General features: G+C 36.1%; 2 protein-coding genes across 3 annotated transcripts; both read right to left on the bottom strand.

The window, feature by feature from the left end:
• Nucleotides 1–44,078: 44,078 nt before the first annotated feature.
• Nucleotides 44,079–62,995, bottom strand: LOC117908799 (probable LRR receptor-like serine/threonine-protein kinase At1g53440). Its single transcript, XM_034822559.1, is given in 27 exon segments — nucleotides 44,079–44,739; nucleotides 46,699–46,829; nucleotides 52,262–52,715; nucleotides 52,814–52,964; nucleotides 53,568–53,805; nucleotides 53,895–54,105; nucleotides 54,248–54,366; nucleotides 54,493–54,627; nucleotides 54,711–54,906; nucleotides 54,977–55,347; nucleotides 55,437–55,486; nucleotides 55,570–55,608; nucleotides 55,692–55,748; nucleotides 55,929–55,997; nucleotides 56,135–56,218; nucleotides 56,381–56,452; nucleotides 56,563–56,634; nucleotides 56,755–56,826; nucleotides 56,937–57,008; nucleotides 57,086–57,157; nucleotides 57,765–57,836; nucleotides 57,921–57,992; nucleotides 58,100–58,147; nucleotides 58,149–58,163; nucleotides 58,737–58,808; nucleotides 60,572–60,737; nucleotides 62,823–62,995. Coding segments are annotated over 25 exon segments (3,057 nt in total). The 5' UTR covers nucleotides 62,917–62,995; the 3' UTR covers nucleotides 44,079–44,739; nucleotides 46,699–46,829; nucleotides 52,262–52,277.
• Nucleotides 62,996–75,709: 12,714 nt separating this feature from the next.
• Nucleotides 75,710–87,395, bottom strand: LOC117908803 (probable LRR receptor-like serine/threonine-protein kinase At1g53440). Of its 2 annotated transcripts, XM_034822570.1 has the most exons (25): nucleotides 87,241–87,395; nucleotides 84,804–84,969; nucleotides 83,482–83,553; nucleotides 82,843–82,911; nucleotides 82,658–82,729; nucleotides 82,502–82,573; nucleotides 82,127–82,198; nucleotides 81,978–82,049; nucleotides 81,796–81,867; nucleotides 81,604–81,675; nucleotides 81,421–81,492; nucleotides 81,159–81,242; nucleotides 80,953–81,021; nucleotides 80,717–80,773; nucleotides 80,595–80,633; nucleotides 80,346–80,392; nucleotides 79,896–80,266; nucleotides 79,630–79,825; nucleotides 79,409–79,546; nucleotides 79,165–79,283; nucleotides 78,812–79,022; nucleotides 78,485–78,722; nucleotides 77,732–77,882; nucleotides 77,180–77,633; nucleotides 75,710–76,528 (listed from the first exon to the last, which is right to left on the bottom strand). In XM_034822570.1, the coding sequence occupies exons 1-24, from the start codon at nucleotides 87,332–87,334 to the stop codon at nucleotides 77,214–77,216; spliced, it is 3,045 nt and encodes a 1,014-aa protein (XP_034678461.1). In that variant the 5' UTR covers nucleotides 87,335–87,395; the 3' UTR covers nucleotides 75,710–76,528; nucleotides 77,180–77,213. The 2 variants fall into 2 exon arrangements, with proteins under 2 accessions (XP_034678461.1, XP_034678462.1); XM_034822571.1 differs by lacking the exon at nucleotides 75,710–76,528 and having other exon boundaries at nucleotides 77,029–77,633.
• Nucleotides 87,396–120,351: the final 32,956 nt, after the last annotated feature.

The raw sequence follows: 120,351 nt of genomic DNA, 5'->3' as shown, positions 1-120,351 counted from the left end.
ATGCGGAACCAAATGTGGGAGATGACTGTTTCTAGAACCGTTTCTGAGTTGGGTATCAGAAGATGACATAAACTAAGGATATTCAAACTATTATCTAATAGAACCAGAATGGTCAAGGATGCATTTGTTGGAAATGATGTTCTACAGATTGTGTTCTCTCATAATGGCATGAAGAAATGTGATGCCAGTAGTGACATATACAGAACTTGAAGATCTGAAAGAAACTTATTGAATGGAGAATATTTTAAATCGGATCCAGGTCAGGTGGACGAAGGGGATGCTGTGAAGAGTTTCCCTCATGTCAAATCTTTGAAGATCATAAGTTGGAGAGACAATACGGGATGGAGACAAAATTCAGTACACTTGAGATTGGTCTTAGAAGAAGGTGGAATGCGGATGGAGGTTCAGCATGAAATACAATATTGCAATCCCGTTTGCAATCATGGGCCCACATACATAATTGTAATCGATATAACTACTTTCTTCCCACTGTCTTTCTAATAATCCGTACCCATGAATAAATTCAATACCCTTCATGCCCACTGTCATACACCATACTTATCTCCATGTTCATGCCCCATATTTCCATTCAACTACAAATCCTCATCTAGTCGACTACTATTTTCCTTTCACCCTCAACCCTCCATCTAACCACACCGTTAAGCCTTTTTTTTTTTTTTTTCTCTCTAGATCTTTCCTAACACCTATAATCCCGTTAATGACCATACCCATTGTGCCCATTTTCCCCTCACTGTTGCATTTCTACCTTTCATGTCCATTACCCCTCATTTTTATCACTACTCACCTGACCACTTCTTACATTCTTTCAAAACCCAATAGAACCCATCAATCTCACTATCCATCAAGCCAAGCCATTCCATTAAGTCTTCACAAAACTCGTTCTCACTCCCATAACCACCACGGTCATGTACTTCCCATCCTCATTTCACCACCCCATCTATTCAAACCTGTTCTTCTAGTCACATCCGTGGAAATCTCATCCTGCTCCATCTTTATACCATCATGCCTATCATCATGCACTAGTTATTCTCCCCATGCACATCCACCAAACCCATTGTTCATTCCCTATCCACGTATGAAGGGACTATTGTGCATGGCCACCCTCATCCCCATACTTCAGCATGCCCAGTGGCTATATCCGTCATACCCATTCTCTATATCCTCATACCCATTCCACATAGTCATGCCCCTCATACCCGTTTTCCCTTGATACCCATCACCACCTTTTCTCTTTCTACACCACGTGCCTTTCAAACCCATTTTTTTTCACTCATTAAACCCACTTCTTTCATCTTTGCATGGCCATGCATGGTCACACCAACCCCCATACCCATTCATTAGTCCTCATGCATGCATGGCCACACCAACCTTCATACCCAAACAGTCAATTTCTCATGCCTCCATCCATTTTTTTTTTACCATTTTCCATCACCCTCAATGGTCCTCACCATACTCATCTACCCACTTCTCTCTCTCTAATCCTTCCCGTACCACATTAAGACCAATTTCTCGCAGTATCTCTCTCGTTCATTTCCCGTATCTTCCTTTGCACCTTCCTCCTTTTCATTTCCTTACCAAATGCGTGCATGGCCATGCATGATTCCACGTAACAGGGCTGCTCCGAAGGTCAAGAATTTGAGGGTTGGATATTGTGAGGTATAAATCTCACCTACAGTGCATGGTGACGTAATGATTGGAATCAGTGCACTAGTTTGTGCCATTGGACCAAAGCTTCAGAAATAATCAATTGGGTTTTACAAGCATCTAAAGGTGGTTGTGTCGCATTTTGAGGAGTACCTTGTTAGTCCCATTATAGTTGAGAAAGCGCGGTGAAGTAGCATTGCAACAAGAATTTTTCCTTCAGCCATATACGTGATGAAGCAACTGTTGAGAAAAGAAAGACATAAAAAACTGGATGCCTAGGTTAGGACTGACAAGTTGGCTCTTGAGGTGGCGTCTGCTCGGAAAGCCAAAGGGAAAGCATTATCAGATCTTGAAGTGGTGGAGTCTGAACCTATTTCTTGCCTTTACCGCAATATCCTAGCTGACCATGAAGACGATCTTTAGTGATCTTTGCCTATCATGAAACAGAGCATTGAATTCAGGGAATTAAAAGGCGAAAATCCGAACCTAGAAGCCACACTTCGTGATATTCAGGAGAAGAAAATGGGTCTGTACCAGGCCATTTTTCAAAATGGAGGAAAATGTCAGCGGTGGTGAGAACATTCATGTTTGTGCTTCTTATGCTCAGTTGTGAGTTTAAACAAAGGTTTTGTTAGCCCAAGGGTTCTCCTAATCGGGTTTTGATGATAACAAACCATGGTTAAGTAACTAATTGGTTTAATGTTTAAGAATCTCAGGTATAAACTCGAAAATTCATCAAAGGACCAAATGGATACAAGATTGAGACGCTTGGAAGACTTGAGATCATAGGAAACTAATGTAAGATGAATGCATGAGTGCACTTAGGATTTTCATATGTTTTCATGCATCTTAGAAAACTCGGTTTATTCTTTAAAACGTCGACTTCATTAAAACCCGAGTTTTTAACTAATTTACCTTAGGCAAAATGTTTCAAAATTGGCTTAATAATTTACCTAAAGACCTTGCCTAAGTGTTAGAAAAGAAAGGAATAAAAAAATAGGTTTTTCGGGGCCAAAAAGGCTCAACCGGTCGAGGCGGTTGAGGAACCGGTCGACCGGTTGAGGTAGTCCGGTCGAGGACCGGTCGAGGACCGGTCGAGGAAGGTTAAAAACCTTCTCTCTTTCCCAGTAGCTTTCTCTTCCCGGTCGAGGTGATTTCTTTACCGGTCGAGGTCCGGTTGAGGCAACGGTAACCTGTCATGCATTAAATGCTCCAACGGCTAGTGAACCGGTCGACCCCTAGCTCGACTGGACGAGGTTGCCTTTTGCTGATTTTGACTCCCGAGCTTAGAAACCTATAAATTGAGAGCTCCACTTCATTTATTGACAAGAGAACAATTGCATTCAAAGCCTACCTACCTGTTCTTGATAAAAAAGCTCTCATTTCTTTCATTGTGCATTAAATCACCACTTGCATATCCTTTAGTGCACTCTTGTTTATCATCCTAGCCTTGTCTTGTATTTGAGCCATCTTTAAGCTAGGTTGAGTGAGTATATTTTGTAACAATCTGAGTGTTAAAGCCTTCAAGAGGGTTGAATCTTGAAGAGGTTGTGAAAGAGCCCATTGGAGCCGGAATCCAAGTGTAAGAAGATTGGAAGCTTGATTGAAGCTTCAAGTTAGTGGAACCCTCACTCGGTTAGGAGGTTGAGGAGAGTGGACGTAGGCAAGGAAGTGCCGAACCACTATAAACCAGTGTTTGAATTCTCTCAACTCTATCTCTTTACTTTGCTTATATTTTGCTTAATTTTGTTGTGATTGAAAAGATTTTAAAAACCCAATTCACCCCCCCTTTTGGGTGTTTTTCTTAACTAAACATAGCCTTTGTTTTCTCAAGTTTGATGCTAGACTCTAGTGTTCCAATGCCATGGGCAGGCTACCCATGTTGATAGGATGGAAAGATAGAAGCAATGAGAAATGCTGGTAGGGAAAAACATGCATGTTGCTCTTTCGCATCAGATGTCCATAACTTATCCTGTTTGCTTCGCTGCAGTGCCATCTTTTGGTGGCTTTGAATTTTCAAGCAAAGCAGTGAAAATGAGCTGTCTAGGTGCTGATAATCTGCAGATCCGAGACTTTGTCTTGGAGGAGTCATCCGAAACTCAGATGAAGGGGATGATTATTTTTTATACTCCTAAGGTCTTGAGACTTCAAGCTGGGCACAAGTACTGCTTGTTGGGCAGGTTTCCATCAGAGGTAGGATGGAACCATTATGAAATTGCTGGATGGCCTCATTTTGCAAGGCCACCCTCCTAAGCCCATTTCCAAAGCCCACTTGCTCCTTTTATTTATTCATTTTCATGCATGCACGCATTGGAGTGTATTATTTATTTATATATTTATTTATTTATACAAATTTTTCATTCTCAATATCAAGGTTTAATCCTCCATTTCTTTTTTTAACTTTCAAATTTAACTTTCAAAGTTTAATTTCCCAAAATTCTTTTCTTAAATCTAATTTTTAAAGTTTCTATTTTGGAATGATTTTTTTTTAAAATTCTCAATTTCTAGAGTTAATTTTCAAGATTCAAGATTTTAATCTAATTTCCAAAGCTCCAATTTCTTCCAAATTTAATTTCCAACTTAAAAAATTCCAATACTTATGTTCATTTATTTAATTATTGTTTTCTTTATTATTATTATTCCATTCATTTATTTATTCACTTATTCATTTGTATAAAATTTCATCCCTAAATAATTCTTCAAATTTTCAATTTCTAAATTCAATTTCCAATTTTCACAATTATTTATCTAATCATTATTATTTTCGCTATTGTTATTATTTTGTTTGTTTATTTATTCACTTATTCATTTATTTAAAATTCCATCCCTAAATAATTCTTCAAATTTCCAATTTCTAAATTCAATTTCCAATTTTCACAATTATTTATCTAATCATTATTATTTTTGTTATTGTTATTATTTCGCTTATTTATTTATTCACTTATTCATTTATTTAAAATTCCATCCTAAATAATTCTTCAAATTTCCAATTTATAAATTCAATTTCCAATTTTCACAATTATTTATCTAATCATTATTATTTTCATTATTATTATTATTATTCCGTTTATTTTTTTATTTGTTTATTCACTTATTCATTTATTTAAAATTCTTTCTCTAAATAATCCTCCAAAATTCCAATTTTCTAATTTTGAAGTTAGTTTCCAATTTCCAAAATGCCAATTTTCACATTTATTTATTTATTTATTATTATTATTATTATTATTATTATTATTATTATTATTATTATTATCATTATCATTTTATTTGTTTATTTTCAAAAGAATTCCACATTCGATTCAAACGATTTCCAAAGATTCCAATTTATATAATAAAATTTTCACAGTTTCTGCTTCTCAAATAATTTCCAATTCCAATTTCTTTCAAATTCAGTTTCCAAATTTCCAATCCTCAAGACTCCAATTTTCAAACGAATCCTCGAGACTCCAATTTTCAAATAAATTTCGAAAATCCGATTTTCTCTCGAACAGTTTTAAGTCCACTCTAGTTTACAAATAATCTCATGTTCTTCTCGATTCTCAATAAGCACGAAGACAAATTTCATAATTCCAAACTAATGGAATTTGTGCGATTAATTCATGCAAGATCGATTGGGTTTTGGTGGGACCCAACATATGTGATTTTCTCATTGATTGTTTGATTGTTATACTTGATTAGCTCGTCTCATCCTGTGACCAACATGCGATTATTTTGTACTTGTGCACTAACCTTGTCTCTTGTGATAACACTCAGCTTGTGACTAAGGTACGCCTCATACCCGACAGTGTTTATTGATTCATTCGTTATCATGCGTGTCTTGTTGTCATACATTCGATTATTGTTCAGTGTCCACGTTTAATCAATCAATTGTCATGCTTGCTTCATCTTATTTAGTAGAGACCTATTTTTAAGGACTTAGAGGGGTGCTACGGTCTTTACCGTACCTTCCTTATAAGTAACCTGACCCCCGGACTCAACTCGGTTTTTCATAGACCTGTTTTTCCAAACAAAGAGTCACATTTAGGGTTTTCTTTCTTATTTTGTTTACCCTTTAAAAATAAAACAAAAATAAGTGGCGACTCCAAGTCTTTTTACAATAAATCTATTTTTCATGAACAAAACAAAAAGGGAGTATCGCCATCGTGTGGGAACGCATCGTGCGAAATGCAGGGTCCACAAAATGGCGACTCCATTGGGGATCATTTAGAGGGTCAAGCTTGAACTTAAGATGAAGCAAATGTGGCATTTGATGAGTTGATCAGTGGGTACTCATCTCTTGATTGTACATTGAGATTTCATGATATCATCGGATGCATGCTTCGTCATTGTTCTCATTTTGGGACATTGACATGTCGATTGTGTTGGTTGATTTTCTTGATTGAGGATTTTGATATAGTGATTCTTTTTGCTCTCCATTGATATATTTGTTTTAGACATTTGATATGCTGATTATGATGATTGATTTGTCTTGATTGAGGATTCTGATATAGCTATTTTCTTTGTGTTTCATTGCTATATTTGTTTAGGATATTGACATGCTGATTGTATCGATTGCTCATCTTGTTTTGCTTGGCATTATGATTTTGATCTTGCCATGATTGTTATGTTCACTTCATATGCATAGACTCACTATTGTACATCGTTTGACTTGATGTGTTGATTTCTCTGGCTTGTATATTCTCTTGATCATCTTTGAGCATGATGTTCGTATCACTATTCATCCTGATCGTCATAGCTTGTATGTGTACATGAGTCATATATCATACAGAGCCCAAACCAGAGATCCAAAATCTAAGAATCACTAGGACAGTATTTCCAAAGGTTTGTGGAGTGATTCTTCCCCTAGTGATGTTAAAGGGAAGAAACCCTTTGGGGGACAAAGATTGGTTAATGTGAGCACCATCAGTTCTACTAGTCAGAGAATAGGCGTCATCAACTGGCTTCACAGTTTCTCAGGACTCATCATTCTTATGCACCTCATTAGTACAGACCACGGGCACCACGTTCGACTTATGATCAGACCTATATGCCTCAGACATTAGCTTTACCTTACTATGCTGCCCAGGGCACCCAAAAACCATCTGTTTCATATACGGCCACAGGACAGCCATGCTATGCTGCTCAGTTCGCTGCGAGACCTACGACACCTTATCCCAGGTCCAGAGCTCAACAGACCTCTTCTCCTTTTTCTTTGAGGACGTAGAGACAGTTTTCACAGTTAGGCATGCCGTTGAGCCAGACTCTTCGGAAGCTTACAGAGGCCGGGTTATTGACTGCTCTCACTCCTAGGCCACCACCTTAGCCTATTCTGCCTCAGTTCAGGATGGATCTGCACTGTGCATACCATCAGGGGCCTGGACATGAGACCGATTGTCGTACCGCTCTCAGGCATGCCATCTAGGATCTGATCGACCAAGGTTTGGTTCACTTGGGTTAGCCAAGTGTAACCACAAACCCATTATCGGTTCACACTACACACGGGGTTCCCCCTCCGGCCGGTAGCATGCACTCCATCGATTTTGTTGAGTTTGATGACCACATCCATATGCTTAGCTGGGATGATTCTGAGCTAGAGCCCATAGTATCAGATGAGATTTATGAGATGAGGGGGTGACTTTGGGACCTCGGATGCCCGTTTCTTTCAGACTAGTTCCCAAGACGACATCAAAATAGACGACCACTATCGAGCCACTGACTTTCTCGCATTACAGTGTTCAGACGCCTTTTGTTTTGATTCCAGATGTCGATGAGGTTCAGGCTCCATATGTTGATAATGTTCACATTTCTGATGTACGGTATGTTATCCACAGGGGTAGAGTGGTACGACAGCAACCCCCCGCAGCCGCTAGACCCTTGGAGGAGATGTCATCCTAAGAGGAGGTCAAGAGAGAGGACGAAGAGATTTTGAGGCAGTTGCAGAGCACTCAGGCTTGCATTTCCATCTGGAGCTTGTTAGCATCTTCCAATACTCACCAAGATGCATTGATTCGAGCCTTGAGCCAGATCAGAGTCGAGACTACCACCACTCCTAAGAGATTGATTCATATGATAACGGCTGGTAGAGCCACATGCATTGTATTCTCTGAGGACGACTTGCCACCGGAGGGCTCGAACCACACGCGTTCTCTTTATATATTTGTTGGTTGTTCAGGTCGTCGGGTCCCATCTGTCATTCTGGACAATGTCTCGGCCCTGAACGTTTGTCCTCTGGCCATTGCCATCGCCTTTAGCTATGCACCTTTTGATTTTGGTCCCTCCACTCAGACCGTTCGAGCATACGATAGTACACGGAGGGAGGTTATAGGCACCTTGGAGATTGAGCTACTGATAGGTCTGACTACATTTGTCACTGTATTCCAGGTTTTAAGGATTCCCGCATCCTTTAACCTGCTTTGGGGCTGACCTTGGATCTACAGAACCGGGGCCATTCCTTATTCCATTCATCATAAGGCGAAGTTCATTCACGATGGCTAGGTCGTCACAGTGCAGTCCGTGGGAGACATGTTTATTTCTGCTGAGCCTATGCTTCAGATTACTCACGATGATGACGACTTACTTCTGACTGGGTTCACGTTCGACGAGGTGCAAGCCTTGGAGATAGAGGATTTTTCTCAAGACTTAGTAGCCATGTCGTTTGACCAGCACAGTAGCATGATGGTGTTCGATATGATGAGGAGCATGTCTTATCTTCCATGCATGGGATTGGGACAGCGTCAGCATGGGCCTAGTGAGTTCATGACTTTTTTCGATCACGATGTACCGTTCGGACTCGGATTCATCCCCACTGAGGCCGATTATAGATATATGGCGCAATTGCTCAAGGAAAGGGTGAGGGCTAGATTGACTCACACGCCCTTTGATTATCCTGTTCGCCCATACACATTGAGCTTGACAGATTACTTCATGAGGGCATCGGAGCCATGGGTACCATCGAACGGTATCATTGAAGGTCTCAACACTACCCAGGAGGTTGAGCTTCAGCACCTCGTCCTTTAGTTACAGTTGAGTGATGGAGCCCTTGGCACTTCGACATCTGCATTGACCGCCCCTTCCTCTCCAGATAGCATGAGCCTTATGACGCTCTATTTTTCAGATGAGATCGATGAGTATGGGACATTTGCCGAGATCGAAGACATAGTAGATGGAGCTGTGCCATGTGACGAGTATGTTGATGAAATGCTCGCGATGAGCTTGAGCCAGATCGAGGAGATAGTTCAGCCTACGCTCGCTTCACCATTCGATCTTTTCGAGGTGTCCGTCATCGAAATCGTTAAGAAGATCCTGGCTGCCCCTGTTCCAGAGATTGCTGAGGATGTTTTAGCTCTTGATGATTTGTTTGATGGCCCTGTTAGCCTAGTTGAGGGAGCGTTCGACTTTGTGGACCCACCTTTTTCCTTTGATGTTTTATCGGGATTTGTCTCTCATCATGACGATGTTCCTGACTCTTCATTTATGGATTTGAGCATTTTCGAGCATTTGTTTGTCTCTTGTGATATTATTTTATCTGCACCATCTTCACTCACGTGACAAATATTTGATATAGATGATGAGATTACACAACATGATTCAGATAATGACTCGTTTTCTATTTCCTATTCTAATCCTATGAATTAGAGAGTTTCACCTACAATAGGAGACACAGAGATTGTTGAGTTCAGCACAACAAATCAGCCTAGGGAGTTGAGGATTAGATCAGATTTATCTACGGATGAAAGGGATGGCCTCATCCAGCTGCTCAGATCTTACTTAGACATATTCGCATGGTCTTATGAGGACATGCCGGGCCTCGATCCATCTATTGTCCAACATCGTTTGCCATTTTTTCCCTATGCCAGACAGGTTAAGTAGAAGTTGAGACGATTGCACCCTCGTTGGAGTTTGTAAGTGAAGGAGGAGATTCAAAAGTAGCTCAGTGTGGAATTTTTGTTAGTGGTCGTGCACCTAGAGTGGCTGGCCAATGTCATCCTTGTTCCCAAAAAGGACGGCAAGGTGAGAGTCTGTGTTGATTTCCGAGACCTCAACAAGGCCAGTCCTAAGGACGATTTTCTTCTCCTACATATCGACATGCTAGTTGACAGTATAGCAGGTCATTCGATGTTGTCCTTTATGGACGGATTTTTTTGGTACAGTCAGATTCTGATGGCTCTAGAGGACATGGAGAAGACATTCTTCATTACCGAGTGGGGTACTTATTGCTATAGAGTCATGCCATTTGGATTGAAGAACGCAGGAGCCACCTATCAGAAAGCAGCGACCACCCTCTTCCATGACATGATGCATCGGGATGTCGAGGTTTATGTAGACGACATGATAGTGAAATCCCGAGATAGATTAGATCACCTATCAACTTTAGAGAGGTTCTTCGAGATGATCAGGCAGTTGAGATTGAGATTGAATCCTAAGAAGTGCACTTTTGGAGTGACTTCTGGGAAACTCCTTGGATATATGGTCAATGAGAGAGGCATAGAGGTAGATCCGGACAAGATCAGAGTCATCCTTGACATGCCTGCACCGAGGATAGAGAAAGAGATCAGAGGCTTCTTGGGTAGACTTCAGTACATTAGCAGATTCATTGCTAGATTGACAGACATCTGTGAGCCCATTTTTCGACTTTTAAGGAAGAGTCAACCTACTGTTTGGGATGATCAGTGTCAGTGCACATTTGGGAGGATCAGAGAGTACTTGTTGTCATCTCCAGTCTTGGCACCTCCTACACCAGGCCGTCCCTTACTCCTATATCTGTCAGTTTCAGACGTAGTATTGGGGTGCATGTTGGCTCAACTCGATGATTCGGGCAAGGAGCGAGCCATTTATTATCTAAGTAAAAAGATGCTAGACTATGAGACAAGATATGTCATGATTGAGCGTTATTGCTTGGCATTGGTTTGGGCCACTCACCGATTGAGATATTACATGACTGAGTATTCAATGCACTTGATATCCTGTCTAGATCCTCTGAGATATTTGTTTGACAAGCCCACTCTGGTCGGTCTCCTTATGAGATGGTTGGTACTTCTGACTGAGTTTGACATCCATTATGTCACTCAGAAGTCCATCAGAGGGAGCATTGTTGCAGATCACTTAGTTTCTTTACCAGTTTTCGATGGTAGAGCCATTGATGATGACTTCCCAGATGAGAATGTCGCTGTTGTGAGTAGTCTGTCAGGTTGGCGCATGTACTTTGATGGTGCAGTCAACCATTCTAGATACGAGATAGACGTCTTGTTGATATCCCCTCATGGTGATCGCATCCCTAGATTTGTTCGTTTAGCATTCTCAGATCGACATCCTGCCATGAACAACATTGTTGAGTATGAGACTTGTATCTTGGGATTAAAGACGGTCCTTGAGCTCGGGATTAGACAGATGGAAGTGTTTGGTGACTCCAATATGGTATTGAGATAGATTCAGGGTGAGTGAAAGACTAGAGATGTGAAACTTAGGCCATACCATGCGTCTTTGGAGCTACTGGTTGGGAGATTTGATGATTTGAGATATACACATTTGCCTAGAGCGTAGAACCAGTTTGCTGATGCTTTAACTACTCTAGCTTCCATGATTGATATTCCAGCTAATGCCACTGTTCGTCCTTTATTGATTGAGTCGAGATTTGTTCCTGCCTACTGTTGTCTGATCGACGATATAGAGTTAGATGATGGGTTGCCACGGTATCACGACACATATCACTTTCTGAGACTTGGCGTATATCCTGAGGCCGCCACGACCAAGGATAAGAGAACATTAAGACAGTTGGCCGCCCGATTCGTGATTTGTGGCGAGACGTTGTACAAACGATCAGCTGATGAGATGTTGCTATTGTGTTTGGACCGCGTCTCTGTCGATTGAGTTATGAGAGAGGTTCATGCGGGAGTTTGTGGACCACATATGAGAGGACATATGTTGGCTCGTAAGATCATGAGGACTGGCTATTTCTGGTTGACCATGGAGACGGATTGTTGCCAGTTTGTTCAGAGATGTCCAAAGTGTCAAATACACGGGGATCTCATCCATGTGTCGTCCTCGGAGTTACATGCGTTGACTTCACCATGACCATTTTCAGTATGGAGAATCATCATCGGGAAGATTTCACCGAAATCTTCTAGTGGTCATGAGTTCATCTTGGTTGCCATCGATTACTTCACCATGTGGGTGGAGGTCGCTTCATATGCGAGATTAACGTCAACTGGAGTTGCTAGTTTCATCAGATCACACATTATCTGTCGTTATGGAGTCCCTCATGAGTTGATCTCGGATAGAGGGGTACATTTCAGAGCAGAGGTTGACACCTTAGTATAGTGATATGACATCCGACATCATAGGTCGTTTGCGTACAGGCCGCAGACGAATGGGGCAGTAGAGGCTGCGAATAAGAATATTAAGAAGATCTTGCGGAGGATGGTTGAGACTTCTTGAGATTGGTCAGAAAAGCTCCCTTTTGCATTGTGGGCTTATTGGACTTCTTTTCGCACCTCTACAGGAGCCACACCCTACTCTTTGGTGTATAGTATGGAGACAGTGTTACCAATTGAGATTGATATGGGTTCTTTGAGGGTAGAATTGGAGCAGCAGATTTCCAAGGCAGATTGGGCTCAAGCTCAATTTGATTAGTTCAATCCCCTAAATGAGAGGAGATTGAGGGCAACAAATCATGTTCGTGCCTACCAGAGGAAGATGGCCCGTGCTTTTAAGAAGCGAGTCAAGCCCCAACCACTATGGATAGGTGACTTGGTTCTGAAGGTCATTAGGGGATTGATTAGAGATCCCAGAGGGAAGTTCAGACCCAATTGGAGCGGACCTTATTTTATCAGGGAGTTGACCCCAAAGGGCGCTGCATGGTTGATGGATTTAGATGGAAACCAATTCTCAGAGCCGACCAATGTGGATCAGCTAAAGAGGTATTATGTTTGAGACCATGGTCGCAGGATGGGTGGCCATCATTTCGGTTAGCCATATACCCTTTCACCCTTTTGATATATAGTCCATTGCTAGACCATTGAGCCTCGTATGTGCATTATAGTCTTTCTTTCTTATCGCCTTGCTCACATTTTCACACTGGGATAGGGACCTTTTAGTGTATGCATGCATTGTTTGGAAGTTTCATGAGCCTTGGACCTAGGGGTGCATTCTTCTCATTATCTTTTCCTATCACAACATCATTGCATTTCATCACACTTCATCGGTTGTGTTATTCATCTCATCTTCTCTATTCTATCTGTTGCTTGTTTTGCACCATCTTCTTTCACCCTGAGTGGTGATCATCCTCAGTTCATTACATGAAGGGTAGTCATATCATTTCCACTATCTATCCCACGGACATTGATCCAAGGATCCTCAGTTTGAGAAGGTCACTTCGTGAAAGAGAGTTTATGCTACATTAGCATTTGAGAGTTTGTTTATCCTTTTTTGACATCGTCTTGGGAGCTTCTTCGTTTGCGTTCAGAGCATGTACATTTTGTATGTATGTTTTAAAAAAAATGAAATGAAAAAAAAAACGAAAAAAAAAAACGCATGTGTGTATTACTTTCTATCATTGAGTATGCATATTGATATTCGAGGGTCACTTGATTGAATATGTTTGTTGAGGGAAGTTCGTATGTGAGCTTTCCGAGACCCTCCATGCTTTGTATTCATTTTATTGTATATTTTGAGAGCGAGATGAGTGACCTTCTCTTAGGAGCTCTAGGTTATTGTCCGCTTCATTATTGCGTTCGTTATTGACGTGACTTCCCTTCATATTTGATTTGAGCAGATCATCACTCGTCCTCGTGTTTTGCTTTTCATCATCATTCTTGTTTTCGCTTCTGATTCATCATTTTCATTTCACCCCTTATTATTTTCTTACAACGATCCATTTCGGGTTTGATACTCTCTTCGCACCATCATTACACATATCACTATCAGTTCATTTTGCTTCATTTGTCTTCTCATTGACATCATATTCACATTAGGCACCTATAGGTCTATGGCTCACGAGATTTACTCTACATGTTGCATTTCATATATGAGGGCATGGGTTTTTGATCATTGGGTATTTGAGCCTAGTTTCCCTTCATTTCTATCACCCTATCACCTTGGCCTACGTTATGTCCCGTGTCTTAAGACCACCTTGAGGCCATGGGATCAGATGTGTGGACCCTTACTCGATCCACTCGGATGGCGTGACTCGCTATTTTTTTTTTAAAAAAGTAGTGTGGAATGGAATGGAAAAATGGTTTTCGAGTTTTGAAAAAAAACGGTCCCCGATGAGGAACGGTTTTGTTTGGAGTCACCACTTACTTTTATTTTTATTTTTTAAAGGGGAAAAAACAAAAACCCCTGATGACTCTAGTATGGAAAAAGCGGTCTACGAAACTTGAGTCTGGGTCCGGGGATCAGGTTACCTATCGGGAAGGTACCTCATGTGAGGTAACACCCCTCTAGGCCCGGAACTCGGTCTCTACTATTGAATTGAGCATATGGGAGTATATGGGTCAAGGATCAAATGGCCTCTTAAGCTAATCATAGACAACATGAATCACACAAACCTACTCGATATCGAGCATGCATAGACACTCAATAAATCAACAAATGGCGTACTTGAGGTCCCTAGCCATGCACTGCAAAAAAGATCAGTCAATAATCATCAATACACAACAAGCATCGCAATCCAAATGCCATGTGGGCATACTAATACAAAAGCCAACAATCAAACGCATACCTGCGGTCCCTAGCCAAGCACTGCATAAATGATTAGCCAATAGGAATAAATACTCAACAAGCATGCATGGCAATCACATGTCAAAACATCAATCACTAGATACCAAGACCCACAAATGACCTCAAACCATGGGTCAAAGTACGTACCTTGGTTCCCTAGCCAAGTGCTGCAATGAGGGGTTAGTCAACACGTGGCAAGCATTTTTTAAACAAACATCAAAATGTGCCCAAGCCAAACATTCACAATAAACCCCCCCCCCTCCCCGACCTTCCTAGCCAATAATACCCTTAACTCATAGGTGGGCCCACATTAATTCAAACCAAATCTGGATTTAGACCCTAAAGGTGGCCTACAAGTGCCTTGGAGCCTAAGTGCCGAAACCATAACAAAAATGGGGGTCAAAACACGCTAAAACTGGAATTACCTAGCAGAACCAGTTGAACCGGTTCCCAACTGGCTCAACTGGTTGAGAAATGATTACTACCCAAAAAGTGCTATATTACACCTTTAAGTCATTATGTTTTAAGCACTTTTGTGTAGTAATTCTCCATCTTTATTCCAATTGGCATGTTAAGGACCTAGCAATGACTTCTAATCATATTTGTGGCTAGTTTTAATGTTTTGACAGCTTTTTGGATCATTAAGACAAGCCAAGCAAAGGAGAGAAGCAAAGAGAAGCAAAGAGGAAAAGCAAGCAAAGTGAAGAAAACAGAAGACAGCAGCTGCAGTCTTCTTTTTCACTTTTTGAGCAATTCCCGAAGTCCATTTTTTACATGCTATATACCATTTCAAAGATCAGGAAGTCAAGAATCCAACCCTTTAAACCATGTATGATTTGGAGCTGAAATGAGGAAGATATGGCCTTCGGAAGACAACTGCTCCAGGCTTGTGCGAAATTCGCACAACACCTTCCAAATTCGCACAGCCCATGCGTGGTGCGAATTTTCCTCTATTTTTTCCAACTCCACTTTAGATCTTTTCGTATGTATTTTTTGATGTAATTTCCTTTCTTAACCTTGTAACAAGCCAATCACAAGCTTGGCTTTTGTAAAGACTATAAGAGGGGTGGAAATCATCTCTCGCCATATATGTTATGTTTTACACTTAGTGAAAAAGAGAGCTCTCCTGTTTTCCTTTTCTCTTTACTATTTTCTTTTTCTTGGAAGCCAAACAACCTCTGAGGATGTTTTCTCAGAGGATGAGAGGCTAAACTTTTGGTTTCTTGGAGTGAAGGAAGCTAGGTGAAAAGTCCAGATGCAAAGGTGGAAAACTCTCGTGCATTAAATACAGGTAGTTGGAGTTCATAAATGGCTTCTAAATCCAAAGTTTTGCTTTAAATCTCTTAGAATCACTTTGAATGGCCAATACATGGTAAGCTTCAGGTCTCTGTGGATGCTTATTGCTAGATCCATATCAGTCCATTAGTTATCATGTATGAGCCATTGGAAAGTGGTTCAAGGTGAAGACCCATAGTGTCTAAAGCCATTAATGGACCTTGACTACCATTTCTATTGACTTTTTATGGATTAAATCTTCATTGTTAAACCTATACCGGTTCGGGAAATAACTATAGGTTAAATCCCCAATGCGAGGAGAAAAATCCGGAATTTTCCACTTTGCATTCTGAACTTGATCCTAGCAACCCCTTGGCTCTTGGAGACTTTCTTTCTTCCATTTTTAATTAGTTTATGTTAATTTAGTTTCAAACACTTTCAAAACAAATTTTATTTTCTTTTAAACTTTAAGTTTTTGATAAAGGAAATCATTAAATTCAATTTCTAATCTTGAGTATATCACTGGTAGAATGAAAACCCATCCTAGAGTTCGACCCTAGAGCCACTATACTATAGTAGCTTTGCTACGCTAGTATGAGGTCATAGGTTTTATAAATGTTTTTGATTAAATGACCTGATTGGATTTACACGGAATCAAGAAAAAAATCTGAAACTTTACTAGAATATTCCTCAGAGAATAAGGAATCCAACAAAACAAACGACACTCAATTCCGAGCCCGGATTAGGGAGAACAGGCTAAAACAATGCAAAGCATTTATAAAATAGGACTGCCACCAAGCCACCTGTTGAACCTGTTCCCAACTGGTCCATCCAATTGATAAAAAATTTGAAACTTTACCAAAACATTCCTCAGAGAATAAGGAATCTAAAAAAACAAACAGAACTCAATTCCAAGCCCGAATGAGGGAGAACCGGCTGAAACAATGCAAAGCATTTATAAAACAGGGCTGCCACCAAGCCACCTGTTGAACCTATACCCAACTAGTTCATCCGATTGAGAAAAAATTTGAAACTTTACCAGAATATTCCTCAGAGAATAAGGAATCCAACAAAACAAACGGCACTCAATTCCGAGCCTGGATAAGGGAGAACCGGCCAAAACAATGCGATGTGTTCCATAAAAGGCCAAACCCGAGCCACCCAAAATGCATTGTTTTCTTTAAAATTCGCCACTTATAAAAAATAAAGAAAAAAAAATAGAGGATCTCCAGTAGCAACCAAATCACACAAGAGATCAGTTTAATTCTAAAACCCAGAACCTTACCCATAAATGGGCACCAAAACCCCAAAGGTCCTCTAGATGCAATGACAATGGGAACCACAAAGGCCTTATGAAGGAAGCAAAACAAACCTAAATTGAGGGCTAAGGAACCCTCATTCCAAACCTGAATCCGAGCACCAGAGACATTTGCTTACTCAAAGCAAATCAAAACTGGTTGCTAATGAGAGAAATACTTGCTTTGTTCACAAAATAAATCACACCATACATGGAAGCTTAGGCATGCAATAACGAAAATGCAAGGATCCTAGCCTTATCTTTCATATACCTCCAATGACCATTTCGAATGCTCAAAAAATAACAGACTCACTCTCAGTTGAATCAGACATGCATAGTCTCAGACAACTTACAAACTTGACCCAAAGACTAATCAGCAAAGACCCTCATTTTCTTGTCTAAACAGATTATTGCAACAAACCTCAAAAAGAATGAGAATATAAAATAGCAGAAAGCAGGATCAAAGAGTTACCTATGCATGCTTTGAAGATGCCGAGGTAGAAATGAAGTCAATGGGGTAGCAAACATCCAAGTTCTGCTTCCAGAAATCAAGGCCTTCCCCTTCAACAGCACGAACAAGAAACTACTCCCTCTACAACCAGAAAATCTCTCAAAACCTCCGTTTCCTTCACTCTTTCCTCTATTTCTTTTTTCTATTTTTTTCTCTTTTTTTTTTTTCCTTTCTCTCCCAACACACAGAACTTTCTCAGGTCCCGAACTCTTCCCCCACTTTTTTTTTTTTTTTAAGCTCTCACCCTCTTCTCCTTTTGCTTTCACCATTTTGACAGAGTTTCCTCCTAGAATCCAGAGAGAAGTCACCATCTTCTTCCCCTCTTTTGGCTTTTATATCAGACCCCTTTGTTCCTCCAACTTCCATTCATTTTCCCATGCATTCAGCTCTGGAAAACAACCCTTCAACCTCGAAACCACACTCCCCAATAACTCTCCTCACCAATTCTCCATGCAAGCTAACTCCTTTAAGTTTTCAGCTTGTTTCACCACCAATGATCCATATGGATTCATGGTGGGCTGCAAGGAACCAAAACCAAGGCCCAAAATGGACCCACAATATAGCCCAAGACCGATCTGGAGCTTATGGGCCCAAGCCATGTAGGAATTGGGCTTCAAAATCATCAAAACTAGTGCTCCATACAAGCTAGCTCAATGAACCGGTTGAACCGGACGCCAACCAGTCAAACTGGTTGAGAAAAATTATGAAATTTTGATAAAATTTTCCCTAAAGAATAAGAAGTCCATGAAAAAAAATGGTGCGCTATTCCAAGGTAGGATGAGGGAAATATGGTCAAAACAAGCCCGAGTGCTCCAAATTCGGACTTGCTCCTATGCATTCTGCCTAAACTGAAACTTTGGGGACCGGTCGAGCCAATTGAGAAAAATTATGAAATTTTGATAGAATTTTCCCTAAAGAATAAGGAGTCCATGAAAAAAAATGGTTCATGATTCCGAGGTCAGATGAGGGAGATATGGCTAAAACAAGTCCGAGTGCTCCGAGCTCAGACTTGCTCCCATGCATTCTGCCTAAACTAAAACTTTGGGGACCGATCGAACCGGTTGGGAAAAATTATGAAATTTTGATAGAATTTCCCTGAAGAATAAGGAGTCCATGAAAAAAAAAACGGTGTGCAATTCCGAGTTCGGATGAGGGAGATATGGCCAAAACAAGCCCGAGTGCTCCGAATTCAGACTTGCTCCCATGCATTCTGCCTAAACTGGATCTTTGGGGACCAGTCAAGCCGGTTGATAAAAATTATGAAATTTTGATAGAATTTTCCCTGAAGAATAAGGAGTCCATGAAAAAAAAGACGGTGCCCAATTCCGAGTTCGGATGAGGGAGATATGGCCAAAACAGGCCCAAGTGCTCCTAGCTCAGACACACTCCGATAAACTCCAACTGAGCTAAAACTTCGGGATGACCCCACTTCCTTCCTATGGCATAATGCCAACAACTAGGAAAATGACCACGATGGCACTCCAAAATGAACCATACTCACACGACAATGAACCACATACGAACCTAAACAAGCTAAAAAAAAACTGACTAAGCCCAAAAGGAGGCCTTAGTGGTGCCATATGAAAACATGGGTGCATGTGACACTCATAGGATAAATGCAAGTGTCAAGGGACAAAATTGAGGGTCTACAAATGTCATATTCGACAGCCTCTACTTGGACAGGTGTTTGAGATCTGGTTGATATTTAGATATCGTCATGCTTCTTCTTCTGGGATTTGTCTTTTTGATGTTTAGATCTGATTCAGCTGTGTTTGGATTATCGGGATCATGCGTTTGATGATGGATGATTTGATGTCACCTGATTTTCTGATCTATCACACATTCGATGCCATATTGGGGCATGTTTCCATCCTGGATGGGATTTACAGACCTTGATGGAGTTGCACGCTTATTCTCACTTGCAAGATGTATGCCGAGACGATGATCTATTCGCTATTTTTATGACGATCCCTCAGTGGAGTCTCTATAGAGCCATTAAGCCAGACCCACATTTCTCGGCATTTGGTTGTTGTCATGCTTCTTATTCCGAGAGACGTTCCTTAGATGTTTGGATTTGATTTGGATCACGAAGATCACATGTTCGATAATAGATGATTCCATGTCCCCTGATTTCTGACTTGTCGTATACTCGATGCCATATTGGGGCATGTTTTCATCCTAGATGGGATTTATAGATCTTGATGGAGTCGCACGCTTATTCCCACTTGTGAAATGTACACCGAGACGATGATTTATTCGCTATTTTTACGGTGATTCCTTGGTGGAGCCTTTTGGGAGCCCTCTAGTTAAGCCTACACTTCTCGACACTTAGATGTCATCATGCTTCTCCTTCCGAGAGATACCTCTTGGGTCTGTGGGTATGATTCAGTTATGGACGTGGATGACTAGGATTGCATGTTTGATGATGGATGACTTGAAGTCACCTGATTTTTCCGACCTATCACACATTTGATGTCGTACTGGGGCATATTTCCGTTTTCGGTCGAGATTTGTAGATCCCCACTATTTTCATGATCATCCCCGGTTATAAGATATGCGCTAGGTTGATGATTCGATTTCATTTTTGTCCTGATTCTCCATTGGAGTCTTTCTTGAGTCATTTCATCAGGCTCATACTTTCTGATATAGTCGTGATTCTTGGGTGGAGTTACTCCAGGCGCATAGGTTCCCACATTACTATTTCAGTGGAGTACATGTCAAATCTCTTATGCATCCCCATGGGGTTATTCTTGAGTTATCATGACAGATCGGGTACATCTGATGACATACTGGGGCATATTCCCTTCTTTAGCTATGGAGATGATTGTTCTCTCATAGATCTGTTACATTTTTCATCACTCAGTCGAGAGATTTTGTATTTGCTTTACCGGTCACTATTCCTGTGATTTTCATCAAGATGAGTTTTTAGTGGAGCATGATGTTCAAGTTGTGACTGTCCCACTATACATGACCCTGTAGTAGACTATTTTGATGAGATCGTGGTAGTTACCCTAGCAGATTATTCTCTTGAGACTCTCTATTAGATTATTCATTTGAGATGATGATGGATTCTCTAAATGGAGTATTTCGAGTTAGAGGAGTTCGACTTATTGTGACCCTTCGTCAGACCTCGTGATTTAGTCGGATGAGTTGTGAGACTATGTTTATAGTCGATTCGATCGTTTCGACTTGCTAGCAGAGCATCTTTTGAGGCTCATGGAGTTTCTTTTAGGCCTTCTTAGAAGATGGAGAGTTGTGGCGGCACGCTACACTAGGGCATATTTTTCCCCCCTCATCATTTCCTTGCAGTTAGGCGTTTAAAGCCGCCATCCATTCTCAGTTATGACGTTCAGAGTCGTCCATTTTCAGCCTAGTGTTTAGAGCCACCGTCTCTTCGCAATTTGGCGTTCAGAGCCATGGTTCTAGTTTGGCGTTCAGGGTCATCATATCATTTTTCGTTTGGCGTTCAGAGCCACCACCTATTTTCAGTTTGGCGTTCAGAGCCATATTTTCATTTTGGCATTTGATGACATCATATTTCTTTAATTTGGCGTTTAGAGCCGCTGTTTTTGTTTTAACATTCATGGCTATTACTTTTAGTTTGGCGTTAAGAGCCGCATCTTCATCTTGGCATTCAGAGCCATTATTTCATCTTGGCATTCAGAGCCGTTATTTCATTTTGGCATTCAGAGCCATTGTATGCCTTTAGTTGGATATCATCACATTTTTTGTTTGGCGTTCAAAGCCGTTGTTTATTTTCATTTGGTGTTTAGAGTCTTTGTTCCCTTTAGTTCGATATTCAGAGCTACACCTTCAGTTCGATGTCTAGAGTCACATTTTTTCGTTTGGCGTTCAGAGCCGTCGTTCACTTCATTTTGGCTTTCAGAGCCACATCTTCATTGAGGCGTTCGAAACCACATTTTCCGTTTGGCGTTCAGAGCCGCATTTTCATCTTGGCATTCAGAGCCACATCTTCTTTCGGTTTGGCGTTCAGAGCCACGTTTCCATTTTGACGTTCAGCGCCACCATGTCTTCTTAGATACGACGTTCAGAGTCGTTTTCCTCAGCTTGACATTCCTAGTTATCAGTTTAGTTTTGGCATTCAGAGTATCTATTTCAGTTTGGCGTTCAAAGCCATGGTTTTAGTTCAGCCTTCGTAGCCATCATACATTTCTTTCCGTTTGGCGTTCAGAGCCATATTTTATTTCTGCGTACAGAGCTGTTTTTTCAGTTTGGCATTCAGATCCGTTGTTTCATTTTGGTGTTCAGATTCATTATTTGTTTCTAGTTCAGCATTCATATCCATCTGTAGACCCTCTATTTTGTCTTCCTCGCACATGTCATTTATAGCATTTCCCTGGTGGCCCATTAATACTCGTATAGCCTATCTTTTCTAAGTCACCTCGGAGACTTTGGTTGAGGGATTATCTGACCCCTTATTGTGACCCTTGGCAGCCCTAACTTAGACTTAGGTTTTTTTTTCTTGCTTTTTTTAGGATAGCTTTTAGGCACCTTAGGCCCACTTAGGCACCCTAGGCCCATTTAGGTAACCTTAGGCCAATTTAGGCATTCTAGGCCCATTTAGTCACCTTAGGCCCATTTAGATCATTTTTTTTGCATGGGCATGGTTTGCATGGTTGCATGGCTTGTATGACTTGCAAGACTCGTTTTTGTAAAATCACATTGCTTGACTTTTTTTTTTACCTTTATATTCTTGTATATTTTATTTTATTTATTATTTTGTATATTTCTTTATTTATTTTATTTTCCTATTATTTTATCACTTTTCCATAATACTTGCCTTTACTTATTCAGTTTAATTTAATAATTTTGTTTAAACGTTTTCATTATTATTATTATTATTATTATTATTACTATTACTCTATTAACTTTGAAATTTTGTAGGAAATCCACCAATAGAAAGATAAGAAAGTGCTTATGATGTGAATCTCGGAGTGGGTAGCTACCATATTGGTTCCAAGAGTAGACATATGGAAAAAATGAATGGAGCCATGTTATGGGGAAGATTCAGATTATGTATGAAAAAATAAATGATGAGCAGCAAAGAAGGTAATGTAATTTGTCTTTTGGAAAAAGAATCATGTGATGATGGAAGGAGGTTTCGGTAGTGTTTTGGGTCAAAGCATATTTTAAACGGAAAAGGAAAAGAGATGATATATTTTAGGAAGAATTGAGGTGGCATATTGAATAGACAGACTGTATTTTGCAAGAAAGAGAGTAGGAGGAATTCAAAAAAGGAAAAAAAAGTCAACTCACATGCAAAAAAAGGAAGAGAGAAGCGTGATGAAAGGAGGGAGGATGATTTTTTTTGGGGAGCTTGAAGATAGATGGGAGACGTATTAATGAGAGGGGAAAGAGAGTTCTTGAAGGATTTTGGGGTTGATTTTTGAACAGGATTCAGAAGAAAATGGTAAACATGGAGATCACGTTTCCGGGTGGAACTTCTAGAGGACGCATAGGCTGATTCGGGGACTCTTTGTGGTGAAAGAACACACAAGCCAAATCGAAGAAGCAGACACAACTAGACTAAGAAGAAAAACTGACACAACCGTGAAAGAGGATAGCCACAAGCAAGGTTAGTGTTCTTTGACTTCGTTTTGTTGGATTTAAAATGCAAATGAATGTGAATATATGGTCAATCCTGATGTGAATGATGCTATTGGCATGTTTTTATTTATTTGTTAAAGAAAAAGGAATGAAATCATGGACGGTTATAATAGGATTTAATGTCTTCCGGTGAGTGTTTTGTTGGATTTAATGTATTTATATGAGATGTGTTAATGATTGTTTGAATAAAATACAAATCAAGTTAGGATTTTTAGTTTTTTTTGGTTTTTGAATTTATTTTATTTATTTTATTTTAGTTATCATTATTATTATTGCTAATCTCATGTTAATTTTTGTAGGCATTTGTCTTGGATGATTCTAAATGATAGTTTAAAAATTAGATGTTTTATTCATTTTGGATAATTTTGTGATGTTAATGAAAAGTTGAAATATTTTGCAAGTTTTTTTTTTAGTTTTCAACAATTTGGATATTAATGAAAAGTCATATTGTGCTTATTTTTTTTAGCTTTGGGATAATTCCTAATGATTGTTTGAACAAAATACAAATCAAGTTAGGATTTTTAGTTTTTTTTGGTTTTTGAATTTATTTTATTTATTTTACTTTAGTTATCATTATTATTATTGCTAATCTCATGTTAATTTTTGTAGGCATTTGTCTTGGATGATTCTAAATGATAGTTTAAAAATTAGATGTTTTATTCATTTTGGATAATTTTGTGATGTTAATGAAAAGTTGAAATATTTTGCAAGTTTTTTTTTAGTTTTCAACAATTTGGATATTAATGAAAAGTTATATTGTGCTTATTTTTTTTAGCTTTGGGATAATTCCTGATTGTTGTTTGAATAAGATATAAATCAAGTTAGGATTTTTAGTTTTTTTGGTTTTTGAATTTATTTTATTTTAGTTATCATTATTATTATTGCTAATCTTATGTTACCTTTTGTAGGCATTTGTCTTGGATGATTCGGGATGATAGTTTAAAAATTAGATGTTTTATTCGTTTTGGATAATTTTGTGATGTTAATGAAAAGTTGAAATATTTTGCAAGTTTTTTTAGTTTTCAATAATTTGGACATTAATGAAAATTTATATTGTCCTTAATTTTTAGTTTTGAGATAATTCCTGATGATGATGAAAAAGTTAGAATTTTTAAGTGTTTTGATAATTTTTATGATAGCTTTGTTCAAAAATAAAATAATACAAAGTCGTAATATTTAAATTATTTTAAACATTTTTTTGTTCTCTTGGATTAAAATGTAAAATAATTGTTTATCTTATTTATAAAATTTATTATGTTTTAAAAAAATAATAATAATTTTTTTTTCTTTTTTTGTAAATGAATTTTTTTGAAAGCATTTTCTTTACATGGAATTAAAGCCATTTTATTTTAATAAATTAAAACTTCCTTTTATAAAATTCAGTAAAACTATGGAATCAATTATCATTATTATTATTATTATTATTATTATTTTTAATACTTATAAAATATTTCCTTTATAAAAGTGATAATTACATTTATTTTCTTGTGAATAAACTTTTTTTAAAATATTCTCTTATATGGAATTAAAGTCTTTTTATTTAAATTAAAACTTCTTTTTTAAAATTCATTGAAACTATGGAATCAATTATCATTATTATTATTATTATTATTATTATTTTTAATACTTATAAAATATTTCCTTTATAAAAGTGATAATTACATTTATTTTCTTGTGAATAAAATTTTTTAAAAATATTTTCTTATATGGAATTAAAGTCTTTTTATTTAAATAAATTAAAGCTTCTTTTTATAAATAAAATTCATTAAAACTATGGGATCAATTATTGTTATTATTATTATTATTTTTAATACTCATGAAATATTTCTTTTATAAAAGTGATAACTTCTATTTTCTTGTGAACAAACTTTTTTTTTAAAAATATTTTCTTTGCATGAAATTAAAGCCTTCTTATTTAAATAAATCAAAACTTCCTTTTATAAATACAATTCATTAAATCTATCGAATAAATGTTTTTTTTTTTTTTTTTAATACTCATGAATTTTTTTAATTTTTAATTTTTTTTTATGAAAGTAATAACATTTAATTCCAAACTGTACTAGTGTATATCAATTAGGGAATTGGTGAAACCCCTACATAAAATCATCTTTTTTAAAACTCATCTTTACTATCACCCTTGCCATTTATTGAAATCATATCTATTTTTTTTAGGAATTATATACTAGATGTGTGCAAAAATTGATGATTCCGTATACTTTGATTATATTTGCTTTGCTAATTAGATAAAAAGAATGATAAGATTTCTGTAGTTTATTATTTATTATCTAACCCTTTAAAACTTGAGGAAGCACGTTATGAGTTATCTATGTTATCCAGGTATGTCCTCAATCACCAATTTTCTAAATTATGTGAATACGCTTGTTTTTGTGAACTACGCTTATGATCGATAATGCTTGAGTGTCTTGATATATATATATATATATGTGTGTGTGTGTTTCATTATTCTATTATTTCTAAAAAAAATCGCATGCGGGATGATGTATTATCTAAACTAACTATTGATGTCTTGTGATAGCGCTTAAGAAACAAACCAGGTATGTATTCTAAATCTTCTATGTGATTATGATTGATTTTTTTTTTTTAACATGCTATCTTTCGAAATCACCTAGTTTACTTAGGTATCAATAATTAACAGATTAATTGTCACATTTCTCTCAACTTAGTCAGTAGAGACCTCTTTAGGGCTTAGAGGGATGCTATCTCCTAGAGGTACCTTCCCAATAAGTAACCTGATCCCCGGACCTAGACTCGGGTTTTTTCAAAGACATGCTTTTCCAAAAATTATGGAGTCACATTTTAGGGTTTTTCTTTCTTATTTTATTTTCCCTTTAAAATAAAAATAAAATAAGTGGCGGCTCCAACTTTTCCAAAACTAAATATTTTTTTCACAAATAAAAAGCGAGTCTCGCCGATCGAGTGGGGACGCACGTGAAAATGCGGGTCCACACCATCATACCTTTCATTTTTCGTTTGGCGTTTAGAGCCGTTGTTCATTTTCAGTTGGGCGTTCAAAGTTGCATTTTCATTTTGGCGTTCAAAGCCACATCTTTAGTTTGGCGTTCAGAGCCATATTTTCATTTCGATATCAGAGCTATCATTTTTTCGTTTGGCGTTCAGAGCCATATTTTGATTTCAACATCCAGATCTTTGTTTTTTGTTCGACGTTCAAAGCCACACCTTTACTTTTGCGTTCAGAGCCACACATTTAGTTCGGTGTTCGGAATCGCATTGTCTTGGCATTCAGAGTCGTATCTTTAGTTTGGCATTTAGAGCCGTTGTTTGTCTTTAGTTCGATATCTAGAGCCATTTTCCGTTTGGCATTCAGAGCCATTGTCCATCCTCAGTTTGGCGTTCAAAGCCACTTTTTTCATTTTGACATCTAGAGCCATTGCATTTTCGGTTTGGTGTTCAGAGCCGTTGATCAGTTTTGGTTTAGCGTTCAAAGCCACATGTTCATTCTGACATTCAGAGTCGTGTTGTCATCTTGGCATTTAGAGTCATCGCTTGTCTTTAGCTTAGGCGTTTAGAGCATTTGTTCCGTTTCGGTTTGGCGTTCAGAGTCGCATCTTCATTTTGGCGTTCAGAGCCGTTGTTTGTTTCCAGTTTGGCATTCCGAGCCATCATGTATTTCTTCTGTTCGGCGTTCAAAGTCATATCTTCAGTTTGGTGTTTAGAGCCACACTTTCAGTTTGATGTTCAGATGTCTTCTCGTTGTTCAGAGCCATATTTTCAGTTTGACACTGAGAGTCTTCATGTCTATTTTTTTGTTCGACGTTTAGATCTATCACTATTTCCTTCAATTTTTGGCATTTAGTGTAATTGGGCGTACTCTTTTAGGCCTTTTGAGTGACATTTTCATCCTCCATTTTGGCGTTCAGAGTCGATTTTCATTCCCATTCATACATTTTGAGTCACCATCTTTCTTAGTTTTGGCGTTCAGAGCCATTTTTCATACTCATTCAGGCATTCGATGCCACCATTTTTCTTTAGTTTGGCGTTCAGAGCCATCGTACATGTCCATTCAGGTACCTTGAGTCACCATCTTTTCGTGTTTTGGCATTCAGAGTCATTTCTCTTTAGTTGTATCATTCAGAGTCATAGTCTCTGGCATTCATATTCATTGGCATTACACATCTTGCCTTCGCGGGTTTGCACTTGACCTCATTTTCCTCACCTCGTCACCTTGTGCCTATCACCTATTTGTCATTGCCCTTCTAGATTTCCTGTTCCACTGCACATGACATGGTGTTTCAAGTTCATGCCACTCATATCAGTCATGTTGTTGGGCACCCTACACTTGGCATTCTCATATAGTTCACATAGGGTAGTCTCCTTTGGGCGTAGTCTTTCCTATACTCCAAAGTGGTTCGACCGTTACTCATATTTGATTTGGTCTATCGAGTCACTTATAGAGACATCTTATAGGGAGTTTAGACCCTTAGTGTGGCTTCAGAGGCATTTTGAGACATCATTTTATTTTAGGATTAGAGCCTCTTTGTTCCTCTGTCGGCCTGAGTGAGTTTGTGTTTCACTAGTGTCCTTTTGGGGGGTCTTCTTTGTTATTCGGTAGAGTTCACTTCATTATAATCACTATTAACACTTGCTTTTTACTTCAGTGTTCATGTTTCTTACACTCGTGAGCTCTACCGAAGAGGGACATATTTGTAGACCCCCATTTGGGGCATTTTCTTTTGCATCTCTGTAGGTTGCTTTTTTTATAGGTGAAGGGCTCTCAAGGAGCCACGTGGAGACTCAAGGTTGAGGAAGCCAGCTGCATGGGAGGACACCTCTCATGAAGCTTCATGCACGGATGTGTGGTGAGCACTAGCAGCTTGCCCCATGGTGGTGGTTGGGAAGAGTGACAAGTCTTCTGGATGATGCACAGTGGAGCGGGTGGAGGCTTGAGGGGCAAGCAAAGGAGCGTATCCAGCTACCTATTGAGAAAGAGTTCTATGGGAGGAGGTGAGATTTTTGTGAGGGTATTCGTTGAGCTAGAGGGGTAAGCTACAGAGGGTGGTGCTTTTGCTACCGTTTGGTGAGAGATATTTTGAGGAGGGGTAGGGTTTTAGCTAGCGTATGAAGCTGCCAAAGAGAGAAGAGGTGAGCTTGGGGGAGAAGTTTTGCTAGGAACGACAGTAGGCTATTTTGCTTGAGAGAACGAGGGAGTTAAGCAAGCTGGAGAGAACGAGAGAAAGAGGAAAGCAAGCTGAAGAGAAGTAGAAAATCCATTTACCCTCATTCTCATAGTTCAAGTATGATTTCAACCTATTCTTTTTTTTATATACTTCCCGTTTTGAACTTTTCACCCTTGTTTCTTGCTGTTTGTGGGTTCCTCTTGATGCTTGAAGATTATCGGTGCATTTATCCATTCAGGAATGTTTTAAACATAGATCCATCTTTGCTTTTTGTTTTTTTTTTTATGAGACTATGTTCTTGCTTCCTTTTGATTCCACCCATACCCATCCCATTGGCATTTATGGAATGGAATGAGACTTAACAATTTTCTTTTCTTTTTTTCTCTTTTTGTTCATGTTTCTTTCTATACATGCTCTGTTTTCTTCACTATCTCTTCTGTTTAATTTTTTTTTTAATGTTGGGTATTGCATTTGGATTGTCCACCTGGGTCGAGGTATTTCTGGGAAAGTTCAGGTTAGTCTCATGGATGCAACCGTGGGAGAAATTAAGGATCAGAATTCTATGAAAGCAATGTGCCTGGTATTGTCTGGGATCTGGAGTAAGGACCTCTCGTTTTATCTATCATTGAGGTCTTTGGGAGAGACTGCTCGTAGATATCAAAGAAAATTCTAGTTTTATATCCCAATGGAAGGAGCCATGTGAATGTGGTAATAGGACTCTCATGTGGAACCAAATGTGGGAGATGACTGTTTCTAGAATTGTTTCTGAGTTGGGTATTAGAAGATGACATAAACTAAGGATATTCAGACTATTATCTGATGGAACCAGAAGGGTCAAGGATGCATTTGCTGGAAATGATGTTCTGTAGATTGTGTTCTCTCAGAATGGCATGAAGAAATGTGATGCCAGCAGTGACATATACAGGACTTGAAGATCTAAAACAAACTTATTGAATGGGGAATATTTTAAATTGGAGCCAGGTCGGGTGGACGAAGGGGATGTTGTGAAGAGTTTCTCTCATGTCAAATCTTTGAAGATCATAAGTTGGAGAGGCAATACTGGATGGAGACCGGATTCAGTACACCTGAGATTGGTCTTAGAAGAAGGTGGAATACAAATGGAGGTTCAGCATGAAATATAATAATGCAATCCCGTTTGTAGTCATGGGCCCACATACATAATTGTAATCAGCATAGCTACTTTCCTCCCACTGTTTTTCTAATCATCCGTACCTATGAATAAATTCAATACCCTTCATGCCCACTGTCATACACCATACTTATCTCCATGTTCATGCCCTCTATTTCCATTCAACTACAAATCCTCATCTAGTCGACTACTATTTTCCTTTCACCCTCAACCCTCCATCTAACCACACTGTTAAGCCCTTTTCTCTCTTTAAATCTTTCCTAACACCCATAACCCCGTTAATGACCATACCCATTATGCCCATTTTTCCCTCACTGCTGCATTTCTACCTTTCATGTCCATTACCCCTCATTTTTATCACTACTCACCTAACCACTTCTTACATTCTTTCAAAACCCAATAGAACCCATCAATCTCACTATCCATCAAGCCAAGCCATTCCATTAAGCCTTCACAAAACCCGTTCTCACTCCCATAACCACCACGGTCATGTACTTCCCTCCCTCATTTCACCACCACATCTGTTCAAACTTGTTCTTCTAGTCTCATGCGTGGAAATCTCATTTTGCTCCATCTTTATACCAACATGCCTATCATCATGCTCCCTATCCAAGTACGAAGGGACTATTGTGCATGGCCACCCTCATCCTCATACTTCAGCATGCCTAGTGGCTATATCTGTCATACCCATTCTCTACATCCCCATACCCATTCCACATAGTCATGCCCCTCATACCCGTTTTCCCTTGATACCCATCACCACATTTTCTCTCTCTACACCACACCACATGCCCATCACCACCTGTTCTCTCTCTACACCACACCACACCACACCACACCACATGACCATCACCACCTTTTCTCTCTCTACACCACGTACCTTTCAAACCCATTTTTTTTCACTCATTAAACCCACTTCTTTTATCTTTGCATGGCCATGCATGGTCACACCAACCCCCATACCCATTCATTAGTCCTTATGCACGCATGGCCACACCAACCTTCATACCTTAATAGTCAATTTCTCATGCCTCCATCCATTTCTTTTTACAATTTTCCATCACCTTCAATGGTCCTCACCTTAGTCATCTACCCACTTCTCTCTCTCTAAACCTTCCCTAACCCATTTCTCGCAGTATCTCTCTCGTTCATTTCCCATATCTTCCTTTTCACCTTCCCCCTTTTCATTTCCTTACCAAATGTGTGCATGGCCATGCATGATTCCACATAACTGGGCTGCTTCGAAGGTGAAGAATCTGAGGGTTGGATATTATGAGGTATAAACCTCACCTACAATGCATGATGACGCAATGATTGGAATCAGTGCACTAGTTTGTGCAACTGGACCGAAGCTTCGGAAATAATCAGTTGGGTTTTACAAGCATCTAAAGGTGGTTGTGTCGCATTTTGAGGAGTACCTAGTTGGTGCCATTATAGTTGAGAAGGCGCGGTGAAGTAGCATTGCAACAAGAATTTTCCCTTCAGCCATATACGTGATGAAGCAACTGTTGAGAGAAGAGAGACATCAAAAACTGGATGCCCAGGCTAGGGTTGACAAGTTAGCTTTTGAGGTGGCGTCTGCTCGAAAAGCCAAAGGGAAAGCCTTATCGGATCTTGAAGTGGTGGAATCTGAACCTATTTCTTGCCTTTACCGCAATATCCTAGCTAACCATGAAGACGATCGTTAGTGATCTTTGGCTATCATGAAACAGAGCATTGAATTCAGGGAATTAAAAGGTGAAAATGTGAACCCAGAAGCCACACTTCGTGATATTCAGGATAAGAAAATGGGTCTGTACCAGGTCATTTTTCAAAATGGAGGAAAATATCAGCGTTACTGAGAACATTCATGTTCGTGCTTCTAGTGCTCAGTTGTGAGTTTAAACAAAGGTTTGATGCTAGACTCTAGTGTTCCAATGCCATGGGCAGGCCACCCATGTTGATAGGATGGAGAGATAGAAGCAATGAGAAATGCTGGTGGGAAAAAACATGCATGTTGCTCTTTCGCATCAGATGTCCATAACTTATCCAGTTTGCTTCACTACAGTGCCATCTTTTAGTGGCTTTGAATTTTCAAGCAAAGTAGTGAAAACGAGTTGTCTAGGTGCTAATAATCTACAGATCCGAGACTTTGTCTTGGAGGAGTCATCCGAAACTCAGATGAAGGGGATGATTATTTCTGATGCTCCTAAGGTCTTGAGACTTCAAGTTGGGCACAAGTACTGCTTGTGGGGCAGGTTTCCATCAAATGTGGGATGGAACCATTATGAAACTGCTGAATAGCCTCATTTTGCATGGCCACCCACCTAAGCCCATTTCCAAAGCCCACTTGCTCATTTTATTTATTCATTTTCATGCATGCACGCATTGGAGTGTATTATTTATTTATATATTTATTTATTTATACAAATTCTTCATTCTCAATATCAAGGTTTAATCCTCTGTTTTTTTTTTTTTTTTTAACTTTCAAAGTTTAATTTCCCAAAATTCTTTTCTTAAATCTATTTTTTAAAGTTTCTATTTTGGAATGATTTTTTTTAAATTCTAAATTTCCAGAGTTAATTTTCAAGATTCAAGATTTTAATCTAATTTCCAAAGGTCCAATTTCTTCCAAATTTAATCTCCAACCTAAAAAATTCCAATACTTATGTTCATTTATTTAATTATTGTTTTTTTATTATTATTATTGTTAGCCCAAGGGTTCTCCTAATCGGGTTTTGATGATAACAAACCATGGTTAAGTAACTAATTGGTTTAATGTTTAAGAATCTCAGGTATAAACTCGAAAATTCATCAAATGATCAAATGGATACAAGATCGAGACGCTTGGAAGACTTGAGATCATAGGAAACTAATGTAAGATGAATGCATGAGTGCACTTAGGATTTTCATACGTTTCATGCATCTTAGAAAACTCGGTTTATTCTTTAAAACGTCAATTTCATTAGAACCCGAGTTTTTAACTAATTTACCTTAGGCAAAATGTTTCAAAATTGGCTTAATAATTTACCTAAAGACCTTGCCTAAGTGTTAGAAAAGAAAGGAATCAAAAATTAGGTTTTTCGGGGCTAAAAAGGCTCAACCGGTCGAGGCTATGGCTAACCGGTCAACCGGCTGAGGAACCGGTCGACCGGTTGAGGTCATCCGGTCGAGGACCGATCGAGGAAGGTCAAAAACCTTCTCTCTCTCCCAGTAGCCTTCTCTTCCCGGTCGAGGTGATTCCTTTACCGGTTGAGGTTCGGTCGAGGACCGATCAAGGTCCGGTTGAGGCAACGGTAACCTGTCATGCATTAAATGCTCCAACGGCTAGTGAACTAGTCGACCCCTAGCTCGACCGGACGAGGTTGCCTTTTGCTGTTTTTGACTCCCGAGCTTAGAAACCTATAAATTCAGAGCTCCACTTCATTTATTGATAAGAAAACACTTGCATTCAAAGCCCACCTACCTGTTCTTGATCAAAAAGCTCTCAATTCTTTCATAGTGCATTAAATCACCACTTGCATATCCTTTAGTGCACTCTTGTTTGTCATCCTAGCTTTGTCTTGTATTTGAGCCATCTTTAAGCTAGGTTGAGTGATTATATCTTGTAACAATCTGAGTGTTAAAGCCTTCAAGGGGGTTGAATCTTGAAGAGGTTGTGTAAGAGCCCATTGGAGCCGGAATCCAAGTGTAAGAAGATTGGAAGCTTGGTTGAAGCTTCAAGTTAGTGGAACCCTCACTCGGTTAGGAAGTTGAGGAGAGTGGACGTAGGCAAGGAAGTGCTGAACCACTATAAACCCGAGTTCAAATTCTCTAAACTCTATCTCTTTACTTTGCTTATATTTTGTTTAAATTTGTTGTGATTGAAAAGATTTTAAAAAACCCAATTCACCCCCCCCCCCTTTTGGGTGTTTTTCTTAACTAAGCATAACCTTTGTTTTCTCAATTGGTATCAGAGCTAGACCTCTTCTTTGAAGACTTAATCGTCTAAGAGGAAATGACTATTCCATCAAGCCCATCCCAAGCTGAAAAGTTTTCAAAACATAGAGCTTCATTCTTTACGGGAACCGACTATCCCTATTGGAAAACTAGAATGACTTGGTATTTGCAATCTACTGATTTAGATGTATGGGATGTTATTGAAGAAGGCCCAACTTTTCCCACTAAACTAGTGGATGGAGTTTTGGTTACAAAACCCAAGCAAGAATGGAATGAGCTTGATAGAAGAAACTTTCAATTAAATGTTAAAGTCGTTTTTACTTTGCAATGTGTTATGGATAGAAATGAATATAATAGAATATGTCAATGCAAATCGGCTAAAGAAATTTGGAGGTTGCTTGAAATAACTCATGAGGGAACTAATCAAGTGAAAGAGTAAAAAATCAATTTACTTGTTCATAATTATGAATTATTTTCAATGAAAGAAACTGAGACTATTGTTGAGATGATCACTAGGTTCATTGATATTGTCAATGGTCTTGAAGCCTTGGGAAAAACCTACAAGGAATCCGAGAAGGTGATGAAGATATTGAGGTCTCTCCCATCAAAGTGGCATACCAAGGTCACCGCAATTCAAGAAGCAAAAGACTTGACTAAGCTACCTATGGAAGAGCTCATAGAGTAATTAATGACATATGAGATCAATTTGACAAAGAAGCTACAAGAGGGTGAAGACAAAAAGAAGAAGAGCATAGCCCTCAAAGCTACAACCAAGGTAGAAGAAGATGTTGAAGAAGAAAAGCCAAGTGATGAAGATGATGATCTAGCCGTCATCACAAGAAAGCTCAACAAATACATGAGAGGTAAAAGGTTTAGAGGAAGGAAATTCACCTCTAGAAGGGATCCTTCTAAAAAGGAATCTTCATCCCATGGTGACAAGGAGAAATGGGAAGAGAAAAGAGATTTGACATGCTTCAAGTGCAAAAAACCGGGACACATCAAATATGATTGTCCTCTCTACAAGAGTAAAGCCAAGAGAAGAATGAAGAAGGCAATGATGGCCACTTGGAGTGAAAGTGAAGAATCCTCCGAAGAAGAAAATGAGAAGGAAGTGGCAAACATATGCTTCATGGCAATAGATGATCTTGATGAGGTAAACTCTAACTTTAGTGATGAAGATATGTTTGATGTTTTTGAAGAATTATATGAAGATTTTGAAAAACTTAGTTTGAAAAATAATTCTCTTAAAAAGAAATTTCAAGAACTTGAAAAGGAACTTGAAGAAGTAAAAGAAAAGTTTTCAATTGATGAATTATCTAAAACTCATCTTGAAAAGGAAAATGAGATTTTGAGGAGTGAAAATGAGATTTTGAAAAAGAAAAATGAATGGTTAACCTCCTCTCTTTCAATTTTCTCTTGTGGACAAAAATCTTTTGAAATGATCTTAGCTAGCCAAAAATGTGTCTTTGACAAACAAGGACTAGGATTTAAATCATAAAAAAATCAAAAGTATTTTAAAAACTACTTTGTAAAAGAATCCACAAGGGCAAGTCCTTCCACCACTTGCAACTTTTGTGGAAGAGGAGGGCACATTAGTAGTACATGTCCCTTAAGATATGGTTCTCAAAAGAATTCAAATGCTAAAGCTAAAAAGGTATGGGTTGAGAAATCCAAGGTCACTAACCCTCAAGGACCCAAAAAGATATGGGTACCTAAATCAACTTAAATTCTATTTTGTAGGGATCAATGAAGGATAAGTGGTTCTTGGATAGTGGATGCTCAAGACACATGACCAGGGATGAATCCAAGTTTGCTTTCCTTACAAAGAGAAAGGGAGGATACGTTACCTTTAGAGACAACTCAAAAGGAAGGATCATTGGTCAAGGCAACATTGGTAATGGCACATCCTCTCTTATTGAAAGTGTTTTATTAGTTGATGGTTTAAAACATAATCTTTTGAGCATAAGTCAACTTTGTGACAAAGGTTTTAAAGTGATTTTTGAAGCATCTCATTGCATCATCAAAGATATTCAAAATGATAAAACCATCTTCATGGGCCATAGATGTGATAATGTTTATGCAATAAATATTTCAAAATATGATGACCATGATAGATGCTTTTCAAGCATGCATGATCAAAGTTGGTTGTGGCATAGGAGGTTGGGACATGCTAACATGGACCTCATTTCCCAACTCAACAAAGATGAACTTGTTAGAGGCCTTCCCAAAATAAATTTTCAAAAAGACAGTTTGTGAAGCTTGTCAAATGGGAAAGCAAATCAAAAACTCTTTTAAAAACAAAAATTTCATTTCAACAACTAGACCTCTTGAATTGTTGCATATGGATTTATTTGGTCCTTCTAAGACACCAAGCCTTGGAGGAAAATCTTATGCTTTTGTTATTGTGGATGACTTCTCTAGATACACTTGGGTCTTATTTTTAAGTCAAAAGAATGAAGCCTTTTATGAGTTTTCAAAGTTTTGCAACAAGGTTCAAAATGAAAAAGGTTTTACAATTACTTGTATAAGAAGTGATCATGGGAGAGAATTTGAAATATTGATTTTGAAGACTATTGCAATGAGTATGGTATTAACCACAACTTTTCGGCTCCTAGAACTCCTCAACAAAATGGGGTAGTTGAAAGGAAAAATAGAACTCTTCAAGAAATGGCTAGAACCATGCTAAATGAAAACAATTTACGAAAATACTTTTGGGCCGAAGCAGTTAACACTTCTTGTTATGTTTTAAATAGAATTTTATTAAGGCCTATTCTTAAGAAAATTCCCTATGAGCTTTGGAAAAACAAGAAACTCAACATTAGCTATTTTAAAGTCTTTGGGTGCAAATGTTTTATATTAAACACCAAAGACAATCTTGGAAAATTTGATGCAAAATCGGATGTTGGAATTTTTCTTGGTTACTCAACTTCAAGTAAAGCCTTTAGAGTTTTTAACAAAAGAACCATGGTTGTTGAGGAGTCCATCCATGTTATTTTTTATGAATCTAACAATTATCTCCAAGAAAGAGAGAGCTTTGATGATGATTTAGGCTTGGAGACCTCCATGGGAAAATTACAAATTGAAGATAGAAGGCAACAAGAAGAAGTTGTAGAGGATCCCAAGAAAGAAGAATCACCTTTGGCATTACCTCCTCCTCAACAAGTGCAAGGTGAATCAAGCCAAGACCTCCCTAAAGATTGGAAGTTTGTCATCAACCACCCACAAGATCAAATTATAGGTAATCCATCTAGTGGGGTAAGAATTAGATCATCTCTTAGAAATATTTGCAATAATCTTGCTTTTATCTCTCAAATTGAAACTAAAAATATAAAAGATGTTCTAGTTGATGAAAATTGGATGATTGCCATGCAAGAAGAGTTAAACCAATTTGAAAGAAGTGAAGTATGGGAATTAGTGCCAAGACCTCAAAATCAAAGTGTTATTGGAACTAGATGGGTTTTTAGAAACAAAATGGATGAAAATGACATAATTATAAGGAATAAAGCAAGATTGGTAGCCCAAGGTTTTAATCAAGAAGAAGGGATAGATTATGAAGAAACCTTTGCTCCAGTAGCTAGATTGGAAGCCATTAGGATGCTACTTGCCTTTGCATGTTTTAAAGACTGTTTTATATCAAATGGATGTGAAAAGTGCTTTCTTAAATGGCTTTATAAATGAAGAGGTATATGTTGAACAACCACCCGGTTTTCAAAGTTTTAACTTTCCTAATAATGTTTTTAGACTTAAAAAGGCACTTTATGGTTTGAAACAAGCACCTAGAGCATGGTATGAAAGATTGAGTAAATTTCTTTTGAAAAAGGGTTTTAAAATGGGAAAAATTGACACAACTCTTTTCATAAAAACCAAAGATAATGACATGCTCTTAGTACAAATATACGTTGATGATATCATTTTTGGAGCTACTAATGTCTCTCTTTGTGAAGAATTCTCTAAATGCATGCATAGTGAGTTCGAAATGAGCATGATGGGAGAACTTAACTTCTTCCTTGGACTTCAAATCAAGCAATTAAAGGAAGGAACCTTCATCAATCAAGCAAAGTATATAAGAGATCTCCTCAAAAGGTTCAATATGGAGGAAGCCAAAACAATGAAGACTCCAATGAGTTCATCCATCAAGCTTGACATGGATGAGAAAGGTAAGCCCGTCAACTCAACTATGTATAGAGGCATGATATGTTCTTTGCTATATTTGACCGCTAGTAGACCCGACATCATGTATAGTGTATGCTTGTGTGCTAGATTTCAATCTTGTCCTAAGGAATCTCATTTAAGTGCTATAAAACGAATTCTTAGATATTTAAAAGGAACTATGGACATAGGCCTATGGTATCCTAAGGGTGATAACTTTGAATTAATTGGATACTCGGATGCTGAATTTGCCGGTTGTAAAGTTGAGAGGAAAAGCACTAGTGGCACTTGTCATTTCCTAGGACACTCACTTGTTTCATGGCATAGTAAGAAGCAAAATTCGGTAGCTTTGTCTATGACGGAAGCCTAATACATAGCAGCCGGTTTATGTTGTGCACAAATCCTTTGGATGAAACAAACACTTAGTGATTTCAATTTGATTTTTGAGCATGTTCTTATAAAATGTTATAACACTAGTGCCATAAACATTTCAAAAAATCCGGTACAACACTCTAGGACTAAGCATATAGAGATAAGACATCATTTTCTTAGAGACCATGCACAAAAGGGTGACATTACACTTGAATTTGTAAGCACAAAAGATCAACTTGCCGATATTTTTACAAAACCCCTAAGTGAAAAGCAATTTGTTGATATTAGAAGACAACTAGGGGTGATTTCTTTATGATCAAATGATTTCTTGATGAATTCTTGTTGATATTACTCTTGAATATACCCTATGATTGCATGAAATTCATATCATATGCATCATATAGAAATAATCATAGGAAAAATGTCAAATTTTGACCAAAAATCAAAATTCCCGTGGCATTGGACATAAAAAAATTGGGGATTTCAACTGAAAATGCCAGGGGGGGATCACGAGACAAGAAAATGCAAGAAAATTTGGAAAAATTGACCGTTGACCAAGACCGTTGACCGTTGACCATGCGGTCGATCGGTTCGTCGGGGCTGAGAATTTAAAATGCCCCTCGCGCGCTTCATTTCACACATTTTCTCCTCCAAAGCTTGCTGCCCCTTCACATACCTGCTTCCAAAGGCTATTTTGGGTTGGTTTTTGGTCTGATTGAAGGCTTGGACTCGTTTTTGGGACGGATTTGAGCTAGGGTTTCACCTTTTGGGAGCGTCTCCTCTCTGCACCGCACGTCTCAGGGTTGTTTCAACTTTTTCTCCGTGCGCCTAGGGCTTCGGGTTTGTGATTGCTCCTTCTCGTCTCATTTCCTTCTCTCTTTGGACTCCTTCTTCTCCTAGTTTGTTTCATTAGATGGCACCAAGGAGAGAGATGGGCACTTCCAGGGCTCAGGGCAAATGCCCTGCTGAGCCATCTCAGCCCGAGCAAACGAAGGCTCACCGAAAGGCGAGGTTTGACATGACACTCTTCAGTTTGAATGAAGACTATCAATGCTACAAGCAAAAATTTGCCCAAAGAAAAGTGGTCCCAGGGAGAAGTGTCAATTTCTCCCAACTTCAGCACTTCGGGTTTGAGGGACTATTCGGACGGATGGGATGGCTGCCCGTAGTGACGATCTCTGAGCTGATCTTTCCGACTCTGGTGCAGGCTTTTTATTCCCGGGCGACCTACGGGCTTGGAGGACCCGTATTATCTACTATGAGAGGAGTTGAGATTCGATTGAGTCCCGAGAGTATCTGCCGCATTCTCGACATCCCTTCGGTTGGACTCCGAGTGTATGAGGCCAAGGCGTGGCCCACTGTGTCGGGATTCGAGCCTAGAGAGGCTGTTAAGAGGTTGTGCGGACTTGCCGATCCCCAGGGGATGGGCAAACCATCGGCTCACAGCTTGATAGTGACTAGCCGAGTCCTTCACCACATGATCTGCTCTATTCTCTTGCCACGTGGAGGACATCGAGACAAGGTCTCTTAACTCGAGTCTTTTATTGTGGACTCGATCCTCACCGGGAGACGGATTCACGTGGGATACTTGATGACGATGCATATGATCTCCTGCGTTGAGAGCTCGACACGAGTACTCCCCTACGACCGCTTCCTTACCTGTGTTTTCAAAGATGTCGGGGTCGACTTGAGCAGAGAGGCCCCCACCAGCTATGACACATATGATGAGTAGTCTTTGGGGTGCATGAAGTTCGAGAAGACACCTGATGGCTCCTAGGTTAGGAAAGCCGAGCGACAGGCTAGGGGACATGATCAGATACACCCCGGAGTAAAGGAGGAGGCCGAGATCAGAGAGATGGAGGATGGGTTGGACCCTCAGAGGGACTTTGAGTAGAGAGGGCCCGAGCTTGACATTTCGCCTCCACATCAGTCAGAGGGCATTCATGTTGAGGCTACCTTTTCAGAGCCTATGATGACTGAGTCATCCTTCACAGCAGGCCCTTCATCTCAGCCATCATTTACCGAGCCACCATCTCAGGCACCTCACATTCCTGATCAAGCGCCTTGGATGGATCTCTCCACTTAGATCAGCTCTCTTGGGACTCGTATGGAGGAGATTGCCCTAGTCCATGACTCTCGCTTCTACTCTATGGAAGAGCATCTAGATCAGTATCAGACTGGAGTCACTTCTCGGTTTGATCACTTCTAGCAGTGATTTGAGCACATAGATGAGCGTATGGATCAGCAGCAGGCTACCTTCGACCATCTCGAGCAGCGCATTGATCGTATTGAGAGTCGTCAAGCGAGTCAGCATGAGGAGATGATGGCATATCTCCGCTCTGTGTTTCCTCCTCCACCCTCTCAGCCTTGAGACTATCTAGACATCCCCCTTCATTTCTTTTTTATGTTGCCAAATGGGGAGATATTTATAGGATCTAGGAGCTAGACCTTCATGCATGTCATTGTTATCATTGTCATATCTATCTTATTGTACATGTGAGGTTTTCATATATATATGATATGATATTTTTATCCATTGATTTTTCGTGTTTTACATTGCTTATCATTTTATTGATCCATGATTGGTTTGAGGGGGAGATTTTTTTTCTCTCCTAGATAACCAAGGTTTGTCATCATAAAAAAATGGGAGATTGTTAGCCCAAGGGTTCTCATAATCGGGTTTTGATGATAACAAACCATGGTTAAGTAACTAATTGGTTTAATGTTTAAGAATCTCATGTATAAACTCGAAAATTCATCAAAGGACCAAATGGATACAAGATCGAGACACTTGGAAGACTTGAGATCATAGGAAACTAATGTAAGATGAATGCATGAGTGCACTTAGGATTTTCATACGTTTCATGCATTTTAGAAAACTCGGTTTATTCTTTAAAACGTCGATTTCATTCAAACCCGAGTTTTTAACTAATTTACCTTAGGCAAAATGTTTCAAAATTGGCTTAATAATTTACCTAGAGACCTTGCCTAAGTGTTAGAAAAGAAAATAATCAAAAAATAGGTTTTTCGAGGCCAAAAGGCTTAACCGGTCGAGGCTATGGCCAACCGGTCAACCGGCTGAGAAACCGGTCGACCGGTTGAGGTCGTCCGGTCGAGGAAGGTCAAAAACCTTCTCTCTCTCCCAGTAGCCTTCTCTTCCCGGTCGAGGTGATTCCTTTACCGGTCGAGGTCCGGTCGATGACCGGTTGAGATCCGGTTGAGGCAACGGTAACCTGTCATGCATTAAATGCTCCAACGGCTAGTGAACCAGTCGACCCCTAGCTCAACCAGACGAGGTTGCCTTTTGCTGTTTTTGACTCCCGAACTTAGAAACCTATAAATTGAGAACTCCACTTCATTTATTGATAAGAAAACACTTGCATTCAAAGCCTACCTACCTGTTCTTGATCAAAAAGCTCTCAATTCTTTCATAGTGCATTAAATCACCACTTGCATATCCTTTAGTGCATTCTTGTTTGTCATCCTAGCTTTGTCTTGTATTTGAGTCATCTTTAAGCTAGGTTGAGTGATTATATCTTGTAACAATCTGAGTGTTAAAGCCTTCAAGAGGGTTGAATCTTGAAGAGGTTGTGTAAGAGCCCATTGGAGCCGGAATCCAAGTGTAAGAAGATTGGAAGCTTGGTTGAAGCTTCAAGTTAGTGGAACCCTCACTCGATTAGGAGGTTGAGGAGAGTGGACGTAGGCAAGGAAGTGTCGAACCACTATAAACCCGAGTTTGAATTCTCTAAACTCTATCTCTTTACTTTGCTTATATTTTGTTTAAATTTCTTGTGATTGAAAAGATTTTTAAAAACCCAATTCACCCCCCTTTTGGGTGTTTTTCTTAACTAAGCATAGCCTTTGTTTTCTCAATTATTATTATTTCATTCATTTATTTATTCACTTATTCATTTATTTAAAATTTCATCCCTAAATGATTCTTTAAATTTTCAATTTCCAATTTTCACAATTATTTATCTAATCATTATTATTTTTGTCATTGTTATTATTCCGTTTGTTTATTTATTCACTTATACATTTATTTAAAATTCAATCCCTAAATAATTCTTCAAATTTCCAATTTCTAAATTCAATTTCTAATTTTCACAATTATTTATCTAATCATTATTATTTTCATTATTGTTATTATTCCCTTTATTTATTTATTCACTTATTCATTTATTTAAAATTTCATCCCTAAATAATTCTTCAAATTTCCAATTTCTAAATTCAATTTCCAATTTTCACAATTATTTATCTAATCATTATTATTTTCGTTATTATTATTATTCCATTTATTTGTTTATTCACTTATTCATTTATTTAAAATTCTTTCTCTAAATAATCCTCCAAAATTCCAATTTCCGAATTTAACTCTCAATTTCTGAAATTCCAGTTTTCTAATTTCCGAACTTAGTTTTCAATTTCCAAAATGCCAATTTTCACATTTATTTATTTATTTATTTATTATTATTATTGTTATTATTATTATTATTATTATTATTATTATTATTATTATTATTATCATTTTATTTGTTTATTTTCAAAAGAATTCCACCTTTGATTCAAACGATTTCCAAATATTCCAATTTATATAATAAAATTTTCACAGTTTCTGCTTCTCAAATAATTTCCAATTCCAATTTCTTTCAAATTCAGTTTCCAAATTTCCAATCCTCAAATTTAATTCTCAAGACTCCAGTTTTCAAACGAATCCTCGAGACTCTAATTTTCAAATAAATTTCAAGAATCCGATTTTCTCTCGAACAGTTTTAAGTCCACTCTAGTTTCCAAATAATCTCATGTTCTTCTCGATTCTCAATAAGCGCGAAGACAATTTTCATAATTCCAAACTAATGGAATTTGTGCGATTAATTTATGCAATATCGATTGGGTTTTGGTGGGACCCAACATATGTGATTTTCTCATTGATTGTTTGATTGTTATACTTGATTAGCTCGTCTCATCCTATGACCAGTATGCGATTATTCTGTACGTGTGCACTAACCTTGTCTCTTGTGATAGCACTCAGCTTGTGACTAAGGTACGCCTCATACCCGACGGTGTTTATTGATTCATTCGTTATCATGCGTGCCTTGTTGTCATACATTCGTAATCAATCAATTGTCATGCTTGTTTCATCTTATTTAGTAGAGACCCGTTTTTAAGGACTTAGAGGGGTGCTACGGTCTTTACCGTACCTTCCCTATAAGTAACCTCACCCCCGGACTCGACTCGGTTTTTCATAGACCTGTTTTTCTAAACAAGGAGCCACACTTAGGGTTTTCTTTCTTATTTTGTTTACCCTTTAAAAATAAAACAAAAATAAGTGGCGATTCCAAGTCTTTTTACAATAAATCAATTTTTCATGAACAAAATAAAAATTGAGTATCGTCATCAAGTGGGAGCACATCGTGCGAAATGCGAGGTCCACAATATTATAATAATATAAGATTTTTCTTTAATTTTTTTTAAAAACGATAACTTTATAAACTTAAAATATTAAAAATTAATGTATCATTACATTTTTTTATATAAGTTTACATAAATAGTTGAATTTATTAGTTTAAATAGATCATTTTTTTGTGAATTATATTTTAATTGTATTAAATGAAATAATTTAAATTAAATTTGAGAGTTTTAAGAATAACTTATTGATAAATTTTCAAACGTTTTTAAAGTTAATTAAACATCTAAATTTTTTAGTTTTCTATTTAGGATTACTTCAAATAAATTCTTTTAATTAAAACTTATTATAGTAACTTTTAGAAATATAAAATACTAAGAAATAATTTTAATCATTATATCTATATCATATCCTTTTATTTTCATATTTTAACTTTTTTTAATATGAAATTTAAAGTTAATATGAATAATTGAATTTATTATTTAAAATATACAAAACTTTTGTAAATTATGTTCTATGATTGTATCATTATTTTTTTTTTTTAATAAAAAGGGTTAAATTTATAATTTTAAATATAAAACTTTTATGAATTATATTTTAATTATATTACATAAGATATTTTAAATTAAATTTGAGAATTTTAAGAATAGTTTGTTGATAAATTATTTTCACATATTTTTAAAATTAATTAAATGCATAGATTTTTTAACTTCATCATAATTATCTTCCCAACTTCTCTTTTTCCCTTCATCATTTTTTCCACATTGAAATTACATCATTTTTTTCATACTAAAAATCGGAAGAGACGATCAACAATTAACACCAGAGAGAGAAGAGAAGAACATGGATCCAACTTTAGTAAGTGTCATCCAGAATTTTATTTTTCTATATTTGAATCCTTGTCTCTGTGTTGACTCGAACCACTCCATTCACACAAGAATCTGCACATATTCAAATCAAAATAGTTTTCAAGCATCATTTTTCATAATATTAGCATTCCTCATGTTTTCATTATCAGTCAACCAAAGCTTGCATTTTTTTGAGTTGGATTCGGGTTGGTTAGATTAAGGTAGACTCAAACCTTCCATGTTCCAGACCTGGTAAGCAGCTTGCTTGATGAAGAATCCTCGAGTCTTCTCTGCTATTGAAGGAAACCGAGGTATCCATCCTTGGTCCATCAACCGATATGCTGCCTTGGATCTGACTGGCCTGAGAGAATATTGAGACATGAAGCTTGCTGTCCAGTGAGAGCTTCTCAAAGGCTTTGAATCCCATACCTGGGTTGATTGTATCATGCTTGATGCTCGTTGCTTGGACCGCAGATTTGCCTTTGAGCATGCTAATTGATAATGAAACTTGAAAATGTAGAGGAAAAGACTGTCCAGAAAGGACGTGCAGGAAGCCAAAAGATATCCCTATGGAGAAGACAATCAAACTCCTGCTTTGGGCAGCAACTGGTGTTGCTGTTCCTCAGTTAAGCAACCCCTCTTCGAGTATTCAGGATCCATGTATCCTCTGAAGAAAAATCAGCACCTGAATGTTGAGTCTTGTGATATACTAACAAGCAATGTGTGCACAAAATTAGCATTACAAAGAGAGAGGAGCTAATCAACAATGTCTGCCAGTTAAAATTTTCTGTACATCCATGAACTTGCCTCAGAAACTCTACAACGTCTAATTTTTGCGTTTGATGGACAAACAAAATCAAGGAAAAGGGATGATCGGATTCTATTGGATGAGGGGCCAATCACCAAGACAGAAGACTTGATAGACATTTTGCATTGAACTTGAAGGTCGTTATAAATGGTAGGCTACTACGAACAACTGCAAGAATTTTATCCATTTAGTTTAACCATATTGTTTCCGACAAAAATATGTAACATATGATGAAGCGAAAAACTAGTCCTCTACAAAAAAACCAATAATTTAGTCCATATTAGATTGACTTGTATATGACCTCTCCTCTGAACTGATCACACTATGTGAGTAAGGCATGGACTTTGCTGCAAGACTCATCAGTAGAAGTGAGGGACTGAAAGCTAGTGAGTAAAGACTTGCTTTGAACCCTGGTTTGCCTCAAAATGTATATATTTTTATTCCAAAACATGAATCATTTCACATGCATTACATTGCCTTTGTCTTAGAGGGCTATTTAATCTAAATTTTGTATATTGAAAATTTAATAATCTACATTATAGATTATTTTATAATCATAAGGTCAAGAACTATCCATATCACTTATTAATTTTTTTTCTTACCTTTGACATTTCAACATCAGTTGGTTTCACAATGCAATGTCATCCAAGGAACCAGTCAACCAAATACCATAACCCACTGATCTGGCCCAACCATTAACCCTAACCACCCAACCTAGTTGACCCACAGGAAAGGACCTTCATGCAATGAATCATATATATATATATATATATATATATATATACACGTAATCCCATACAAAAAATAATAAAAAAATGGTCTAGAAAATAACATTCACTGAGGTTGTGTTTGTGGGACCTTATTCCTTGCCTATATGAGAAAAGGACCCTTAACTATTGCAATTCTACAAATATTTCACCCCTTGCCCTCATTCAAAATTGCTAAGAAGAAATGAAACACTTAAAAATTTGAGCCAATCAATAATATCATATTTCAATGTATGATGTATATTAAGTAAGCTAATACTTAACACCTTGACCCACTTTCAAGAGTCAAAGCTCTGATACGGTGTTAATTTATGAACTGACAGCAATGATATAAATCAAGTTGTTGTTGCTTAACAAAACCATTCAAGGAAGATGCGAGAGGGCAAAACTGAATTCTCATATTTAACTAAGGAATTTTGATATATGACGCTATAGTTCTTTTACTGACCAAAAACTTCCAAGTGCCTTTGGATGTCTTTGATTGTCTAAGAACCCTAAGGAGTTTTCTGATTTTCTTCATCAAGACTCAACGGAGCACTTATTCACATAATTTTATACAAATATTGTAATTATATAACAGGAAATAATAGCTACGTCAGAAAACTCCAAGAAAATGGGACTCAAACCAAACTAAGGGTGTCTGAAGATCAATTTTGATGCATGAATATTCAGAGACCCAAATGAGAAAGTAAACAATATTCATGGATTAAAGTCAGTATAACTAAGCACAGAAGGGACTAATGCAACCCACTGTTTGGTTGTAGAGAAAACAGAAGAAATGAAGAGAAAATGAAAACAAAATCTGGCACCCCTCCTTTTCTGTTGCTTCAAGAATTTCCAGAACGTGGACAAGATTAGAAGAATAACAGTCCATAAACTTAAAGCAGTGAAAGAAAACAAATCAAAGCAAAGAGTTTGGAAAACCCAAATTCCAACATCAAATTTACTCTTCTTTTCCTCAAATTTCCCTAACAAAACCAGATTCTACACAAAACCCAAGTTACATTTCGGCAGAAATGAAAAGCAAAGTGAATTACAGAGCTTCTGGTACCTTCATCTTCCGTGGGCAATTGAGCACAGGACATGAACTCAGAAAAGCAAAAGATGCCCAGAAACAACAAGAGAAGAGGAGACGAAGATTCCATGAATTCTCTCTGCAACAATTCTTGATTGGCTGGTTCACTTCATAGTGAGTTGAATGAGGTGGGAAGTGGGAGTGGAATGAGTTAGGAAGTGGCGTTTATGACAGAGAAGTTGGGCCACAGCAATTAATTGTAAGTACATGCTTGTACTTATTTTTTTTCTCCATTAAATTATTACTTTACAAAAGTTAAGCATATAATTGAATTTTAAGATAATTTCCAAGAAAATTTATAAGCAAGACAAAAATTAAAATGCAACCATGCAAGTTTGAATATTTTGTGTAAAAATATTTACTCTCAATTAGTTCTGTAAGAAAACAGAGTAGAACAGAGTGTTTTGGAAATCTGGAAATCTCGTGTATATTTCATTCGTCAACTTAAAGGGAAGAAGATACATATATACAAAGTATTGGTTAGCCTATTCTAGGAATCTATGAGCAAACGTATCAGTTACAATCAATCAAAATAATCTTCTATATACAATCAAATATCATCCTCAAATTATGGGATCCTTGATTCCTTTCCCTTAATAAACGGGATCCTTGATTCCTTTCCCTTAATACTCCCCCTCAAGTTGGAGCGTGTATGTCAAGAACGCCAAACTTGTTGAGAAGGGAATGAAAAATTGATGAATTGAGTGGCTTAGTGAACAAATCAGCAAGTTGGCAAGACGATGGAACATAAGCAGTTACTATGGCACCTGATTGAATTCGTTCTCGAACAACATGACAATCGATTTCTATATGCTTGGTACGCTCATGGTAAACTGGATTAGCAGCAATATGGAGTGCTGCTTTACTATCACAGAATAGTTTGGCAGGTTGCGAGTGTTCTACCTTCAAGTCATCCAACAAATACCTGAGCCATGTAAGTTCACATGTAATGGAAGCCATTGCTCGATATTCTGATTCAGCTGATGACCTTGACACTGTTGTCTGTTTCTTGGTTTTCCATGAAATGAGAGCTCCTCCAAGAAAAATGCAATATCCAGTCACAGATCGTCTTGTGATCGAACATCGAGCCCAATCTGCATCACAAAATCCTCTTAGTAGCAAATTTCCTTTTGCAGGAAAATATAATCCTTGTCCAGGTGCACCTTTAAGATATCGTAGAAGATGATGAACAGCATGCAAATGAGGCTTTCTTGGTTCTTGCATAAACTGGCTTAAAATGTGAACTGAATAACTTATCTCTGGCCTTGTAATGGTAAGATAAATGAGTTGTCCGACCAATCTTCTGTAAGTGGATGGATTCTTCAATAAATCTCCTACTGTGGGCAGGAGTTTATTATTTTCTTCCATAGGTGTCGACAATGGTTTGGCCCCAAGCAAGCCTGCTTCATCTAAAATATCAAGAGTGTATTTTCGTTGGGATATTGAAATACCATCAGTAGAACGAGCAACTTCAATACCAAGGAAATATCTTAATTGACCGAGGTCCTTGATGCGAAATTTGGTGTGGAGAGACTCCTTAAGAGCTTCCATTACATTCTCATCATTGCCGGTGATGATCATGTCATCTACATAGATGAGCACAGCTGTGAAAGAATTACCAGAGATCTTTGTGAAAAGTGAATAATCAGCCCTTGATTGATGGAAACCATCTTGTTGAATGGTGGCAGAAAATTTCTGAAACCAGCTACGGGAGGCTTGTTTAAGTCCATATAATGACTTGTTGAGTCGACATACCATAGGTGTCTCCCCCTGTCGATGAAAACCGGGCGGCAATTGCATATAGACTTCTTCAAGCAAATCACCATGGAGAAAGGCATTTTGAACATCCATTTGGTGAAGTGACCAATGTCGGACAGCAGCTATAGCAAGTAAACATCGAACTGTAGTTAACTTAGCCACAGGAGAAAAAGTCTCCTTATAGTCAATCCCTTCGCGTTGAGTGAAGCCTTTCGCCACCAACCGAGCTTTGTATCGCTCAACGGTGCCATCAGAGTTATATTTGATCTTATACACCCATTTGCACCCAATTGGACGATGACCGGAAGGGAGAGGTGTGAGTGTCCAAGTGTGATTTTGTTCAAGAGCATGGAGTTCTGCAGCCATAGCTTCCTGCCATTTTGGATCCAATACTGCCTGTTCATAAGTTGTAGGTTCCACAAGACTGGTGATGGCACAAACAAAATTCCGATATTTTGGTGAGAGTTGTGCATAGGAAATATACCGAGTCAAAGGGTGACGCGTACCTGACAAGGAAGAAGATTGGCTGGAAGCAACCTTGGCGGTGTGGTAGAGATGAAAATTCCGGAGTTGGACATTTGGTTGCTTGATGCGGTCAGAACGACGAGTAGCAGGAGGTGGAGGTGACACAATGGTGTCAAGATCAAGTGTACGTTCATTAGAGGTAGACTCAAGAGATGAAAGCAAGGGTGGTGGCTGATCATCGGCTTGTGGTTTGGTTGTTTCTATGGTTATGGGTTCATATGAGGTTTGTGGTAAAGGAAGAACGACCACATCATGTTGTTCTTCTTGTGGATTAGTGTGAAAAGGAAATATATGTTCATGAAAGACAACATCTCGGGAAGAAAAGAATTTATTAGTTTCAAGATCATAAACCCGATAACCCTTTTGACCAAGAGGATAACCAACAAATATGCAACGACGAGCTCTTTGATCAAATTTATGTCTGGGTAAGAGATTGGTGGCATAACAAAGACATCCAAAAGTTCGTAGATGATGATATGAAGGTAGCTTGTTATAGAGAAGTTGGTATGGCAATTTGTGAGAAAGAAGGGGTGTAGGTAAGCGATTGATTAAATAGCAAGCCGTTTGAATACTTTCCCCCCAAAATTTTAACGGCAAGTTTGCTTGAAAACGAAGAGCTCTCCCCACATTTAAAATATGACGATGTTTCCTCTCAACCACCCCATTTTGTTGGGGGGTGTAAGCACATGAATGATGGTAATTGATCCCCTTAGTATCCAAATACTGTTTCATAGAGGAAATTTCAGTCCCATTATCGGTTCGAAGGGTTTTAATGCAACGATCGAATTGGGTTTCCACCCAAGAAATGAATGATTGCAATATCCCTTGTGTTTCAGATTTAAAACTCATGAGATGTATCCAAGTATATCGAGTATGATCATCAACAATTGTGAGGAAATAACGAGCCCCAGAGTGAGAATTTATTCGATGTGGTCCCCAAATATCACAATGTATCAAATCAAAAGGTGCATGAGAAGAAATGAAACTAGTGGGAAAGGACAAACGAGTTTGTTTGGCTAAAGGGCAAATATCACAAACATGCTTGGAATCAAAATAAATTTCAGGATTAACTTTAGCAAGAACTTGAAGAGGACCGGATGATGGGTGCCCAAGACGTTGATGCCAAATATCAGAATGTTTGTGAATGGCGTAAGCCAAGGCTGGATTTTGGTCTTGTGCGAGGTAGTAGAGGCCATTATGTTGCTTGCCCAGGCCAATCGTCTTCCTCGTAGTAGCGTCCTGCACAACACAAAAATCGGAAAAGAACATCACTATACATTGTAATGCCCGCGTTAGTTTACTAACTGATAGTAAATTAACTTGAAATTGTGGAACTTTGAGTACGTCATCAAGTTTAATGTGGGGGGTAACATGCAATGAACCAATTGACTCAATATGTGCTTGACCACCATCTGGCAAACTAATGGTAGTGGTTTTGGGCAAATTTTTCGGATCTAATAATTCAGCTGAGGAAGTCACATGATCTGTGGCTCCACTATCAATAATCCAACACAGATTTGAGTGTGGGGAATTCGGAATAATTTTGGATGATGGCATATTTATACCTGTGGCATTTGCAAAATGTTGTGAATTACCACCATTGTTTTTCCGAATCATAGCCATTAATTGGTTATATTCCTCAGTTGTGAGCCTTGGTCCATCATTTGTTGGAAGAAGTTTTGCTTCTGTCTCCACAGCCTTATTTGTTTCCACTTTCACATTGTTTGCATTTGAGTGACGTTGATTGGGAGGCTTCACGTTCTTCCCATGGAGCTTGTGGCCAATCGGAAAGCCATGTAGGTAGTAACACTTCTCAATGCTGTGATAATCACGGTCACAATAAGAGCAGTGCAGTGGAGTCTTTTGCTTTTGAACCTGGTGTGCTGAAGTCGCCTTATTGTCCCGATCTGCAAGCATGGCATAATGGTTCTTGTTCCCATTATTGAGAGAAACTTCAACCTGTTTTTCTTGTTGAAGGACAAGTGAGTAAACTCGGCGTGTATCGGGTAGAGGTTGCATCAATAAGATTTGTCCACGAATGGCAGCATAACTATCATTCAATCCCATGAGAAATTGCATAACTCTCTCTTTTTCATCCCTTTCCTTAAGTTTCTCTAATCCTCCACAAGAGCAAGATAACACTTCATGATAGGATGAAAGTTCATCCCAAAAAGCTTTAAGCTTTGTGTAATAAACCGAAATTGATTGCTGCCCCTGCCTATGCTCCACAATATCTCGCTTGATTTGATAAATTCTTGAATCGTTTCCTTGCGAAAAACGTTCTCGTAGATCTGCCCAGATTTCTGATGCTGTTTCGGCATAAATCACACTGCTGGCTATGTCTGGATGAATGGAATTCAATAGCCATGAGATCACCATATCATTGCAACGTTGCCAAGAAGGAAAACTATCATCAGTCGAAGAGGGTGGCTTAATGGAACCTGTGACGAATCCAATTTTGTCTTTAGCACTCAAACTGATCCTCATTACCCGACTCCATGTGCTGTAGTTATCTCCTTCAAGTACTTTGGAGACAAGTACCATACCCGGGTGGTCCGAGTGGTGTAGAGAGAAGGGATCTAAAGCTTCTGTGGTAGCCTTAGATGATGTCAATCCCGTTTTGTTGATGTCCATGGCAGCAGTTGTAACGAGGAAATAAGTTGCGGAAGCGCTTGGAAGAATTCAGAGTCACCAGGTTTGGCGCTCTGATACCATGTAAGAAAACAGAGTAGAACAGAGTGTTTTGGAAATCTAGAAATCTCGTGTATATTTCATTCGTCAACTTAAAGGGAAGAAGATACATATATACAAAGTATTGGTTAGCCTATTCTAGGAATCTATGAGCAAACGTATCAGTTACAATCAATCAAAATAATCTTCTATATACAATCAAATATCATCCTCAAATTATGGGATCCTTGATTCCTTTCCCTTAATAAACGGGATCCTTGATTCCTTTCCCTTAATAAGTTCAAATATTGAACTTCAAACTGTATTTTAAAAATCCCTTTTATAAAAAACTAGGAATAATTTTTATATTTTTAAATTGTTAACTAAATAGAATTTGCTTCCTGCAACACATTTCGAGTTGTATCTTACTTCTAATAAAAAAAGAAATTCTAAAATACAATTCTAATCATAAAATAGATCATACAACAAAATATAGTTATTTCTGTTTCTACTTCTTCAAGAATCAAATTGAAATAGTTTTCAGAAAACTTCAAGCGAGAACAACTTGGAAGTATTATTAGTATACCTCATATTTTCATTGATCAGTCCAAATGTGTACTGTAAAGATCTTGGTGTCCTGTAAGAAGCTTGCTTGATGAAGGAAATCCCCTTGTTTCTTCTCTGCTATGGACGGAAATTGAGGAATCAATCCATGGCCCATCAACTGATGTGCTGCCTTGGACCTGACTGTCTAACGAGAATGCTGAGACTTGAGACTGGCTGTCCAGTGAGAGCTTCTCAAAGGCTTTGAATCTCATATCTGGGTTCATCGAATCATGCTTGATCGTTGGTGCTTGGACTGCAATTTTGCTGTCAAGCATACTCACTACAGAGGACATGGATGGCCTGAGAGTGGGAGACTGGTTGGTGCATAAGAGGGCCAAGTTCAGCATCCCCATCACCTCCTCCTCTGAGTAGTTTGATCCAAGACTTGGATCCACCAGCTCCAGAAGGTTTCCCTGCTCGTGCAGGACATAAGCCTGCAGTCCGATGTAAAACCCGAAACACGTTTTTCATTATACGCACATATGGTCAGAAAAGATAAAGCAGAAAGGATGAGCAAGAAGCAATTGTTTACCCAATCAAGAAGATAAACAAACTCCTGCTTTGGCCTATAATTGGTGTTGCTTTTCCCGCTGACAATCTCTAAAGCAACAACTCCAAAGCTGTAAACATCTGCTTTGTCGGTCAAGTAACCCCTTGTTGCATATTCAGGAGCCATGTATCCTCTGAAGAAAAATCAGCAGCTCAATGGTGAGTCTTGTGCTATACATATAATCAATATGTGCACAAAATTATTGTTGGAAAGAGGACAAGAAGAACTAATCAACCGTATTTGAGAGGCAAAATTTTCTGTATATGCATGAACCCACTTCAGAAACTCAACAGGTTTACTAAATTCTGCTTCTCTAAAACCTGAAAAAGAGGATCACCCCATTTGCTTTTGAGGTTCATATGACAACTTATGCCTCGAAGCCACAGATGCTTCAGATTTTGTAGCAACAAATTCTCAATAATAGTTGGACCTTTCTAGAGCTGTTTCAACAATCGACTTTACAGAATAAACAATGAAGAGAATGAGCTTTTTAAACCTAAAATGGAAAAAAGAACTGCTAGTTAGAAATTCCATACTTCAGTGTTTGAGATTAAGTTTTCTATGAATCAAGGTCACTTCCATCTCATTGTATCAATTTATTATTTATCTGACATGAATTCAAATGCATAGAAGAAATTAATCTCCACATTTTCAGCACCAAAGTTATAATCTTATATCATATACAAATTTGATATAGGAAAGCTAATAACAGGAGGAAATGAGCAAGAACACTCACATTGTTCCAGCTATCCGTGTGCTGATATGGGTGTTCTCGTCTTCATCCAGCTTAGCCAAGCCAAAGTCGGATATCTTAGCATTTAGATTCTTATCAAGCAGCACATTTGTTGCCTTTATATCTCTATGAACAATTTTCAATCTTGATTCCTCATGAAGATATGCCAATCCCCTTGCTATCCCCAAGCATATCTTCTTCCTAGTTGGCCAGTCCAAATTTAGCCGCTGTTCATCGGAACCTACAAGTGTTCGAGGTAGAGGCTTAAGTCCTAATATTCATTGTTGAAATATAATAAAATGGAATACAAAATCGTAGTGAAGCATTTACCAAAAAGTGCACGTGCAAGACTATTGTTTTCCAAATATTCGTAAATGAGCAACAACTGGTTTCCTTCGACACAACAGCCATAAAGCTTCACAAGATTTGGGTGTTGTAAGGCAGATATCATGCCTATTTCATTTACAAATTCTCGGTTCCCTTGCTTCGATTTAGAAGAGAGCTGCTTAACAGCAATTACTGAACCATTTGACAGTACACCCTAAGATCAAGCAGGACAAAATTTTGGATCATGAATTCAGATAATGTAAGGATGTGTGATAGCTGCAGAAAAGTATTTCATTTCCCTCTTAATCATTGCTTTAGCATACAGTTGTTAAATGAAAATCCAAATCTGTAACTACCTTGTAAACTGGCCCAAATCCACCTTCACCAATCTTACTCGCAGAGTCAAAGTTATTTGTTGCAGCTTTGATCTGTCGTAAACTGAAATAACTAGTTTGCATCCCTAGCTCACGTAGTTCTGTAACAAGTGAAATAAAATTGGTGAAAAACAAGCACAGAGATTATGGAATATTTCCAAAGTATTGTCACAATATCAAAGAGATAAGGCATTACAGTCACAAATTTCCTGCATTATTAATCTCACCTCTATCTTCAAGGTCTTTCCCTCCTAGGTAGCCTTTCGTTCGCAGGAGTACCAAAATCAATACAAGGACCACACATGAAGTTATCACAATGCCGATAATACCTCCAATAGACAGCCCCAAGTTGGGATCAGAATCTACAAGAACGGTAAGATATATAACATCATGACAAGCTAGTGGCAAGAAAAGTAGTAAAACCCCAAATATGAGATAAGCTCACTTGTTGTCACTGCAATAGCAGATATGAGAGGTCCATATACGCCTTTTTCCGGAATGGAATTAGTCCCTTTGCCTGTCCAGTATAAGTGGATCTCCAGAGTGCTACCATCAACAGAAGCCTCAAAATCCTTATAAATGCCCTTACCAGCACCTTCAGCTTCTTCCATGATATTAAAATCCCTCAAAACTACATTCCCCTGTTGAAAAGTACAGTCAGTTCTTTATATATTTGGAATAACGATAATGAAATTGATATTTTTCACTCACTTGAATTGAAACATCGAACAAGCGTTTCCCAAGGCTACCAAATGTCTGGTCATTAGAAAACATGATTTCAGCGAAGTAGAGTCGCACTCTATAAATGCCCTTTCGCAAGCAAAGCCCATAATACTTGAGTGAGATGGGAGCAAGACGAGCAGTTTGGTAGATCTCAGCATCCTCTGAGTTCAAAGCAGATGTGTTTTTGGCTAGGTGACTACCATCCTCATCACCTATGAAAACCCCTGTACTGCTATAAGCCCATTTGTCTATACTATCAGTAAAGAACTGTGATGGACCCTCAACATTGTCGTCTTTTTCATATGCCTTCCTTTTAAAAGTTGTTTCCCCTCCTCCACAATTGATATACAAGGAATAGTCTGCAAGTAAATGTAATTGGAATCAAGGCAGAGATTCAACTTATTTGCCACTTCATACTAACAGAGAACAACAGGTTACAAAAGCTAACATTTGGCTTTTCCAGGAGGGCAAGGGAGATCCTTCTGTAACCAAGGGGTCCTACAAAGTTGAACTTTGATTCAGTCTCTTGTTTATTATTCTAATGCTGAATGCACATGTAAAACAAGGTTAGAAGAACGTACATGTCTCTTGCTGAAGATGCATAACTTGAAACCAAGTTCCTGTGGAGTTGTGAAAAAATGTTTCAAGAAGATGAGGGAAAAATAGAACAAAATGTACAAATAATAGATGGAAGAAAGCTTACACTTGGTTTTTGTAAGAACTAAGAGGTGGCCCTGTAAAATTGTTGTAAGATAAATCACTGCAACAGAGATTGAAGTGGAGTTAGTGATATATTTCTTGATTGAATGAGAGATTCAAATATTAATTTGGTTTCACAAGAACCACTAATAAAAAAAGACCGCATCTGTATGTAACATTCTACAAGAAATGAATGATATCGTAGCCAAATCAGAACAACAGGAGACTGAGAAATACTAACATATTGTTTTTAGTGTCCGATATTATCCAGCTGGGCACTTCTCCAGTCAGTGAGTTGTTGGTGAGAAACCTGTGTACATAGATAGCATCATATCTCAGTAATAATTAAACAAGCTATTAATGGATAAAAATGATTGGTTAAGGAGCAAATAAAATATATATTTCTGAATATTTAGAATTCCACTTTATTACAAGTATTTAACTTACATGAAATTAAGTTTTGCTCTCTCCCTTTTTTCTTCCTTAAAGCTGTCTGGAATTGTACCATTCAGTCTGTTGAAGCTCAGGTCTCTGCAAGAAAAAAGTTCAACATGAATCAGAAAAGAAGCTATTTCCATACAACCATGTAATTTACTGATTGTATGCCAATGATATCCTGATTATATTTTTCTTCTTCTTACATGCATATATACCAATGAAGAAAATTAAGAACACCCATTCAAAAAAACTTACAAAAGTTTTAAACTCTCAATATATCCAATGTCTTTTGAGATTTCACCTGTAATGGAGCAATTTCTCATCACCCTGCATAACACAAATGAGTAAAACATCTTGATAAGTTAATGGAACATAAAGTGGATAACTTGGGACTGCAGCTTGTCATGATTCATGAAATATATCTATCTTCAACTCACAATATTTTTAAGTTTTTCATATCCTTCAAATTGGGGAAAGATGTAGTCGGTCCACTCAAATCAGATATTAACCTGACGATTAAGATACAGCAAAACAAATTACATGCTTATATTTCTATGAATTCAATTTTAACCGTGAATAACATCATGAACTGAATAAAGCAACTATCAGATAGTGGAACACATGCTCACAATTCGATTAAGTTTTTCAACTGGGATATAGTAGAAGGAATGGGCCCGTCCATTGATGTGCCTTGCAGATACCTACAACAGTTTAATATCTTTATAGATAACTAGAGAATTTAACTGAGCTTGTATGAAAATTTTCTCAGTGGACAAATTGGCAGGTAAATGAAATGAAGTATAATACTCACAGTTTCTCAAGGTTGGTCCAATTCCCAATCCAATCTGGTATCTTCCCAGATAAATTATTCCCATCTATCCTACTGCAAATGGTACATGGAGTTCAGAAAACTCTAAATTTGCATAAAAGTATAAATGTCCAAATAATTATATCACTTACAAATCAGTTAGGTTCTTCAGATTGTGAAAATTTTCTGGTATTGTTCCAATGAAATTGTTTGCAGAAAGAACACTGTAGGAGAACCAAAAGAAAAAAAATAGATGAATTCCCTGAAAATAGTAATTAGACAACACAACCAAAATAGAGGGTCAATGCAAAATCTTTTGTTGAAAACATTAAGAAAAAATAATTCCCCAACAATGTTAATCACCCTCCAAACAAAGTAACTTCCCAAATGATGAACTTTGGCATTAAAAGAACAAGGTGTAAATACCCAGCAGATTAGTCCTCATCATCTTTACTTCTATTCTCTATGAAGCATTACAAATCATGCTCGACATCTCCATTTCATCATAGGATGAATTAATGAATACTAAACTCGGTTTCTTCCCATTATTTTCATTAACTCGAAGTAAATGAACTAAAAAATAAGCAATCGTGCAACTGAAAATGAACTCAACCAGTGTACAATCACCATTTATTTCCATGAGCCATTTCATCACACGAAATGCATTATAAAAGTATTTGACTCAAAAAATTAGCTTCCTCAAATTGATTTTGGGCATTTTGGCAGCTAAGCAGAGTACAACCAGAATACAAGGACTTAGTGATTATTTGAAATAAAAGAAATGAATAATTAATATGCATATAAGGAATGGGATGAGAACAGCATTCTTACAGTCTCCTTAAATGACTCAACTTTCCAAGACTTGGGGGGAGATGTTCTCCAAGCTGATTAGCTGCCAAGACCCTGGAAAAGTAAATTTGGATTTATAATCAAGGTTGGGCATCATTAATTTCTCTAATAGACATTCAACTCCATTTCATGACTTACAGCTCCTCAAGTGTACTGATATTACTGATTTCTTTAGGAATCGACCCAGAGATTCTGTTTCCAACAAGAGCGCTGCAGTGTACCAAAAGTTAAACTTTCCCAACTATGAAGCACTTAGTAAATTACTGGAAAACAAGATCCTCACCTCACAAGTGCAAATGAAATTAATCAGAACTTACAGAATGGTAAGAGAAAGCCGACCGAGACTCTTAGGGATCGATCCATTGATTTCGGGAGAGATCACTGTTTCAGTAAAAAAAGAATCCCTTAGTATATCTTAATTTTACATGGTCACCGGATAAATGAAGAATCCCTCATTTGGGTTCAAGTCAGATACTGGAGATGACTGTACAATATCAAAAATTGAATCCGATGATGATGATCAAATAATTTTCAGGCAATATTTAGCTGTCCCATGACATTTTATCCAGTCTAATATTATTAGGTGGCAGTAGAAAACACAAAAGTTGGTAATCACCACAACAAAACTGAAATGAGATGATTTGTTTTAATCTTTGCCTGCACTTATTATTATTATTTAAAAAAGGCAATAAAATCATGTAAATACTACAGTAAACGTAATGTACTTGTTTTGAATGTTATTTGAAACACAACGGTCTAACTTAATTTCATGGGATATTCAAACACATCAGAAGTGAACTAACCTCTGTAGTTTAGTGAAACTGCAACCCCATGTAATAGGGATTAAGGTATTGGTGAGTTAAGAAATTTGTCTGATAGGTTGAAAAAACCCAATGAAACATCAAGGCAAATTTGGTCAATTGACTTCCCAATGTCGAGAAACATGTCACTTACAGTTCTTGCAGATAAGGAAGATCCCCAAACTCATCAGGTAAAGTTCCATCCAAATCAAGACCCTTCAGCTGGCTGTAATTCACAAAAGGAAGCAAAAAATAAGAAAAGGAAAAGTACAACTGATATATAACAAAAATAACCAGGCTTGGTAAACAGGCTAAAGTGCTCATACCCAAGCATATTGTGCTTCTGCTTAATGTTTTCTTACTCTACTAGAAATCCTATAAGGACTTGTTTTATCATAAGTGGTTTTATAGGATTGGTTCATCAATGGTGTTGGGTGATAATCCTATTTTGACTTATGCTATTGATTCCACCATTTGAGAAAGCACTTCTAGTATAAAAGGCATTTGTAAAAAAAAATTAGGCGTTTGGCAAAATTCAACAAGTACTTTTAAAAAGTTAAAAAATCACTAATAGTACCTTCAAGAGAAGTATTTGATAGGTAATTCTAAAAAATACACTTAAATTAAAAATATTTTAAATAAAAACACTATCAAATACACTCTAAGTCTTGCTTGAACTGCTTTAATGGTAGTCTTTACTTTTTCTCTTTGCATGCATAGTATCGGGAAGAAGCGGACTCTAGAGACACTACTGATTCAATTGAGGAATCAAACCATATCAATTCTTTTATAGATCGATCTGCAAAGTGTTCTTTTAACTATATAGACAATAAAAATAGACATTCAATTTTATCTTCAAAAATGGAAAAGGTCAAAGTTATGGCAGAAAACCTTGTCAATATAAACAATCATTTGAAGCTTTGATCTAAGAGTGTGCGACCCAACATTTACCCTTTAGCACTCTGGCATTATGAGCAAGTGAAAATCCACAAGAAAACTCTAGTTCCATTGGGCCATTTCATTCGGCCACCAAAAAGTGGACTTAGGTGGTGTTTGTTTTTTCACTTAATTCTAAATAGAACCTTAATGCTTAATAATATTAAATATTAGGTTTTTTTTTTTGTAATATTTTATTTATATTAAGGTGGTGTTTGTTTTTTGGCTAAATAGAAAAAAGAAAATATTTTGGTTTTTTCTATTTAACTAAAAGTACCTTATTGATACTAATACTTGGTTTTTTCTATTCAGCTAAAAATACCTTATTGATACTAACCAACATAACCAAAGTGAGTTTATTATCAATAAGTTTAGTTTAATGATGTTGGTTGATGTCAATGAGTTACTTTTAGCTGAATAGAAAAAGCCAAAATACTTGGTTTTTTCTATTCAGCCAAAAAACAAACACTACCTAAGTATTAAAAAGTAAAGAAAAATCAATATGTTATTTTCTCTATTTAGAAAAAGTTAAATATTTTGGTTTTTTCTATTTAGTAAAAAATTTATAATAAGTCATAAAAAAGTAAAAAAATAAACAACCTAAATTCTGAAAACAAATTACTTTTAGTAAAAAGCCAAAAAAACAAATACTCTCTTTAGTGACAAAATTAATTGCTCACCAACAAATGTTAATTGATATGGAAATAAGGCATTTGCATATCAGGTTCAACAAATCGAAACTAAATCAATATAAAACAAAGACAAGGCTTTCATTCACTAGACTTTGGGCAATTCATTTTGCATGAAAACAAGGTTTTAGTCTATGAATGCAATGGGAATTTACCAAAGCACACAAATCACAGGCCCTACAAAGAGATAGAAAGGAAAAATAATGCCTATGTAATCCAAAGATGTCATTAATTCTTTCCTATTAACATTAAGCAACTAATATTCCATTCCATATACTCATGCAATTACTTTTCCATTAATCTAATGGATTGAATTTTTTATATATGTATTATGTTAGGGAAGAACAAGAAAAGAAAATCATACATGTTTGTGACATGGCAAACAGTTCCTTCGTTGAAGGTGCAGTTGCATGTGACATTGCTGTAGCTATTATCATCGATGGTTCGGTTGAAACCTCCACTGCATGAAGCTTGGCTTATGTTCCAATATTTGTAGTTTAGCTTTGTGAATATTGTTCTAAGAGTTTGCACTGTTACAGACCAGATACAAAATGATCAGTTATAAGGATTTATGAATGTACATAAAAAGAATGACTAATGATAACAACTCTATGAAGTGTAATCCTCTACAATCAATTCCTATCTTAAAGTGACTTCTAATATTACCAAATTTTAAATTACTATTGATGATACTCAGCCAAACCTCTACTAAAACAAGACAATAATTTATACTACATTAAATTTTAATTGCATATGACCTCTCCTTTGAGGCACCATGTAAGTTGCTTGTCTATGTTTTCAAGAATAAAAAAAAAAAAAAACAAAACAAAACATGTTTGACAATAAAAAAAACAAAAAATATGGTATTTTTTTATAACATCTTTAAGGTGATTTTAATTGCTTTTTTAGAGATGTTTTAAAAAATAATTGTACAAATATGGAGAGTGATTAAAACGAAGCACTATATATAAAAGTTATTTTAAAAAATAGATTTAGATTATTTTAAATTTCCAAACAAAATTTTGTTTTACAAAAACTATTTTTCAAAACATAGAAAACATGTTTAAAATGTTTTAAGTTTCAAAGCAAAATTTTGTTCTAACAAATCATCATAAAATAGTTTTCAAAAGCTAAGCTTTATTTGAGAAGTGTTTTCGAAAATAGTTTTGAAAAACTATTTCTCAAAATTGTTTTATAATATTTTGTAATACAAAAGTCTCTTTAAGAACTTAAAACGTTGACATATTTTTTTATATTTTTAAAATAATTTTTATCTATATTGCTTTAAATTTTTATATTTGTATAATTAATTTTTATAAAACGATTATCAGAAAATAAGTGAAGTCAATAAAAGATATTTTCTAAAAATATCTTATTTTTAGTTTTTAATAACATAAATTTATTTTTCATTTTTTGTTTTTTTGATTGTAAAACATATTTTCTTTTTCATTTTTTCTTGAAGAACAAAAAAATGTTTTAAAAAAAAAAACAACTGACAAATACGGCCTATTTTTCATAATTATTTTCAAAAACAATTGCAAACAAAGGCAAATGTATTTAGTCCAAAAATATGCATTTCATATGGTCAAGACCTGTCCATATCAATGTTCTTCTTCTGCCTTTGACTTTGAAGACCAGTTGATATCACACTACCAAATACCAATCAACAACAATCCGTAACTCATCCAATTTTCCACACGCAACCCGAAATCCTTTTTCCACACAGCCATGGAATCAAGACAAATTGGTGGGCCTAAAGATTAATTCAGGTAGGCCCAAAGTCCGGCAAGTGGACCTGGGACTGACTCAGAGATGACTTCAATATGGTCTGACAATTCAAGTGGACATGGTACTGTTCCTTTTCCTTCTTTTTCTACCATTTCCTGACAATATAGGTAATAATTCAATGTAAATAAAGTCGAAATACTAAAATAAACATATGTATTTTCCTTAATCAAATGGAATTGCCACCATGGTAATAAATACAAATATAAATATAAATATAAATATAAATATTTTTCTTTGTCGAATAATGGATTGATAACTCTGGACTCTATCCAAAAGCTATTCAAAGTAATTAATTTCAAATCTTTTCTCATGTTTGTTTTCAAGTGTATAAATATGAAAGAAAATAAAATATAATTAAATTAATTAAAATTTTATATATTTTAAAATTTCTTATTTTCCGGTAACTAAAGATAGCCTATCATTTGAGATAAAAAATTCGCTATGGCTCAGGGGCACAAACAATTTACCAGCAGAATGATATAAGCCAACGTTTGGGAGCAGAGAAAGCAGAGGAAAATTTGAAAAAGAAAATAAAACATAATCTGATATGCCTGCTTTTCTGTTTCCATAAGAATTCCCAGAGCATGATAAAATTTAAACAACTGTGAGACAAACAGAGATGTCAAAATTCTCGCAAACCATGAGAAATCCACAAGATTCCAAAAAATTATAGCAGTGAAGTATTAAACAAAGCACAGATAGCTCGAAAAAACCCACGTTCCGAAACCAAATTTACTTCTCTTTCTCCCCAAATTTCTTTAACAACAAAACCCAAGTTTCATTTTCCCCAGAAATGGTAAGAACAAGTGAGATTACAGTGGTGATACCTTCATCTTCTGGAATAAGTTGAGCATGGGATGTGAACTCAGAAAAACAAAAGAAACCCAGCAACAACAAGAGGAGAAGAGACGAAGAATCCATGGATTCCCTCTGTAGCAATGGCTGGTTCGCTTTACACTGAATTGAATGAGTGGGAGCGAGGGGTTTATGGGAGGTTTTTAAAGAGGAGAAGCTTTGAATGTTCAACCACACGAAGGTTCATGGCTGCCCATTACTTTTCCTTTTCTTTTTCTTTTTTCATTAAATTATTATTTTATAAATTCAAATGAATTTAAGGATGAATTCCCATGAAATTTATGGCATGGAAACTCAGACACGTAACAAAAATGAGATTTTAAAGTAGCTTTAGTTACCTTATGAAACTAATGCTCTGTGGGTGAATGATGTTGACTTTTTTTATTTTTTTATATAAATTTTATAACCGTATCTTTTATATTTTTCTTATTTACCATAACCCCTCATAAAATATCAATAATTTAATATTTTTTTAAAAAACATTTAGTTTTTTAAAAAAATATTTAGTTTTTTATGTTAGATAAAAATTAAAGGAAGAATTATCTTTCAGGGATAGATAGGCCCCCAAATTAATAAAAGGTCCATATAACTCTTCAAATTGAGTTGAAAGATATGAAATAGTAACGGACAAATATACCCTTTAAGAACACATATAAAATATTTTATAAAATTAAATTAAATATTTTTTTTCAAAAATACTAAATTAAATAAAAGTAGTTTTCAAAAATATTAAATTAAATATTTTTTTTCAAAAATATTAAATTAAATTTTTTTTTCAAAAATATTAAATTAAATTAAAGTATTTAAAAAAAATATTAAATTAAATAAATTTATTTTTTAAAAATATTAAATTAAATAAATTTATTTTTAAAAAATATTAAATTAAATAAAAGTATTTTAAAAAATATTAAATTACATAAAAGTATTTTAAAAAAAATATTAAATTAAATAAAAATATTAAATTAAATAAAAGTATTTTTCAAAAATATTAATTTTTTTCTCAAAATCAACAAAGGGCATTTTTGGAAATACTGAAGGATGATATCCTTCAACTCAATTTCCATACTTTCATTGGGTCTTGGGCTCAATTTGAAGAGTTACATGAACCTTTTGTTAATTTGGGGGTCTATCTACCCCAAAACATAATTCTTCCAAAATTAAAACTCACATATAAATTATTTTTTATTTTTTATAATTTATTTTTATTTTTCATAATAACCCAAAATTTAATTCGAATAAATTTTTTTAACTTAAAATTATTATAATAATTCTACGAAATCTGAAAAATATAATTTAATGTTTGAAAAGATATTTTTAAGAGTATATAACTTTTTTTTTCATTATGTTTGGAAAAACAATGAATTTGTTATTTATACTTATTTTTATTTTTAGTCTTTCATTTATTACTATTACGAAAATTCAAATTTATTATGGTAATTCTATTGATAAAATTTTTAAATATTAATAATTAATAATTAATAATGATTGCTACCATATCTTTTAATCATTTTCAATAAAATTACTTTTTTAACAAGAATTTTAAATTTTAATTTTATTTATTATTAATAATTATTTTAAAAATAAATTTTACAAGTCTTATAGTTGAAACTCTTTGAATGGAAAGAGATAACCTTTTTACTAGTGAAGTAATTTAAATTAATTTTAAGAGTTATATATATATATATATAGATATATATATATATATATATATATATATATATATATATATATATATATATATATATATATATATATATATATAATATTAATTAATAAATAATCTTATAAATAGATAAGTCAACTATATTTTTATATTTTGAGCCCCTTTTTCACATCTTTTTTGGGACCACTTGGGTTGGAGACAGCATATTCGCTCTTGGGCCCTGGCAGATGGCTGTTAGAGGAAAGAGAGGGTACGGCTGCAAGGGTAGGATAGGTTGCTGCAGAGATATTTCGAGAGGGTGGCTGGCTAAGAGGAACGAAAAAAAGAAAAAGTTCTACAGGGAAAAGAGGGGCTGAAGAATTTCTGCGGAAGGAAAGGGGAAAACAAATTAAAAAAATAAAATAAAATAAAATTTTCAAATAAAAGGTGATTGATCTGAACAATACGGCTTCACAATTATATTGATACATAATATATTATAATAATATAAAATTATCTTTTATATTTCTGTAAATAATTTATATTTTTATAATTAAGTGATTAACTTAATTTTTATATTTATATTATATGTGATATATTTTTCTTAAATCGTATAAATCCAAATTATTCTGATATTTCTAGATATGTAAAATAAAAAAATATTATGATCTCCATTTCTAAATTAATCATCCATAAAGATTTGTTATTTATGTGATTGATAAATAATTTAGTTAAAAATTTGATATCCATTAATAAATAATATTTATAAATGAATATATAATAATATAATAATATATTATCCTATAATATTATATTAATAGATAATAGATAGTAATATATTATAATAATATAAGATTTTTCTTTAATTTTTTATAAAAATTTATATACTTATTTTATAATAATCTAGACTTTTAGTTAAAAATTTATGATGGTAACTTTAAAAACTTAAAATATTGACAATTAACATTTTGTTATAAAATATGAGATTCTGTATCAATATGGTAATTTATGGACGATTATCCATAAATATATTTTGTAACTCCTTATAAAATGCAGAGATCCCTAATGAAATTCAAGAGGATTTTTTCATGCATTCTATTAACTTTTTCTTATTTTCTTTTTATAACACGTTATTAGCACGAATAGTTTCTATAAAAGAAAAGATTTTCTTCTCATAAATACAAAGACTCTTCTCTCTTTTTTCACAAAAAAAAATATGTGATAAACTTACATTATTATTTTCTATTTTATTACCCTTTGACTATCTATTTTCACTTATTTTATTTGAATACAAAAATACGTACAATCCTTATAACTAGAAGTTATGTGATAAATTATAAATTATAGGGTAAATTCATAACCAGAAGTTATGAAAAATATGTGCAATCCTTACAACCAAAAGTTATGGGGGAAATTACAAAATTACAAATATATGACTATGATCCTTAATTATTTATTTTTAATTATACGGTATAACTAGAAGTTATATCAAATAATATTATATAATCGGAAGTTATAAAATGAATAGTTCATAATTTGAAGTTATACACAAATTTATGCAAAAACAGTTCATAGCCTGAAGTTATGTACAAATTTAAATATTTTTTTGTGCTGACAAAATAATCATGGCCTAAAACTATGAAAGATATTAACATTTAATTTCTTTAATTTTTTTTAATTATACTATGTAATTAGAAGTTATACATAAATAGTTCATAACTTGAAGCTATATACAAATTTGAATATTTTATTGTGTTATCTATGCTCTCATTGTTTTTATACAACTTATTAAGTCATCATCAATTACTAATATTTTTCTATTGATTTTAACTCTTTTTCTATTTCTTCAACTCTATAAAGACGAGGTATTTATGACAATGTTTTATGACTTGTTACTTTGATGAAACACTTGTCTCATTAATTGCACAACATGATGACAAATAATAATATATCAGGTGATAGAAATCTGATTAAAGGCTCCAAAACTTATACTATGTCACTAATAATATTTGATTCCATGTGAATGACACTTTATACAATGCTAGATCTAGAAGAATCTTGTAAAACCAACTTGGTCCCTTGAGATAAAAGGTCGTATGGATGTACATTATAAAATCAGAAGTTTTTATTTAGTGACTAGTCTACCTATACACTTAAAAGGTAGAATGACATGTTGTGCATATTATCATTTTAATGAGACAATTTTCTCGCCATTAGGGGAAGAACAACCAGTTCCAGAAGAACAGAGTGAAATTATTGGAATGCATTGACTTTGACTTATCTTGATCCTCATATCAATCAATGTGAACTGGAAGTTAAAAAAATTATTTATTTGTAAAATCTTACAAATCAATTACCAGATGCATTCATTGATACAAAGAAAGTGACAAAGTCATATATCTTGGCTGCAAATACTCCAACACAGATTGGTGTCCCTGTAGGATAGTTAACAAATGAATCTAAGATACACTTGAAGAGTGATAGACTTGTCGACTCAAATGATGTAACTCTCTGAAAGATGAGAACCTAAGAAAAACTTGACACTCTAAAAGAGACCATCAAAATGACTAATTAGTTTAAAATTGATAAATCTATAACCCTAGAAGAGGCACAAATAATGCAAAATGCCCCTGAAGATGCACATATTGAATAGAAAGCCCCTGAAGAGGTACATATTGAACGAGAAGCGCTCGAAAAGGCACATGTACATGAAAATTGTGAGATCTCAATAAGTTATGTATACAGAAGAAAAATAGAATCGAAATAATATTGTTATTAACAATATTTTCGCTTTCCAAGTGACCTCCAATATCATAAGAAATGATGAAGATCCCAAATCATGAAATGTGAAAGAATACCGACATAGAAATGATTGGTCAAAATGGAAAGAAGTTATGTAAGCAAAGTTAAACTCATTAACAAAACAAGAAGTTTTTTTACCTATAGTCCAAACACCTAAAGATGTAAAGCTTGTTGGGTACAAATGGGTATTTGTACGAAAACACAATGAGAATAATGAGGTCATAAGATATAAAGTGCGATTAGTAGCACAAGATTTCTCACAAAGACCTGATATTGACTACGAGGAAACTTTCTCTCCCATCATTGACACAATCACATTTTGTTTCTTAATTAGTTTGGCAGTCCCAGAAGGACTAGATATGCGTCTTATGGATGTTATTACAACATATTTATATAGATTCATGGATAATGATATATACATGAAAATCCTTGAAGGATTTAAATTGCATGAAGCAAATTGTACAAATCCTCGTAACATATACTCAATCAAGTTAAAATAATCATTGTATGGAATAAAACAATCTGGACACATGTGGTACAATCGCCTTAGCGAATACTTGCTAAAAAAATGGTATATGAATAACCTTATATGCTCATGCATCTTCATTAAGAAATCAGAAACCGGATTTGTAATTATTGCAGTGTATGTTGATGACTTAAATCTTGTTGGAACTCTTGAAGAGCTCACAAGAACAACAAATTACTTGAAAAGGGGAATTTGAAATGAAATATCTTGGAAAAACAAAATTTTATCTCGGTTTTTAGATTGAGTATTTTCCAAATGGAGTTTTAGTACATCAATCAACATACATTAAGAAAGTTTTGAAGCATTTTTATATGGGTAAAGTGCATCCTTTAAGTTTTTTAATAATTGTTAGATCACTTGATGTGAAAAATGACCTATTTTGTCCTTACAAAAAAGATGAAGAATTACTTGGTCTTGAAGTACCATATCTTAGTGCTATTGGTGCACTTGTATATCTTGTCAATTGTACACATTCAGACATTTCTTTTTCTGTTAATCTATTAGCAAAATACGGTTCCACTCAAACTCGAAGACATTGGATTGGTATCAAACATATACTGCGTTATCTTCCCGGAACTACTAATATGAGTTTATTTTACTTAAGGGAATTAAAACAACAATTGCTTAGATATGCAAATACAAGATATCTTTTAGATTCACATAAAGGTAGGTCACAAACAGGGTATGTGTTTAATTACAATGGTACTAGTGCTTCACGGAGATCTGTCAAACAAACAATGGTGGCCATATCATCAAATCCTTCATAAATACTAGCAATTTATGAAGCAAGTCATGAATGTATATAGTTAAGATCTATGATCTAGTATATTCAAGAATCATGTGGACTCTCCTCTATCAAAGGTGACCCGACAATATTATTTGAAGATAATGTTGCATACATTGCACAGATTAAAGAATGATACATTGAGGGTGATAGAATTAAGAATATATTGCCCAAGTCTTTTACTTTCATTAACTCCATAAGAGTGATGAAATTACTATTCGACGAATAAGATCAATTGGCAATTTAGTATATCTATTCACAAATGTATTGTCAACTGCAATACTCAAGAAGCTCATTGGAATAGGCTGATACAAAGATCTCTATGTTGTGCTACTAGAGAAAATATAATCATGTCTACATGAGGGGGAACTAATTGATAAGAATGTCATTATGCTACACTCTATCCCATTGGGTTTTACTGGTAAGGTTTTTAACGAGGTAGTTGTAGTAATCCAAAAGAATATTATACTCTTTTTCCTTCATTAGGGTTTTTCTTAGTAAGGTTTTAATGGGGCATATTCTTATGATCATCCAAGGAGGAGTGTTATAAAATATGAGATTCTGTACCACTATGGTAACTTGTGGAAAATCATCCATAAATATATTTTGTAACTCCTTATAAAAGGGAGAGACCTCTAATGAAATTCAAGAGAGTTTTTGCATGCATTCTATTCTCTATTTCTTGCTTTCTTCTTCTTTCACTTTATTTTATAGCTCTTCTTGCTAGAATTCTTCTGCAAATGATGTTTGTTATACGAAAAACTGAGATTGGAAGCTATTTATGTTTGAACATCTGCAGATTCTTATGCAAAGATGTAGTTCATTTACCAGTATTAATTGAAGACTCAGATGGCAGCTTAATTCCATGCACAGAGCTGGAACTGCTGCCAGCCTCGATGGTTGAAATTCAACAAAAGACAGAAGATTGGTATGGTTGATTATCAGGATTTATCCATAAATTTTTATTTGGGAAAAATATGTTTACAATACCAAAAAAAAAAGAAGTCATAAAATAGTTGTTCAAATTTATAAAATAATAATTTAAAAATAATTAACATTTTCATGTGCTTTTCTATCAAAGACAATATTTTTAATTGTTCAAATACTATTTTTTAATAATATAAATATTTTTTTTATTATAGATATTACCTTTATTTGTGAGTGTATAAAATTTAAATTATTTTTAAAATATTCTTATTTTATAATAATATTTATATAAATGTGTGAAAACTCATTTTTACAATTCGTGCTTTAATTAATTTGCTTGCACGCAACTCATTGAAAATGAGGAGGACTTTGTTACCAATAATATAATTTTATTTTTATTTTCCTTCTTCTTCATCTTTTCTAAATAAATAAAAAAAATAATTTGTAATAGTCTTGAATTTTAATACTCCTACAAGTGGGTACAAGCTATATGACAAATCAATTGACAAGGTGACAAGTCAAGGGCTTGAATCTCTCTCCTTTCCATCTAATTATTGTACTTTTTTATTTGAAATTCTACATCAACAATGCTTCTTTGATTTTCATCCTTATCCACAATCCCAAAAAAAATCAACATGCAAAAGCAAATAAACTTTTTCCTTTCAACCAAACACTTTTATGCATTAAAATGATTTCAATTTAAAAGTATTTAGTTACCAAAATTTTAATTATATTTGTAAGAACACTAAAAATTTTAACGATTAAAATATTATATTACACGTGGATATGAATTAAATAGTATTAGGCTTAATTAATCCCTTTTTCCCAAAGAAGCTTAATTAAATCTTCAATAAAAACGGTTGTGTTAGTGTCTTTTAAAAGTTAGTGTTGAATTTATATTTTATAATATGGAAAAGAAAAGCAAAACAACATGTGATTTTGAAAACTTAATGGTCGGCTTTTGACAAATCTTACGAAAATTCTATATGGAAAAACAACAAAGAGTAAAGGAAAAAGCTTTCATGCAATTAATGACAGCTTAGAAAAGTCAACCCGTGAACCATCCTTGTAATGGGAGCCTTGAAAATTTGTATATACTTCAATAATGTTTTATTTTTAAAACTTTTTCTTTTCTTTTATAGGTTTTTTTTAATTATATATTTAAAAGCTAACGAAATACTAAAAATCTATTTGATAATTATTTTTAAAAACAATTTTTTATTCTTTAAAATAAAAAAATTAAAAAATCATGTTTAATAGCTGAAAATTATTTTCTAAAAATATTTTTTTAATTATTTTTACTTATTTTATAAGGATTATTTTAAATAATAATTATAGATAGAAAGATAAAAAAATAAAAATTTGATATAAAAATTATTTTTAAAATATTTAAAACATATTAAAAATATTTTACATTTCCTATTCTATAAAAATATATAAAAAAAATAGTTTCTAAAAATTATTCTCAAAAACAATTTTTTTTAAATTTATCAAATAAGTCGTATATTTTTGTGGACAATGAAAATTAATGCTTTATTTGGAACATTAATGCAATGTTTGGTTTAAAAACAGGTATTTAGAAAAAATAATAAAAATAATGATTTTTTCATTTTTGATTTATAATACAAAAATAAAATTTAAATATAATTAAAATTAATTAAAATTTTATATATTTTAATTTTCATGTATTTTATAAAATAACTAAAGCTATTTTTTTTTCCAATTTTAAACAATATTTCAAATAAATTATTTAATTAAAATTTATTATTGTAACTTTTAGAAATATAAAATATTAAGAGCTCTGGAGGAGACGCCAATCTTGACCTATAATTATTGGAAGTGACTTCTTGGAAGCGGTTTAGTAAGAGCGTTGACAAATTGATATGTTGAGGAAATTGGATGATGACCAAGATAGACAATATAGACACTTTGTATTGAAGAGTAACCAAGAAAAACACAAGGAGTGAAACAAGAGTCAAGTTTATGTTGAGAATAAGGATGAAACCACGGACAACATAAGCAACCAAACACCCGAAGTTTAGTGTAGTTGGGTGGAGACTCAAAGAGTTTGTCAAAAGGAGATGAGAGATATAGTGTGAGTGTGGGCATACGGTTGATGGGATATATAGTAGTGACAAAGGCGTAAGTTCAATAAGTTAGAAAGCCCTTGGTACACTATTGTAATTGTTCCTTCAATTGTTTAATATGACCATGAGATGGTTTGACATAAGTATTGGCTAAGGTTGTCATGCATCAAGGGAAGTGGTGGTACGGACAATAAGCAGTTGTAGCGAAACAGAGATAGCACCAAGGAGAGTGCTAAAGATGAGACGATCATGACACTTCCAGGTTATATATGTCGGATTTGGGGATGCAACACCAGTGATGGTGACAGTGGGTGGTGGTAGAGTATGAGCGTCATCAATGAAGTGATGAAGATTATAACCTTCAAGAAGATATTGAATTTGAAGGCTTCATGTGAGATAATTGGTGGATGACAATTTGGTAATATTAGAGAGATTGATTGTAAGGAGAGGATGTTGAGGACCTTGGGAGTTTTGGATGGTGATAGGATCGTTAGTGGAAGAGAATGATGCACCAAAAGTCATTGAGGAGAAGAAAAAAAAAAAAAGAAAAAAAATATGTCCAAGAAGATTAAGCCATGGATACCATATTGAAGTAGAGAGATGATTATTAAGAAACAATAACTTGACTTTTTCATTGATTAAGAATGAATATATATACACAAACGTAAAACACAAAAATAGGAAGCAGTCTATCCAAAACATAAAAATAGGAAATAATTCTAGAATTGGCTTAAAACACAAAAATTAAAAATTATAATTAATTAAAAGAATTTAAAAATAGAAAAAAAATCTATTATTAAATAGAAAGAAAATCAATTATAATGAATTTTCTAATACTAAAATGTGTGAATATTTGAAAATTTCTCTATTTAAATATTCTAATTGGACTCCCACTTTTATCATCACCATTATTTTTTATTGAATGAATACTTAAGTAAATATTAATGATTTTTTATTTTATTTTTATATTTAGCTATAAATAAAACAAAAAGGATAATTTTGTGGTTCAATCTTTAGTCAACCGTACTAATTTGCTGCTGAATACGAGGAGCGTCCAAAAGGACCAAGGGGAAGGACTCACGTCATGTCACAATGTGGAAAATAACAACTGTGGGGGCCATCTCCATTATATGACGTGTCACATTAAATATATATATATATATATAATCCACAACGGATGTTTAAATGAAGCCAAGGCATGGAATAATCCGTCGCAATCTGTCAAAGTGCCCTCTGTAATGGACCTAATTGCTGAATGAATTAGTTTAACCAGCATACTTAGAAGCATTTATGTCACGGCGGAACTATTAGGTGAGACTATTCAATGACATGTGATGTTTGGCCTTAGAAAACTTATTATTCTACGTGGAATTTAGAAAAAATCCATTCTATTTTGCAAAAGCATCAAATCATCCAACCTCCCACCATCCGTCTCATGTAGGGTTGGTAAAATTATACAAATTAAAGAGGAAATTTCATAGGAAGGCAGGACCAGAATAAGGACACTTTCAACAACTTGAAACGGATTCAGTAAAAAAACAGTGATAATCATCAGTTGCAGGGGGATTACCTACACGGTTTGCTCGATGCTCGCAATTTGCAGCAGCAATGGACTGGGCAGTAGCGACAACAACTCCCTTCCATGTTCCAGACCTGGTAAGAAGCTTGCTTGATCAAGAATCCTCGAGTCTTCTCTGCTATTGAAGGAAACCGAGGAATCCATCCTTGGCCCATCAACTGATATGCTGCCTTGGACCTGATGAGACATGAAGCTTGCTGTCCATTGAGAGCTTCTCAAAGGCTTTGAATCTCATGCCTGGGTTGATTGTATCATGCTTGATGCTCGTTGCTTGGACCGCAGACTTGCCTTTGAGCATGCTAATTACAGAGGACATTGATAATGAAACTTGAAGATGTAGAGGAAAAGACTGTCCAGAAAGGACGTGCAGGAAGCCAAAAGATATCCCAATGGAGAAGACAATCAAACTCCTGCTTTGGCCAGCAACTGGTGTTGCTGTTCCTCAGTTAAGCAACCCCTCTTCGAGTATTCAGGAGCCATGTATCCTCTGAAGAAAAATCAGCAGCTGAATGTTGAGTCTTGTGATATACTAACAAGCAATGTGTGCACAAAATTAACATTACAAAGAGATACAAGAAGAGCTAATCAACAATGTCTGCCAGTTAAAATTTTCTGTACATCCATGAACTTGCCTCAGAAACTTGACAACGTCTAATTTTTGCGTTTGATGGCCAACAAAATCAAGGAAAAGGGATGATCTAATTCTATTGGATGAGGGGCCACTCACCAGGACAGAAGACTTGATAGACATTTTGCATTGAATTTGAAGGTCATTATAAATGGTAGGTTACTACGAACAACTGCATGAATTTTGTCCATTTAGTTTAACCATATTTCTTTCCGACAAAAATATGTAACATATGATGAAGCGAAAAACTAGTCCTCTACAAAAAAAAAAACCAATAATTTAGTCCATATAAGATTGACTTGTATATGACCTCTCCTCTGAACTGATCACACTATGGGAGTAAGGCATGGACTTTGCTGCAAGAGCAGCAAGACTCATCAGTAGAAGTGAGGGACTGAAAGCCAGTGAGTAAAGATTTGCTTTGAACCCTGGCTTGCCTCAAAATGTATATATTTTTATTCCAAAACATGAATCATTTCACATGCATTGCATTGCCTTGTCTTAGAGGGCTATTTAATCTAAATTTTGTATATTGAAAATTTAATAATCTACATTATAGATTATTTTATAATCATAAGGTCAAGAACTATCCATATCACTAATTAATTCTTTTTCTTACCTTTGACATTTCAACATCAGTTGGTTTCACAATGCAATGTCATCCAAGGAACCAGTCAACCAAATACCATAACCCACCCATCTGGCCCAACTATTAACCCTAACCACCCAACCTAACTGACCCACACGAAAGGACCTTCATGCAATGAATTATATACATATATATACACCTAATCCCATACAAAAGATAATAAAAAAATGGTCTAGAAAATAACATTCACTGAGGTTGTGTCTATGGGATCTTATCCCTTGCCCATACGAGAAAAGGACCCTTAACCACTGCAATTCTACAAACATTTCACCGCTCCCCCTCATTCAAAGTTGCTAAGAAGAAATGAAATGCTTAAAAATTTGAGGCAATCAATAATATCATATTTCAATGTATGATGTATATTAAATAAGCTAATACTTAACACCTTGACCCACTTTCAAGAGTCAAAAAGCTCAGATACTGTGTTAATTTATGAAGTGACAGCAACGATATAAATCAAGTTGTTACTTAACAAAACCATTAAAGGAAGATGCGAGAGGGCAAAACTGAATTCTCATATTTAATTAGGGAATTTTGATGTATGACACTATATTTATTTTACTGCCCAAAAACTTCCCAAGTGCCTTAGGATGTCTTTGATTGTCCAAGAACCCTAAGGAGTTTTCTGATATTTCTACCACAAAAACATCATCTTCTCACCATCATTTCTTCCAATCTCAAATCAATAAAAATTGGTGGGCCTCCCACTCAATTCAGGTAGGCTAAAAGCTCAACAAGTTGGCATTGGACTGAGTGAAAGTTAACTTCAACAATGTCACAATTCATGTCGGCCCAAATCCCAATAGAGTAAAGATGCTCATTCGGTCATTCCACAAAATACCAAGACAAATTGGTGGGGACCCAGTTCATTCAGTTGGGCCTGAAGCCTAGAAAATGGGCTTTGGATTTGGTATGGTCTGATCATTCAAGTGGGCTCAAGCCCAATAGAGTAAAACCTTTTATTCCCTTCTGTTTATCAACTTTTTTGGATAGATGACAAATGATGATAAAATGGAAATAAAGTTAAACAAAATAAAATAAATATTCAGATTTTTTCTCAGTGGAATGATGAGTTACCGCCATAGGAGTAAGTTGGAAAAATAAAAGAAATATAAATATTTTTCTTCATCAAGACTCAATCGGAGCACTTATTCACATAATTTTATACAAATATTGTAATTATATAACAGGAAATAATAGCTACATCAGAAAACTCCAAGAAAATGAGACTCAAACCAAACTAAGGGTGTCTGAAGATCAATTTTGATGCATGAATATTCAGAGACCCAAATGAGAAAGTAAACAATATTCATGGATTAAAGTCAGTATAACTAAGCACAGAAGTGACTAATGCAACCCACTGTTTGGTTGTAGAGAAAACAGAAGAAATGAAGAGAAGAAAATGAAAACAAAATCTGACACCCCTCCTTTTCTGTTGCTTCAAGAATTTCCAGAACGTGGACAAGATTAGAAGAATAACAGTCCATAAACTTAAAGCAGTGAAGAAAACAAATCAAAGCAAAGAGTTCGGAAAACCCAAATTCCAACATCAAATTTACTATTCTTTTCCTCAAATTTCCCTAGCAAAACCAGATCCTACACAAAACCCAAGTTACATTTCGGCAAAAATGAAAAGAGAAGAAAAGAAAATTACAGAGCTTCTGGAACCTTCCTCTTCCGTTGTAAACTGAGCACATGACGTGAACTCAGAAAAGCAAAAGACACCCGAGGAAATTAAGTGAAGTACTAGATATGTATGGATAGGTGTCTATAACTTCCCGATGAGGACCTACCCCAACCTAGAGTAGCTAGGTAGGGAAGTAAAATTAATCATTGTTCAGGACTTCTTTGGTACGAAATCAGCCGCTTCAAATAATTTCATTGCTCCGATCCAGAATACGATTAATCTGGCATGGACTACATGAGCCCCAAGTAGTTTGCCGGATAAATTGATAAGTCGGGCATTCTCGACCCACCAAGCAAAAACGGTGGTTTCTTGGTCACGAATAGCCAAAGCTAAAGCTCCATTAAAAAGATTTTCCACAGGATAAAACCTGCTCAGGGAATATAAGGTTTTATAAACAACATGAGAAGAGGAGACGAAGATTACATGAATTCTCTGTGCAACAACTCTTGACTGGCTGGTTCACTTCGTAGTGAGTTGAATGAGATAGGAGCTGGGGTTTACGTGGGGTTTATGACAAAGAGAGGTTGGGCCACAGCAATTACTTGTAAGTACATGGTTGTCCTTATTTATTTATTTTTTATTTATTTTTTCATTAAATTATTACTGTACAAAAGTTAAGCATTCAATTGAATTTTATGATCATTTCCAAGAAAATTTATAAGCAAGACAAAAATTAAAATTCAACAATGCATGTTTAAATATTTTGTGTAAAAATATTTACTCTCAATTAGTTCAAATATTGGCTTTCAAATTGTGTTTTAAAAAAGTCCTTATATAAAAAACTAGGAATGATTTTAATATTTTTGAATTGTTAACTAAATAGAATTTGCTTCCTGCAACACATTTGGAGTTGTATCTTACTTCTAATAAAAAAAGAAATTCTAAAATGCAATTCTAATAATAAAATCAATCATACAACTAAATATACTTATCTCTGTTTCTACTTCTTCAAGAATCAAATCGAAATAGTTTTCAGAAAACTTCAAGAAAGAACAACTTGGAAGTATTATTAGTATACCTCATATTTTCATTGATCAGTCCAAATGTATACTCTAAAGATCTTGGTGTCCTGTAAGAAGCTTGCTTGATGAAGAAAAGTCACTTGTTTCTTCTCTGCTATGGAGGGAAATTGAGCAATCAATCCATGGCTCATCAACTGATGTGCTGCCTTGGACCTGACTTTCTACAGAGAATGTGGAGACATGAGACTGGCTGCCCAGTGAGAGCTTCTCAAAGGCTTTGAATCTCATTTCCGCGTTCATAGTATCAAGCTTGGTTGTTGGTGCTTGGACTGCAATTTGGCCGTCAAGCATACTCACTACAGAGGACATGGATGGCCTGAGAGTGGGAGACTGGTTGGTGCATAAGAGGGCCAAGTTCAGCATCCTCATCACCTCCTCTTCTGAGTAGTTTGAACCAAGATTTGGATCCACCAGCTCCAGAAGTTTTCCCTGCCCGTGCAGGACATAAGCCTGCAGTCCAATGTAGAACCCGAAACACGTTTTTCATTATAAGCACATATGGTCAGAAAAAATAAAGCAAAAAGGATGAGCAAGAATCCATTGTTTACCCAATCAAGAAGATAAACAAACTCTTCCTTTGGCCTGTAATTGGTGTTGCTTTTCCCGCTGACAATCTCTAAAGCAACAACTCCAAAGCTGTAAACATCAGCTTTGTCCGTCAAATAACCCCTCATTGCATATTCAGGAGCCATGTATCCTCTGAAGAAAAATCAGCAACTCAGCGGTGAGTTTTGTGCTATACATATAATCAATATGTGCAAAAAATTATTGTTAGAAAGAGGAAAAGCAGAACTAATCAACCTCGTTTGAGAGGAAAAATTTTCTGGATATGCATGAAACCCACTTCAGAAACTCGACAGTCTTACTAAATTCTGCTTCTCTAAAACCACAAAAAGAGGATCACCCCAATTGCTTTTGACGTTCATATGACAACTTACGCCTAGAAGCCACTGATACTTTCAGATTTTGTAGCAACAAATTCTCAATAATAGTTGGCCCTTTCTAGAACTGTTTCAATAATCGACTTTACAGAATAAACAATGAAGTGAATGAGCTTTTTAAACCTAAAATGGAAAAAACAACTGCTAGCTGGAAATTCCATACTCTAGTGTTTCATTAAGTTTTCTATCAATCAAGTCACTTCCATCTCATTGTATCATTTTTTTATTTATCTGACATGGATTCAAATGCATAGAAGAAATTAATCTCCACATTTTCAGTGCCAAAGTCATAATCTTATATCATATACAAATTTGATATAGGGAAGCTAATAACAGGAGGAAATGAGAAAAAACACTCACATTGTTCCAGCTATCCGTGTGCTGATATGGGTGTTCTCGTCTTCATCCAGCTTAGCCAAGCCAAAGTCGGATATCTTAGCATTTAGATTCTTATCAAGAAGCACATTTGTTGCCTTTATATCTCTATGAACAATTTTCAATCTTGACTCCTCATGAAGATATGCCAATCCCCTTGCGATCCCCAAGCATATCTTCTTCCTAGTTGGCCAGTCCAAATTTAGCCGCTGTTCATCCCGACCTACAAGTGGTCGAGGGAGACTCTTAAGTCATAATATTCATTGTTGAAATATAATAAAATAAAATACAAAATTCTAGTGAAGCATTTACCAAAAAGTGCACGTGCAAGACTATTGTTTTCCAAATATTCGTAAATGAGCAACAACTGGTTCCCTTCAATACAACAGCCATAAAGCTTCACAAGATTTGGGTGTTGTAAGGCAGATATCATGCCTATTTCATTTACAAATTCTCGGTTCCCTTGCTTTGATTTAGAAGAGAGCTGCTTAACAGCAATTACTGAACCATCTGACAGTACACCCTAAGATCATGCAGGACAAAATTTTGGATCAAAAACTCAGATAATGTAAGGATATGAGATAGCTGCAGAAAAGTATTGCATTTCCCTCTTAATCACTACTTTAGCATACAATTGTTAAAGGAAAATCCAAATCTGAAACTACCTTGTAAACTGGGCCAAATCCACCTTCACCAATCTTATTTGCAGAGTCAAAGTTATTAGTAGCAGCTTCGATCTGCCGTAAACTAAAATAACCAGTTTGCATCTGTAGCTCACGTAGTTCTGTAACAGGTGAAATAAAATTGGTGAAAAACAAGCACAGAGAGTATCGAATATTTCCAAAGTATTGTCACAATTTCAAAGAGATAAGCATTACAGTCACAAATTTCCTGCATGATTAATCTCACCTCTATCTTCAAGGTCTTTTCCTCCTAAGTAGCCTTTCATTCGTAGGACTACCAAAATCAATATGAGGACCACACATGAAGTTATCACTATGCCGATGATATCTCCAATAGACCGTCCCGGCTTGGAGGTATCATAATCTACAAGAACAGTAAGATATATAACACCATGACAAGCTAGCGGCAAGAAAAGTAGTAAAACCCGGAATATGAGATAAGCTCACTTGGTGTCACTGCAATAGCAGATATAAGAGGTCCATATACACCTCTATTCGGAATGGAATTAGTCCCTTTGCCTGTCCAGTATAAGTGGATCTCCAGAGTGCTACCATCAACTGAAGCATCAAAATCCCTATAAATGCCCTTACTAGCACCTTCAGCTTCTTCCATGATATTAAAATCCCTCAAAACTACATTTCCCTGTAGAAAAGTACAGTCCGTTCTTAACATATTTGGAATAAAGATAATGAAATTGATATTTTTCACTCACTTGAATTGAAACATCGAACAAGCGTTTCCCAAGGCTATCAAATGTCTGGTCATTAGAAAACATGATTTCAGCGAAGTAGAGTCGCACTTTATAACTGCCCTTTCGCAAGCAAAGCCCATAATACTTGAGTGAGATGGGAGCAAGACGAGCAGTTTGGTAGATCACTGCATCCTCTGAGTTCAAACAAAATGTGGTTTTGGCTAAGTAACTATTATCCGTATGGCCTATGAAAGCCCCTGTACTGCTATAAGCCCATTTGTTTGTACTATCAATAGAGAACTGTGATGCACCCTCAATTCCATCATCTTTTTCATATGTCTTCCCTTTTAAAGTTGTGTTCTCTCCTCCACAATTGATATACAAGGAATAGTCTGCGATTTGATGTAATTGGAATCAAGGCAGAGATTCAACTTATTTGCCACTTCATACTAACAGAGTACAAAAGCTTACGTTCGGCTTTTCCAGAGCATGGGAGATCCTTCTGTAAGCACCAGGTCCTACAAAGTAAACTTTGATTCAGTCGCTCTGGTTTATAATTCTAATGTTGAATGCACATGTAAAACAAGCGGATGGCCAATAAGTAGGTTGGGAAATTGGGAAATTCAGTATTTTTCTCGCATTTTTAATAAATTCTTCTTTTGCCTTTCGAAAAAAAAATCCAAAAAAACAGATGAATGTGCTAGAAATGAAAGAACTTACATGTTTCTTGCTGAAGATGCATAACTGGAGACCAAGTTCCTGTGGAGTCATGAAAATATGTTGGAAGAAGATGAGGGAAAAACAGAATAAAATGTACAAATAATGGATGGAAGAAAGCTTACACGGGGTATTCGCAAGAATCAAGGTGCGGCCCTGTAAAATTGTTGTAAGATAAATCACTGCAACCGAGATTGAAATCGAGTTAGTGTTATATTTCTTGATTGAATGAAAGACTGAACTATTAATTCGGTTTCAAAGAACCACAGATAAAAAGAGACCACATGTGTATGTAACATTGTACAATACATGAATGATATCATAGCCAAATCAGAACAACTGGAGACTGAGAAATACTAACATTTTGTTTTCAGTGTCCAATCTTATCCAGCTGGGCACTTCTCCAGTCAGTGAGTTGTTGGTGAGAAACCTGTGTACATAGATAGCACCATATCTCAGTTATAATTAAACAAGCTATTAATCGATAAAAATGACTGGTTAAGGAGCAAATAAAATGTAGATTTCTGGATATTTAGACTTGTACTTTATTACAAGTATTTAACCTACATGAAATCGAGTTTTGTTTTGTCCTTCTTTTCTTGCTTAAAGCTCTTTGGAATTGTACCACTCAGTCTGTTGAAGCTCAGGTCTCTGCAAGAAAAAAGTTCAACATGAATCAGAAAAGTTGTTTCCATACAACCATGTAATTTACTGATTGTATGCCATAGGAGAATTATATTTTGATTATATTTTTCTTCTTCTTACATACATATATACCAATGAAGAAAATTAAGAACATCTCTAAGAATGTCCATTCAAAAAAACTTACAAAAGTTTTAAACTTTCAATATTTCCAATGTCTTCTGGGATTTCACCTGTAATGGAGCAATTTCTCATCACCCTGCATAACACAAATGAGGTAAAACATCTTGATAAGTTAATGGAACATAATGTGGATAACCTAGGACTGCAGCTTGTCATGATTCATGAAATATATCTATCTTCAACTCACAATATTTTTAAGTTGTTCATATCCGTCAAATTGGGGAAAGATGTAGTCGGTCCACTCAAATCAGATATTAACCTGACGATTAAAATACAGCAAAACAAATTAAATACTTAAATTTCTATGAATTGAATTTTAATCTTGGATAACATCATGAACTGAATACAACAACTATTAGATAGTGGAACACATGCTCACAACTCGGTTAAGTTTTTGAACTGGGATATAATAGAAGGAATGGGCCCGTCCATTGATGTGCCTTGTAGAGACCTGCAACAGTTTAATATGTTTATAGATTACTAGAGAATTTAGCTGAGCTTGTATGAAATTTTTCTAAGTGGACAAAATGGCAGATAAATGAAATGAAGTATAATACTCACAGTTTCTCAAGTTTGGTCCAATTCCCAATCCAATCTGGTATCTTCCCAGATAAATTATTCCCATCTATCCTACTACAAATGGTACATGGAGTTCAGAAATTTCTAAATTTGCATAAAAGGATAAATGTCCATATAATTATACCACTTACAAATCAATTAGGTTCTTGAGATTGTGAAAATTTTCTGGTATTGTTCCTGTGAAATTGTTTGCAGAGAGAACACTGTAGGAGCACCAAAAGAAAAAAAATGAAAAAAAAAAAGTAAATGAACTCAAAAGTAAGCAATCATGCAACTGAAAATGAACTCTACCAACTATACAATCACCATATCCATGAGCCATTGCATCACACAAAATGCATTATTAAAGTATGTGACTAAAAAAATTAGCTTCCTCAAATTGGTTTTGGGCATTTTGGCAGCTAAGCAGACTACAACCAGAATACAAGGACTTAGTGATTATTTGAAATAAAAGAAATGAACAATTAATATGCATATAAAGAATGGGATGAGAACAGCATTCTTACAGTCTTCTTAAATGACTCAACTTTCCAAGACTTGGAGGGAGATGTTCTCCAAGCTGATTAGCTTCCAAGACCCTGGAAAAGTAAATTTGGAGTTATAATCAAGGTTGGGAACCATTAATTTCTCTAATAGACATTCAACTCCATTTCATGACTTACAGCTCCTCAAGTGTACTGATATTACTGATTTCATCAGGAATTGACCCAGAGATTCTGTTTCCAAAAAGAGAGCTGCAGTGTACCAAAAGTTAAAGATTCCCAACTGAGAACTAGTTAGTAAATTACTGTAAAACAAGATCCTCACCTCACAAGTGCAAGTGCAAGAGCAATTAATCAGAACTTACAGATTGGTAAGAGAAAGCCGACCAAGACTTTTAGGGATCAATCCATTGATATAGTTTCGGGAGAGATCACTGTTTAGTAAAAGAAGAATCCCTTAATTAGTATATCTTAATTTTTCATGGTCACCGGATAAAAGAAGAATCCCTCGTTTGGGTTCAAGTCATATACTGGAGATGACTGTACGATATCAAAAACTGAATCCGATGATGATGATCAAATAATTTTCAGGCAATATTGGGCTGTCCCATGACAGTTTATCTAGTCTATTACTATTACTAGAAAACACAAAAGTTGGTAATTACCACAACAAAACTGAAATGAGATTATTTGTTTTAATCTTTGCCTGCACTTATTATTATTATTTTAAAAAGGCAATAAAATCATGAAAATACTACAATAAACGCAATGGACTTGTTTTGAATGTTATTTGAAACACAATGGTCTAACTTAATTTCATGGGATATTCAAACACATTAGAAGTGAACTAACCTCTGTAGTTTAGTGAAACTGCAACCCCATGTAGTAGGGATTAAGGTATTGGTGAACTAAGAAATTTGTTTGATAGGTTGAAAAAAACCCAATGAAACATCAAGGCAAATTTGGTCAATTGACTTCCCAATGTCGAGAAACATGTCACTTACATTTCTTGCAGATAAGGAAGATCTCCAAACTCATCCGGTAAAGTTCCATCTAAATCAAGACCCTTCAACTGGCTGTAATTCACAAAAGGAAGCAAAAAAATAAGAAAAGGAAAAGTACAACTGATATATAACAAAATAACTAGGCTTGGTAGACAGACTAAAGTGCTCATACCCAAGCATATTGTGCTTCTGCTTAATGTTTTGACTCTACTAGAAATCCTACAAGGACTTGTTTTATCATAAGTGGATTTATAGGATTGGTAATCAATGGTGTTGGGTCCTAATCCTTTTTTGACTTATGCTATTGATTCCACTATTTGAGAAAGCACTTCTAGCATAAAAGGTGTTTGTAAAGAAAAATCAGGCATTTGGCTAAATTCGGCAAGTACTTTTAAAAAGTTGAAAAATCACTAGTAGTATTTTTTTGGAGAAGTATTTGATAGGTGATTCTCTCAAAAACATTTAAATTAAAAATACTTTAAATAAAAAGACTTTCAAACGCATTCTAAGTGTTGTTTGGACTGCTTTAATGGTAGTCTTTACTTTTTCTCTTTGCACACATAGTATTGGGAAGAAGCGAACTCTAGAGACACTACTGATTCAATTGAGGAATCAAACCATATCAATTCTTTTATAGATTGTTCTGCAAAGTATTCTTTTAACTATATATTATAATATATGTATATATATATATATATATATATATAATAAAAAATAGACATTCAATTTTATCTTCAAAAGTGTAAAAGGTCAAAGTTATGGCAGGAAAACTAGTAATCAATGTAAACAATCATTTGAAGCTTTGATCTAATAGTGTGGGAACCAACATTTACCCTTTAGCACTCTGGCATTATGAACAAGTGAAAATCTACAGGAAAGCTCTAGTTGCATTGGGTCATTTCATTCCGCCACTAGAAAGTGGACTTAATGACAAAATTAATTGCTCACTAACATATGTTAGTTGATATGGAAACAAGGCATTTGCAAATCAGGTTCAAGAGATCGAAACTGAATCAATATAAAACAAAGACAAGGCTTTGATTCACTAGACTTTGGGCAATTCATTTTGCATGAAAACAAGGTTTTCATCCATGAATGCAATGGAAATTTACCAAAGCACACAAATCAAAGGGCCTTACAAAGAGATAGAAAGGAAAAATAATGCCTCTGTAATCCAAAGATGTCATTAATTCTTTCCTATTAACATTAAGCAACTAATATTCCATTTCATATACTCATGCAATTAATTTTCCATTAATCTAATGGATTGAATTTTTTATATATGTATCATGTCAGGGAAGAACAAGAAAAGAAAATCATACATTTTTGTGACATGGCAAACAGTTTCTTCGTTGAAGGTGCAGTTGCATGTGACATTGCTATAACTATTATCATCGATGGCTCGGTTGAAACCTCCACTGCATGAGCTTTGGCCTATGTTCCAATATTTGTAGTTTAGCTTTGTCGATATTGTTTTAAGAGTTTGCACTGTTACAGAGTAGATACAAAATGATCAGTTATAAGGGTTTATAAATGTACAGAAAAAGAATGACTAATAATAACAACTCTATGAAGTATAATCCTCTACAATCAATTTCAATCTTAAAGTGAGTTATAATATTACCAAATTTTAAAGCACTGTTGATGATACTTGCCAAACCTCTACTAAAACAAGCCAATAATTTATACTACATTAAATTTTAATTGCATATGACCTCTCCTTTGAAGTTATCATACCATGTAGGTTGCATGAATGACATACTTGTCTTTGTTTTCAAAAATAAAAAAATAGGAAAACATGTTTGACAATAAAAAAAAAAAAAAACAAAAAATATATGATACTTTCTAATAACATCATCATGGTGTTTTTAATTTTTTTTAAGAGATGTTTTAAAAAATAATTATACAAATACGGAGAGTGATTAAAATGAAGCCCTATACATAAAAGTTATTTTAAAAAAATATTTAAAAACAAAAAAATAGGTTTAAAATATTTTAAATTCCCAAATAAATTTTTGTTTTACAAAACATTAGAGAAAAACTATTTTTCAAAATTATTTTTAAATACATAAAAAACAGGTTAAAAATATTTTAAGTTCCAAAGAAAAATTTTGTTTTAACAAATCATCATAGAATAGTTTTCAAAAACTAAGCTTTGTTTTATAATGTTTTGTAGTACAAAAGTCTCTTTAGGAACTTAAAACGTTTGTTTTTTATATTTTTAAAATAATTTTATTTTTATTGGTTTAAAATTTTTTATATTTATATAATTAGTTTTTAAAACGATCATAAAAAAAAGTAAAAAGATATTTTCTAAAAATACCTTATTTTCAAATTTTAAGAAGATAAATTTATTTTCCATTTTTTGTTTTTTGGTTGTAAAACATATTTTCTTATTCATTTTTTCCTAAAGAACAAAAAAATATTTTAAAAAACAATGGACAAATACGGCCTATTTTTCATAATTATTTTCAAAAACAATTGCAAACAAAGGCAGATGTATTTAGTCCAAAAATATGCATTTCATATGGTCAAGACCTGTCCATATCAATGTTCTTCTTCTGCCTTTGACTTTGAAGACCAGTTGATATCACACTGACACTACCAATCAACAACAATCCGTAACTCATCCAATTTTCCACACGCAACCCGATATCCTTATTCCACACACAACCATGGAATCAAGACAAATTGGTGGGCCTAAAGATTAATTCAGGTGGGCGCAAAGTCCAGGAAGTGGACCTGGGACTGACTCAGAGATGAATTCAATATGGTCTGATAATTCAAGTGGACATGGTACTGAATCAAAGCTATTCATTCCTTCTTTTTCTACCATTTCCTGACAATATAGGTAATAATTCAATGTAAATAAAGTCGAAATACTATAATAAATATACGTTTTTTCCTTAATCAAATGGAATTGCCACCATGGTAATAAATACAAATATAAATATAAATATTTTTCTTTGTCCAGTGATGGATTGATAACTCTGGACTTGATCCAAAAGCTATTCACAATCTTTTCTTCCCATATCTACCTTCGTATTAGTATCAAAACTGCGCAATAAGATATAGTGGGATAATTAGAAAAAATAAATAAATAAATTGACGTTTTAAAAAAAAAAAAAAAATGTTAACAAAAATTTTCTCACATATGTTTTTAGTGTATAAATATGAAAAAAAAAAAATCAAATATAATTAAATTAATTAAAATTTTATATATTTTTTGACTTTTTTAAAATAAAAAAAAATGTTAACAAAAATGTTCTCACATATGTTTTTAGTGTATAAATATGAAAAAAAAAAATCAAATATAATTAAATTAATTAAAAATTTATATATTTTAAAACGGAAACCAAAGATAGCCTATTGTTTGATAAAAAATTCGCTATGGCGCAGAGGCGCACAAAGAATTTTCCAGCGGAATGATATACGCCAACGTTTGGTAGCAAAGAAAGCAGAGGAAAATTTGAAAAAGGAAAACAAAACATAATCTGATAATTCCCAGAGCATGATAAAATTTAAACAACTGTGAGACAAACAGAGATATCAAAATTCTCAGATCCCAAAGCATGAGAAATCCACAAGATTCCAAAAAATTATAGCAGTGAAGTATTAAACAAAGCACAGATAGCTCGAAAAAACCAAATTTACTTCTCTTTTTCCTCAAATTTCTTTGACAACAACAAATTTTACACAAAACCCAAGTTTCATCTTCCCCAGAAATGGAACGAACAAGTGAGATTACAGTGGTGATACCTTCATCTTCTGGAATAAGTTGAGCATGGGATGTGAACTCAGCAAAACAAAAGAAACCCAGCAACAACAAGAGGAGAAGAGACGACGAATCCATGGATTCCCTCTGTAGCAATGGCTGGTTCGCTTTACACTGAATTGAATGAGTTGGAGCGAGGGGTTTAAGGGAGGTTTTTAAAGAGGAGAAGCTTTGAATGTTCAACCATACGAAGGTACGTTCATGGCTGCGCATTACTTTTCCTTTCTTTTTCCTTTTTCATTAAATTATTATTTTATAATTTTAAATGAATTTAAGGATGAATTTAAATTATTTTATAATTTAAGCTTTGAATTATTTTTATTTTTCATGATAACCTAAAATTTAATTCAAATAAATTTTTTTAACTTAAAATTATTATAATAATTCTACAAAATCTGAAAAATATCATTTAATGTTTGAAAAGATATTTTTAAGAGTATATAACTTTTTTTTTTATTATGTTTGGAAAAGCAATGAATTTGTTATTTATACTTATTTTTAATTTTAGTCTTTCATTTATTACTATTACAAAATTAAAATTTATTATGGTAATTCTAATGATAAATTTTTTAAATATTAATAATTTAATGTTTTAAAATTAATTTGAGTTATTAATTTTTAATAATTAATAATGATTGGTACCATATCTTTTAATCATTTTCAATAAATTGACTTTTTTTAACAAAAAATTTAAATTTATTTATTATTAATAATTATTTAAAAAATAAAATTTACAAGTCTTATAGCTTAAACTCTTTGAATGAAAAGAGATAACCTTTTTAAAGAATATGAATGAATTTTTTTTTATTAATGAAATAATTTAAATTAATTTTAAGAGTTATATATATATATATATATATATTATTATTATTATTAAAAAATAATAATTTAATTGTAAGTTATTTACTTTAAATAACTTAAAATTAATTAAAATAATATATAAAATAAAATAATTGAAAATATTTGAAGATATATTATTTCTTAAATTTGACAACGATACGAGAGTTTTAATAATAGATGATTGAGATGTGATGATTTTATTATTCTCCTGTATGTTTAATGTTGAATCTTATAAATTTACATGGTTGAGCACACTTAGGTATTACAAAGTCAATTTTTATGTAATTACACCCCTCCATAGATTATTAACCACAAATCTAATTTTTCATCTTTAATCTAAATATCTAAATCATATCACTTCCTTATTTTAAAATTTTCCCGCGCAACTCTTCTCCAACTTTTCAAAATCTTCAATTTCTTTTTCAAAAGTGTAAATCACAAACAGTGAGCCCATTTTTAACTTTTGGAAACTTAACACTATGGTTATGTTTGGTTCCCGGAAAATATTAAGGAAAAAAAAAATGCAAAGAAAAATATAAAAGAAAATCAAATATAATTAAAACTAATTAAAAACTTATGTATTTTAAAATTATTTAATCTTTATATTAATAAGTTAAAATAAATAAAATGAGTTTGAAGTAAAAAATAAAAATAACTTATTAACTTTTAATCCATTTTTTATTTTTCTTCACTTATTTTTTCCTTCTATTTTTTCTTTGTATTTTATTTCTTTTATATTTTTTCTCAAATTTTATGAGAACCAAACATAGCCTATATGTATAAATCAAAAGAAAATAATACCACATCAATTGTGAATTAGTCAAACACGTGCCTAGAAAATTTGGTCATGTCATTGTTGCATGTAAAGTCATGCGAGTGGCCCTAATTTTCAAGGGTTTGTGATGACGTGAATCCCAACTTTCCAATGGTTCACCAAAGTGGAAAATTGCAACCGGTGGAGTAGAAAGTATTTTGATTTTTAGGGATTTCCACATGCTCTATTCCTTTCTAATCTGTAATCACATCATATAGCCTGAATTCAAACTGTCTCGTTGCCCAAAAAGATTAAAAGAAAAAAAAACAATTTTTTTATTCTATTGTTTGTTTCTTCTGATTTTTATGGTGTACGATAAAGTGTTTATGTTAAAATAGAAATACTTGCTATAAAAAAAATACTATACTTCACTAATTCATATAAATTTTTTTATATGATTAAAAAATTATCAAAAATATTAAAAATTGGAAAAATTACCACATAGGTGTTGGATGATAACGGGAAAGGGTCATCTACTTTGATAAGTTTTTAAAAGACTTTAAAATATAAAATGTTAAATATACTTCCATACTTTTTACTTTAAAATCAAGTATATTCATACTTTGTCCTTTCTCTCTTCTATGTTTTTTCTTTTTTAATTTTTATTTTTTTATTATTATTATTATTGTCATCATCAAAAAAATATTAAATAATAATAGTATTAATATGAATACATATAAATAATATAATAATTAATTATAAATTATTTTTTCAATTTGATAAGTAAAAAAATATATATATTATATTTTTTATTATATAAATTTCTTAAGCACTTCTATGGAGAAATATCAGAGGTACAAGCAGAAGTTTGCCCAAAGGAAGGTGGTTCTAGGGAGAAATATTAATTTCTCCCAAATACAGCATTTTAGCTTTGAAGGACTCTTCGAACGGATGGGGTGGCTGCCCTTAGTGACTATTTCAGAGCCGATATTTATGACATTAGTGAGGGCATTCTATTCACGAGTGATATATGGACATGGAGGATCGTTAGAGGTGTGCAGATCAAGCTAGACCCAGAGAGCATATGTCGCATTTTAGACATTGCTCCAATTGGACTTAGGGTTTATGAGTCCAAGGCTTGGCCTACTCTGACAGGTTTCGAGCCTACAAAGGCTATTCAGAGGATGTGCGGCCTTGCAAATGCCTAGGGGATGGGCAAACCATAGGCACATAGCCTGACAGTGAGATGTCGAGTCCTTCACCACATGATATTGTACATCCTCCTGCCACAAGGCGGCCACCGAGATGAGGTCTCCTATCTGGAGGCATTCCTCATTGATTCGATTATGACGGGGAGATGGATTGACATCGGGTATGTCATCATGATGCACATGATGGCATGCTACGAGAGTTCCACCTGAGTTCTCCCTTATGACCGCTTTCTCACACCAGTATTCAAGGATGCGGGGGTTGATTTGAGTAGGGAGCAGGACTTCGAGGCCCCAAGTAGTTATGATACATATGATGAGTAGTCATTGAGGCGGATAAAGTTTGAGAAGGCCCCTGATGGCTCATGGATTAAGAAAGCAGAGTGACTAGTACCACAACCTTGGGGACAAGGAAAGGTGCATCCTGTAGTAAAGGAGGAGGCCTAGATTCGAGAGATGGAGGGTGGGGTCGACCATCAGAGAGATTTTGACCATACGAAGATTGAGTTTGATATCCCTCCACAGCAATCCGAGAGTGGCCAGTTGGGGGCGACTTTATCAGAGTCGATGATGTCTGAGCCAGTTTACATAGTGGGACCATCTTCTCAGCCATTATTCACTGAGCCTCTTCACATGCAGACATCAGATCATTAGGCTCCTTACTCTCCTGGTCAGGTGCCTTGGATGGATTTAGCTGCTCAGATCAACTCACTTGGCACTCGCATGGAGGAGTTTGCAATTGTCAGTGATACGCGATTCTACTCCATGGAGGATCGCATGGATCATTATTAGACTGGCTTCATCGATCAATTCGAGTGTCTGCAGCACAGATTTTAGACTATTGAGGATTGCATGGATTAGCAACAGGCTACGTTTGAGCATATCCTATGGAGGCTTGATCGCCAAGACAGTTAGCATGAGGACATGATGGCTTACCTCCGCTCCGTGTTTCTACCACCACTTCCTCAGCCTTGATAGCATCGAGACCCCCTTGTTTATTTTTTATGTTGCAAAAGAGAGAGATATATAGGATTAGCAGACGTATATGCAGATCATTGTCATATTTGTTTCATATGTCTATGTTTCCTGTACATTTGACTTGATTATATATATATATATATATATATGATATCCTTTGTCTTATTTGAATTATATGATTGGACACAAATGTATTCACATGGGGGAAGTTTAAAGGAAAATGCTATATTTGACTTTGAAAATTTCAAGGAAAATTTAAAATTTTAAAAAATTTCTTATTTACTTGAGAAATCTATAAGGAGAAGAAAATGTAATTATCGAGGAATGCATTTTATCTCAACTTTTCGAATCTTCGTTTAAGAAAAATAAAGTAGAGTGAAAGTTAGAATAAGCTAAAAGTGTGTTTGAGAGTATTTCTACTATACTTCAATGGAAGTGTTTTTTCACTATGAATCATTTTTTCATAGAATAAGTAATTTTTTTAAAATTTAAAATTGTGTTTAAAATTGTACCAAACTTCTAATGTCTTTTCAAAAATAATTTTTGTAAGTTAAAAACGTTTTTTAAAATCATTATCAAAGGGTGTTGAGAACAATTGACGGCAAGTCGAGTTGGACTCGATTCAGGTTGGTGTTTACTTTGCATTACCATTTATGGGCAATGCTTGTTGTGGGATTTGTGTTCTAACAAGCGGTTTAATTTGTTATTGTTCATTCTATACAACTTATGTATGACTATTCTTCAGTCATTGTCGAGTTAGCTCTTTTTTCTTCCAGTATTCTTGAGCCATATTTATATATTATTTCTTTAATGTCCTAACAATGCAGGATTATATAAATGAAAGTGATAATTTAGTCTCTCTTCATTATCAAATCAGTGATTGCGACAGTATATTGTCACTGATGGAAACACTTCTCAGTGGATTTCAGGTATATTAACTCGTTCTAAGATAACAATATTCAATTGTATTCTCTTGCATTTAACATCTCATCATCTGTAACAACATAGGAAGGCATGCTGATTACATTTGTTGGCAACCATCAACATATCAGCTAGAGAAATTGTATAGGTCTTTATTGTGCTTTTATTACTTTGGAGCAATTCTAATTTATGACATTATCTTATTTATTGGTTGTATAATGAAGGACATGTTGATATATATATATATATATTGGATTAATTAGAAAAAAAAAAGAAAAAAAATGGACAATTGAGTGTCTATTATATTACAGAATAATCCCATGGGGCACACTCTAATAATGGTTGGAATGCTAGCATTGGGTTAATCATGGAGGGGGGAAACAAATGTAGGAAGATATCAAGAAAAAAAAAATTGTGTATATATACAAGTAGAGAAGTACAAAAAGAAAAATCTTCATTTATAGGACAGAAAGAAGAAAAATAAATGTAAAGAAGCACATAAGAAAAAAATAATAAGTTAATTCTAACTCTTTCGAGATCCAAAAAGAAGGTTATGCATGATGCAAAACAAATCTAGGAATTTGTTGATAGACGGAGTGGATTGAAAGAACAAGGCATGTAGTGTGGTGTATAATGGCACATGGCTTCCTTGACCTTTAACAACATGCATTGCCCGATGCCAAGGCGTACACAAGTGTGATCTGCACTTAAACTATCATCCTATATAGTTTCCTTCATTCCGACTTTTTTCTATTTTAATGATTTATGAAGTTTTCCTCTTGCCCGTTTTCCCATCTTGCTTTTAGACTATGTTTGAAATATTGGAATAGAGAATGAGATTCAAGAATTAATTTTTGTTTTATTTATTATTAATGTGCTTGGATTGATTTTGACAATAAAAATGGAAAAAAAAATCATTATTATGGAAATTAAATTCTATTTTCACAAAGATCTGATTCTTATTTTTAGCATGGTAGTATGATTCTCTCGGGAGTGGAATATGAATGAAAATAGGATAGGAATAGAGTGATATACATTCATGGAGGCATATTCTATTAAGCTAAAATTGAGGAATTGGATTTCGTTCACTTGGGGATGTGATGTAGCAAGGATTTTGTCCTAGTATGCTAGCCTCTCTCAAACCACACAAGATTGCACATAGGGATTTATGGGAATCTCCCCAACTTGTATATCATTAATCACAATAGAATACAAGGAACTTGACTCACAAGGACTCCCACATAAGCACCATAGTTCACTTATGTTTTGAAGGCACACAGACCCTTTATATATATATATAGGGTGGCTACACTATTAAGGGGCTGACAACGACCAACAATATATATCAATTTTATTTGAGTTTTGACCCTAAGAATTAATTGTTACTGTTTTGATGAAGCCTCATGTGACTTAGCTTTTAAAACCTATATGAAGTTAGGATAAAAATAATTTTAGTTGACATATATTAATGGATCTACCTAATTGATATATATCAATAGATGTTATTAGTCAAATTTAATGTGATAAGAGGTAGTTGCTAACAATTAAAGGGGATTAATTACATTTTGGCTACAGGCTATTCCGGTCGAGGGTATGAGCAACCGGTCGACCGGTTCGTTACCCTTGACAGGTCGAGTACCGGTAGAGGATGCACAATCCATCTCTCTCTTCAAGTTGGTTGCTCTTCCTGGTTGGAGAGTCAATATTTTATGACTTTGGTTTTGCAATTTATTGGGTTAAATTGTGAACTAGTAATCAAAGAATGTGATGAAGGTCTCTAGCTGTTGAAATGAGATAACTTTTTAAGTTTTCACTGTGATTAGCCTTAGATCCATGTCAGAATGGCCTGACGTAAGGTTGGTGAAGGGGATAATACAAGGCACCATTCAAAAGTTATCACTGCCCTAACACGATGGCTATGGGTTACTTCAATTATGCAATCGTATATGGAAGGGGTCCTTCCAATTATATCCAGTTATAGTACGGTTATAGAATGCATTCAAATAAATTTTCAAGATTCTAAATACAGCAAGTAATTGATCAACATGTCCATTATGTGGGATTGAAGCTTTATTAATAATGCAAATGTGAAGACTTAAGTAATAGTAATAATTAAAAAAACATACTGAATTTTTTATATCAATTGATATTGTTTTTTTATTTATTTTATATTTAATTAAAAACTCCTAAAACAAGTATGATAAGAACATGTTAATTTAGTTTTGTTCCTTGTAGTCTCCAATTTCCCTTTCCTCAACTGCAGCAACCATCAACTCATCAAAGTTCTCGGTCTTTCCAAGCTAAATTTCAATCTGAAAGGGAACAAAACAAAAAGGGTAATGTCGGTCTCGCATCCTCCAAGGTGCCTTGAAACTGTAGCAATAATTTAGTCATAATAAATTAATATGGCCTACTATCACAACTTGGATGTTTTCTTAGCCTTTTTTAAGCACACATACAACACTTAGATAAATCAAGGCATTTTGAAGTTACTATATCACTCGAAATTAGTTTGTCATGCTAGGCAACATTATGTAACATAGAAGGTAAGGAAGATGAACATAAGAAGAAGGGAGGTTTGAAAGAATATAGCTTTAATTAATCAAAGGTACATTACAATGTTTTGGAAGTTTTCAGTACTTTATAGCACCCTTAAATAAGCTCAATTAGGACAATTTGAGCATGGTGCGATGCTACGATTTGGTCGAGCTTGTAAACCAAGCTTGTTCCAACCATCAATCTAGAAATAACCAACCAAAGCATCAAGGTGATATGCTAAACCTACAAACAACTTATTTTAAAATCCATGGTCTTAGGCATAGGTTGAACAACAAGACACTAAGTTACACACAAACCATTACCTTTGCAGGTGTAAACTCTAGGAACTTCATGAAGGCATGCATGGTTATGTAGACACTAATGGAAACTTTACAACTACAAGAACTTAATTTTGGAGGCTATGTAAAATTCAACGCTCAGTGAGGCATGATAAAACATGACATCATTACTCCATTATTGAATTGCCAATAAGCATATGACATAACTTTCTATTGATCATAAGTGGGAAAATGAAACCCAATTTAGGTTCCCATTCATCATAAGTGTGCTAGCACATTCCAATGAATGTGTACGAAGGGAAATGATGAATGACTACGAGGAATGTCCCCTATGAAAAAAGAAATGAGCAAGGAATTTTTTGAAAAAAATTTGAAATCCTTCTAGATAGGTAGTCTTGTACACACTTGTACAGTTAGCACATTTGCATTGTACACTTAGTGTAAATGCCTTGTACAGTAACGAAATCCAACATAGGGACGACCGAACAAGTGCATATGGGTGGGTAAACAATGGTTCCACTCTCATGGATAAGGGAAAATGAGGAAAAAGTTAACCCTCGTTTCGGTTCATATGCATCATTAGTAGGGGAGCTAATAGAATGAATTAACATGGTAGACATCAAATAAAATGCGTGCAATGAGTGTGTTGTCAAACAATATGTGTGAGGAATGTCCCTCACGATTGGAAAAAGTAAATGAGTAAGTTCTTCAAAATCACTTGAAAACCTTTAAGATACATACCCTTGTACACCCTTGTACATTGCCCTTGTACACTTAGTGTAAATGCCTTGTACAGTTGCAGGAAATCAACATATGTACAACTTAACTAGTGCATATGGGTCAGTTAACCACTTCCCAATGTCATGGCTCAGTGAAAAGAGGGAAAATGAAACCCAATTTAGTTTCCTATTCATCATAAGTGCACTAACTAGTCCCCATAGCTCACCGTCTGCACCATACCCATTTATTCTCTAGAATTTAAACCCAACAACCAGATTATAAAGTGAAAAATTTTCAAATAGGTGAAATGCCATTTTTTAGGAGATATTTTCCAAAAGATTAACTGTAAGTTTCTTCAATTTACTTAGGTTGTGCTTCATTCCTATGAGTCAAGATGGATATGATCAAAGCCTCATTTATACCCCACCCTGCACCCAAACACAGTTATTAAGTTCAAAATTTTTTAAGAACACCCCAACACGAGATCAAAACGGATGCCTTTTCTCAAACCTTGTACTGATCCAGTAAACAAACATCCACCACATCATCAAAGGAACCAACATGATCAAATCAAAATGTGAGAAAAAATAATTCACACCCACCCTCATTTCGATTTGGGAATGATGATGATGAAATACATGCAAAGGCTTTTCTGAGTTGCTCACAATCCTCGACTGCTAAAGAAACCGATTGGGGGACATTCACAGTTGGCTTCATCTTTGACCATGGTGTTTACGAAGGAAGAGAAAGTGGTAGGAGGGTGGTGACCCTTTTTGCCATTTATTTCAGATTTTTCAGTCAGATGACATGGCAGTTCAAGTTTAACACCTATGAAACCATTTTAATTTACAACCATCTGACTTGGAAATAATGAAGGGCATATTGGTCCGTTAATATCTCATAGCCTTTCTATTAATTTTGTAACATCTATGAACCAATTGTTAATTTTTGGGCCTAGCTGGGCCCAAAACACAATTCTCCCTATTTTCTAATGGTTTGTGGGTGAATGATGTTGATTTATTTTATTTTTTATAACCGTATCTTTTATATTTTTCTCATTTACCACAACTCCTCATAAAATATCAATAATTTAATATTTAAAAAAAATATTTAACTTTTTATGTTGGATAAAAATTGAAACTCACATGTGAATTATTTTTTATTTTTTATAATTTATTTTTATTTTTCATAATAACCTAAAATTTAATTCGAAGAAATTTTTTTAACTTAAAATTATTATAATAATTCTACAAAATCTGAAAAATATCATTTAATGTTTGGAAAGATATTTTTAAGAGTATATAACTTTTTTTTTCATTATGTTGGGAAAAGCAATGAATTTGTTATTTATACTTATTTTTATTTTTAGTCTTTCATTTATTATTATTATAAAGTTCAAATTTATTATGGTAATTCTATTGATAAAATTTTTAAATATTAATAATTTAATATTTAAAAATTAATTTGAGTTATCAATTTTTAATAATTAATAATGATTGGTACCATATCTTTTAATCATTTTCAATAAAATGACTTTTTTTAACAAGAATTTTAAAATTTAACAAGAATTTTAAAATTTAAATTTATTTATTATTAATAATTATTTAAAAAATAAAATTTACAAGTCTTATACCTGAAACTTTTTGAATGGAAAGAGATAACATTTTAAAAGAATATGAATGAATTTTTTTTTTTACTAAAGAAGTAATTTAAATTAATTTTAAGAGTTATATATATATTTATAATTAAAAAATAATAATTCAATTGTAAGTTATTTACTTTAAATAACTTAAAATTAATTAAAATAATATATAAAATAAAAAAATGATATTAATTAATAAATAATACTTATAAATAGATAAATCAACTATATTTTTATAGACCCCATTTTGGCCCCTTTTTCACATTTTTTTTTGGGACCACTTGGATTGGAGCCAACATATTCTCTCTTGGGCCCTAGCACGTGGTTGTTACAGCCTTACAGGAAAGAGAGGGTAAGGCTGGGAGGGCAGGATATGTTGCTGTAGAGATATTTCGAGAGGGTGGCTGGCTAAGGAGGCGAACAAAAAAAAAAGAAAAAGTTCTACCGAGAAAAGAGGGACTGAAGAATTTTTGCGGAAAGAAAGGGGATAACAATTTAAAAAAGAAAAAGAAATCAAATTTTCAAATAAAAGATGATGAAAAATACAGGTTCACAATTATATTAATATATAATATATTATAATAATGTAAAATTATTTTTTATATTTCTTTAAATAATTTATATTTTTATAATTAAGTGATTAACTTAATTTTTTGTATACCCCGATTGGAGTGAGGACCCGAGGAGAGTGGATGTAGCTTTTTTTTTTTTTTTTTTCATTTTTTTCATGGCACTCTTTTTGAAGTGTGGGGGAGGGGGGACCCCCTTTCTAGACACGAATCCCGGCTGCATGGGACGTATAGCAACAAGGGCGATGGCTGGCCATGCTTGCTGATGGGTGAACAGCAGAGCTGGTGAGGGCTTGCGAAGAAAGATAGAAACAGGAATAAAAAGAAAGAAAGAAAAACGAGGGGGGAGTAGGAAAGAGGAGAAATATTTCTGCTGAGACTTCCAGTTTTTTTTAGATTGGCATGGTTGGGCCCAATTGCTTGTGAGTATTGCTCTGCTTTGGCTCCCTTTCATATTTTCTTATTCTTTTGTTGCAAATGGTCTTATTCATGTTTGGTCTCAAGGTGGTGATTGATGGTTATATATTAGTTTATTTTCTGTTTGTTCTATTGGTTTTTCAACCTGTTGATAACTCATGAAGCAAGGTTACAACTATTAAATCCTCAGACCTCTATCCTTGCTCCGTTCCTTACAAATTTCTTTCTTCATACCTCTCATGCCACCAACTTCCTGCTCATATACACATGAACTGCACATCCACTCCTACCCTTCATTTTTGCTCCTCATTTTCCTCCCGTTTTCTCACTCCTCAAACACCAGAAGAAAACGTCTACCAAGACAGCAGCCGGAGATGCTCAAAACTCCAACTCCACTTCGAGCCTAATGCCAAAGCTCCAAGATCCTAGCAATGGAGAGCCCCGGATGCAATTATGGGAGCATGAGGCTCTCTTACGGCGCTCCAGCGAGTCCCATGCACCTCGCATTCTACGTGACGGCATCGCCATCAACTCTCCCCTCATCGTCGCCGTCCCTTGAAGCCAATCTACACAGCTCGCCCGCTATAGGAACTCGGTGGCAGTGGCGTTGTCGGCGACGTACGTGGCGAACTTTCCCCTAGACGGCCAGGTTCGACTGAGGAAGCTCTTCACGCGCCTATAAAGGCCGCAGTTGCTGGCTCCACCCTTGGACGCCGACACCAAGCCGCAGCTGCTGGCTCCACTTCCGGACGCCGACACCGGAACATGACGACGAACACGGCATATGTGGCGGCAATCGAGGTGGCGGCGAGGCTTCGGAGCGGCGCGACGGCTTGGCAGCTTGGACCAACTTCGAGGACCTCCGGCAATGCCTCTCTCATCTCCATTTCCTCCGTCGTCATCACCTGAGGTGAAGAAGAACATGTGATGAAAGGCCCAAAGAGATATGAGAATTAACTTGGGCTTTAGTGGGCTGGACCCAAATGAAAGGTCCAAGTTTATCATGAAGGTAGTGGGTGCCTTGGGCTTTCCCATTGATGTCATTGGACTTGGGCTAGAGTTGGGGCACTAAGCCCAAGTTGTGATGGTGATGGAGCCTTGGGCTTGCCCATGGGGGCGGGTATGGGCTTAAGTTGGAGCCTAAGCCCATTTGCATTGATGAAGGCCTTATGCCAATTCCCCTTATTAAAGTGGCCCATGCCCATATCAAGTTAGCCCATTAGGCTGCCCAATTCCTAAATAATTCTTTTAAAAACCTTTAATATCCATAATTAACTAATTCAATCATTCTCTTTTATTTGTTATCTTATTTTATTTCTACCAATTTAGTTAACTCAACTTAAAGGCAATTAAAAAACAAAGTATTAAGGTTGAATATCCTTTTCAAAATTTAAAATAACCCATATCTTATCTTTCCTCCTTTAGTTATGTCTAATCACCATGTATGAAAATTAACTTATGTTGGTCTCGATAAATTTGCTACATTCTAAACTTTACATTCTATTTTCAAAACAAAGGTCCTTAAGTAATTTTTCAAAAATCCTATGTCTTAATTTAATCTTTCAATCCTAAAAATACTACAATTCATCTAAATCTTGTTTTCACCGATTAGAATTATAATCTCGTATTTATCTAGTTATTTAAAGTCTAATCCTTAAAAAATTCCATGTTTTAATTTAATTTTACAATTCTAAAAATTCCACAATTTGTTCAAATCTTATTTTCGTCAATTAGAATTGTTCTCCCATATTTACCTATTTATTTAAAGTCTAATCCTTCGAAAATCTCACGCCTTAATTTAACTTTTTAATAATTCGTTTAAATCTTATTTTCATCAATTAGAATTATAATCCTGTCTTTATCTAGTTATTTAAAGTCTAATCCTTCAAAAATTCCATATTATAATTTAATATTTCAATCCTAAAAATTCTACAATTCATCTAAATCTTATTTTCATTAATTAGAATTATAATTCCGTATTTATCTAGTTATTTAAAGTCTAACCCTTAAAAAATTCCATGTTTTAATGTACTCTTTCAATCCTAGAAATTCTATAATTCATCTAAATCTTATTTTCATTAATTAGAATTATAATCCCGTATTTATCTAGTTGTTTAAAGTCTAATCCTTCAAAAATTCCATGTTTTAATTTAATTTTTCAATTCTAAAAATTCCACTATTCGTCTAAATGTTATTTTCTTTAATTAGAATTAGTATCCCATATTTATTTACTTATTTAAAATCCAACCCTTCAAAAATCCGATGTCCTAACTTAATTTTCAACCCTAAAAATTCCATTATTCTTTTTTATTCGTTTAAGTGTTATTTTTGTTAATTAGTATTATTATCATATATTTATTTACTTATTTAAAATCCAACCCTTCAAAAATCCAATTTCCTAACTTAATTTTCAACCCTAAAAATTCCACTATTCTTTTTTATTCGTTTAAGTGTTATTTTCGTTAATTAGTATTATTATCCTCTATTTATTTACTTATTTAAAATCCAACCCTTCAAAAATCCGATGTCCTAACTTAATTTTCAACCCTAAAAATTCCACTATCCTTTTTTATTCGTTTAAATGTCATTTTCCTTAAGCAGAATTATCATCCTATATTTATTTATTTATTCAAAGCCCAATTTTTCAGAACTCGACTTCCAAATCTAATTTCCAATCTCAAAAGCTCCACCGTTCGTATATCGCCGATTAACGATTATTCTCGTTATTAACGTTATCCCATCCATTTACCTATTCAGTTATTCGCATACCAAAGATCTCATCTCTAAATAAATTCTTAAGTTTTCAATCTCTAAATTCACATTCTCAATCTCTAAAATTCCATCTTTTGTAATTATTTACCTAATCTTTATTGTTTCACCACTGTTATTATTCCATTCCTTTACTTATTCACTCATCCACTCACCCACTCGTTTAAAATCCCGAACTCTCAAATCATTTTCAAAATTCCAATCCTGTTCAAATTTAATTTCTAAAATTCTCATTCTCATATTTAATATCTAAAAGTCTGATCTTCAAATAATTTCCAAAATTCAAATTTCTTTAAAATATAATTTCTAAAAATCCTCATTCTTACATTTAATTCCTAAAAATCCAATTTTCAAATAATCTCCAAGACTCCAATTTTCAAATGAATTTAAAAAAAATCTAGTTTTCCCTCGAACAGTTTTAGTTTCTGTTTGGTAATGCAAGTGATATGTTTTGTGCTGTTTATTATACACTGACCCCATTTTTATGATAGTGCATTACTCATTCGTGGCCCATGTATGCATCCATTCCATTTCTGGTCATGTTTTAATTCTCATATGTGCATAATCAATTTGAGTATCCATTGATTTTCCTATTGATTGTCACGTCAGCTTCATTTTATTAGTAGAGACCCGACTTTAGGGACTTAGAGGGGTGCTATGATTTTTACCGTACCTTCCCGATAAATAACCTGACCCCCGAACCCGATTCGGTTTTTCGTAGATCACCTTTTCCAAAATAGGGAGTCACACTTAGGGTTTTCTTTCTTATTTTGTTTACCCTTTTAAAATAAAACAAAGATAAGTGGCGACTCCAAGTCATTTTTCAAACAATAAAATAATTTTCAAAGTAAAATCAAGTTCGCCATCGAGTGAAAACTCATGAGCCAAAATGCAGGGTCCACAAAATGGCGACTCCGTTGGGGAGAATCTAGAGGGTCAAGCTTGAACTTAGGATGAAGCAAACGTGGCATTTGATGGGTCGATCAGTGGGTACCTGTCTCTTGATTGCACATTGATAGTTCCCGAGTTTTCGCTTAGGACATTGGCATGTTGATCATGTTGGTTGATCATTTTGATTGAGGGTTTTGATATAGTGATTCTTTTTGCGTTCCATTGATATATTTGTTCGAGATATTTGACATGCTATTTATGATGATTGAATTGTCTTGATCGAGGATTCCGATATATCTATTTTCTTTGTGCTTCATTGTCATATTCATTGGAACTATTAACATGTTGATTGCATTGACTGCCTATCTTGTTTCGTTTAGCATAGTGATTCCGATATTTGCCACTATTGTTTTGGTCACCTTACATGTATAGATTCATTGTTAGCATGATGTATATCGATTCATTCCGATATCGATTGATTTGGCACGTTGATTCACTAGCTTGTATATCCTTTTAATCGTTTTTGAGCATGATGTATATATGTATCACTTTTCATCTGTTTATCATAGCTTGTGTGGACATGAATGATATATCTTGTACTCTGCTTGACTGTATGTTGCATGGCCGCCCTCCCCCTGCATGATCGTATGTCGTTTGTCTATGTGGATTGCATATCTATCCCCTTACCTCCAACTCTCTTGGTTTCGGTCATTCTCTTCATCCTGGTTCTCACTATTGCAAGTGTGAGACCTTCTATGTGCTTGCTCTCTGACCGAGCCAGAGATTAGGAGTGAGGTCTGGCGACGGGCTATATCGATGCACGAGAGCATTCTGGAGGAGAGCGACACTTTGATGTCGATTGGAGTCCCATCATTGAAAACCTGTATAGCCTGGAGCTAGGATTCATGGATATTTGTGTGGCCAGTGTGTTTCCTTTCCCATTTTAGCTTCTTAGGGTTATCGGATGCACCCACACCGTTCACTGTGCACTCTAGTTGACCATTAAGCGTTGAGGGTTTGAAAGGTATTACCATAGGAAACCCCTTGGGATGTCGAGGTAGTGCATGTGTGGAGGTGATGACCACCTTGCATGGAAGCACCCCGTCTCTTCGGAGGCGTGCAGAGGGTTGCATACCGTTGGAAGGTATGATCGCTTCTGCTAGGGATCCTTTAAAGTCCACCCATATCCATTTAGAGCCACCTCCACCTTATAGGTTGAGCCATAAACCCTTCGATTAGGGCTCCCTCCCTACACGTGGGTGCATTTAAGGGCTTTCAGAGCCTCTGTAGTCATAGCTTGGATTCCGATACTCTTTCTTCAGTCTCCAGTTGAGAGTGCATAGAGATCAGTATGAGTTTGAGTACGATCGGACCGTCCATCTTCACTTGGACGCCTTGCTTGTTTCCGTTCATGTTATTATTGCTACTATGCTTTCCCCGGGCCATATCCTCATTCATTTCTTCGCGTTTTCAGGATCAGATCTTCGTTCACAGTCCGGATATGCCTCTTTGGGTCAGAGTAGAGGGGACATTAGTCCGGTATTCCTAGAGATCGAGTATGGATCAGCAAGTTGTTACAGTGGATCAGTTTATGGCCGCCATGGCTTCTATCCAGGAGGCTTTGGCTAGCCTCAGGTAGGAGATTGGTAGCCAGCAGAGCAGACTGCCCATAGTCCAGGATGAGACTCTTCACGATTCGCTGCCACAGCCACCGCCACCACTCGTGCTGACGGTGCCTCAGGCCTCACCTTATGCATTGCATGGGCATTCTGAGGTCGCTCCGACCGCTATTGTCCAGACCACTGTCATTGATGACACTCATACGCGTATGGACCGCCTCGAGCAGTGTATGAGGCAGATGAGAGTGTCAGATGGATCAATTGTTTGGAATGATTTTGAGGGTATGTCAGTAGCCAGTTTGCCGGCTAAGTTTAGGATGCCAGACATTGAGAGATATACGGGCATTGGTTGTCCACGCATCCACCTCAGGCTCTATAACACAGTGATGAGGGCTCATGGTTTGGATGAGTCTCAAATGATTACTCTATTTCCGCTATCTCTGAGTGGGGCAGCCTAGTGATGGTTTGCTTCTTTAGAGTCTTCACGACGCCGGACATGGGATGACTTGGCCTGGGAGTTCCTACGTCAGTTTTCATTTAACACTATCGTGGATGTATCGAGGAAAGAGCTCGAGGCTCTTAGGCAGAGATCAAACGAGTCAGTTTCTTTATTCATTTCTCGTTGGCGTGGGAAGATTGTCGAGATCATTCATAAACCTTCAGAGAGAGATCAGATACAGATGGTCTTGAGGAGTCTACAGCCCAGGATCGCCAGACACGTGGTCAGGGTACCGTTCGCAGATTTTGGTTCATTGGTTCTGGCTTTATACGATGTCGAGGACGGCATCTCGAGATGATTGTGGATAGATTCTTCCCCTAGTGATATTAAGGGGAAGAAGCCCTTTGTAGGACATAGGTCAGTGGATATGAGCGCCATTGGTTCTTCTAATCAGAGGCCTCTTAGGCGCCATCAGTCGATCCCACAGCTTTTCGAGCCTCATTCTTCATATGCACCTCATCAGTACAGGCCACGGGCACCTCGTTCGGCTTATGATTAGACATACATGCCGCAAACTTTGGCTTTGCCTTATTATGCCTCTTAGGGCATTGAGAGACCCCCGGTTTCCTATACGGCCACAGGACAACCATGCTATGCTGCTCAGTTCACTGCGAGACCTACAACACCTTATCCCCGACCCAGAGCTCAGCAGATTTCTACTCCATTTGCTTTGAGGACACATAGGCAATTCTCGTAGTTAGGCATGCCGTTGAGCCAGGCTTTTCGAAAGCTTACGGAGGCAGGGTTGTTGACTGCTCTCGCTCCTAGGCCACCACCTTAGCCGATTGCACCTCAGTTCAGGATGGATTTGCACTGTGCATACCATCAGGGGCTTGGACATGAGACCGATCGATGCACCGCTTTGAGGCATGCCGTCCAGGATTTGATCGACCAAGGTTTGGTACAGTTGGGTCAGTCGAGTGTGATCACGAACCCATTACCGACCCACACCACGAACGTAGTCCCTCCACCAGCCAATGGTATTCATTTCTTGGACTTCGATGAGATCGATGACCACGTCCACATGTTGAGTGAGGACGATTCAGACCCAGAGCCCATCATACTAGATGTGATTTATGAGATGAGTGGGGTGACTCTAGGGCCTCGGATGCCTGCTCCATTTCGATTAGTTCCCGATGCGGCATCGGTGCAGACTGCCATTGTTGAGCTGTTGACTTTGCCATATTACAACGTCCAAGCTCCATTCATCTTGATCTCGGATGTTGAGGGGGTTCAGGCTCCACACGTTGATGATTCTCAGACTTTGGATGTTCAGTATATTCTCCGATGAGGTAAAGTGATGCGACATTCTCCTCCCACGGCAGCTAGGCCAGTTGAGGGTACATCTGCTCTCGAGAAGGTCAGAGCAGAGGACAATGAGATCTTGAGACAACTACAGAGCACTTAGGCTCGTATTTCCATCTGGAGCCTGTTGGCATCCTCGAGCACTCACCGTGATACTCTGATTCGAGCTTTGAGCCAGATCAAGGTCGAGACTACCACATCTCCTGATGGATTGATTCATATGATGACGACCGACCGAGCCACATGCATCGGATCCTCGGACGATGATTTGCCACCGGAGGGCTCGGACCACACACGTCCTCTATACATATCTGTTGGCTGTTTAGGCCGTTGAGTCTCATCTGTCATTTTGGACAATGGCTCGGCCTTGAACGTATGTCCTCTTGCCACTGCCATTGCCCTCGGATACGCTCCTTCTGACTTCAGTCCCTCCACTTAGACCGTTCACAGGTATGATAACACTCGAAGGGAGGTCATGGGCACACTAGAGATTGAGTTACTGATTGGTCCAGCCACTTTTGTCGTCGTGTTTCAGGTTTTGAGGATTCCTACATCCTTTAACCTGCTTTTGGGCCAACCATGGATCCATAGAGCTGGGGCCATTCCTTCTTCCCTTCATCAGAAGGTGAAGTTTATTCATGATGGCCAGGTCGTCGTGGTGCAGTCTGTAGGGGATATGTTCATTTTGGTCGAGCCCATACTCGAGATTAGTCACGCTGATGATGATATTTTTCTGACCGGATTCACCTTTGATGAGGTGCAGACCCTAGAGATAGAGGATTTCCGTTGAGACTTTGTAGCCATGTCCTTTGACCAGTACGGTGGTGCTCGATATTATGCGGAGCATGTCTTATCTTCCCGGTATGGGATTAGAGTGGCGTCAACACGGGCCTAGTGAGTTCATGGCTTTCCCTAATCACGGCGTACCATTCGAGCTCGGATCTATCCCCATCGAGGCCGATTATCGTTATATGGCGCGATTGCGTAGGAAGATGGTGAGGGCTCGCTTGACTCATACGTCATTTTATTATCCTGTTCGCCCATACACCATGAGCCTAGCCGATTACTTTGTGAGAGCATCGGAGCCACATGCACCATCTGATGGGATCATCAGAGGACTCAGCACCACCTAGGAGGCCGGGTTTCAGCGCCTTATCCAGCAGTTACAGTTGAGTGACGGAACCCCTAGCCCTTCGACTTCTGCGTTGATCGCCCCTTCCTCCCCAGATCGTACGAGCCTTATGACGCTTTGCTTCTGGGATGAGATCGATGAGCACGGGACTTTTGCCGAGATCAAAGACATAGTGGACGGAGCCATGCCAGGTGACGAGTAAGTTGATGAGATGCTCGTGATGAGCTTGGCATTCTCGGATCGACATCCTGCTGCAAACAACATTGTTGAGTATGAGGCTTGTATTCTGGGATTAGAGATGGCTCTAGAGCTCGGGATTAGATAAATGGAGGTGTTTGGTGACTCCAATATGGTATTGAGACAGATTCAAGGCAAGTCGAAGACTAGAGATGTGAAGCTTAGGCCTTACCACGCGTATTTGGAGCTACTGGTCGGGAGATTCGATGATTTGAGATATACCCATCTACCTAAAGCACATAACTAGTTTGCTGATGCCTTAGCTACTTTAGCTTCCATGATTAACATTCCTGTTGATGCCACTGTTTGCCCATTGTTGATCGAGTCGAGATCTGCTCCTGCGTACTGTTGTTTGATTGATGATACGGAGACAGACGATGGTCTGCCCTGGTACCATGACATATATCACTTTCTGAGACTCGCAATGTATCCTGAGGCTGCCACGGCCAAGAATAGGAGAGCACTGAGACAGTTAGCCGCCCGATTCATGATTTGTGGCGAGATATTATATAGACGATCAGCTGACGAGATGCTATTATTGTGCTTGGACCTAGCCTCTGCCGATAGAGTGATGAGAGAAGTCCATGTGGGAGTTTGCGAACCACATATGGGAGGGCATATGTTGGCCCGTAAGATCATGAGGACTGGTTACTTCTGGTTGACCATGGAGACGGATTGCTGCCAATTTGTTCAGAGATGTCCCGAGTATCAGATACATGGAGATCTCATTCACGTGTCGCCCTCGGAGTTGCATGCACTGACTTCGCCGTGGCCATTTTCTGTATGGGGTATCGACATCATCTAGAAGATTTCGCCGAAATCTTCCAGTGGTCATGAGTTTATCCTGGTCGCCATCGATTACTTCACCAAGTGGGTGGAGGCTGCTTCGTATGCGAGATTGACATCATCTGGGGTTGCTAGTTTCATCATATCACATATTATCTATCGCTATAGAGTCCCTCGAATTGATTTCGGATAGAGGGGTACATTTTAGGGCAGAGATTGACACCTTAGTATAGAGATATGGCATTCGACATCATAGGTTGTCTGCGTATAGGCTGCAGACGAATGGGACAGTAGAGGCCGCGAATAAGAATATTAAGAGGATATTACGGAGGATGGTCGAGACTTCTCGGGATTGGTCAAAGAAGCTCCCATTTGCATTGTGCGCTTATCGGACTTCTTTTCGCACCTCTAGAAAAGCTACACCCTACTCATTGGTATACGACATGGAGGCGGTGCGACCCGTAGAGATCGAGATGGGTTCGTTGAGAGTAGCTCTAGAGCAGCAGATTGGGCTCAGGCTCGATTTGATCAGCTCAATCTCCTAGATGAGAGGAGATTGAGAGCAGCAGACCACGTTCGTGCATATCAGAGGAAGATGGCCCGCGCTTTCAAAAAGCGGGTTAAGCCTCGACCACTACGGATAGGTGACTTGGTTCTAAAAGTCATCAGGGGATTGATCAGAGATCCTAGAGCGGACCTTATTTCATCAGGGAGTTGACCCCAGAGGGCGCTGCATGGTTGATGGATTTAGATGGAAATTGATTCTCAAAGCCAACCAATGTGGATCAGCTAAAGAGGTACTATGTTTGAGACCATGGTCGTAGGATGGGTGGCCATCATTTCGGTTAGCCATTACCTTGTTATTCCATTGTGATACATAGTCTGTTGCTAGCCCATTGAGCCTCGCATGTGCATTATAGTCTTTCTTTCTTATTGCCTTGCTCACATTTTCACACCGGGATAGGGGCCCTTTAATGTATGCATGCATTGTTTGGGAGTTTCATGAGCCTTGGACCTAGGGACACGTTTTTCTCATTATCTTTTCCTATCACTGTACCTTTACATTTTCATCTCATCTCGTTGGTTGTGTTTCTCGTCTCTCCTCCCTTATCCTATCTACTACCTGTTTGTTTCATATTCTCTCCACCCTGAGTGGTGATCCTCCTCAGTTTATCACATGGAGGATAGTCACATCATTTCCACCATCTATCTCGTGGACATTGGTTTAGAGATCCTTAGTTTGAGAAGGTCATCTCGTTAGAGAAAGTTTTGGTTGCCTTAGCACTTGAGATGATGTCCATCTGTTATCGACATCATCCTTGGGGTTCATTTGTTCATGTTCAGGGTGTGAGTATTTGTATATATGTAAAAAAAAAAAAAAAATTAGCACATGTGCGTATGTGTATAGTATTCTCGATCATTGAGTGTGTATATCGATATCTGAGGGTCATGTTCATTGAGTATGTTTGTTGATGGGAGTTCGTATGTGAGCTTTCTGAGACCCTCTATGCTTTGTATTCATTTTTATTGTATATTTTGTGAGTGAGATGAGTGACCTTCCATTGAGGACTCCGAGTCATTGTCCTTTGCATCATTACATTCATTATTGATGTGACTTCACTTCATTGTTTGATCTGAGTCGATCACCACATTTTTTCATATATTCATTGTTTCGCTGTCATCTTCGTCATTGCTTGTAATTCATCTTATTCGTTTCACCCCCCCCCCCCCCTCTCCCCTTGTTCTTTTCTTACACTGACCTATTCCAGATTTAACGTTTCCCTTTCATCGTTCCTACATATCTCATTATCAGTTTGATTTGCCTTATTGTCTTATTATTGACATCATGTTCGCATTAGGCATTCTCAGGTCCACGGCTCATGGGATTTGCTATACATGTTGCATTTCACATATGAAAGCATGAGTTTCTGATTGTTGGGTATTTGGGCCTAGTTTCCTTTCATTTCTATTACCCTATCACCCTAGCCTACGTTACGTCCCGTGTCTTAAGACCACCCTGAGGCCATGGGATCAGATGTCGTCTTCGACGGCCTCTACTTGGATAGGTGTTTGAGATCTGGTTGATATTTAGATATCGTCATGCTTCTTCTTCTAGGAGTCGCCTCTTTGATGTGTATGTCTAATTCAGTTGTGTTCGGATTACTGAGATCGTGAGTTTGACGATGATTGATTTGGTGTCACTTGATTTTTGACCTATCGTACCTATAATGCCATACTAGGGCATATTTCCTTTTCGGATGAGATTTATGGATCTTCAAGGAGCTCACGTACTCGACGATAGATGATTTCATGTCATTTGTTCTTCGGACCTGTCGTGCACCTGATGCCTTACTGGGGCATATTTCCGTTTCAGACGAGATTTACGAATCTTCACGGAGGTCACGTGCTCGACGATAGACGATTTCATGTCATTTGTTTTTCGGACCTGTCGTGCACCTGATGCCTTACTAGGGCATATTTCCGTTTCAGACAAGATTTACGAATCTTCACGGAGGTCATGTGCGACGATAGACGATTTCATGTCATTTGTTCTTCGGACGTGTCGTGCACCCGATGCCTTACTAGGGCATATTTCCGTTTCGGACGAGATTTACGAATCTTCACGGAGGTCACGTGCTCGACAATAGACGATTTCATGTCAGTTGTTCTTTGGACCTGTTGTGCACCTGATGCCATGCTGGGGCATATCTTTCATTTCAGATGAGATTTATGATTCTTCATGGATGTCGCATGTTCGATGATAGATGATTTCACGTCGCCCGATATCCGACCTATCATACGTTCGATACCATGCTGGGGCATATTGCCGTTCTGGATGAGATTTACATATCTTGGTGGAGCTGTGCGCTTATCCCCATTTGCGAGACGTGTGCCGAGGCGATGATCTATTCACCGTCTTTACGATGATTCCTCAGTGGGGCCTCTTAGGAGTTGCCCCGTTAGGCCTGCACCTCTCGACACTTAGATGTCGTCATGCTCCCTTCTGAGAGACGCCTCTTTGATTTGTAGACCTGACTCAGTTGCAGACATGGATGATTCGAGCTCATTTGATTTTCCGACCTGTCGAGTTTTTAATGCCACATTGAGGCATATTCCTCATTTCGGTCAAGATTTGTAAATCCCTCACTGATTGTCATGATCACCCTCGGTTTTGAGGTATACATCGGGTTGATGATTCGATTTCATTGTGTCCTGATACTCTGTGGAGCCTCTCTCGAGTCTTTCGGCCAGATTCACATTTTCTGATATAGTCATGATTCTTGGATGGAGTTATCTTAGGTGTGTGGATTCCCGCGTTACCATTTTAGCGGAGTATACGTTAGATCCTTTGTACGTCCCCATGGAGTTATCCTTGGGTTATGAGGACATATCAGATATATCTGATGCCATACTAGGGCGTATTTTCCTCATTTAGCTATGGAGATGATCATTCTCTCATAGATCTGTTACAATTTTCATTACTCGGTCGAGAGATATTGCATTTGCTTCACCGGTCACTCATTGGTCACTATTCCTATGTTGTTCGTCGAGATGAGCTTTTAGTAGAGCACGATGTTCGGGTTTTGATCGCCCCACTAGCCAGGACTATTCAGTGGATTGTTATGTTGAGATCGCGGTGTGTCTTTTACCAGACTACTCCCTGAGACTATTAGATTATCCGTTCGGGATGACGATAGATTCTTCTGGTAGAGCATTATAAGTTAGAGGAGTTCGGCTTATTGCGACACTCCAACAGACCTCATGATTTCGTTGGGAGAGTTGAGAGACTATGTTCACAGTCGATTTGATTATCCCGACTCGCTAGTGGAGCATTGTTCGGGACCTATGGAGTCCCTTTCAGACCTTTCCAAAGGATCGAGATTTGCAGCGTCATGCCACACTGGGACATATTTCCTCCTCATCATTTTCTTGCAGTTTGGCGTTCAGAGCCACCGTTCATTTGTGGTTTACGACATTCGAAGTCACCATGTCACACTTTCAGCTCGACGTTCAGAGCCACTTCTTCATTTGGAATTCAAAGCCACCATCGTTTCTCAATTTAGGCGTTCAGAGTTGCATCCTCAGTTTTTCGGCGTTCAGAGCCACCATTATTTTTCAGTTTCGGCATTCAGAGCCATCATTGTCTTTTCAGTTTGATGTTCAGAGTCATCATCATCACTTCTTAGTTAGAGTTTAGAGTCACTGTCTCAGTTTCGACGTTCAGAGCCATCATCGACCATCAGTTTGACGTTCAGAGTCGTACCCTCGGTTTCGACGTTTAGAGTCATCATCACTTCTTAGCTTGGCGTTCAGAGTTGCATTTTCAGTATTGGCGTTCAGAGCCATTGTTAGTTTTTCGTTCGGCGCTCAAAGCCATTATTTGCCTTTTATTTAGAGTTCAAAGTCGCATTCCCGGTTTTTGGCGTTCAGAGCCATCATCGCTCCTCCGTTCTGGCATTTAGAACCACGTCTTTGTTCGGCGTTCAAAGCCACTGCATCATTCATTTTGGCATTTGGAGCCATGTTTTGCTTCGTTTGACATTCAAAGCCATCATCTTGTTTTCAGTTTGATGTTCAGAGCCATCATTGGTCATCAGTTTGACATTTAGAGTCGTATTCTCGGTTTTGACGTTCAAAGTCATCATCACTTTTCAGCTTGGCGTTCGGAGTCGCATCTTCAGTATCAACATTCAGAGCCATCATCACATCTTCATTCGACGTTCAGAGCCATCGTTATCACTTCTCAGTATCGGTGTTCAGAGCCATTCTCATCGTATTTTCGATTTCAGCGTTCAGAGCCATCCTCATCACATTTTCAGTTTTGACGTTCAGAGCCATCATTGTCGCATTCCTCAGTTTTGGTGTTCAGAGTCATCATCACTTCCCAGATTGACGCTCAGAGTCGTATTTTCAGTTTTGGCTTTCAGAGCCATCATTGTCGCATTCTCGGTTTCGACGATCAGAGCCATCATCACTTCCTAGTTTGACGTTCTGATTTTACGTTCCCGGTTTCAGCGTTCAGAGCCATCATCACATCTTCGTTCGGCGTTTAGAGCCATCGTTATCACTTCTCAGTATCGGTGTTCAGAGCCATCCTCATCGCATTTTCTATTTCGACGTTCAGAGCCATCCTCATCACATTTTCAGTTTTGGCGTTTAGAGCCATCATTGTCGCGTTCCTCAGTTTCGGTGTTCAGAGTCATCATCACTTCCCAGATTGACGCTCAGAGTCATATTTTCAGTTTTGGCGTTCAGAGCCATCATTGTCACATTCTCGGTTTTGGTGTTCAGAGCCATTATCACTTCCCAGATTCACGCTCAGAGTCGTATTTTCAGTTTTGGCGTTCAGAGCCATCACTGTAGCATTCTCTATTTCGGTGTTCAGAGTCGTCATCACTTCCCAGATTGACGCTCAGAGTCGTATTTTCAGTTTTGGCATTCAGAGCCATCACTGTCGCATTCTCGGTTTCGGCGATCAGAGCCATCATCACTTCCTATTTTGACTTTCCGATTTTACGTTCCCGATTTCAACGTTTAGAGCCATCATTATCACTTTTCAGTATCAGTGTTCAGAGCTATCCTCATCGCATTTTCGATTTCGGCGTTCAGAGCCATCCCCATCACATTTTTAGTTTTGGCGTTCAGACCCATCACTATCGCATTCTCAGTTTCGGTGTTCAGAGTCGTCATTACTTCCCAGATTGACGCTCAGAGTTGTATTTTCAATTTTGGCTTTCAGAGCCATCATTGTCGCATTCTCGGTTTCGACGATCAGAGCCATCATCACTTCCTAGTTTGACGTTCCGATTTTACGTTCCCAGTTTTGGCATTCAGAGCCATCATCTCATCTTCGTTCAGCGTTCAGAGCCATCGTTATCACTTCTCAGTATCGATGTTCAGAGCCATCCTCATCACATTTTCAATTTCAGCATTCAGCACCATCATCGCTTCTCAGTTCAGCGTTTAGCGCCATTACATCATCCATTCCGGCGTTCAGAGCTACATCTTCATTTCGGTGTTCAGAGCCATTGCCTACCTTCGTTTTAGCACTCAGAGCCGTGTTTTCATTTATGCACGGCGTTCAGAGCCATTGCTTACCTTCGTTTTAGCGTTCAGAGCCGTGTTTCCATTTCTTCATGGCGTTCAGAGCCATTGCCTACCTTCGTTTTAGAGTTCAGAGTCGTGTTTCCTTCCTACAGGGCGTTCAAAACCCTTGCCTATCTTCGCTTCAGCGTTCAGAGCCGTGTTTTGTTTCTGCTCGACGTTCGGAGGCATGTTTTACTTCATTTGGCATTCAGAGCCACATCTTCGTTTCAGCGTTTAGAGCCATTATTTGTTTCTTTTATTATTTATTTAGAGTTTCGAGTCGTGGTTTTAGTTCGACACTCAGGGTCCTCATGTCTATCTTTCGTTCGATCCATCACCATTTTCCTCCTATCTGGCGTTAAGAGCCATTTGGGCACACTCCTTCAAGCCTTTTGAGTCATTTTTTTCTTTAATTTTAACGTTCAGAGCCATTGTTCTATTTGACGTTTGCCGCCACTACCACATTTTTCTTTTAGTTTGGCGTTCAGAGCCGTTTTTCATACCCATTCATGCATTTTGAGTCATCATCTTTCTTAGTTTTGGACGTTCCAAGCCATTGTTCTGTTTGGCATTCAATGTCATCGTCATTCTCTAGTTCGATGTTCAGAGCCATTGTACATATTCATTCGAGGACCTTGAGTCACCATCTTTCTATGTTTTGACGTTCAAAGTCATTTCTCCTCGACTGTATCATTTAGAGTCACAGTTTTGACATTCATGTTCACTACCATTACACATCTTGCCTTCAGGGGTTTGCATCTATCCTCGTTTTCCTCACCGTGCAAGTGCTCATCGCCTATTCGTCATTGCTCTTCCAATTTTCTCTTCTCATTGCTCATGACGTAATCCTTTGAGTTTACGACACACACTTCGGTCATGTCGTTGGGCACCCTACACTTGGCACTTCCATGTATTTCTCTTAGGACGGTCTTCTAGAGACACGTTCGTTTTTGTACTCCAAAGTGGTTCAACCATTACTCATCTGTGGTATGGTATTCCAAGTCACTTTTGGAGACGTCTTAGAGAGAGTCTGAGTCCTTAGTGTGACTTCAGAGTCATTTTAAGACATCCTTCTCTTTTAGGACTAGAGCCTTTATGTTCGTCTATTGACCTGAGTAAGTTCGTGTTTCACTAGTGTTCCTTTAGGGTCTTCTTTTTCTTCGGTAGAGTTTACTCCGTTCCACTCATCATCCACACTTTCTTTTCACTCTAGTGTTCCTTGCTCCTTACACTCGTAAACTCTATCGAAGAGGGGCATATTTGTAGACCCCGGTTGGAGTGAGGACCCGAGGAGAGTGGATGTAGTTTTTTTTTTTTTTTTTTTCATTATTTTCATGGCACTCTTTTTGAAGTGTGTGTGGGGGGGGGGGGGGGGGGGGGGGGGGGGGACCCCTTCTCTAGGCACGAATCTAGGCTGCATGAGACGTGTAGCAGCAGGGGGGATGGCTGGCCATGCTTGCTGATGGGTGAACAGCAGAGCTGGTGAGGGCTTGCGAATGAAGATAGAAATAGGAAGAAAAAAAAACGAGAGGGGAGCAGGGAAGAGGAGAGATCTTTCTGCTGAGACTTATAGTTTTTTTTAGATTGGCATGGTTGGACCCGATTGCTTGTGAGTATTGCTCTGCTTTGGCTCCCTTTCATATTTTCTTATTCTTTTGTTGCAAATGGTCTGATTCATGTTTGGTCTCAAGGTGGTGATTGATGGTCATATATTAGTTTATTTTCCGTTTGTTCTATTGGTTTTTCAATCTGTTGATAACTCATGAAGCAAGGTTACAGCTATTAAATCCTCAGACCTCTCATCCTTGCTCCGTTCCTTAGCAATTTCTTTCTTCATACCTCTCATGCCACCAACTTCCTGCTCATGCACACATGAACTGCACATCCACTCCTACCCTTCATTTTTCCTCCTCATTTTCCTCCGGTTTTCTCACTCCTCAAAACACCAGAAGAAGACGTCTACCAAGACAGCAGTCGGAGATGCTCAAAACTCCAACTCCACTTCGAGCCTAACGCCAAAGCTCCAAGATCCTAGCAATGGAGAGCCCCGGATGTAGTTCTGGGAGCATGAGGCTCTTTTACGGCGCTCCAGCGAGTCCTATGCACCTCGCATTCTACGTGACGGTGTCACCATCAACTCTCCCCTCATCGTCACCATCCCTTGAAGCCAATTTACAAAGCTCGCCCGCTACAAGAACTCGGTGGCAGCGGTGTTGTCGGCGACGTACGTGGCGAACTCTCCCCCAGACGGCCAAGTTTGACCAAGGAAGCTCCTTACGCGCCTATAAAGGCCGCAGTTGCTGGCTCCACCCTCGGACGCTGACACGAGGCCGCAGCTGTTGGCTCCACTTCTAGACGTCAACACCCGAACATGACGACGAACACGGCATATGTGGGGGCAATCGAGGCGGCGGCGAGGCGTCGGAGCGGCACGTGGGTTGGCAGCTTGGACCAATTTCGAGGACCTCCAGCGATGCCTCTCTCATCTCCATTTCCTCCGTCGTCGTCACCTGAGGTGAAGAAGAACATGTGATGAAAGGCCCAAAGAAATATGAGAATTGACTTGGGCTTTAGTAGGCTAGACCCAGATGAAAGGTCCAAGTTTGTCATGAAGGTAGTGGGTGCCTTGGGTTTGCCCATTGATGTCATTGGACTTGGGCTTGAGTTGGGGCACTAGGCCCAAGTTGTCATGGTGATGGAGCCTTGGGCTTGCCCATGGGGGCGGGTATGGGCTTAAGTTGGAGCCCAGGCCCATTTGCATTGATGAAGGCCTTATGCCAATTCCCCTTATTAAAGTGGCCCATGCCCATATCAAGTTAGCCCATTAGGCTGCCCGATTCCTAAATAATTCTTTTAAAAACCTCTAATATCCATAATTGACTAATTCAATCATTCCCTTTTATTTGTTATCTTATTTTATTTCTACCAATTTAGTTAACTCAACTTAAAGGCAATTAAAAGACAAAGTATTAAGGTTGAATATCCTTTTCAAAATTTAAAATAACCCATATCTTATCTTCCCTCCTTTAGTTATGTCTAATCACCATGTATGAAAATTTTTGTATAAATTAACTTAGGTTGGTCTCGATAAATTTGCTACATTCTAAACTTTACATTCTATTTTCAAAACAAAGGTCCTTAAGTAATTTTTCAAAAATCCTATGTCTTAATTTAATCTTTCAATCCTAAAAATGCTACAATTCATCTAAATCTTGTTTTCACCGATTAGAATTATAATCCCGTATTTATCTAGTTATTTAAAGTCTAATCCTTCAAAAATTCCATGTTTTAATTTAATTTTACAATTCTAAAAATTCCACAATTCGTTCAAATCTTATTTTCGTCAATTAGAATTATCCTCCCATATTTACCTATTTATTTAAAGTCTAATCCTTCGAAAATCCCATGCCTTAATTTAATTTTTCAATAATTCGTTTAAATATTATTTTCATCAATTAGAATTATAATCTCGTCTTTATCTAGTTATTTAAAGTCTAATCCTTCAAAAATTTCATGTTTTAATTTAATCTTTCAATCCTAAAAATTCTACAATTCATCTAAATCTTATTTTCATCAATTAGAATTATAATCCCATATTTATCTAGTTATTTAAAGTCTAACCCTTCAAAAATTCCATGTTTTAATTTACTCTTTCAATCCTAGAAATTCTACAATTCATCTAAATCTTATTTTCATCAATTAGAATTATAATCTCGTATTTATCTAGTTGTTTAAAGTCTAATCCTTCAAAAATTCCATGTTTTAATTTAATTTTTCAATTCTAAAAATTCCACTATTCGTCTAAATGTTATTTTCTTTAATTAGAATTAGTATCCCGTATTTATTTACTTATTTAAAATCCAACCCTTCAAAAATCCGATGTCCTAACTTAATTTTCAACTCTAAAAATTCCACTATTCTTTTTTATTCGTTTAAGTGTTATTTTCGTTAATTAGTATTATTATCCTATATTTATTTACTTATTTAAAATCCAACCCTTCAAAAATACGATGTCCTAACTTAATTTTCAACCCTAAAAATTCCACTATTCTTTTTTTATTCGTTTAAGTGTTATTTTCGTTAATTAGTATTATTATCCTATACTTATTTACTTATTTAAAATCCAACCCTTCAAAAATTCGATGTCCTAACTTAATTTTCAACCCTAAAAATTCCTCTATCCTTTTTTATTCATTTAAATATCATTTTCCTTAAGCCGAATTATCATCCTATATTTATTTATTTATTTATTCAAAGCCCAATTTTTCAGAACCCGACTTCCAAATCTAATTTCCAATCTCAAAAGCTCCACTGTTCGTATACTGGCGATTAACGATTATTCTCGTTATTAACGTTATCCCATCCATTTACCTATTCAGTTATTCGCATACCAAAGATCTCATCTCTAAATAAATTCTTAAGTTTTCAATCTCTAAATTCACATCCTCAATCTCTAAAATTCCATCTTTTGTAATTATTTACCTAATCTTTATTGTTTCACCACTGTTATTATTCCATTCCTTTATTTATTCACTCACCCACTCGTTTAAAATCTCAAACTCTCAAATCGTTTTCAAAATTCCAATCCCGTTCAAATTTAATTTCTAAAATTCTCATTCTCATATTTAATCTCTAAAAGTATGATCTTCAAATCATTTCCAAAATTCCAATTTCTTTAAAATTTAATTTCTAAAAATCCTCATTCTTACATTTAATTCCTAAAAATCCAATTTTCAAATAATCTCCAAGACTCCAATTTTCAAATGAATTTAAAAAAATCTAGTTTTCCCTTGAACAGTTTTAGTTTCTGTTTGGTAATGCAAGTGATATGTTTTGTGCTCTTTATTATACACTGACCCCATTTTTATAATAGTGCATTGCTCGTTCGTGGCCCAGGTATGCATCCATTCCATTTCTGGTCATTCTATATGCATGTTTTGATTCCTATATGTGCATAATCGATTTGAGTATCCATTGATTTTCCTATTGATTGTCACGTCAACTTCATTTTATTAGTAGAGACCCGACTTTAGGGACTTAGAGGGGTGCTACAGTTTTTACCGTACCTTCCCGATAAGTAACCTGACCCCCAAACCCGATCCAGTTTTTCGTAGATCACCTTTTCCAAAATAAGGAGTCACACTTAGGGTTTTCTCTTATTTTGTTTACCCTTTTAAAATAAAACAAAAATAAGTGGCGACTCCAAGTCATTTTTCAAACAATAAAATCATTTTCAAAGTAAAATCAAGTTCGCCATCGAGTGAAAACGCATGAGCCGAAATACGGGGTCCACATTTTTATATTTATATTATATGTGATATATTTTTCTTAAATCATATAAATCGAAATTATTTTGATAATTCTAGATATGTAAAATAAAAAAAATATTTTGATCTCTATTTCTAAATTAATCATTCGTAAAAATTTGTTATTTTCGTGATATATAAATAATTTAGTTAAAAATTTGATATTCATCAATAAATAATATATATATATATATATATATATATATATATATATATATATATATATATATATATATATATATATATATATATTATCCTATAATATTATATTAATAGATAATAGATAGTAATATATTATAATAATATAAAATTTTTCTTTAATTTTTTATAAAAAATTATATACTTATTCTATAATAATCTAGACTTTTAGTTAAAAATTTATGATGGTAACTTTAAAAACTTAAAATATTGACAATATGTAGATCCTAAAATTTATCTCAATTTTATTTTTACATTAATTTTGAGCTCAATTTTATTCTTAGATTTTAAATCCCAATTACATGTGATATTTTTTACCCACTCACTATTTAATTATTAGTTTTTATCATTTTGTATTTTATTTTATATTTATTATTATTTTATTATTATATTATATTATATTTTTATTTATTTTCTTTTTCTTCATTTTTTTTCTCTCTCTCTTCTTTCCTCTCTCTTCTTACATTTCCCACATACCCCACCCACTTTCTTTCTCTCCTCCCATACCTTTCCCCATGCCCTCACATCACCACACTCCCCCTACTCTCTTCCCTCATTTTTTTTTTTTTTAGTTTTTTTTCCCCTTATCCTCAGGCACCCCCCGATTCCCCATATTTTTTCTTCTTCATTTTTTTTTCCAAGACTACTCACCGGATTCCACGGACAGCGGGCCCTTTTTTGGCTCACTTTCTCTTCTTCTTCCCATGCCCTCCCCAATTGCTTTTCCATTTTTTTTCTTCCCCCAAAAAATACTTCCAGCAGACACCAACTAGCTCCATTTTTTTCATTTTTCTCCACTTCCTCCCTTCGTTTCCTTCCCCATTCTCCTCCCATCTTCTTCATCTCATTTATCCTTTTTTTTTTTTTACTTTTTATTTTCTTTTCTTTATTACTATTATTATTTTATTTTATTTTATTTTTATTTTTAAACTCAAACCCTCACCGCCGCCGATGGGACACCGACCAGTCGCCGCCGACGAGCCATTGCCGGCCGACGACTAATAATAATCATTATTATTATTACTATTATTATTATTATTGTTAGTGGTAAATTAATATGAAACTTGGGTTGATATATTATTGGTGATTAATTTGGGACATTTGGATTATGTCAATTGCATATTGTTTATCTTATTTGGACTTGGGCTTATTCTTATTGGTTACACATTTGAGCTATTTTTGTTTTTGCATGGGCTCATTCTGCAAACCTATTGGCTGAGCACAAATTTATGACACGTGAAGTACAGAATTTCACAGAATAAAGTAAGACTCGAAAAGCTGTAAATAGAGCATTGAACTTGTTGTAAGTTTACTGTGGTACATATTTGATTTCCCATTTATATTTGATTTTATTTCTATTGATTTCTGTAAATATTTATC

The sequence above is a fragment of the Vitis riparia genome, chromosome 19 (genome assembly GCF_004353265.1).
Source record: "Vitis riparia cultivar Riparia Gloire de Montpellier isolate 1030 chromosome 19, EGFV_Vit.rip_1.0, whole genome shotgun sequence".
In the NCBI taxonomy this organism is placed as follows: Eukaryota; Viridiplantae; Streptophyta; class Magnoliopsida; order Vitales; family Vitaceae; genus Vitis; species Vitis riparia.
Note: the sequence above shows the minus strand (reverse complement) of the source record. Positions and strands in the feature narration are given on the sequence as shown.

Excerpts from the sequence above, each read along its gene's own strand:
- LOC117908803 (XM_034822570.1), bottom strand. The coding sequence starts at position 87,334 with ATGGATTCGTCGTCTCTTCTCCTCTTGTTGTTGCTGGGTTTCTTTTGT. Across the intron at positions 83,554-84,803 it reads GTTTGCCATGTCACAAAAAT|CCAGTTGAAGGGTCTTGATT; the intron begins GTATGATTTTCT and ends TGTGAATTACAG. Across the intron at positions 81,868-81,977 it reads TGGACCAAACTTGAGAAACT|GTCTCTACAAGGCACATCAA; the intron begins GTGAGTATTATA and ends AAACTGTTGCAG.